Here is a 139,125-nt window from a genome sequence, read left to right as displayed (position 1 = left end):
TTCATAAACTAATGATCCACCATATACCTACATAACATAATTAGTTTCACAACCTAAGTTTTATTACACAAACACTGCTGCAACTTGTCCAAATGATAATCAAGAGAGAGACAAGACAAGCACATCAACCACTGATATTCTCAGCGTTGTCTTCATCCTCTCCTTGTCGGATCTTAGCTATCTCGGCATGGCCTCTCTCTAAAATCTCTCTTTTCTGCATCTCCAAATCTCTGTGCAAATCCATCCTCATCTTCTCTAGCTCTACCATCTGCTGCCTCTTACTATCCTCGATCCTTTCGTATATTTCACTGAATTTCTCGAAAGAATCGGCTAACATCTTGTAGGGAGCTGCACTGCTTCGAATATTACCAGTCCCCATCGTCTTCTTGGGAGGGAGGCCCTCGGACTCATCTTCCTCGCCCTCGCTTGAGTTTCCCGGGCTGTCCCTCATCTCATCCAATCCATTCGATCGATTCAGATAAACTTTAGGGTTCATGAATACGTACTCCCCCGAGTCGATCCCACATGAAAGACCGCCTTGCTGCACTTGCGATGACGATAGTAGTGCATCAATCTTCTTGAAATACACCCATTCACTCCCGGAATCCCCAAACTTCATCTTCTCTTTTTTGTACTTTTTCTTCAACGTATCCAGACGATTTCGACACTGAGTGTCGGTTCTTTCTATTTTCGATCCCAGTGATACCTTCTCCGCAACTTCTTGCCACTCCTCGCCACGCAGGCTCTTCCTCCCATGCTTGAGAAATCTATCTCCCCAAGCGTCCAGTAAGACCAACGTCTCGTGCTCGGTCCAATCAGTGAGCGGATTGCGCCCCCCGTACGACGGCTTCGGAGCCGATGGAGTGGCAGGAGGAGGAGGAGCCGGCAGTCGAGGGGCAAACTCATAGCTTGAGATCAGATTCTTCAGCTTCCTCTTCTTCGGGTGGCGCTGCTGATCACCATTTCCATCGTCGTTGTTGTCATCTTCATCTCCATACTCATAATCATTGTTACTTATCCTTTGAACACCATTACCTCCATCATCATCATCGTCATCATCATCATCGTCATCGTCATCCACATCGTTCACTGCCTTCTCCTCATCTTCCTCACCATCATCAGTGTTGTCATCATCTTCTCCGTACGAATTGCCAATATCTCGAGAATAGCTGGCATTTTCGACAGGGAGCTTTTGTACGTTTGCGGCGTAAGTATTGGAACGGTAAGGAACATCATTTTCATCATCCATCACGCTCAAAACACCAAGTTTAACAACTCTTATCTTGTAGTATCCAGCAAAAGAAACGCTCAAATTTTCCTAAGAACCTAAACAAACACACACACGAAAATTCAGATATTTTAAGGAAACAATAAATTATTTCCAAACACACTAAAATAAATTATCTTATACAGCCTAAGCACACTGAAGTCCGATCATTATTGCCATTCATCGCCAAAACTCATTACACAATCCAGCTAGAGCCCAAGATTTACCTCTATAAAACTCGAATCACACACAAAATCCTTATGATCATTGCTAAAAAGACAGCACCAAAATGAATTTCCAGATTGGGGACAAAATCATACAACTTTCCCAATTGTAATAAACTCACCTAGTGCAATCAAAAGTGTATAAAGATCGGTTATAAGAGAAGGAAACTAGATACTGTACATAATAATAATATCCAAGAACAAAGGCAAATTTGTTAGACCAAAATTCAAGAAATCTACTAAAAAATTAAATAAATGATCCCACGAATTGAAATGCCAATTAAATGAAGAAAGAACCCATAAAAAAATCTTACCTGAAAATTGTTTAATTTCTGCTGTTGAGGTGCATTCAAGATTGAAGCTTTTGCCCGGTAATGAGAACACGAATAATAAATGAAAAACCAAATTGAGAAATGTTGGGGTATATAATACGACCGGATTCCAGTTAAATTACATAAGAATTGTTGGGAAGTGAGAAATTTGTCAAGGATTTTGTTGCGTTGGAGAGAGAAAGTGGACAAAGACGCATCTTTTTGGTAGAATCGGCCGAGGACGTATTGTGAAGTGGCCTTTGCTAGTATGCGCCGGGAATGCGCTCGTTATACTTGGCACCTTCACACCATTTTGGGCCCAACCATAGGAGAGAGAGAGATTTATATCACTCCTATGAGATTGAATTATCTCTGCTACTATTTGATCTAGATACGACTTTTTAAAAGTGTAAAGATAAATAAGTTAAATAATTTAGTAGAATATGAGAATATGAGTTTTAATTATATATAATAGTTTTATGATAATGGTCATCTTTCATTATTTATAGCATTATAATCTAAAATTAATATCAAATTTACACCCTTAGATTTTAAAATAAGTGGATAAGATTGAATGGTACGAATCTATCAATATATAAAGCCACAGTTTTTGTGGGCCTATTTTGTCCCGCCAAACTTCATAAAATGTGGAATGTTGCATATTATAAAATTTTAGTTTCATATATTAACAGTTATCAACACATGATTAAAATTCTTTATTTCATACAATCAACCTTTATAAACATATGTGCAATGAATATCTCTCTACTTATTTCTCGGTTTTTTAGGTAGCTGTACCAATATTTGATGCCATCTAAATAATCGTGCATAATTGCCTCTTAAATAATCGTGTCATGGATCAATTCATCAATCAATCAGAGCAATAAGTCCGATTGCAAAATGGAGTCTCAAAAGAAGCAAAAAGTAGAGTTTCTAAGAGGATGTAAAATTGATTTTCGGAGCCAAAAACTGCAAAAGAGGTGGGAAAATAAATAAATAAGCCAAATTTAGCTGTAGAATTTAATCTATAAATACCAGTCCACTGATGATTATTCATCTTAATCGACATTCTCTCTCTCTCTCTCTAAACCATTTTCCTGTTTATTGCAATTACACTGAACATTTTATAATTTTCAGGGATTAAAGGCCTATCAAATATGAATGAAGAGAAGAAACGACACGACCCCCTTCAAAAAATTGTTATCTAAGTTTAGGTTTTTGTGATTCCTATAATCCTATCTAATCTACTTATTTTCTCATTCTTTAGTAGTACCTACTTTGCTTCAGTTTTATCTTACTTAGTATTATTTATTATTTTGCTGTTTTCTTTTGTTATTGCAATTATTTATGATTTACATATATGATGCAAAAACATTAAGAGATTGCTGAGATACAAGATCTTCTAGGCTTTTTGCAGGAATCTGTGATAATAAAACTGCACATAGTAAATGGGAGGAAAAAAGATGAAGATGACAATAACTGCGCATAGCAATGGAAGGGAAAGAGAGGTGAGTAGTTGAAGAAATCTTTAGCAAGAAAAATTTACAGTGAAAACATGACAGAAAATAATTCAGCCTCAATGTTTGTACCACAGTTTAAATTTATACTCATGTTTGTTATATATGATAAATAATTAAATTCAATGGATATTCAAGACATTTTCTACATGAATATCTCAATTTTTTACGATATCTACATAAGTTATATACTGCAGTAAGTTAATTAATTAATTTTTATTTATTTGTCATTTAATACAGGTCAGTCAATTTATGTAAAGAAATACACCGATACGAATAAACATACTGATGAAGATGTTTAAAAATATAACTTAGAAGTGAGAGAGATACCTTCTGCCATATAATGGAATAGTATCACACTCACATCCCTGCGCCAGTCACAATTTTTTATTGTTAATTGCTTCTACATCTAGCACGAGCAACAACACTACATAAGACTATGAAACTGATATATTAAAAAAAATACTGTAAAAAAAAGTCCATATATAAAGCTGAAATTATGGTACCTATGCACCCAAATTGCCAAACAAATACGTAGATGGATAATCAGTCAAATTGTGAATGAAAGAAATCAAACAAGGTCGTATAATACAAGGAAACACAATAAAATAATAAGAGTAGAAAATTTAATTAAATATATATATTGTAAAAAAAAAACTAAATATAAACTTATCAACATTACGAGAATTGATATGCTGAGGGACTAATTTAAGCGATAAAAGAGCGCCTCCCTCTTTGCCTTCAGTTTGTTCTTAATATGTGAAATTCTCCCAATTTAATCTGCCTTCAATTTTTTCTTAGGGCATCCGCAGCACATCTCTTAGCGGTCTTGATCTCGTCGCTTGGCTCGTCCCGGAGAGGCGTCTCACGAGACAGCTCGCCACGCGCCTTGGCGTGCTCCGGTTCGTGCGTGACGCCCGCGAGTGGGCGTCGTTTATATCTGTTTGAAAATGTTTTTTTTAAATTTTTTTTAAAAAATTCAAGAAAATTCAAAAATAAAAAAAATAAAATAAAAATATTGTAATTTTTAATTTTTGTATTTTTCAATATTGTAATAAAAATCAAAAATTAAAAATACTTCATAGGATTTCAATTATGTATTTTTCGTATTTTCGGATGTTGTTTCGTGTTTTTAATGATTTAATGAATTATTAGTATTAATTTAATATTTCAATGAAATATTAATTGAATTTGTTGAAAATAAAAGTAAAAAATAAAATTGAATGAATAGTTAAGGGATGAGATGGTTAAGAGATGGAGAAATGCAGGTGTTGTCTCTTAGTTAAGAGATGGGGTGAAAAGTATAGTGGAGTCCATTAATAGTAAAGATATGAGACGATTAAGGATAAGAGACAAGGATGCAGACGAAGAATTCTCCCAATTTAATTTCACACTTTTCTTCAATTCCAAAATCCTCTCTCTCTCTTCCCATTATCAAATTGAATCCTAATCGTACTTTGACATTCTCTCCATCAACTATTGTTCCACTCCCTTTTACTAGTCTTATTTTTTCAATTAAGAAACTCTAACATCATCATATTCTCTCAATTCTTATACAGTAGCACTACTAAACAAAGTGCAGCTCCACATCTCCATTGATCCCTTATTCTTCGCTCCAACTTCGTTTTTTTCCATTGTAAATTCCGATAGTTAGTACTCCCTCCGTCCCAGATAATTCGATCCAGTATTCTATTTCGGTCCGTCCCACATAATTTGTCCCACTTCACTTTTACCAATTTTGACAGTGGACCTCATATTCCACTAACTCATTTCTACTCACATTTTATTGTTATAAAACTATGCTTTAAAAGTAGGACCTACGTCCCACCAACTTTTTCAGCTCACTTTCCATTACTCCACATTTCTAAAAACCCGTGCCGGATCAAAGTGTCCCAAATTATCTGGGACGGAGGAATTTTTTTTTTTTACAATAATTTATTTCTTCTTCCCACCTTCTCTGTTACCCCAATTCCGATAGTTAGTGTTGAGAATGAAAAAGAAATTAAAGAGAGAGGAGAAAGACTGCACATACGTCTTCTGTTTTTCATCAAAGAACAGACACGGTTCAATGATAGCTTACCTTTTTGAGTGTGATAAAATTAAAAATTATGCGGGAAGAACTTGGAAACAGACGATAGAATTTTGGAAGAGAGGTAATTTTTGGTATCAATTTTATTTTGACGGAGTGGATTTTGGAATTGAAGAAGATTGGTGAAATTGAATTGGGGGAATTTCACAGATTAAGAAAAAACTGAAGGTAGAAAGACGCTCTCTTAAAATTAGTCCATCACCATATCGATTCTCTCAACATTAATACCTAAATAAATAATTAACCTGGTCTTAAACGGCTTGGTATATGGTTGAATTCTTTCTTTATTCGAATATCTATATGATCTTTAATGACAACTAAGCTTGAACAGTAGGCATACAAATATACAATCATTAAAAAGAGATTAAAATGAGTTTTTGATAACATTAAACAATACGAAATAAATAAAAATAATAAGTGATAAACTTAGTCTCGATCGGATACAAATATAAAAGGGAAACTTAGTCTCGATCGGATACAAATATAAAAAGTATGTTAGGTACATAATATCATAATATCGTAGAACTTTTATAAAGTTGAGTTTTTCCCTTGAACTTTAAAATTAATAAATAATATCACGAATTTTATTCCGAGTATGATATTTCTCTCTAATGAAAAAAATTTCGGCAAATAATATCATGATACAGATTTTTTTTGTAATTTCTCGACAACAATTTCGAGAGTTTCAAGATTTCAAACTTTGAGAATAGTTTTTCTTGAAGCACACCCTCCAAATGTGGCCTTCAATCTATTAATATAGCCGGATTTTTTTCGCTGGTGGAAAATAACAAACTCAGGATAAGTTCGTGATATTATTTGTCAATTTTAAAGTTCTTAGAAAAATCTAACTTTTTGAAAGTCCTATAATATTAGGTGCCGATATTTTTTTATACATAAGTTTTTGTGCATTTTCGACGAATGAATTGATACAATGGAAGCCCAGAAGAGACCAGAAGAAAGAAGGGAGGAGACTGGTTTTTTTGCAGTGTTTTTACTCGGTAGACTGGAAGAAAAGAGGTGATGGATTTTATAGTGTTCCTCTCGGTCGATGTGAGAAGTGGATGAGGAAGTAATAGAGTGAACTTTTGGATTATATTTAATAAAATGCAACTAATTGGGCCTTTGCATTGTTTGAGCTATTTTAATACTTACTATGCAGTATTAACTTTAATAAATAAATTAAATTAAAAACCTAACTGTTATTCTTGAATAATAACCACGCTATTAACACTAATTTAGGAAAACTTTACAAGAAAAATTAAATAACAAAAAAAAATGATAAGAAAAATGAATAAATATGAAAGAAGAAATAAAACAAAGTAGAAATATTTAGGAAACAAAAATTATAAAAAATGATACACATTTATATATTCTCATGTTAATATAGTTAATGAACAAAAAAAAATATATTAATAAACTACAAAAAAGATCTCAAACATTTTTTCATCTATGTTACTGGATATTTAGGCTAATAAAATGTACTTTTAAGAAATATAAAGAAGTGAATTATAAGTTAGTACACTGTAAGTTCCAATTATATATATTAGGTTTATAATAATATGTGAGCGAAATAAGTTGGTGAAATATGAGACTTACTGTTACGCCCGCATTTTCTAAGGATAAAAAACACGGTGGATCGCGATTAGGGAAGGGATAAAGAAGCGGGAAAGAAAGGGTAAAACAACGAAACTCGACCATAGCTCGAAATAATTGAAATAGCTCGAATAAAATCAGAGTGCCATTTCGACAATCAACAACTCAAAAGAATATTATCTTAACAATACAAGAACTCAAAAGAAAGACAACAACTCAGCGGAAGCATTTTGAGAGTAGAATAATGCTATGTATGAGGACACAACATATTCCGACCATTTGATAAACATCTTCTTCACTTCTGTACTCAACACCCACCGCGCTCGTCACCACTCAACCTGCACATTTTTTTAAAACAAATGCAGGGCTGAGTACTTGATGCACTCAGTGGACTCATGCCGTAAACATTTTTATAAAAATTGTTTATCATGCCATTAACGAGTGACCTCGGGGTTTTGACTTTGAAAGGGCCCGAGTCACTAAAACAGTTCACCAACATCATCATCACCATCAACCTTAACATCATCAACATCACCATACCATATCTGAACTACATGACAAGGAATGTGGCCGCATATCAAGTCACTAGACCAGCCAACTCAAATAGATAGCGCACGATCTACTGGGTGTACACCAGCCTGAGTAGGGACTCACTCCCAAGTCAGACCCGAATTCGATTAACCATACATGGCAAAAGCCACTTCAGATAGGTCCCACATCAACACAAAAATATGGCATGACAAACATATTTTGCACCATTTAAAAATAAACATACTTAGGACATAGTCCTTATTTAAAAAGAAATTCCACCTCGTTCTATCTCCTCAAAACAACTTTCCGTTCTGACCTCAAAAGACGTGCACAAAATTCACCCTTTTCAAAAGAACATAGTATGCCAAAATTAGACTTTGCAAAAGGAAAACATATTTAAAACAGTGCATGCGTCCTACATGGTGTTCGTTTTATCCTCACTCATCCTTAGCATAATTTGTAAAGCTCTCGTATCTTAATTAAAACAAAGATTTAATTAATTTCGTTAAGCAGCCTAGCGATCAAACAACCTGCCCAACTCACTTCAAGAACTAAGCTCGCTGCCCCAAAGCTAAACTAGATCATCAATATATATATAATCCTTAGCCCAACAAAACTACACCAGACCAACACTTTAAATATAAATTAGGCCTAAGACTAATTCCCTTTCCCTTCATTTCAATGCCATGCTGCTTGAGACTAACAAAATAAATATTCTTATCAAACGAGCTCAAAAGTCTAAAAGAGAACTCACCCACTCCATTTCCAGGTGCTTAGCAATGAATTAGATGCTCCAGCAATCCATTAAATTAGTCCCATTCCTGTCGGTCTCTCATCTGTCTCCGTTGCCCCAGCTCGGTTTTCGTCGTCGCCGTCCCGTTGAGCACACCGCTGCCCCCACTCTCGCTGCCCCGTCACTGCCCTATCTTTCTCTCTTCTCTGTAACAGAGCCGCTGCGCTCTCGACCCCGCCATCACCGATCACCGCTGATGACCAGCTTCGATCTGCCGTCGCCTCGCTCTCTTTCTCCACCCGTCCTTCATCTCATTGCTTTCTTCCCTTCGCGATGCCGCTGCTGTCTGCCAGTTGCGAGTTTGCTGATCGAAGCGGGAGTCGTCGTTGTCCAGCCCCGCATCATCTCGATAAGCGCCAACCTCTTCCTCATAGCTCTTTTCTCTCAAATTCTCAACATCAATATCTCTCTTCTCCAATCAAATCTAGAAATCTGTCTCTCTCTCTCTATTTCTAACAGCAAAGATCACATCTCTCTTCTTCTTCTACACAATGAAACCCCAATTTCCTCTCCCTCGATCTCACGTCCAAAATTGGCACCACAGCCGGCTGTCTCGGCTGCACCGCCGCGTGGCCGACCCTTCCCTTCCATCTCCGTGGAACACTCCCACTGTCGTGTCGAGGCCATCTTCGTCACCGTGGTCGCTGTTGCCAACACAGAGCCGGCGCCCCACTGCTTTTGTCTTCGTCTCTCCATTCCCCGTCGTCCAGTGAGAACTGATTTGGGAGATTGAGTTTTACTATTGGAGCTCTCTATCTCTTGATTTCTCTTTGAATGAAAGTGGGTGAAAAATCGTGTATGATTGTGTGAACGTGGACTGATGGTGAAACCTATACATATGCATTTAGTTTATTTGTTGAGATTTCATGGCCAGATTTTACGTAACAAAGAAAAGTGGATACATGATATATTTGAGAGGGGTTTATTTGGGCTGCAGATTGGTGAAGAAAAAATAACTAATTTAACTTTAAAAAAAAATGGGCTTCATCAGCATGAAAAATTTGGGCTTGAAAAAGAATAATTGCGCAGCCCCAATTTTGTATAATATTTTCCTTCTATCGACTCGAAGAAACAATGGCGAGAATTGACTTAAATATTTGATGTTCTTTGGGGAACAATTGAAAAGGATTGGAAAAACTTCGAGTGTTACACTTACTTATCGGTAAAAGTGAAATATGACTCTTATTATGGGACAGAGGTGGTATTAGATATAGCAAATATGCAAATTTTACTATTTCGTGGACTATATTTTTTTATGTAAACTAAATTAGTTTATAGATTTGTATGTATCTTATTTTTGCAAATTTTTTTTAAGTTGATGAATATTGTAAAAAAGAAATAGTGAATTGAGCTTGAACTTCAATCACCCATAGTATTAAAACTCCGATTTTGTTCATGAAGTGACAAAAACACATAAACAATGAACACAAAAGCGAAACATTTATGGCCATAATAGCTCAAATATTTATTAAAATTACATAAATTACTATATAAATTTAAAATATATCAAAAATGAATTAACTGCATGTGATTTTTTTTATTATTATTAAAGTTTGACTATATCAATAAAAAAATTAAGAATTTAATGAAACGAAAGAAGTGACACAACTTAATTAGAATGAATGGAGTTTTAAATTCTTGAAACACTTTTTTATATATATCTAATAAGGAGGGCAGAGCAGTGTTATATTGTTAACTTAATACTTTATTGCTAACTATAATTAAATAATATCCTTTAGATATTCAAATCAAGGGCCTAGATCATCAGTCCCGGAATGTCAATACGATCAACAAAATCCGTCAATAAGGGTATTAAGGTCAATTTACAAAAAATTAGTTGTAACTAACTTTCAAAAAATATCACATAACTTTAAAACGCATATAACTTTCTTAATTTAAATTATTTTTTCGCACAACATATATCAAATTAAAGATATTTTCATAAGAATTCCAACGTGATCTCACTTGCATATATTCCGATGTCAAAATTTGAAAAAAAATTCAAAAATTTTCAATTTTTTCATACAGCAACAAATGTCAACATAGTATATAAAATATGTAAATATAATACAGGTAGAATGTTAATTTTAAAGCAGTGTGTTGACATAAGCAATGTGCTGACATTCTCAAAGCATTGTGTTGATATTTTCAAAACACTATATTGACATTTTTCATCCAAAATCCTAATTTGGTAGTTTTTTTTTATCTTTTTCGATTAAATTAATAAAAACGAAAATCACACGTGGCAAATTTTAGACCACTAGATTTCTAAAATCCTATGATCTTAAATTAGTTGCAGTTAGCACTAGAGAGTGAGTTAGCAATTGATCACTCCCCAAGGAGTGTAAGTATATAAAGTGGATATGTACTATTCTAATTAACACATTTTCTAAAATGGAAATATAATTGTTTCTATTTTATTCACGTGTCTTACTTTACTCACTCTCATAAAATAAATATGTATAAAATTCTGTGCTAAATGAGAAATGCTTCACTTAGAGTGAGAGGGGAGAAGTATATTTTTTAAAGTGTACATAATGATACTCCCTCCGTCCCTAATAATTTATTACTATTTGATCCGGCAAGGGTTTTTAAGAAATGTATTAGAAAGTGGGTTAAAAAAGTTGGTGACATGTGAGTCCTACTTTTTATACTATTAATTTTATAATAAAATGTGAGTGTGAATGAGTTAGTGAAATGTATGGTTCACTAAAGGTGAAAGGTGACAAATTTTTAGGGACGAACGAGAAATAAAATAGGTGACAAATCTTCAGGAACGGAGGGAGTATTAGTTTTTATTTCAGTTGATTTATTTAGAATTTGTATTCATTAAGTGAAAATCATTATGTCCTGTGCATTGAAGGGGTTGGCAGCGGAAGCGCTCACATAAATCGATTACATAATAATTCTGATCTATTTAGCAGATTATTTAGACAAATTCTATTCGCGCAATTATCACATGTATCATGCTCATAACTCAAATAAATCATGCTTTAAATTAATTAAAACCTAAAACATGCTTTTCTACGGTTTAGCTATTTTACCTTGATGATTCTCCAAAGAATCGAAGATAGCTGGCGCCTTCTCCACGTGAAGATCTTCAGTACCAAACCACAGATCTTCTGTCTGGTTCCCGGACTGTAAACTGATATTAGGGTGGGCTGATCTCACCAGTATACTAGGACTTAAATAAAGAAGACGGAAAACCTATCCCTTGAAAAAGAGGAAAAAATCAAATTAAAATTAAAATTAAAATGTGACTCATTCTTACTCATATTTTATTATAAAATTAAAATTTAAAAAAGGACTCACGATCCCACTAAGTTTTTCAACTTACAATTTATTACATTTCTGATCATTTGTGCCCGATAAAAATGTGACAAAATTTAAGGAACTGATGGAGTAATAAATATAGTTGGAAACATGGTCGTTTTGAGCTGATTGAAAACATCACCTTCCTAAACTGGAATGTTAAATGAAGAACAAAAGTAAAATGATGCATTTTTGACATAGAAAAATTGAAACAGCCACTTACCAATGAGGGGCATTTAGGTAATTCCGGAAAGAGCAACATATTTGAGATGCTATCGAAACAGATAGGAAAATGGAGCAGGACAAACATACATGAAGTGTTTACAATTAACACCATCCATTGATAGCCAGAAAAACAAATCCTAGCTTCGGTACTCAACAATCAACAACTGGCCGATCAAATGGTTTCTTTAGTCTCCTATTCTATCTTCTCCAAACCCCTTTCCCCAATCTTGCCAAGAAATGCGCCTTCTCGCCGAAAGAAGACAGCTGCTGTAGCTTGTTTGCAGCAACAAAATCCAAAAGATGAAAACTTGCGCCACCGGAGAGCGATTCTTTACATGGGTTTCGCTGCAATCCCCCTTCTTACTTTGAGGGCCGATTCTGTTCAAGGACTGCCTGCTGCAGGTCCACTCACTCATACCATTTTAAAATGTGTTGTATTTGAAGAACATTTTTTTTTATACTTTTTTTCCCCCTCTATATTGTGCGTGCCAAATTAAAGCTGTATGTTTAGTGTTTGTATGTTTTTAATGTAGTGATTTGTGTTTAATCTGAATTTGTTATTGGGTCGTTTTTAATGTATATCAGCATTCTTGTTGGTGGTATATGAAGGTGCATTCTGAAAAAAACACAGCTAAGAAAAAATCGAAATTTGGAATGATTTTGAGGTCATCTATGGAAATTAGGTATATTGCTATAATTTGGGTCTTTTTTTATAGGGTAGTGAATGGAAATTTAGGTGGACTTGAACCGGAGACCGTAGGCATTAACCACTCTACCACTAGGCGTTGCAACTCACACACATTTGGGCATCTTAGTTAGTTTCTTTTGGGATGCATTTCTTTATAAGGTGATGAAGAAGGTTTTTGTTTAGGAATGACATTTGCTACTCTATTATCAGACATTCGAGATGCATCATGTCACGTTACTGTCATTTTCATCTTCTTCATATGCAATCTTGACGGGATTACGTTGTTGTTCAATTGTGTTGGTCATTTCCTTAGTTAGATTGCATTTTCTTGGTTAATCTACAGTTTGAAGGTCTGTTTCTACGAGACAAATTATATCTTAGGCTTAAGATATCGCAACCTAACTTTGTTCTCCTTCACCAAACTCTGTGAAGATGACTATGTCTCCTTCTCATTATATTATATTGAAGTACGATTCTTTTATGGTTAACAAATTTGGAGATATATACTTCTATGGGCTGTTGTAATGATTATGACCCTGTTCTGGTTGTTTCAGTTGAATCCGAGTCGAGGAAAGTAGATCAGAAGCTAGAAGAAGAGGTCTGGTTTTATGCTGAACAGTGTATACAATGATTAGCATATCTCTAGTTTCATTTTGTGCTAAGTTGCATGCCTCTTGTGCTCTGTAGTCGGGGCAGAAAAAGGCGTCTTCAAACCCGTTTCTTTCACTTCTCAATGCACTTGGATTTCTGGGATCAGGTGTCCTTGCTGCTCTCTATGCATCACTACAGAAGGAAAAGGCCGCTGCAGATGCAAACATAGAATCTGTAAGCCTCTCAGGTTCTTGGTTGTTGCTTGTATAATCCATGGTCTTTCTCTGGTAGTTTCCCAAATTCTCGTATCATAGAGAGATGTGTAGTTCCTTTTGTTGAATGTTAATTTTCATGGGGTTTATTGCTATTGTTAACTGTTACATTGTGTGCACAGCTTAATGTCAAACTAAAGGAAAAGGCAGCTGCTATTGCTTCTCTGGAGAAGACATTCGAGTCTGAGATATTGAATGAGAAAGAAGCGCGAAAGAAGGCACTCGCTGAAGCAAATGAGGAGAAGCAGTCCTTAGTTAATCAGTTGGATGTTGCAAATGGTACAATTAGTGGTCTTGGAAAGGATCTACAAAGAGAAAAGAAGTTGGTTGAAGATAAGAGATACGAGGCTGAGCGCCTTGAAGCCAGCCTCCGTGAAGCAGGCAACGAGAAAAGAGAACTGCAAGACCAGCTGAAGGAAAAACTTGAGTCCCTAGCTGTCTTGCAGGATAAGATAAACTTACTCTCTTCAGAGGTCAAGGAGAAGGAAGAAAATCTGGCCAGCGTTAATTCTAAACTTATCGAAAAAGAAAGAGAGTTGGAACAACTGAGCTCTGTTTATAAGCAAGCTCAGGATCAGATAAGCGGTTTAAATTCAGAGATTCGAAACCTGAAAGATGAGATTTTGGAGAAGGAAAAGGAGTTGGAATCAAAAAACACAGCATTAGATGGTCTGAATGCCGATTTATCTTCGTCACATGTTGAGTTGGACGAGTCTAGGAAAAAGCTCGATGCTCTTCTGAAGGAATACAATGAGTTCAAGTCGTCTTCTGAGAAGAAGGCAGCTCTAGAGGCCGAGCTTCTAAGTGAAAAAGAAGAAGCTCTTGAACAACTTGAGGGCAAGCTGAAGGTTGCTTTGGATGATGTGAGCAATAAACAAGTGCTGATCTCTGATTTGAAGAATGAAACGGAGAGTTTAAAAGAGCGTCTGAACAGTGAGCAGAAAATCATAAAGAATCTTGAAGAAGAACTCAAAATTGCCCAGGAAACTCTGGAGATATCGAGAGATGAAGCATCTGGCCTAGAAAAGCAGTTGCATGAGTCGAGGCACTTGTTTTCGGAGCTTGAGGCGAAGCTCTTCAAGGTTGAGACAGAGTTGAGTGAAACTAGATATTCACTACAGAGGGATGTTGATGAGGCAAAACAAGGTGCTGAAACGTTAGCCGGAGAGTTGAAGTCAGCTAGGGAGCTCCTAGCTGAATCAGAGAACAAGCTTCAAACAGTCTCCAATGAGCTGGCCTCCGCAGTGCAAAAATGTGACAGCTTAAATAAAGAACTCGCAGCTGCCAATGAGAAAGCTGAAACTGCGGTTTCTAATCTGAAAGAAGAAAAGAATGTTGTGTCCTCATTGAAAATGGAGTTGAAGGATTTGGAGAGGCAAGTTTCCAAAGAGAATGAAGCACGGAAAAGTCTCGAGAGGGATCTCGAAGCATCTGCTAAATCACTTGATGACATAAAACAAGAATCATCACTGCTGTCAAGAGATTTGGAGCTTTCTAATTCTCGGGTTTCAAGCCTTGAGAATGAAAAGGACGCGCTTGTCAAGTCCCTTGACGAGCAAAGGCAGGTGGCTCAAGAGGCTCGAGAGAACGTGGAAGACGCCCAAAACCTGGTTGTGAGGCTTGGGAAGGAGAAGGAGAATTTAGAGAGCAGAAGCAAGAAGCTAGAAGAGGAACTAGCTTCTGCCAAGGGAGAGATACTACGGCTAAGGAGTGAAATCAGTGCATCAAAAACTCAGGTAAATGATCAAGAACTCGTAGTGGGAAGTAACTCGACTCAGCAAAAAGTCAGCTCATCAGAAACTCCAGTGAAAGATCAAGAAGTCGAAGTGGGGAGCGACTTGACTGTAAGCAATAACAGCTCGTCACAAACTCCAGTGAGTGATCAAGAAGTTGAAGTGGCGAGCGAAGCTGCTGCTCCCACAAAGAAAAGTACTCGAAGGAAGAAAGTGAGCTCGAGGAAAGTAAATTCGTAGTTAACTATATGCTTCTAAATTCGCAGGTTTGCTTCGACATTCATCATTATTTGAGATTGGAGGGTTGTGTTTGATCGTGCTCAAGCTGCATACTTGGTTGATTTTAGGGAGTGTATGATGATTGATGGGAAGAGAGGATACATAATGATGTTGTTCATTTGTATTATTTGTATGTAAAGAGTAGTCTGGTTATGGTAATTTTGAGGCACGCTGAATATACAGCTCATCATATCCTGCTTATTTCTTGCGACCCTGTGTGTGTGTGTGTGTGTGAGAGAGAGAGAGAGAGAGGTGTAAATTCATAACCTTGACAAATACTCCTGTAAAAAATCTCACATCAATTAAAAACTTGAAATCCCAAAATCAAAATCAATTCTATATTTACATTTAATCTGGGCAAGAATTACGACAGACATCATAAGGCTCCGTCTTCATACAATATTTTGCTAGCAAGATGTCTAATGAAAAGCCGCACGCGGTACCCTCACCTTCGTGAGTTCAGCATCTAGTTGCAATCAGACATCTGTGTACATTGAAACAAGTTAGCAACAGCGTCAAAATAATGGCTGTTGAATCACAATAATACCCAATAAATGTTTCTATTGATAGACATGTATCTGAATCCCAATGAATTTGGGTGTTCAGACAAAATGGATACACATTAAAGTTATCAACTCAGCAATTTCCATGCATAGATGCTCATGCAATGTCAAATGGATGGATCAAACTAATGCAATACACTGGACCATTTAATTATGAAAAATTGAAAATGATGGAAGCGAAATTCAAATCTTCAGATATTGTACTTCTTTAATTATGGAAATGATGGGAGCGAAATTCAAATTCATTTAGCCACATCCCATGATCCAAATGAGATGAGCCCTGAGCCCTTTGCAAATTGCAAAAGCTTTTTTACAGAGTCATCCTTAATGCACTGCATATTATCTTAAGACACTGGCATGAATACAGTGTGATGTATAGAAGCAAAGGTTTGTTAACTTCAATAAAAAAATGTCTCTATCCTAATAATTTGAAACTAATACGCTGAACTTTCAACCTTTGCTTTCAAGAAAAAAATGACAGCCTCTGAATGCGCAAATAAGTTAGATTTTTTAATAATATCAACGAAATGAACTGGGTAGAACATGATACCTCAGTCCAAATAGAAGTCAGAATAGCTATAATGCTATGTACAGGCGCTGAAGTTCAGGTCTGCTAGTCAGGAATTAAAGTAAAAAACTGGCTGAGGAAGTTCTGAAGTCTGCGTTAGAATTGCAGGATTTGAGGATTTAGTTATTATTATTATTACTACTTTGATCGTTTGTGTTTGAGCCTGCTGTTTGATTTACTTAAGATTTGTTAGATGACTACCATATTTTTAGTTCTAACCCATGGCTAATAAATGGAAAATTTAATACTAGAACAACTTCTCAACCAGCTGTAATTGTTCTATAAATCTTCAATAGTTCATAATATGTCAGTGGAGGTGGAGCGGCTCAGAATCATATAGCATTGAACTTGAGTGAAACCAAAACACATACATCAAAGAACCAAATTTAAGCGGAAGACAGATGAGGTCCTAAAATACAATTTGAACATAATCTGGCAAAATATAATTACTGCTTAGTAAAAAGGACTCCATCCAAAGAGAAGAAGCTTACTTGATCTGTATCTTCCAACTGGAATGTCTCGTAACTCACGTTTCTTGCATAAATGTTCACCTAACAGTACCATCACTGCTAAGCCAGTAATGTTGACGACCCACCAGGTAATAGTTGAGGGCCAACCTCCATACAACAAGCAAATGAAAAGATGTATGATGTAAAGGGTAGAGGAAAAATCCAAGCATTTCCTTGTTCTCTCAACTAAATAAACCAAAACTCCAGCTCTGTTTCAATAGAAAATCACAGTGATGTTTAGAATGAGATTATTCTGAAATCCCAAGTCAGAGTCTATAATATTTCACATCTAACACGAAGGTAATAGTTTAGAAGGAAAATCAGTGAATAATATGAAGCCAAATCTTTGATTAAGGAATCATTATGCTGCAAATATGATACTATACGTTAGTAGCATACACAGGAGAAGATTCAATAAGCATAGTATCTTTGTTGATTATGAATTTATGTTCTAATAATAAACTTTATCCTCAGGTAATAGCTAAAATAGAGTCCAAGACCACAGGAAATTTGCAAGGTAGTAACTCCAATAAATCATGTATTTCCTGCACAGTTGTAGGTCAATGTTTTTTGTTGTTCAACTTCTTAAACATGGTTCAAGTGTGATGTAAACTTACAACATTATATCATAGTGAAAACCTGAAAAACTAATGCTCAGCATGTTTTCACTCATATTGTTCCTAAATTCATCCTCCCTCTCTCTACACCAGCTTCAATTTGAAAACTTGAGAAACAAACAATAAAATGATGAAAGTAGAATGGAAAAGTAGGACCCACCCGGCAATAGAGGTGAGAAAAATGGAAGCGATAACGCCCCAATCAGTAACAGTGGCGAAATCGAAGAAATAGACGAGGCTCATCTTGGCGACGCGGGGAGCGACGAGAAGCGATAGGCATAGCCCTAGAGTGAGGTAGTACAGACATTGAAGGCACACAATTTGCGCCACTATCAGCCACGGGTCCCACGCCGCCGCGCCATAGAACATCACTAAACTGCCTCGGCCCTCCACACCCAGATACAAGGAACCTTCAATTCAATTCTTCACCAAATTGATATGATCCCCAATTCCGTTGGGGTTTAATTAACCACCAAAATGCAAAATAAATACTAATTGCAGCATTTTTGTGAAGAAGAATCACACAAGTGATCATTTTAAATTCAAAAGATATATATTAATGAATTTAATTTTAACAAATGATTATTAAAATTTTAAATGTTTAAATAACATAATAATACTCCCTCCATCAGTAAATATTATTCATGTTTGACTCGCTGTCGGTGCATCAGTGAATAGGTCCCGCATTTTATATTGTAAAATGAAAGTGTATTGAGTTAATGAAACGTAAAGTCCATTAGAGCATTCGCAGCGGTGCTCATAGAGCTGTCCGTCCGTCCGTGCCGCTGGACAGAGCTTGTCCGTCCGCCACTGGAGTTCGTCCGCCCGTACCGCTGAGCAGCCCTACGTGGCACGCTCTGATTGGCCAACGGCATAGCCATGGGCAAATTCGTTTTTTTATTTTTTTATTTTTTAAAAATTCAAAATTTATTTAAAAAAATGTTTTTAAATAAAAAAAAATATTTTCCCACTGCCCAAAAAATTATATCCGTTTTCTACCCACTTTTAATTTATTTTTCAATTTTTTTTTCCCAAAATTCACATTTTCATCTATAAATACCCCCACTTCAACACAAAAAAAAAATCACATTCTCATCTACTCTATCATCATTCATCTACATTCTCTCATCTTTTTTCCTCATAATCTCTCATCTAAATTCCCACCACACTACACAATGTCCGGCTCCGGCGATCACCCCTCCGGCAATCGTGGTTGGAACCACGATTGGTTCGACTCCGAGGCCGGATATAGTCCGGAAACCCAATTTACGGCCCCTCCTCAAACCCAAGGTTCGGAAGCTCCGGGTGGCTACCGTCCTTACCCGGTGCACGACCTAAACGCCCCCGCCCGAACCCGGATCGGGAGGGAGCAGCAGCTCTACTCCTACTTCTCCTGTTCGTGGCACCCGCACCCCGTACACTCCGGGTGAGATGATGGCGATGTTCAAAGCCTACTTGGCAGTCTCCGAAGATCCGGACGTCGGCACGAACCAAACCGGGGAAACTTATTGGTGGCGCATCACTCGCATCTACAATGAAACCCGCCGGCGTGAACCATCTATCGCAATGATAGTATGGTTCACAATTGCGTCTACAGATGCAACGATGCATCGGGAAGTTCCAGGGGATTTACCTCCAGGAAGAGCGGTCGGCGGGGAGCGGCACGAACGAGCTTGACATCATCACTGCTGCCTTGGCGACCTACCAATGGGAGGAGTTCAAACCGTTCAAGTACCTCGATTGTTGGCAGGAGGGGCGCCTACATCCGAAGTATAGGGGCGGCATAGTAGCATCCTCCTCCAGCTCCTCCAGCAAACGGTCCAGGTCGGTAGCCCTATCCGACGGCGCCTCCGATGATGTAGCTACCCAGCTTGCCGGAGCTAACTTGGGTAGCCCCGACGCTGGCCTGAGCAGTTCCCGCCCGCAAGGAAGGAAGAAGGCGGCGGCCACCCGCCCCCGCCGTCGCGCCTCGACTCCATCCCCCCCCGCCCCCACCGCCCCCGCTCCATTTGTGCCTCCTCCACCCCCGAACAACACGTTGTGACCCATCTTGAGTCAACTCTATATGAACGATACGTCTCAGATGACTCCGGATCAACTTGCAACACTTGAGCAAATGATCTGGGGTCTCAAGAGGCAATTGGGGTTAGAGGACTAGTCTTCCACGTGTGTAAAATTTTTAATTTGTATGATTTTAATTATGTATTTTTTTATTTTCTAGGATTTTAATTATGTATTTTATTTTTTAGTATTTTAATTATGTAATTTTTATTTTTTAGGATTTTAATTATGTAATTTTTATTTTTTTAATGTATTTTTATAATATAGAAATGTTTTTAACAATTGGAGTATTTAAATTGAATAATAGAATGGTGGGACCCTTGAGCTTGTCCTTAGCTAAGAGCACGGATGTGGGTGTTGTGCTCTTAGCTAAGGACAAAGAGTAAAAGAGGGTCCGGGCCCACCTCTGTGCTCTTAGCTAAGAGCACGGATGAGGATGCTCTTATAAAAAACCATAAAAAAAAGAAGCCAAGTAGATAACATTTTAAGGACAGACCGAAATGGCAAAACTAAATACTTCCTCCGTTTCTTCATAGTTGAGGCAGAATTTTTCGGCACGGAGTCCTAGAAATGAATGTTGGGTGTGTTAAATAAATAGATAAAAAAGTAAGAGAGAGGAAAAAAGTTGAGAGAATAAAGTATAAAGTGAATAAAGTAAGAGAGAGTAAAGTAAGAAATAGAAAAAAGTTACTCCCTCCGGTTCGTCATAGTTGAGTTATTTTACCATTTCGGAAAGTTTCTTCATAGTTGAGTCATTTCCATATTTGGTAATTTTTTTCCCTTTCTTACTTTAATCTCTCTTACTTTATTCTCTCTACTTTATTCACTTTACTTTATTCTCTCTACCTTTTCCTCTCTCTTACTTTTTTATCTATTTATTTAACACACCCAACATTCATTTCTAAAACTTCGTGCCCAAAAGTTCCGCCTCAACTATAGCGAAACGGAGGGAGTACTATATATGGAAATGACTCAACTATGAAGAAACTTCTCGAAATGGAAAAATGACTCAACTATGAAGAAACGGAGGGAGTAACATTTTCGGGGAAATAGCTTTTATTTAACCATAAATTAGCCAGGACTAATTCTCATAATACGGAGTACTACTCCCTCGTCCCATAAGAGCATCCGCAATGGAGGCTATCGGGTCGGCTAGCCGATTCGCAGGCGCTAGCCGGTCCGCTAGCCTACCATTGCAGCCGGCGAGCCGATCGGCTAGCCCACGCCGATTCGCGGGGCGCTAGCCGGTCCGCTGGCCGCCATTGCAGGCTCCCGATCGGCTAGCGTATTTTTTTTATTTTTTAATTTTCGAACCTCTATATATACTGATATTTGCACGTCGTTTTCATTCATACCACTTGTTTTAACGAGTTTCTCTCTCTCGAAATGGGTGATGCGGGTGGCAGCGGCGTGGGTGGTAGTGGTGGGGATGCTGAGGAGTTCAGTCGGCGATTTAACGAAGAGTTGGCGGCTTATACGTCCAGCAAGATAAATCGGCTGATACAAAGGGCCTTGCAGCCATAGCAGTCAGCGGTACCTCGACCCATTGTCCACCGCCGAAGTGCGGTTGATCGGGATCACGTCGCTGCACATCAGCGGCTATATGAAGACTACTTCGCTCCGGAGCCGCAGTTTGGGCCAACCTTTTCAGGCGGCGTTTTAGGATGCGTAGGTCATTGTTTATGCGTATCGTTGAAACTTTAGAGTGTCGATATATGTGTTTCCGGTTCAGGCACGATGCGGCTGGCAGACCCGGCCACACACCTATACAAAAGTGCACTGCGGCAATCAGGCAGTTGGCCTACGGAGGTGCGACAGACATATGAGACGAGTACCTCCACATCGGTGAGATGACTGCCCTGTAGTGTCTGGAGTTTTTCTGTCAGGGCGTCATTGAAATATTCGGCCCCCGAAGACTGTCAGGATTTGATGCAGATGCACGGGGAGAAGCATGGGTTCCCGGGGATATTGGGCAGCATAGACTGTATGCATTGGGAGTGGAAGAACTGTCCCGTCGCTTGGAAAGGGTTCTACACGATCGACTACAAGGGAAAAAATTCCACGATGATCCTCGAGGCCGTAGCTGATTACCGGCTATGGATTTGGCATTGCGTATTTTGGGGTAGCCGGGTCAAACAACGACCGCAACGTCCTCAATTCGTCGCCCCTTTTCAACGAGCAGTGCCAGGGTGTCGGTCCGGCCATCAGTTTTGTCGCCAACGGCAACCATCATGATATGTGCTACTACTTGGCGGATGAGATATACCCTAGGTGGCCCGTCTTTGTGAAGACGATCAGATGCGCATTTGATGAAAGGAAGACCTACTTTGCGAAACGGCAGAAGTCGGCGCGCAAGGACGTGGAGTGGGCATTTGGTGTGCTCCAGGCTCGATGGGCGGCAGTTAGGGATCCAACACGTTTGTGGCATGTCGACTGCATTGCTGATATAATGTACGCCTGTATTATCATGCACAACATGATAGTCAAAGATGAATGTGCACAACTGACTAGTTGGGCCAATGACGATGCTGATTTATTTGTGTCGTAAAATTTAATTCCTTATTTGCGTGAATTTAATTTATTTGTTTTTTACTCCCTCCGTCCACAAAAAATAGATCACTTTGTGTATGGCACGGGTTTTAATGTAAAATTGGTAAAGTAAGAGAGATGAGGAGAAAAAGTAGGTAAAGTAAGAGAGATATGGAGAAAAAGTGAGTAAAGTAGGAGAGAGGGAAGAAAAAGTGAGAAAAGTATGAGAGATAAACCTTCCATTTTTAGAAAGTGATCTATTTTTTGTGGACGTCCCAAAATGACAAAAGTGATCTATTGTTTGTGGACGGAGGGAGTATAATTTTATTTAGAGTGAACTACATAAATGGTACCTGATCTTTCACTTTCGCACATAAATGGTACTTGATCTTTATTTTATATCGTTTTTGGTACCCAGTGACAAAAATAACCCTAGGTACCAAATATGTGATTTTTTTTCATGGAGGATATTGTTGGAAATTTTCATTAAATAGTACCAAATATGTGATTATTTTTTCTTCCTTTCTTATTTCTCTTTTTCTTCTTTAGTTTCTTCTTCTTTCTTTTTTCTTCATTTTCTTCTTTCTTTTTAGTATTTTATCTTCCTTTCTTTTATCTTTTTTCTCCTTAGTTTATATTTCTTCTTCCTTCTTTTTTCTTCTTTCTTTTTAGTGGTTTATACATACATCTAATCGCATTCATAATATAAAAAAAAATACTTAATTAAATTAATTATTTAAAGTAATTAAATAAATTGAATATTTTTTATTAAATTATTTTATACTCATTTTAAGGTTGAAACACCTAAGTAAAAATATTCAACTTTTTATATCATTATGAATACAATTGACAATGTTAAATTTTTATTAAGATTATATTGAGTAGTTACTAATTTAATGTAAAATAATAATTATTATTATTACATAATATTATGTGATTCATAATTTATATAATTATACTACAATTATTTATTAATTACTATCAGTTTTTAGTATTATAACAATAATAATCTATATTGATTAGTTACTAATTTAATGTAAAATAATAATAATAATAATTATTACATAATATCACATGATTCATAATTTATATAATTATACTACAATTATTTATTAATTACTATCATTTTTTAGAATTATAACAATAATAATTAGATATAATTATAACTATAATTATATTTAAGTATAATATTAACAATGAATATTAATATTAATATTGATTAATAATAATAGTATAAAGAATTAGGAGAATGAGAGAAGATATTATAATATCATTTTTGGTACTAATTTTATGTTTGCCCAAAATACCCTTTATGACTTAAATGGAAACATATATTTGTTTAAAGGGCAAGTTTGGAAGAAAATTGCATCAGATACCAAAAATGTGATTTATAGGTACCAAAAATGATATAAAATAAAGATCAGGTACCATTTACGTGCGAAAGTGAAAGATCAAGTACCATTTATGTAATTCACTCTTTTATTTATTGTGGCTAGTCCTAGTGCCAGTCTAGTTTTTTGTCCACTATTGTGCAGTTAGATGTCCTAGTGATGTGGCATGCAGTTTCTAGTCCTGATGATGTGGCAGAAGGTGTTCAGTTTCTAGTCATTGAGCCATTGTGGATGCTCTAATAGATGACATAGTTGGAGAATGACACAAAATTTTAGATGATGTTTTGCGTGTTAGGTGAAAAGAGAAAATATCATGTTTATATAAATACGTGAGAGAATTTTTTTAAAAAAAAAATATAATATTTTTTGTGAAACAAACTAAAAAGTAAAATGTGACATCTATTATGAAACGGAGGGAGTAATGATTTATTTCAACAATACGGGCTTTTAGGTGTATGATTTGGATATATAAAGTGGGCCGAATATGGAATTTAGTAGGAGTACATGCCCGATGCAGGCAACCAACCAAATCTCAAATTGTGGCGGTGGCTTAGCAGATACTCCTATTATATGATGGTTCCCAGCAGCTGAGCTCACGCCGCCAATGGCTTTCTTCGCCCTCTCCACTCTGCCGCCTTCCGCGCCCTTGTTTTCTACTCTTTCAACCCCCTTTAAACCCTCTCCCATTTTTCTGCTCACTATTCCCTCCTCCGTCAGGTCTATGAGGTCATCAGTGGTCGCTATGGCTCCCGATGAAGAGAAGATGACCCGCCGTTCGCCCCTCGACTTCCCCATCGTCAGTATCGCTCTTTCTTTTCTCTCAGGACTTCTGTCGAACACCTTATGTGCTTGCTAATTCCTAGTATTTTCTTTTTATTACTGTATTATGATTATCCAATAAGTTAGTCAAGTAATTTACTCTAGATTGATGGTTTTAGCTCATTTTTGAAGATATTTATTTAGGGAGGCTGCACAAATTTGATCTTTGTAAATGTTCCTGACTTGAAATTATTCAGCACTGTTACATACTAGAGTTGTTAGAATGTTTTTGATGCATCAGTCTGAAATGTTGCAATTGCAATCTAGATCCAGATTTCTTGTGCATGAATAGTGTTTGATAGCTTGGGTTAATGGAGTAGAGTCAGTATTCATATGTAATGCCTCTTTCCGTAGGAGTGGGACAGGCCAAAGCCGGGAAGGAGACCAGATATATTTCCTCAGTTCAGTCCCATGAAGACTCCACTACCCCCACCAATGCCAGCTGATCCTCCTGAAGAAGACGAAGAAGATGAAGAAGAGAAAAAAGAGGAAGAGGAGGAGAACGAGGAGGAGAATGCGGACAAGTGACATCCTTCTACTACTCTTGCACTTGAAGAAGCAAGAATGATTCTTTTCTGGTGCAGATTATTTTTTGAGCGACAACGATGATTGGTTTCTGAGGGTAGAAGACATCGGCATGTAAAGTTGTGTTTGTAGGCTATGCTTGTCAGAGCTCTATGTATCTCTATAAAACACATTATATTCTCCTTGTTACGCTAGAAGATATGTGCTTTTGATCCTCCTCCTAATGACCCCTTGTGTTTGTAACTAAAAAACATAGGTAGATATGAAATAAATCATAGCTCTGATGCATGACTTGTAATATGAGAATAGCGGAAGATTATATCACTTACGAATTGCGTTGGTGACCCCAGCTGCAGAGAATGGAGGTTGATTACGAGCTGGGCTCCTATAAATGAGCTGCAGAGAATGGAGGTTGATATCAAACTGGTAAACATTGAGAACTAGAAACTCTGTCGAGTAATTGGTGACACAAATAAGTCGCTAGTTTTAATGCAAATTAGTAAATAAAAGAAAAGAAAAAGAGGAATTGAAGTATTATTAGTGGAGAATAAGTCTTATATAATGTTTTTAAAATATAGTTTTAATTTTTAAGGGATAAATTAAAATGAAAATAGTTTCTATTCTTAAAGGACAAAGAGTATTTCTAATGGTGTATAACTAAATTGAGCTTAATTTAATTCAATTAAGTTAAAAGCTTATAGTTTTAGACATGTCCGAGTCTCATTGAATCCTGAGTCAAACCTATTAGTACTATATAAATAAGAGAAATGAATCAGTTCATACTTCATAGTATCACTATCCAATACACATAATTGTCGTAGAGTTTGATAGTTTATTACATATGCAATAATCAAACTTTTGTGTTTAAGTATAATTAGCTAAAAGTATTGGGGTTTAAATCTATTGTTGGAGTTATGAGAGATTCAATCTCTCGCCTAAAAAAAGAAGAAGATTTGCATTAACTGATTTTTATGATCCCTCGGAGTAGGCCTATGAAATCTATTATTTCAAATATGTTGTACGTCTTGTGCGGTTCTAAAATAGAATTAACTTTTGTGAATTAACTTTGTAAATTTTTTAATGTCATCCTAGGAGATTATCTGGAATTAGTGATCTTCGATATATCCTCAATAAGAGCATGTTAGATGGTTTTAAGATTGAATTCTTGTGGAGGAGCAATAAATTGTTCGTAAAAATGCTTATAATAAAAAAGTACAGCACTTATGCGGGGTTCGGTTTGCAAGATTGTATCTCGCAATTAATACATATAAATAATCATGAGATAATTAGTCATAACTGACTTTATAGGACTAAAATAATTTTGTAACTCAATCTTAGATTGTATCTTGATATTATTTTATCTAGTAAACCAAACATCACCTTAATTAGATAATGTCTTTATACTCCCTCCGTCCCAGATTTATAGTCACATTTAATTATGGCACGAGTTTTAAGGAATTGGTAGAGTGTGTAATTAATGAAGTGAGATGGTGGAATGTGTAATAAATGAAGTGAGATGGAGGAGTGAGATGGTGGAGTGTGTAATAAATGAAGTGAGATATGAAGTGTGTAATAAATGAAGTGAAGGTGAGTCTCTTTTTGACTTTTTAGTTTTTTTATTTTTATTTTGGTTTATTTTTGTATTGATAATGGCATTTGGGTGTAATTTTAGTGAATAATGGGGTAAAATTTTATATCCAAATATGGAAAATTCTAAATGTGACTATAAATGTGGGACGAACTTTTATGGCAAAATGTGACTATAAAACTGGGACGGAGGGAGTATTATTTTATGTATGAAACCAAACACCACCTCAATATACTACTTCCTCCGTCCGCCATTAGAAATCCCAGTCACTTTTGTACATTCATTTGGTAAAAATGATAATAAATAGTTAAAGTGGAGAAATGGTTAAATAAGATAGAGAATAACTTAGATAAGACTCTTCTCAACATTATTCTCTCTTACTTTATCATTTCTTCACTTTAACTATTTATTATCATTTTTATAGAATGAGAGCGCAAAAGTAACTGGGACTCCTAATGGCGGACGGAAGGAGTATATAAATACCATGACACCTGAGCTTAGTAGAGGTTTTTTTGGAAACCACTAAATTGTTTGTAAAATACTACTAGTAATTATATTGCCATTAAATTTTGTAAACAACTGTATATATGAATAAAGATAACCTATAGTGCCACTTGGGTAGTGATAAAATGCAAATTTATATATTGTACAAACTCAAAACTCCTTAATACAGCTTCAACACAGTTTCAATACAATATCAACACAGTGTAAAATTTCAAGATTTTAATATCAACACAGTATCAATACAATATCAACACAACATCAATCATTGACTACTGTTGAAATTCTATTGACATTTTCCCGTTGATGTTTTTTTTTGATCTGTTAATATTTTTTAATGGTCCAGATTATAGTTTTGAGTTTGTACAATATTTAGAGTACGTGCCACTTTTTATCATGTAACTATCTTTATGAATGTGCGTGCCCTTTTAAATGACGAGAATAGCCCTTACATGTTGATTATCTCATAATTAAGAGGAAAAAATCTTGTGTAATTGTTGCAGCTAAAATTTATTGTGTAGAAACCTCGTGGTGAGGAATACAGTGAACACACAGAGACGCAAAATCCATCATTTATTGGAATAAGTAGTAGAAATTTGGAACTAGTTAATTCAATAATGGATAGACAAATCCTAGCTTCGTCGTCTTCGTCTACCAGCGCCAATTCTGCCAATCCTCCGCCGTCGGAGGATGCGTGGTTCAACACTTATCTCAACCTAATTCCTCAATGGCAATCTGTTCACACGGTAGGTAATTGCTTTTGGGGCTTTTGTTTTTTTTTTTGGAGGGAAGGAGCGATAGAAATGATGTGCTGAATTGAGGGAAATTTGTAGGAAGTATTCTGCATCATCGATGTGTGCATTTTGAAGAATCTGTACCTGTTGGTAGCTTTTTCGTACTGGTGAAATTGCGTTAACGCTTTCACTTTTTGTTAATTGTTTGTGTAGGGAAAATCGAATATTTAATCCATCTTCAATCTAACAGCTAAATTTTTGAGGCGTTGGGCTAATTGATGTTTGAAGAATCCCATCTTTATCAGTTTGGTTGTTATTGGGAGGTGTAGAATTTGTTGACTGAGCTGTCTAGGACGCCTAATGCTTCTTGTTTACTTCAATTTCATCACATTTTGACTCTCCCAGGACCCAGTATGCAGGAGTTAACTGAAATTAACAGTTTTTTTAATTAATTATTAACTTTTCCAATTAGTTTACATCAGTTGGATAAGCTTGTTAAATATTTGGTGTTGCTTCTTAAGAGGTTTTCTTGTGAATTCTTGACAATGCATATAGAAATACAGATGTAGGAAAACACAAGATTGATAGAGCTTGTTGATTCTGTGGGTATTAATGTTCTTAAGAAAAGTATTGAATACCTAACGTCAAAGATCACACCTCGATGTTTTATTTTCCTCCCTTCAAATTATTCCGCAAAAGAAGTTGGGAGTTTCAAACCCATTCAAAATAAGAACGTAAGACATTAAAACACTTGACATTCACGGTCTAAATGTTTTGGTTGTTGAAACTGAATTACTTTTAGCAGATCAAGCCCTAGTTGTTTTTAGTTGAAACTGGTTATCAAAAGATATCCTTATTGGATGCTCCCAGCTTTCGCCCTAATGCTGCAATTGTGCTTTTGTGGTTTCTGATAGGAGATGATCCCAGTTGAAATATCTAGAGTTAATCAGGTAGATGCTGGAAGGCTTGACGTTGAAATGTCAGCCATGTTAAAAGAACAGTTGGTTAAAGTTTTTTCTTTACTGAAGGTAAACATCATGCTGTTAATTGAGTTTCTCGGACCAGAAGCTTTGATAATTAATTGAAAGTTCACAGGCATTTGATTTCCATTCCCTTTTTTGGGGTTAGCCAGGAATGCTATTCCAATACGAGCCTGAACTCGATGCATTTCTTGAGTTTCTTATATGGCGATTTTCAATATGGGTTGATAAGCCTACACCTGGTAATGCTCTCATGAACTTGAGGTATAGGGATGAACGTGCAGTTGAGCCAATGGTAAAAGGTCAGTGGCTATTTACTTACTTTCTTCTTCCGGTACTTTATCTGTTGTTCTGAGTATCTTATATGGTGATTGTTTACTGCATATGGAAGATGTGCAATAAATTGGTGACTGAATGCTTCAAGATATTGGAGAAATTCACTTATATTATGAGAAGTAACGGTGTTATGTATTACAAAATTGCAAATTACTTCACCCTGTCCCTCAGGCATGTTAGGCTGATTTATTAACAACAGGAAGTATTTGTTAGGACAGGATGAAATTATGAGCATACATGTGGTTGTTCAGTGTGAAATGTTTGCAGGTGGCTCTACATGCTCCATTTCCCCTCAAGCTTTTCTTTTTCTACTCGTAAATGTGAAATGTTCACTTTATGTCATACAATGTCGATCATGGAATTAAGTTAATTTGATACACGTCATTGTTTCACTAATGTAAATTGCGTAACTTGGTATCCCGGCGCATGTTGCTGGTGTCAGTAGAGCACTTAATATGCACTGAGGCACTGTTTTCAGAATCAATAAGAGACCGAAAGACTTAATATAGTTGAACTATGCATTGTCTTTACACTTTTTTCTTCAGTTCAATATATCTTATTATTGGTCAAAAAAGTGCATTTAGTATAGGCAAAGCGCAAATTAAAATGGTCTACTTATATTTTCAAAAAATAATTTTTATTGATTTTTAACCATTGGTGAAATGTCTAAGCAAACTGGAATAGATCAAGTGGCAGGAGATAGGAAACATACCTGTCAAATTGATATGACAAGATGAGTTAAAGAAGCAAATACATTGAGTGACAAAATATGTGCAAATGGAAATCAATAAAATGTGCCTTTGTTAGTATCCACCTAGATATGTCCATACTGTCCTTCATATATTTGGTTGGTGGGCAGGAGTAATTATTCAAGAAACGAAGCTTACCTCAGTACATTTTTTTTTTCATATTTGTCTCAATGTGGTTGCATTTATATTAAATCTTACTTTCGTCTTCTAGCACTCTAATTTGTCTACTGCCAATTTATTAATGTCTTAGGAAAGAGTCATAACCTTACGTTACATTGACAAGGTATTAAAAATTTCAAAGTTATCTAGTTTCTTCTACATTTGGGGGGAAAATAAATCCTATAATACTCTATTTCGAATAATCTATTTGCAAAACCTTGTGATACTAAACTATGTTTATATAATTGTGTAGCTAGTGGTAAAATAGCAGCCTCATCAATAAGTTAACTACTAGCTAGGAAAACCTTATATTCCTTTAGCCCTTTCGAAGCAGAGCTTAGAATTAATCTTTAGTAAGTGTTAATTAAAGTTGATGTGTTGAACTTAGGCGTCTTGTTGTCTCCCGTTTTGATAAAATACATATTCAGTCATAACTGTTACACATTATGCCTTTGTGTCTTACAGAGGAGAGGCATTGGAAGTCTTTTAATTAGGAAAATGATAATTGTTTTTGTTCAGTATACCCTTGGTGTTCTATTGAATTGCGGATCTTTTTCCTTTAATGTCGAGGCTTTACACTTGTGCTTCTACGTACATTCTTATAGTTAGAATGGGGCTGGAGGGGCCAGGATTAACTGTTTCACAGAAGATCTGGTACTGTATAGCAACTGTTGGTGGTCAGTATATTTGGGCCCGACTTCAATCATTTTCTGCTTTCCGTAGATGGGGTGACACTGAGCAGGTGCTTCTTATCTCTGAATGATTTAATTCTAGTAGTTATGCATGATATGCGCACGATATATGATGTAATTACATCTGAATGTACTTGCTTAAATATATGGAAGTTAGCCCCTTTTGGAATAATGTTCTAATCATCTCCTTTGTTCAGAGATCACTAGCTCGTCGGGGTTGGTTTATCTTACAACGTATAGAAGGATTTTATAAAGCTGCATCCTTTGGAAACCTGCTCATATTCCTTTTGACAGGAAGGTAATTATTCTTATGCAGCCTTTGTATTTTATGTACAGCTCAAAGAGAATGATTTGCTTTAATAATCTTCTTTGGTACCTGAATAACATCAAGTTTGTTTGAATAAAAGCTTGAGCCTTACAGATTTGTAAATATACAAGTGTGCAAAGAACTTAACATGGACCAATCTTACCTTAATTGTAATTGGTCTTACCTTTATGTAGGTATAGGAGCCTTACTGAGAGAGCCTTACGAGCGAGACTTGTCTATGGAAGTCCTAATATGAATCGATCTGTGAGCTTTGAGTACATGAACCGGCAGCTAGTGTGGAATGAATTTTCGGTAAATTCTCTATCATTTCTTGGAAGCATTTGTCAGAAACATTATTTGGCCAGATTTGTTAAGATGCTATGTGGAATAAAGCACGGCATTATGTGCAGGAAATGTTGTTGCTGCTTCTTCCACTTCTCAATTCGTCGTCCCTGAGAAAAGTTCTCCGTCCATTCTCAAAAGATAAGTCTTCAAACTCAGAAGGGGATGATGCTGTATGCCCCATTTGCCAGACAACTCCAACCACTCCATTTTTAGCTCTTCCGTGTCAGCACAGGTAGTTTGTTTCTGCATCCTTCCTTCCTAATTCCTATTGCTTTATGCACATCGATCTCCATGTTCACAAACACTTCCAACCTCAATCCTCAAGTGAGGGCTAGAGAAGCTTCTCCTTACTATAAACTTTACTGTCAGGTATTGCTACTATTGCCTTCGAACAAGATGCGCATCCATGTCTTTCCGGTGCTCCAGGTGTAGCGAACCCGTTGTTGCAATGCAACGATATGGGGACTCTGTCTCCAGCGAAACTTGATGAAAGAGTTACACAAGGTGATTTAAATAGTGAAGTACAATTAGAATCATGTATGGTGTTGGAAATTAAGGAATATTCATATATAAAGAAAATTACTCAATTTAGTGAATGAAAAAATTGATAAAGAAAATTAAGAAATAGTATTCATACTAGTGTTGATCAAACGGAAGTTACTAAGATCATTATCCAGACAATGATTATGTACCATGTTTGGGAGAGAGAGATTAGGTGTCTCACCCTCACACTTGTATGATATATAAATTTATAATGCAGCTTCATTGTCTAGTTTCTTCCATAGAAGAAAACCTCTAGGATTTGGAACTCATTTAGCCACTATATTTGTTTGTTTTCCAAATTGATTCTCATACTAAGCCACGCATATTTGTTTGGTTTCATATGTCATAGATTATCTGGTATCAGTTCTACCTTTCAAGTTTGATGAAAAGTCTGAATCCTAAGATCAGTTTACAGGCTTTTCCAATTATCCGACCCTTTGAGGTACACGAGGAATGCCAATGAGCCCAACGGTGAAGGCCCTTGGTCTAATAACCAAAAAAGAAATTAATTACCAATTATGGAGGGATGATATGTGAGCTCCTTATGTGAGCATCACTTTCGTTTGATGCATGTTTAACGTTGTTTGTTTTGATTTATATATTTAGTTTGATTCTAATACATTTAGAAGTGTTATTGAAAATATAATTACATAAAAATCAAAGCTTGAATTGTTATTTTACTAATTTGTTTGAAATTATAGGGAAAACAAGCAAATCAAGCTTTGGTTTTATGAATTTTATGAAATTAAAATTTTAATAACATTTTTTAATGTATTAGAATTAAACTAAGAGTAAAGGTCAAAAGTGGTCCTAATCATATAGCTAAAATACGAATTTGGTCCAAAACATTTACTTTATGAAAATCGTGTCCTAAACGAAATTGTCGTCGGATTGGTCCTTTTTTTGGTGGTTTTGTCAAAACTAACGGTCAACGCCCGATTAGTGATATTTTGACTATTGTATAATAATTATTAAAAAAATAAAATATTAAAAAGAAAAAAGAAATTCCAAAATTAGAAATTTTCTCTCTTCTTCTCTCCCATCTCTCTCGTCTCCATCCTTCTTCCCCAAATCAGATCATCTCTTTTGTGCCTCTAGCTCATTCAAACAGTCGGTGTTTCGGACACTGAAGGGAGGGTTTTTGCACGTGTGTCGTGTGCATGTGCCCTTTCTTTCAACAAGATTTATAATTTTTCTACTAATGCAACAAATATTACTAAGTATAAGCGGCAAGAGCGGGGTCGAACCACAGGGACCATGGACCTACTTGAGATTGTTCCTACGACACAATCGAAAAAGGGGTCGGCTGCTGCCACGCATTCATTGGGAGGGTTAAAACTCTAATATACTTGACCTGGCGGAATTAAACTGGACTCTATTTACCTGACCTAGGGGATCAGAAAAGTACGGACACTTGCAATTTGTAAACTGGAGTTAAACTGACTAGAACACCTGTAACTAAAGGAACATGCTGAAACTTTCCCAAAATAAGCAGACAAAGATGCAAAAGTAAGTGGGGACCATTTCTCCTAAACAGACTGGGGCTGGCAGAAAAGCTGTGAAAAGCAAAAAGCAAAAGCAAAAAGCAGATCTGATTTTGTAACTAACTCCTACTTCATCTTCTCCAAACAACCAAGTAAAAACAGAGCATAGAACAGAGCTTCAACACCATTGACGAAATAAAACTGATCATGCTTCAAAACGAGACGTAAATGCGAAATTCAAGCTAGAACTACCAAATCTACGCTACTGGGTCAAGCAGAAAACGAAATGAACACAAATTACCTTGCATGCATCACCTAAACTATCGGATCTCAGAAATCGAGCACGTGAACAGCTAAATCTCAACCTCTAAACTACTGGAAATCATGTAAACAACATGGATCTAAGCCACCAATTGCGAAAAGCATCCAAGAAACATAAGTAAATAGCATCATCGACATGAAAATAAACAACGAAGCTTCATAAAACTGAAAATAAGTTGAGATCCAAAGGTGAAGTCGTCAATTCCTCCGATGAAACTACATATTTAAGCCAAGAAAGGAACAAACTAACTAACTAAACTAAGAGAGCGGTGGCGTTAAGCGCCTACGAGAGCTTCCTACCTAAACTACGATAGCGTTAAGCGCTGCCTCTTCATTGTGGAAAGCTTCTATTTATAGAGTGGCTTTAACTTCAACCCTAAGGCAACTTCTTGTCAGTATTTGACTATTTTACCCTTGCAATAATTGGGGATCTTCATGTCAGTACGTCATTCTGTCTCCTTGACCAGGTAGATGGCTTTTTCTGCGCTTTTGCTCCATTTCTACTCTTGTCGTCAACTTCCTGATTCTTCTAGGTCCGAGCGACGACTTCTGGTATTTTACTTCAAAATCAGCTATTTTGCATCTGCCAGGTCAATTAGCACAAACTCCTGGATCCATCTGCACACCAATGCATGAAACGAGCCTTATCAGACACCCGCTCGGATAACATCAGCTATACTGCTATATATCAGTAAATAACATCCCTAAGTTGTTGTCTGCTCATCTCTCTTTTCACATTTGTTGGTTCAATTTCTTAAGAAGTATTGGAAGGATCTCTCACAATCTTCTTGAATCAGTAACTGAATTGATCGCATCCAAGATCTTGAACGAGCATCCCCGGATTTCTGCTGTGCTGGAAAAGCCGCATGTGGCTGTGGTCGGCTGCGTCGACTATTTGGGCATCGAGATTATCAGACGCTGAAACAGAGCTGTGAAGAACTAGAGCCCTTGCCATTGCTACTGTCAATTGCAATTTGTAAACCTTTCTTATGTATTTTATTTTGTTTTTATTTGCTGCATTTTCTTTTCAACAATTAGTCCTATGCAAAAACCTCTGTTTTCATTTATCAAATATAGTACATATCATTTCATTTATCAAATACGTACCAAATCTTATCATATGTTATCCAAAGGAGCTTAAATTCTTGAATGTTTTGACCTTTATAATAAGTAAACCATATTTTTATAATGCATTCAACTCTACTGGACCTTATCTTAGCCGTGAGTGAGCCGGCCAGTTTCACAATCTTCTGCGCCACCCCTGGAGGGGGTCGAAAGCAGTCTTCGGATTCATTACAGCCCGAAAACGTACCTAAAGAAGCTCCCAACTTTCACCAGCCGGTTTTCTTTCTTCTTTGTCGGCCTCAACTTCAACAATGGAAGGAAAGAAGAGGAGATATAAATTCTAATTTTGGGTGTTGACCGTTAGTTTTGACGGAACCTTCAAAAAAAGGACCAATCCGACGACAATTTCATTTGTTTAGGACCCGAGTTTAAAAAAGTGAATGTTTTGGACCAAATTCAGTGTCAAATTAGAGTGGTGCTCACGTGAGGTACGTAGTAACATACCTATAACTATGATTTATGAGCAAGGTTTTTCACAAATGCTACACTAACGACATAATAGAGTGTATCAGTATAATATGCACTAATATGTCAATTTATACCAGTCAACAAACTTAAATGTTCCATGAAATAATTTCAGTCATATGATTCTATATGCATATGAAAAGAAAGAATCTTCCAATTTTATGTATTTCTATAGAATAAATGAAAAACCCAATTGGTCATAAAGATTCAACAAATGAAACAGCTGCTGCTGAAAGGAGGTCGAAGAATCGGGAGGATATACCTCCAAAATAAGATACTACAACTTCTAAAACAAATGAAGCAGCTGCTGCCGAAAGGAGGTCGAAGAATCGGGAGGATAGATCTCCAGAACAAGATACTACAACTTCTAAAACAAATGAAGCAGTTGTTGCCGAAAGGAGGTCGAAGAATCGGGAGGATAGACCTCCAAAACAAGATACTACAGCTTTTACTGAAAAGAGGTTGAAGTATATTCATGATAGACCTCAAAAACAAAAGCCACAAATTGAGTTATCTAATTATTTAGTATCTTAGTGAAATATATTATGTATAGGGCATAGATTCATTTATGTAAAATTTTGAACTATGTTAAGTGTGTATTCATGAATTTGACCAATTTTTTTGTATTATGTCTTCCAGCCTCAAAGCGTACGAGGTCACAAACCAATGGTGATAATGAACAGCCTGCTGCAAAGAAACAGAGTAAGGCTAAAGGAAAGAAAAAAATGGTGTTTAACATTCTTTGCAGCAGGCTATTCATTATCATCATTGATTTGTGACCTCACACGCTTTGAGGCTGGAAGATAAAATACAAAAAAAATGGTCAAATTCATGAATACACACTTAAGATAGTTCAAAATTTTACAAGAACGAATTTGTGCCATATACATAATACTCCTATATTTTACTAAGATAATAATTAAACAACTCACTTTGTGGCTTTTGTTTTGGAGGTCTGTCATGAATATACTTCGACCTCTTTTCAGTAGAAGCTGTAGTGTCTTGTTCTGGAGGTCTATCCTCCCAATTCTTTAACCTCCTTTCGGCAGTAGCTGCTTCATTTGTTTTAAAGATGTAGTATCTTGTTCTGGAGGTCTATCCTCTCGATTCTTAACCTCCTTTCGGCAGCTGCTTCATTTGTTAAATCTTTGTGACCAATGGTGTTTTTCATTTGTTCTATAGAAATACATAAAATTAGAAGATTCTTTCTTTTCATATGCATATAGAATCATAAGACTAAAATTATTTCATGTAACCTTTAAGTTTATGGATTGGTACAAGCTTAGCTACAATTTCTGCCAATGTTTTTCCACTAAAATATCAAACATCAATAAATGCATTATTATGCATCATAATATTTCACTCTAACTATAGAATACTTCACTGTAAGCACATTTACTTCACTGAAATGATAAAATAGTGTACATAAGCATGGATCACAAACACTTCACTCTAACAATGGAATACTTCACTATAAGCACATTTTACTTCACTGAAATGATAAAATAGAGCCTATAAGCATGAATCACAAACAATTCACTCTAACCATGAAATACTTCACTCTAAACACATTTTATTTCATTGAAATGAAAAAATAGAGCACTTTAAGCATGGATGACAAACACTTCACTCTAACCATGTTTTACTTCAGTGAAATGATAAAAATAAAATAGCGCGCTATAAGCATGAATCACAAACACTTCACTCTAAGCATGAAATACTTCACTTTAAGCATGTTTTACTTTACTAAAATGCAAAAATAGAGCAGTATAAGTATGGAAGACAAACACTTTACTCTAACACTGGAATACTTCTAGCTATGCACGTTTTACTTCACTAAAATGATAAAACATAGCACTTTAAGCATGCATCACAAACACTTTACTCTAATCATGCAATTCATCACTCTAAGCACATTTTACTTCACTGAAATGATAAAATAGAGCACTATAAGCATGGATCACAAACACTTCACTCTAACCATGAAATACTTCACTCTAAGCAAGTTTTACTTCACTGAAATGATAAAATAGTGCACTATAAGCATGGATGTCAAACACTTCACTTTAACCATGGAATACTTCACTCTAAGCAAGTTTTACTTCACTACAATGAAAAAACAGAGCACAATAAGTATGCATCACAAACACTTCACTCTAACCATGTAATACTTCACTCTAAGCAAGTTTTACTTCAATCCAATGAAAAACATAGCACAATAAGCATATATCACAAACACTTCACTCTAACCATGAAATATTTCACTCTAAGCAAGTTTTACTTCGCTTCAATGACAAAACAGAGTACAATAAGCATAGATCACAAATATTTCACTCTAATCATGGAATACTTCACTAAAATGAAAAAAACAGAGCAGGTAGAAATTACTCACGATTGGAGTCTTTGGTTGCATTTTTACTGTCGATCAAAACCTACATAAAAAAAGAGAGTAGTTAACTGTAGTAATTAATTGTACACAAACTATAGTACTATGTTTCTTACATTCTATTACGACTGGATAATAAACTAAAGCAGATGTTCTTGTGTTCAATTTGGATTGCATAATAAACTATTGCAGATCTCACTTATTAAAAATGGTCATGTTTGAATTTGCAGAATTTTTAAAACTAATTAATTGGGGATGAGATCCTCTACGGTGCATAGCACCGTGCTGTGCACCTTTCTCTCTCACAAAATGAAATTAAATAATTAAATATAAAAATGAATTTTTTATTCAATTGGGAGGGGGGGGGGGGTGCACAGCACGATGCTGTGCACCGCAGAGGATCTCAGCCCAATTAATTGTTGATTCTAAAACTTATTAAATGTTCAAATCTAAATCGGTTGAAGAAATGTTAATTAAAAATGAGTTTGACGACGGAATGAAAAATCCAAATCAGTTGAAGAAACCAGTAGAACAACTTACATTTTGAAAAATCTTTCTGATTTGAATCCATTTGTTCGACGACGGATGGAGGGGACGGAATATTAACAACGATGAAATGAGGCGATGGCGATTGCAGCGACTATGCGCCGGAGTGAGAAAAATTTGTCGAAATTTCGATCATAGGACATGAGAAGACGGGAAGAGGAGTTATGGAGGGGAGATGAATTACGTAAATAAGAAATTAATTCAAATGTTAACCCTAATTTTATTTGTGAAATGTCCATTATAGTGAAGTAAATGTTTAATATAGTGAACTGATTTCTCCTCTAATTTCGAAAATCACATAAGTTAGTATCAACCCTTTATGATATTTATTCTCTAGTTATGTCTTTAATAGGCATTTACCCAGAATCACTATTCCTCTATAGTATTAAATCATTGTGTGAATCATTGAATATTTTCTCTCCAAGAAGATGGTTAGATACGCTGATTATTAGGACATATAAATATAATATAGTGTACTCTTTGGTGCTTCACACTATCTCTTTATTAATCAAAATAGCAAATACTCCTTCCGTCCACAAAAAATAGAACAATTGGTGTATGACACGAGTTTTAATATAGAATTGGTAAAGTAAGAGAGAAGAGAAAAAAGTAAGAGAGAAAGAGAAAAAGTAAGTGAGAAGTAATGTTAGTAGAATGATGTGTAAGATTATTATTTGTTGAAAATTTTCCATAAATGAATGTGCTCTATTTTTTGTGGACGACCAAAAATGATAAATGTGCTCTATATTTTTTGGACGGATATAGTATTAACTAATTTCTGGAAGCTGACATACCAACTTCAAAGATGGATATAATTAATTTAAAGTCTAATTATAAGTAATATTTAGTCTTTTTAATGTACTACGTTCTATTAAATAAATTGTAAATAACATATATTTAACGTAATACACGATGATGTGAGAGTGATCAATTGCTAACTCAATCTTTAATTGCTAACTACAACTGGTTTAAACCATAAAATTTGTAGAGATCTAATGGTCTATAAATTGTCATGTGTAGTTTCATTTTATTATTATTTAAATTTAAAAAGATAATAAAACTACCAAAATTATGGTTTTGGATCAAAATGTCAATATAGCATATTAAATATATCAATTCGATTCATTGAATATGTCGACACAATTTAGCATTAACATTGTACATGTATTATAATGACATATTATAATAGTTACATTGACAAGCTGTTCTTGAAAATTATGAAAATTAAAGATTTTTTTTTTCTTCAGATTTTGATATCGGAATATATGCAAGTGAGATCTTGTTAAAATCCTTAAAAAATTATCTTTAATTTGATAAATGTTGTGTTAAAATAATTTAAATTGAGATAGTTATAATTATTTAAAGTTTTCAAAATATTTTTTTGAAAGTTAATCAATTGGCATTAATATTCTTAATTGATATTTTTTTGCATTGTGTTGATACACATAAATGAATGATCTTGTCATGATTCAATGCCTATCATTAGTTATAGTTAGCAATATAACACATCTCGCCGCAGGCGGGACAGGACAGGACGTTCTATCAAATACTCCTAAGTCCTAAGTAGTACAGTTAAGTACTATAACCTTTTTTTTTATCAATTGAAACATAATTTTGTACTCTAAAGCACGAAAATTATTGATTAAAGGATCATAATTTCATTATGCTGGCCTGTTTTCACATTTGACGAAGGCCCAATCCAACACAATTAAATCTCACATTGTGATAAATAAGAGGAAAAAATAGCAAAGATTTAGAGGTGCAGCAATGGCAGACTCAAACTGGAAGAATACCGCCCTTCTTGTAATTGATATGCAGGTCTTTCAATTTTCTTTCTTTTTAAGCTTATGTTTTCTCTTATTCCTTCATAATCTTATGCTATGTTTTTTTGTAGAAAGATTTCATTTATCCCGGCAGTCCGGTGCATGTTATAGGCGGCGCAGCTATTGTTCCAAATGTTGTTAAGGCCGTTGAACAAGCTCGAATCCGTCAAATTCCTATTATTTGGGTGCTCTCTTCTTTTTATTTGCTCCAATTCTTTGTTTTTTTACACTGCAAATTTAGTTGCCTTGATTCGCGTAATGCTCAATTGTTATTCAAATCGAGTTAAAAATTGGATTATAGATAGTTGCAGCCGATATATTACCTTGAATTTAATGTAAAATGTGAAATTTGTTGCATTCTGAATCATGATATGTAGAAAGTTTGAGCTTGAGATCGTAATGATGTTAATGTGCAAATTGACTTATACAATTGGATGATAGATATTTTTTTGCTAATATAATACCATGAGTTGAATATTGTGGAAATTGAAATTTGTTGTATTCAAATTTTTGAGATTGAGAGTGGTCATAGTGTAGTGTTGGATGTCTGACTTTTCATACAGAGTTGTAAAAATGGATGAAAGATATTTGTTGAGCTTGAGAGGAATCCTAATGTTGGAAGTGTGATAAATGGTTATAGGTTGTGCGAGAGCATGATCCATTGGGGAGAGATGTAGAGTTGTTCCGCAGGCATTGGTATGCTGCTGATGAACCAAAACCGACTTCAAAGGGTAGCGTGGGTGCAGAATTGGTTGATGGGCTGGTCATCAAAGACGGTGACTATAAGCTGGTGAAGACGAGGTTTAGCGCCTTTTTTAACACACACCTTCACTTATATCTACAGGGCGCTGGAATTAATAAGCTAGTAATCACTGGTAATATAATGTTGGAAAACCTTCTGTTTTTTTTGTGTTTAGAGGATATCAGGCTTTTAATCTGGTGGATACCTTGTTCAGGTGTTCAAACTCCAAACTGTATCCGGCAGACTGTCTTTGATGCTGTTGCATTAGATTATCATAAAGTCACGGTCATTGTTGATGCAACCGCTGCTGCCACGCCTGATGTACACATTGGTAAAAGCTCGAAAACTATATTCAACTGTTGCTTAATGTGGTTCTTTTCATTAGATATGAATAGTTATGGGGGGAAACAGAATGTAACGAGAAGTACGTGCCCTTTGCATTTGGATGATTTTAGTTACAGGAAACTTGATAGCAAAAGATAGAGTTATGACTATTAGGTTACAGTCATGAATCCTTAAATTCGAACTTTTGATGATTAGTTTGGTGTTAGATATATTAGGTTCGTGTTGAAGCAACTTTATTGTCCGGTTATTTAAGAAAGTGTATAAGGTTGCAAACTAATATAATGCATTCCTTCAGCTAATATATATGACATGACAAACATTGGAGTGGCAACGCCAACTCTAGAAGAATGGTGTAAGTTCGAAGGTTAGCATATTTGGCTTGGCTGCTGCTCGGAAGGCGTCGTCAATATGAGTATGGTGGCGAAGATCCGCTTGTAAATACAGTTCCTATCGTTAGCACAGGATGTTGTGTGTTTAGTAACTATACTGGTTATTAATGTGTGACACTGATTGTATAAATGCATAATTGTATTGAGTTTGTGGTTTGTAACGTGAATTTGACATAAAAAAAGTTGATATTGCTTTCATTGAGAGTTGAACTCAAGACCTCCCGCTTACTAAACGGGTGCTCTAACCAACTGAGCTATGAAAGCTACTTATTTGGTATGCTTTGTTATGATTAATTAATACAGGAAACCCGTAACTTACACTTGAAATAACTTCAAATTTGGAAACATCATCTACCCTGTTATAAAATCACATCTTTTGAAGGAAAAAAAAAACAAACTATACTCCTCTCCTGCTTTCTTTCCTCAAACATGTTTAAAAATTTCTTTGAATTAAAATAACTGAAATAGGCCACACTTTTCAAAAGAAAAGTATGTATCTTAATTGTACTTGTTAGACGATGATTATTGTGCCCGGTAATCTTATTATTTCAATTTTTCATGCATTTCCAGCACAACAATTTATCTTATAAAACAAAATCCATATAACTTTGTTAATTTAAATTATTGGTCGTGTGCTATATAACAAATTAAAGACAATTTTATGAGGATTCGGGTTTCCAACAAAATTCTAATTGCATATTTTTGTTTTACATTAAAAATTTTACTTGAAAAAATGTAATGCATAATTGAGATTTTCCACATATATTTAGGTTGAAAATATTTGATGTTCTTTAACTTGAGATTTGAATGACTTCGGATCAACATTAGCATTCAAAATATATTTTCCACGTTATCTAAGTTAAAGAATATTTAATCCTATGTAACTTGAGATTTATAAATCATCCTACAATATAGAATGACTTTGTTCAATTTGTTTATTATTTTAATTCTATCTAATTTTAATTTTAATCCAGTTCCAATTCATGTACCAATAAACCCTAAACATTTGCAGAAATCTTGAAAGCCAATTTTCATTTTATAAGTGGATACCGTCACAAATGCCACAGTAGCAACATTGTTGACTCGTGATTCAATCCCCAAAACATAATGTTCCAACAAAAGATACATCTCTCCATCTCAATTAAAGTTTTAAAAATGTCAACATTATAGAAAACGAGATCATTGCTTGGGTCTTGGGTATTTCAACATGACTAAAGCAAGACTCTTTAGTTGAATTCAAAAAGTGCATGAATGAACAAATTTTTGTAGCTCAACTTACTGTACACTCTTATATCGTGCTATACAGTATACATCGATACACACTAGATCGAACTAGCTTGGGCCTTAGAAGTTGCAAAACTGAAGCCGTATACAATAATTTGTGGCAAAAATGCAACAAATTGGAATCCTGAAAATATTATACGGTATCATGAAGCAGCCATCGATGAACTTAGTATGTGAATCTGCAAACAGTAGAATACAGATAACAGATAAATACTATGTGAGATGAATGAAATTATAATGGATAATCAACATTTCACCTTATTCACTAGCAAATTTACTTGCTCTCTGTACATCTCCTTCAGATCAACAATATCAGCACGGAGTTCTTCCAACTACACAAATTGTCCATTTCAATATCAGATTAGATGTCCACTTCGAATTATTCAACTAAAAGCTAGCATAAAAGGTGTTTTAATTTGAAACAGTAATGATAAAATGCATGTGTTCAAAGTACAACATGCTTGATAGTTATAAACTTGGGGTTCTGGTCTCCATCCAGATAAGTTGTCTTTCTTCCAATACAAATGCATCACAGTGGAATAAAATAGCTAACGTTGGCAAGCTGTAAAGCAAAATAAGTTGAGATACCTCTTCATCACGTTCACCCATCAACTCCAGTGCAGCTGAGTGTCTCCTTCTGAGTGCTTCTAATTCTGCTCGAATTCCTGGTAGTGTAGCTGCTTCTGTCCGTAACTTTTCACACTGCATGTTCAATCAATAGCCATTACAGAAGGGGTGCGGATGTTAAAAGAATTTTTTTTTTTCAGTAACGAGGAGGGTTTTGATCTGATCTTGTTTATTCTGAAGTTATAATCCTGCTCTACAGCAATAGCAACCTAACTAGCTTGTTGATAGATCAAAAGGATCTAATGTGCTTGCAAATCACACACAAAGAAGATGAAAAGCAACAACAAAACCTCACCTCTGCTGTTAGTTTGACTAATTCTTCTGCAAGCGAGTCACGAATGGATTCCAAAGAAGCCTGATGGATAGAAAAACTCCAGTTACTGGAAAGATTCTAAACAGAACACCTTCATACGTGGATAATTAAGAGGTACTTTTGCATAATTATCACTAGGTGTATAAACTGAACCAGATCTCGCTCCATACCAATCTTGAAGCATATGAAGCAAGCTCTCCCTCCTTTTGACGAAGAGCAGCTTCAAAAGTGTTGGATGTCACACTCTTCATATAATATGGACTCATCGCACCATCCCCAACACTTCTACTCTCGGAAATTGTTTCAGATGAGCCCAAAGTCGTCTGCAAGAAAAAACTTTCTTCCATACTGCCCAAGCTGCTCGCACTCGAAATCTTACGAGTCAAATTTCCTGTTGATGTATAGAATCAAAATCATCAGTAGACGAAACTTAAGTTTCTTGTGTATAGCAGATGGAAAATACCACTATCAAATGCAGCTGCCTTCTGCCTAGCTATGGGAACTTGATCAGGGGCGGTAGAAGACTGAATGCGGGCAGCCCTTTCCTGATCCAGACGAGCAGCCTTTTCCCGCTCTAGTTCCTGTTTAAGTATAACAACCTTATCAATAAGCTAGTGTGAGGAACTAAAACTTGAACTAATTTTCAATCATTAATTAACCATATAAGGCGTTCTCTGAGCATTGTTCGAGATCCAGGCAAACAAAAGGAGCAGTCCAGCCCGAAAAGTAAAACTAAAAACAGGAACAAAATTTGCAGCATCAAGCATTACAAGAACAAAGATAGGCTAATAATGTAATTTCTGGCTAAAACTAAAATTCCTACCTGTTGAAGAAGCTCTTGATGCATCAGTGCATCATGCAACTCCTTCGTATGTTTTCTCCTTAGTTCCTTCAATTCTTCTTCGAGCTGATTCACATGACTCTCATTGGTATCAGCTTCCTCCTTCAAAGCAAGATATTCCTGCCTATGTTCAGCTGCTTTATGTCTCTCCTTTTCAAGAGATCTTGTCAGCTGTGTCTGCTCAGCTCTAAGGCATGATATCTGCAAAACTCCCTTACAATAAGAGGATCTTCAATGTAATTAACTAAGTTACTTTCACTTGGTTGATTATTTCATCCTTTTCTTTCAGGAGAGCTGCAGCATCACTTTTCTTATTTTGTTCCCTACGCAGTGTATCCCTTTCCCTAGTGAGAGCATAAATCTGAAATAAAGAAAGTATTAACTCCACTGATCTTATCAAAACAAACAACTCATAAAAAATAAAATTGTAGAACTTAGCACGTTAGGCCTGTGTAGAGCAAATAGCTAGAAATGGCAATCAGGAGGTCAATATAACCAGAGTAAATCTGATGTAGTTTAAGAAACTTTCTACTGATTGGTTATTGAATATGCAAGTTAAAATAATAAATGAAACTAGTGGTACTATTACGACTGTGAGTTAATAGCAAGTGTAAATACGAAGATTATTCTTAAGATGCGTCATAGACAAATTTTCTTCTTGTCTATTTAAGCACATCGGTTTTAATTTGATGTGCACTGAATATTTATTGTTAAATAAAATTAACTTGAGAATAAATGGAGAATGAGAGAGATAAATAAGAAATTTTAAAAAAAGAGAGAGAGAAAAAAATGGAAAAAAGAGATGAAAGATAAATAGTTAATATAAAGACTAAAATATCCCTTAAAACTAAATAGGGCAAAAAAGTCGGAAAATAGTGCAAAAGTACATCAAATGAAATTAAGTGTTTGTCCAGTGATCTACCGGAAATATGCAAACCATATTGTCCAGGGTCCTTTTTTGTAGTTCGCTCTATCAAATAATACTCAGGGTTACAAAAATTGTTGAATGATGGACATAAAATTAGTTAACCTGGGAAGAGATATGGAAGACTTAATTGTATGTGATAGTTTATTACTGTAGTATTTTAAACTTCTATGGGTTCATCAAAATTTCTGTTACAAGAACTTCAGGGCCTACATCAAGTGGACAGTGATCTAGTACTCAAATGTATTATGCGACCATAGATGAAACAAAACATGCAAAAGTATACCTTTCTCTCAAGTACTGCCACCTTCTGATGATACTCCTCTCGTAGAGATTCAATTTCAGCTTCATTTGTTTTTCTCTGGAAATTACTTTAGCCAGTTAATAATTTGTTCATAGATCTGTCAAAATATGTTTTGTGTGTAACTGTGTTAGAAAACTTTATGGTTGTAACATGCATAAGAATGTGGATGGATGCACATGGATACCTCATGACACAAACTCAGAAAAAAGCCAGCTGAATACGATTAGGCATTGGTGAGACCACAGAAAAGAAACCAGAAGATATCATATGATATGCTAGATTTACAGTGTCACTATATACAATATATAGCGAAGGCCCAACTACACTTGAAAGTTTAAAGCCAGAGATATGCAGTCAAGCTTTCCTTTTGTACAACCACCCGTGATCATTATATTTTCTTTACTCTTTTCTCACAGTGATTTACATGCCCCAGCTTTACTTGGATCTTAGAGTAGATTTGCATGTTCCACTTTTTTTTTTTATTTCTGTGAAGTTGCATTTCTTATCAGAATTAAAACTCTACTATTGCATTCCCTTGCTCTAATTTCAAGTTGTTACACTTGATTGAGTGATTATCCTGTTTCCTGTTTCTGAATTCTAGTCAGAACTCACAAGAAATCATTTGTTGATTTACCTAGGAGTACTAATTATGCACACACTGATATTTTGATATTTGATAGTAGATGTGGAAACCCGGAAATACATGATAAAAGCATAGAGTGCATGTTTATTCCAAAGACCAAGATCCGCAGAGACAGTCCAGCAGTAAAAAAAACAAGAGGCCTTATGTTATTATGTTACACTCTGGGAAAGAACTAAACTATTTAGGTGCTCTCCTGCTTTTCAACTAACATCCATCATGATAATGGAACACAAATATGGAAACATACTTTATGTACATGCGAATCAACCAATGAGCGGAAGCAAGATACATCTGCTTGTAAATACCTCATCACCATCTTTCAAGTCACATGTTAATTCACAACTAGCTGTAGCTGTATTATACTACTATCAAATAACAAAAATCAGCTATCAAGAGTTCATATTTATCCTCTAAAAAGTGAGGTTCCTGGTGCAACATCTTTAATTGCCAGCAACGGTGTGGGTTCAAATACAAAAGGTGATAATAAATTTAAAATCCAATTTCAGTAACCGCACATGGGTAACAAATTTAAAACCAAAAAGTGATAGAAATAAAGCAACAACGGAATGGGTTCAGTAAAAAAGTTTAAAATGAAATAGCAACCACTCACCTTTTTTAATTCATCAATTGCAGTTTTTAGCTGCTCGTTTTCATTCATCAACCTTGCAATTTCATCAGCCTTGGCCTGGGAAATAAAGAGGAGAGGGAAAATGTCTCTAATTACTTCTCTTTAAGAAAAATTACAAGACTTTCATATGCATAAAACAAAACAGAGTAACAAGATCGCTGGATGTTCTTAAATGCTACCTTCACATGTTATAAGCTCATATTCAAAGAGGAACATAACAAAAGAAATGTTATGGTAAGGAATATTTGGAGTAATAGATTAATTTTGTTTGGGCTTCTTGCTATACTTGCATCAGAGCCCATTTTTCGGAGAGGCACCTTTCATAGCACCTTTTATAAAAAATTTCATAATTAGAGGAATAGGAATAAACTCTTTCACTGTTTGAACAATGCATGCGGGCAAAAGTTTGTATCAGCATATAACACATGCCAGACTCCAAGAATAAGTACTACAACTTCAATACCTGAGACTGTCTAGCAGCCCCATGCAATGCAGCTTCCATCATTTTCATTTCCTTCATCACTTTCTCATGTTCAGCCACAGAATCTGCAATATTAGAAGAGTTGCTAGCAGAACTCATCCGTTCCTTTACATCTTTTCCCAAATGCTGCTTTAGATCAACTGAATCCGAGACAGCATCAGTGAGAGGTGTAACCAAATCTGACGCTGCTTTTGAAGCCTCCACCCTGTTATATTCTAAACTAGAACGATTGTCAGCACAACTATCTTCTGCTTCTGTGGTGCTAACAGGAACATCTGAGACGTGTGATTCTCTGCTTTCAGTTGGGCCTTGCAGAGAAGCATCCTGTGTTTGGTCTGGCAAACCATCTTCAACATCTGTTTTGGCATTTTCATCATCTATGCTCTTAGACAAACTAGTAGCATCACCAATATTTGAAAGAGAAGAACTATCTCCAACTGAATCTCCAGAACTTACGGATTCTGGTTGTAGTGACTCCAACAATGTAGAAGATATTATTTCTGACCCCTTCTCCTGAAGATTGTCAGTGGATCCAGGTTGCACAGTCTCAGACAATGTAGGAATTACTTCTTCTAACCTCTCCTCCTCTTGAAGGTTGCTTGCAGATTCTGTATGCTGTACCTCTTCAGATTTTTGTTCAAAAGCTTCAACAGGAATTGGAGGTGAAACCACTTCAGCTTCACTGTGGTCAGAAGCAGCATTCTCTTCTGCCACCCCACTGGTATCCTTTATTTTTCCGTCGGATCCTGTTTCCACTTCTATATCTCTTAATTCTTCTTTTACTCCTTCTCCCCCAGGAATCACTTCACTTTTTTGATTAACTGAGTTGTCATCCACAACATGTTTATCCTTGACAGAGGATGTAGGATCTAAGGCGATGGACATATATGGTGACTCAACAATATCTTTGCCACCTCTCTGACCAACCAACCCAACGGTAGGTTCGACCAAATCCTTCCTGTCAGTAGCTGAAGGCAATATTCCTGATGCTGTTATTCGGAGACTACCAGTATTAATCGATTGCCAATCACAATGTGCTATCAACAGACTTTAGTTTAGGAACTACTTCAACTAGATTTTACGAAACCACATTGGAAGCATGTAGTCCATTTTCAAAAAAAATGCTAATACATCTCTGAATATGCAATAAATGTATAAGTAGCATTATAGCCTAGCAAAACCTCAAGAAGCTAAAAGCAGCAAACTACATACACCAATATAGTTCAAACTTCATACTGATTGACACACAAACGTAATAAATATGAGGCAACAACATATGTAATCCTCCCAATTTATGCACAGTAGCAAATCTTAAACTATTTCAAAACTTAACAACACTTATCATCTAAATGGACAAGCCAAATCAAACGGACCATGAAAACAGCAAATTCATTATAAAATGCAACTAATGACCAAAATTCGCAAAAACAACTTACCCTCACTGTCACTAGCAGCAGCCGCAGCATCAGCATCAGATTTCTCCTCGAGCCCAAGCGCACTATCGAAATTCTTTTCAATGTTCTTCACACTTTCACTCAGCTTATTCACCGCCCCAGCAAAATCTAAGTTCCCCAACGAGACTTTCCCACTGAACCACGCCATATTTTCAATCAGTCCGCTTAAATTATCGCATTCACATCATCCGAGCTGCCAAACCGATCAAATCACGTATCCCAGCCCCCCAAAAAGGAAAGGGAGAAATTTCACTCAATTGAGATCGTCTCTACATCATTCAAAAAGAAAGAACACCGAAAATGAAGGTCGAATGTTGTTTTTATCGTTGATCAGTTTCGGAATGAGCAGTGATTTTAGAATGAAATCGGAAATATTAGAATTGGGGATTTGGAAGCTACGGATCCGTTAATGCGGAGCTCATTTGTAGCTGGATTGCAAACCAACTTTAACCAACACAAATTTTGAAGCTATATTGTAAAATGTCTATACAAAGATGATCGATTAGTCACCGACGAGGTTTACAGAGCTTGAAACATTGTTTCATTAGTAGATTTTACTGTATTTAACTGTTCGGTTAATTTAATTAATAATATATACTTTATTATTTTAGTAAAATATAGGTTTTATTTTTATACATTAATTAATATTATAATAAAATATAAGTATGAAAATCAATAATTTAGTGCGGTACAAAATTCACTTACTAAAATATAAAAAAGTAATAATAATAAATCATAACGATTAAATGAAGACATTTTCGAGTACCAATTTACTAATTTATTGTTTCATTAGTAGATTTTCGAGTACCAATTTACTAGAAGTAATTTTGATGTTCTAAAATAATAATGATTTTAGGTTTCATTACTAAAATAAAACCTATATTTTACTGTATACTAGTATCACCCACGTGCGATGTACGATCCATTTTTTTATTTAAACTTATTTTATAGTGTAAAATGATTTTATAAATTCATAAAAATATCATTGTATGAAATCTGAAATCATAAATATATAAAATTAAAAAACAATTGTTAAAAAATATATAATCAAACAGGAAAAAAATTACACATACGCCGAATGAGAAACAATATTATTATTTCAAGTTCTAAAATCACAAATTTATACAATAGCAATTTATTGTACCAATAAAAAATCATATAACCAAATAAGTTTATAAACTAAAAATTGCACACAAATCACATAGTATCATTTAAATTACTTTTTGACCTATACTACAAAAGATCAATCACAAACACATGTCAATAAAAATAATATACAAATATATATTAGAAGATAGCCAAATCGATCAAAATCATCAACAAAAATACAGCAAAATAGCATGGTATATACAACCGATATCAATATGCATGCATTAGCCAAAAAAAAAAAAAAAAACTGGTTGCATACCTAATAGTATACCCCGCATCGCCTACTTCACGTGTAGCTGCTACCACCCATACCACATCCAGGAAAGACAAATGAATAAGAACTGCCACCAACCTAATATTCATATAGAGCACTACATGAAAAAATTATACATTACACCATAAAAATCTGCAAGGAGAACAACACAAACAACAAATACGGAAGATGTACCTGCACCAAAAATTCAAAGGCAAGATGTAAATGTAACAATAATACCGTGCAAGACTCAAGCGGGGGAATATTTACAAAATTGCTATTTTAAATTAGATATTAAAGTGTATATAAAACTGATTTTTGTTAATTGAATTGTAAATATTAATCGGCTGTTTCTTTAGACTTTGCCATTCCCATGCATTTAATCATTTGACACCTCACATTGAATGTCATACATAGTGCAAAATATGGAGAATCAAAATTGAAATGGACTGAATTATTACAAATATTAATCACACGTTACAACCCTTCCATTCTAAAATAAAAAATACTAACAATCACACAACATTAATCAGCACAACAAAAGTGCGGAGCAGAAGAGAAAGATATCAGAGGCCATAACTGCAAAATGGGTTGATGCTATAAGATCTCCGTTCCTTACACTTGTTTTCTAAGTTTTTTAATTAATAAATATGAATAAATTACTATAGATAATAACCACCTATTAACTTCCTAGTAACTTTAAATAATTACCCACTAACTTTAATAATTACCCACTAATTTAACTACCAAGTAACCATATAGTTTTATTTAAATAATAATATCTATTTTAAAATAATATTTTCCTAAATACTCCCAAAACTCCCCTTTTATATATTGTATAGATTTTACTGTTGTTATTTTATAGTAGTTTTTGAATTTATCTATATTCCTCAAAAATTAATACTTTACTAGCAAAAATAATTATACTCATTTTATATCGGCAATTGCTAGTATTTTTGTACACAATCATGCTACTTTAAAGTTTGTATTGGCAGTTGGAAAATATAAAAGTAAGGCTAGTAGAGCAATTATGTACTAATTCAAAAGACACTTCATCACCTAATTCAATACTAATAAGTCTCATATTTTTATGGATAAATAGATATAAATTTTAAAGGTTGTTTCAAGATAGATTCGAATCTCCATTTATAATCACAATCACAATCACAGTATGTTAGTACAAATTGAGGTAGGAAGTAGTTACACATTTACACAGAATACAACACGGATCACCTCTCCTTTTATAATCACACATGTCACAAAATGAGGTAGAAAGTTGTGTGCATCTTCACATTACTGCCCCAATATATCTGATATTGACTTGCTGACTTTTTGAGATAATTCTTGCCTATATATACAGAGAAAGAGAAGGTAGTAATTAGCATAAATGGCGCCTGCAAAGACTCTGAAAAGATCGTTTGAACACTAAAACGGTGGACTTAAGGATGCATTTCAAATTATAAGTTATGATATGACAATATATACAGCAAAGATGAAGCAAGGCGAATGTGGCCCTAATGCTTCTGAACTTGATGAATCAACAGAAATGTGAGGTAACTATCATGGAGTTCATATTACTCATCGCAGATGATCTAACTAGCAAAGAGTATACGAATGCAATGATACGACTTGAGGAGTTATCTTACCGGTCAGGTTTGAATAAGAGATATCGGTATGTGAACCACTGAAATCAAAATTCAAATATTAGTAGTTTGAAATATGAAATTCTTGATTAGTCTACCTCCCTGAGGTAAGACCTAGAACTATGGAAATATTGGTCACTTACCGAAGCAAACAACAGCCCGATGAGCTCAAGCAAACTTGGAACAACAGGAAGTTTGTCGATGGCCTGTTTTAAAATCAGGATGAAAAATTTCAACAAAAGCAATGGAAAGCAGTCATATTTTACGACAGAAAAATGAAAGACTTGCTAAAAAGAGCAACAAATAGTCTTCCGAGAATAGAAGATAAAGTTAAGTGTGGCAAAAAAACAACCCATTTATCAACCATATTCATCTAAAAAATTCTGGAAAACAGAAGTGTCGCATTTATTAAAAATATGAACTAAAGATAATAATTTCACATCTACATAAATGGCGGAATGAAGAAAAAGGAGGAATAACTATAGCTGGCATGATTAAGATTGTCGAAGTTGTGGAAACTATGAAATTAGTTGAAGAACACAGCCAAGTAACCCTGACACGAAACTGGTGGATTTTACTTCAAACTATTGGCAAATAGTACTAACTGAATAAACCCTCATGGTTGTGTGGGTTTACATTTTTCCCCTTGCCACATCTTTTATTGTTTCATTATGTAGCAGATATCAGACTGACTACTTGCAAACAAGTTCTTCGTTATCTATTGACAAGAACAGAAAGATGTTACCGTCACAATATTAACCGCTGCCCAGAAACCAACAACACCAGCGAATCCTAGACCAATCAGAGCCACCCGATCTTCAGAATTTTCCCACTAGACAAAGGAGTTGAAAAGTAAAGAAGATCAGCTCCAAAAAAAAAGGAAGAGAAAAGATGTGGGGGAATCAGTATATTGACACAGGGGAGCATTCAGGCGATAATGAAAATGACTCACAATATCCTGAATGGACTTGCCAATCGAAGATTCTGAGCTTTCTCCAGTGGCCTTTGCTATCACTCCAAAGCGATGGAGTCTCTCTACTAGACATTAAATAAGAAAATTTAGTTCCATTACAGACACAAGAATAACTTTAAACAGATATAGTTAATGTCTAGCATCTGGCACGTGACGTGACACTTGCGCAGTTTGGTACAAATAACATTCTAAAATACATTAAATTCATCAAGATACAATAAAACACCAATGCAAGAATACAAGTCGAAATGCAGAGTACTGATTTTGAGATGTACCATAATCGTCTACCTATGCCTAATGCGACACGCGCATAGTTACATGACAGCACTTGCAAACCTCTAGAATCCACTATGTAAAGAAACAAAAGAAGCAAGCCAAAAGCATATGCTAGTTCAAAAATATAACTCCTAAAGTGAGCATTTGATATAACCTTCAAAACAAGAGTTATAACACCATCAGTGTCTATAAGCAGAAAATATGCTTCATTTGGGGGTTAATTTTAGCACTAAAATCATCTTCAAAATCATACTCCTAAATTATTAATAAGCTGACTTGAACATGGGTATCCCCATTCATACAACTTACAACTTTGATTGATCATCCAAGAACTCCAATCCAGATTGAGACGGAATCAACTTTAATTTGAAGCGTGGCAAGGTTTCAATTACAGCAAAATTATCTTCACCAACTAAAACTACTTCAATTTCAGTAACAATTCAGAAAAGCGATACCTCTGGCTGTCGGAAATGCGAATCTCTGAGGCGTCCCAGAAATGGGTTTTCTTCCATTGACCACCATCAACGGTGGGGAAGGCATCCTTGTCAAGATTGAAGCCATCTAACACAGAATTCAGCGGAGTAAAGTGGTGATGGATATTATCAATGATGCGTTGAATTTGTCCCCAAATTTATAGGAAGCTGAAGCTCTAATATTGGAAGTCACCTTGCCGTGGAGAGAGAAGTCAAGGTGAATTTGATTTTATTTAAAACTTTAAAAATAAATTAGTACTGGTGTGGTTACTTGATCAATAGCCTACCTAAGCTCAGTTATTATTATGATTAAATTTCAAATATGGAATAAATGACCAATAGTAAACTCAGATTATAAATTCTAATAAAATATTAATGTACACCATATATATGTGTATAGTGTGTTAATCGTATTATTTTATGCACATGACAGGAGTACATACATGAATATTGAATATAAATTGCGCAAAATTCCAGTTATATACTCTTATTTTAATGAAATTCAGATGTGAGATAATATAAAAATAATAATTGGTGCAAAATTGAAAATAATGTAAAAGTGAGTTATTGTGGAATACCAAACACAATACAAATAAATTGGTTAGTACACAAATCAATTTAAAATGGGAAGTACATGTGTACACATCAGTACTCTACAATGCAAAGCACGAGTGAGATGGAATGAGGGATAGGGTTATCCATTGGAATCCACGTGGCAAAACATTAGCGCAACCTAGAGAAATATGTGCAAAGCTCTTGTGTTTTCATAATATTCAAGAAATAAGTTCCATTCCATGCAAAAATGTGGAAAACAGGTTTTTTTTCTTCTTCTTATTTTTAATAAATGATTCTGAATACATGATGAATAAGCATCACTACCATGTCAACGTGGAATTACAAGTTGGCTGAGAATGATATGAACATGGGTAGGGCTAGAAATATATACTATTAAGGGCAAAATTATATAGTAGCGATTTTTCTTTGGAATTTCAGAAGAAACATTTAGTGAAAGGTTAACACTAATAAACATTATTATTACAACTAATATATGGTTGTGAACTTGCGATGCATGAATATAGAGATTATCCCGGGTCTATTTGGTATTTAGGGTTGGGATTAACTAAATAGGAAATAATATGTTAAATTATTTAGTTTTAGATGACCAATTATTACTACTCAGTAATTGGTAATGTTAAATAAGTGAAGTAAACAACTTAATTTCTTGTTTAGGATACTACTTCCTCCGTCCCACTTTAGCAGTCTCAGTTGAGTTGCGCGCTATTTTCAAGAAATTTAAAAGAAAGTTGGCAAACAAGATAAGTGATTAGTGAGTCACATTTTTATATGCTCCCTCCGCCCCACAAAGATGATCTCACTTTGACTGGCACAGGTTTTAAGAAATGTAGTGAAAAGTCAGTTGAAAAAGTTAATGGAATGTGAGTCATGCTTTTATATATTAGTTTTATAATAATATGTGAGTAAGAATGAATTAATAGAATATCGGGTCTATTACCAAAAATGGTAAAAAGTGAAATGAGACAAATTTTGTGGGACGAACGGAAATAAAGAAAAATGGGAAGATCTTTGTGGGACGGAGAGAGTATATATTAGTTTATAATAAAATGTGAGATAAATAGAGTTAGTAGATAGTGAGACTTATTACTATTTATCAAAAATTCAAAATGGGACTTTTACCGTGTGACAGACAAAAATTAAAAACTGAGATTGCTGAAGGGATGTAGGGACTAGAGATTAGTTTGTATTTCTGTTTAAAAACTAATAAAAAAAATTAATTACCAAGAGCTTTGCACATAATCCAAATTAGCCCAACCTATATGGAATTTTGTTCATTGAGTAGCTACAACTTGAAGGGAAATATATTGGACGACCGACTCAGTCTTCTTTCAAATTAACACATTCCACAAATTAGCCCAACTAGGAAATTTAATTGAACTATGTAGTATAGGAACTATTCATGCATTGGATCGATTTACATAAATAAAAATAAGATCAACCTAGAGAAATATATTGAACTATGTAATAGGAACTGCTCATGCATTGGATCGATATACATAAATAATAATTGTGATGAATATATATGCAGGATTTGATCAAATGATGCAAAATATTACACAACAAATAAGAGTCTCTTCTGGTTTGTAATTGGCTAGCTTAGAACATGTTTACATATATCATTGGTGCCTGCTCTAAACCAGAAAGATAAGCTTACAACAATAGTTGCACTCTTCTGTACAATGAGTTGCTTGGATAGTTAAAATCCATTTCTTTGTGGTAACATATGAAAAAGTTGAAGAAAGTAGAAGTTTGATTAGGATTTTAGTCCCTCTAAGTTAATGTTATATATACATACATAAGTCTGAAATTGAAAGCAAATGAGATTCAGCACTAATGGCGTGAGGAGGGACTTTTCAGGCCACTCAAGGTCTCAAGCTTATCTAGGAATCTCTTGTTAGTGATAATGGTGGTTGCCTTGACGGGAGGAGGAGCATCGCCATTGGCATTGGCATTGGCATCAGCATCGGCATTCTTGGTGTCGGGCTCCCAGCCCATGAAATCCAGCAGCGTCGTCTTTGCGTCTTCCTCGTCCGCGCCCCTAGCCTGCGAGTCAATGTGCATCACGTCGTCTATTCTTGAGAGCACGGTGAAGGCCAGGCTCTCGATGATTCTTGAGTAGCTCTCGAGGATCGCGTGCCCCACGTTTCTGTTGTATTGGATCTTGCTTATGTCTAGATCAGATTGAGGGAGCCCTGGGAACCTATGCTTGAGAATGAGCAGGATTGTCTCTGCTCTGTCTTCAATGATCTCTCTCTTCTCCATGCTCACAGCTGATCCCCAAGCAGACTTGTTGTCCTTGGCATTCATCTTCCTCTCCCATATCACCACCGATTGCTCGATCTTGTTCTTCAGGTCAACGATCTTGTGCTCCGATGACAGGTCCACCGACTGGAGGAACACGTCCGGGTCAAAGAAGTCGTCCGTGATGCTCTTGTACATCGCGTCCCCGAGGCTCGCTCTCCCGTTCTGCACACACCACACCAAATCATGCAACAAATGTATATGTAATGAATGCCTTAAACTACCAATCCTACCTTTGGAAGAGCTTCTATGTAGCTCTCTGGGATCTCCATCTCTGTCAAAACCTGCGCGTTTATTGCCATCGCTGCCTTCAGAACTTGCTGCACGGAATCCTTCTGATACTGCAGCCATTTTCTCGTAACCTCGGACAGGCCGTTGGGAGGCACCTTAGGTGTCGGGATCCACCATTTTTCGTTGTTGCTAGGTCCCTTCTCGTAGTAGAACTCGTTCTGGTCCTTGAAGTTGTCCAGGCAATCCTGTTTCGTCATCGCAAGAATCAATGTCGTAGAAAATTGAGGAATTGATGACGATAATAATTGGTCTTACTTACAAGGAGCATGCCATCCAGCTTCTTTAAGGCAGGAACATTCATGTGAAGGTCAGTTCTCTGTCTTGTTATCATGATCTGGTGAGGAGTAGTGAAGCATGTGTTTAGCTTTCAAATACAAGAGACAAGGAAAGGAGGAGAAAAAGATAATAGTGAGGAAGGAACCTCCATGTTGCTACCATCTTTAGCCTTTTGTTTAGAAGGAACAAATTCAACAATATGATCAGTGACAGATAAGAGCCAATCAATCTCTTTTTTCCACCTTGCCTTTGTGTCTGGTGCCATTGGCTCCAATCTCTTTTGCTCTCCAAATGCAGAAGCTGAATTCAATCAACATGAATTATGTTTTGGAGAGATATATAGTTGTATGGATTGAATTTGAAGTACCTGCTAAGTTTGTAACAGCGTTAGACAAAGCCAAAGCCGAGGAGACGCCTTTTCCACCCCCGGACATGTCCTCTCCTAGAAGCAACTTTGCAAACTTTTCCTTCATCATGTCCAGATCTGTTGGGGGCCCACGGGGCTGAGGAGCGGGGGGTTCGCTGGGAGGTGGGCGGGATTGGGAAGGCTCAGCCCGTTCACTATCAGAAGATGGAGGGACGGGTTGTTCCTGCTGCTGGTCATTAGGATCGGTGAGGGGGCTCGAAGCCTGGCTCTTGGAGAGGCGATCGCTGGGCGTGGAAGGTCCTCCATTAGTCTCAATGACCAAACTCTTAGTTTGTCTGATCCCATCAAACATGCCCTTAAACTGGCCGAGCTTGGCTCGCAAATGCTCCTTCTCCTCCTCTAGCGCGCGCACCATTTTTGCGTTTTTTAGTTTTATTATCCAAGCTCGGACCAACCACAACTTGTTAATTTTTGTTTGCTTCTCTCACAATAATCTTGGATTAGAGAGATGATTGATTGATTGTTGTGCAGTTGGGAGCAAGGATTTAGGGGGGAATGAATGTGTTGTTGGTTTGTGTTTATGTTTATGGTTGTGATTATTATCAAACTTTGTTTTTCCATTGTTGTTTATGAACGTGAGATGATGTAGGAACGTGGGGTGCATGTTACAGCTAATTCAGATTAAGACAGCTCATTTTTTTAGGCCTTCTATTCTTGTGATTTTTATTTGTAATTCTAATTATGTTTTTCTCCATGGTTTTACCCATCTTTGTAAAACTAGTGGTGGTTTTTGGTTTCACAAGATTTGTGCTTGAGGATAGGCAGAGAACCAACAATTTTTTGCAGCATCTAACTCCACAAGCTAAATAAGGATCATTTTAAATTATTGATGTTATGTTACAAATCTAAAGTTATATTATCAAATTGTTTACCTTTAGATTTTTTTAATCATGAACTAATTTTTGCCAAGTACTACAATGCTTCAAAATTTTCGATGCACCGAATAATTAAAGAACTATTTCAACTTTAGCATATAAAAAATAAAAAAATTGATAGGGATGGATTTGCATAGTTTAATTCAAATTAGGATATTACCTTATCAGAATCTATCAATTGAAAATTTCTTTAAGTATTTGATTATTATGAAAAATATACTAATCTTTTTGAAAAGGTCGTACTTCATTTGATACGGAGTACTATTAATGATGGATAGCATGAATCAATTTGAACCATTTGATAATGACATATCAATATAGATGGACAAGATTGATCAAGTTAGTTAAGTTTGGTTATTGAACTTAATGTGCAGTTGGGAATTCGAGCTGCGTGTAATTGGATCGAGAGCTTGGGCTTGCTGGTGCTGATCAAAGAGGTTCCAAGGATCCGAACAAAACATACCGTTACATTTTGTTCATCAAGAGGGGAAGAAGCATCTACATTTCTTGTTCTTGATTTCAAGAGAGAATTAAATTGATTATTGTATGTTGCGATATCATAAAATCATAGTAGTAGTAGTTAATTTTCGCTCGTGGATGTAGGTTCTTGAATCAAACCATGTAAATCTCCTTCGCACTTCATCGTTCTTGCTTCTTCTTCAACCGTTTGGAATTCATAAAAGTTCAAAACAGTTCATAAAGTATTCAAGTTTTGTGCATAAAAAAATATCTCATTTTTGTTTGTCTATAATTTAAAGTCCTGTTTATTTATTTCCCTTTCTTTGTAAATGGGCTTGACTAGAGTGGTTAGTAAATTTTTTCAATTTTAACCAAAACAAAAATGTCGGCTAATCGACTAAGAAAAACATTCTCCCCTGGTCTATTAATTGATCGGTTATAATTCATTAAAACATAAAAATGCTTATAATTATAACCAAACCGTTCTATCTTATGTTACATAATAAACGAACATAAGATAATTCAAAAAGGTAAAAGAAAGGAGAAAAATGAAAACAACAAAATACTAGTATGACTTTGTGTAAAAGGCAAAAGATATCCACTAGGCTAGATTAAGGGTGGGTATCGAAAACGTTGTATCGTGTATCGTATCGAAAATATCGATATGAAAGAATTTCATATGATATCATATTGAAAGTTTCGATATATCGAATTTCGATATATCGAACTTTCGATATGGATAATATCAATATCATTATCGTATCGATATTTCGATATATCGTACTGAAATTCGATATATCGTTAAGAACGATATATCAAAGATCGCTACTATATATCAAAATATCGTTATCGTATCGAATACCTGTATATCGAAAAATATAATTTCAAAATTGAAAAATAACACAAAAATTAAATGGATTTATATATATTTATAATTTTAAACTTCAATATGTATTGAATTTCAATATGTTTCGATATATACGATGTATATCGTGTATTCGATATAAAACGATATATCGAAAATATCGATATATATCGTATATTCGATATAAAACGATATATCGCGATATAAGGAAATTCATATCGTTATCGTATCGAAAACTTACGATACGGTATCGTACCGTATCGAAAATTACGATATATCGAAAATTCGATAATTTTTCGATACGAGTGATATATCATTTTTTCGGTATTTTTCCCCAGCCCTAGGCTAGATGAGAGATTTTAATATACTACTAGTAACATTTTTATTTTCAGTATAGAAATTGAAACAATTCTAAAAGACACTATTTTTTCTATTTAATTTTTTTCCTACTTTATTATTTCACACTTAGGTGTGATTGGTAGAATTGATGAGGTTTTTATAAGTTTACAGAGTGGGATTGTCTTTTTCAAATTGTACATTGTTTGGTACAAATTGCCCAAATTAAAAAAACTCATTAACTGTGTGTTTGGTACAAGCCTTTCTACAAATTGCCACAGGTGTAAAATGATAGAAAATGACAATGTTGACCCTAAATTCAATAGTGAAATGTCCAGCTGCCCTTGTTCATACTTCATCTGAAAAAAATGGCGGCTACAACCTTCTCTTTCGCGATGGCCATCGCTTCTCTCGACCACCATGATCTGAGGCGAAGTGGCGGTGAGCAAATGGATCAATATAAGCTCCAATATTGCTCGTTACAATCATGGCAACACATTCTTCTCGTCCTCCTTCATCGCCTCCACTAGGCTGTCGAGCACGTTGTGCTTCGCCTCCAAATGGCCTATCTGGAGGCGGGTGTGGAACTCCTTCAAATTGCCATGGTTTTTGAAGGCCATTTGCTATTCAAAACTGCTAACTGCTGCTTCCGAAGCCAAAAGGCCATTCGCATAAGCACCAGAGTAACCAACCAGTTGATGAATAGCCTCCAGAAACAGGTGGTGAGGGTTTTTGGAGTATTCACTAATCTCAGCACGCACCTTGAGGAGCTGTGGAGGGAATATGATACGGGCACCACCATTGCCTAAGTCATTTAGTTAACCATGTTTTCCCTTTCAGTTATTGCATTTAGCATAGTATTGCATTTTCCCATTTCCTAGTAGTGGATAGAATAACACGTTTCCATTTCATAGCAGTGGTTAGTTGACAGCTCTCTATAATTGTGTACTCTTCATTGAGGCAAATTAATGAATCAACTGATCTCAGTTCTTATATCTTTGAATTTCCTTTATCATATCAATTCTTTCTTGAGCTTTTATTAAGGAGTAAGATCCTACTCTAAAGGGTCCATCCGTAACAATTTGGTGCTTTCATTGCCAACTCTCTTTGCCATCATGAACAAATCTACTCCTCCACCAAAACAATCCTCCACGACCAGCCATACCACTCCTCCAACCACGCAGGTTCAAACACCCCCCTCCCCCCCCACACCCCTCCTCACCACTCGGCGTCGTCGTCATCGGCTTCCCCTTCGCTCCAACAACAACTGGATAACCTCACCCTCTCCACAAATATGAAACTTGACTCTCTCGCCTCCACCTTTACTCACAAGATTGACCACCTCCTATCTCTTTTACCCACCGACACTCCCAACCCATCACCTTATAGTCGTCCTCAATTCGGGTCATTTCCACGTGTTCAACAACCTGTTTTTATACCACTGTTCGACACACATGATGCTAATGCTATTCGCGGGCCCAACATTCGCCTCGACGCCCCCAAGTTCGACGGATCCGATCCCAATGGATGGATATTCCGTGTCGAGGAGTACTTTGAGTTCTATACCACATCCCAGCCTGATCGACTTCGTTTGGTCGGCCTTTTCATGGAAGGAGTAGCCTCCCAGTGGTTCCGATGGGTTCACAACAACATTGTCCTTAACTCGTGGGAGGATTTTGTGTCGCAAATTCGCTTGAGGTTCGATCCACACCATTTTGAAGACTATTTTGGTGCTCTCTCCAACCTCAAACAAACTTCATCCGTTGCAGCATATCAATCTGATTTTGAGCATCTCCTCAACAAAGTTACTGGTGTTCCGGAGACCACCTTGCTCTCTGTATTCATTGCTGGACTTCAACCATATCTTCGCCGCGAACTGCATCTCTGGCGCCCCTCATCCTTATCAGCGGCATTTTCTGTAGCCCGCGAAGTTTCTGCCATACAAGTGGATACATTTTCTGCCCTCGCGCCTGAGCGCAGCTCCTCGTCCACACAACAGCCTGCTACATTGACGAGTAAGGAAATACCACTATCAAATGCAACTCCTGCGCATTCAGGGAATAATATTCGCCGCATTACTGCTGCAGAGAAAATGACCAAAGACGCCCAAGGTCTTTGTTATTGGTGCGACCAAAAATGGTCACGCACTCACCGGTGTCAATCACGCCTCATCCTTCTCCTTAGCAATGATGAGCATGAGGAGCTTATGGCTGATGACATATCCCTCATGAATAGCCTCTCTACTGCCATACAACCACGGTCTCTCCGTCTCAAGGGAACCATCCACACCACTCCTGTCCACATACTCATTGATGGAGGGAGTAATCATAACTTCATTCACCCACGTTTGGTGGAGTCCTTGCAGCTTCCAGTTTAGCTTGTCACCCCTTTTCGGGTCTATGTTGGAAATGGTGATTCTCTTAAATGCTTACAACAATGCCCCAAAATACCATTAACTCTGCAAGGATCCAAATTCACAGTAGATTTATTCGTTTTGCCCATCCATGGTTCGGATATAATACTTGGCGTCCAATGGCTACAAGTGCTTGGCATGGTCGCACACAACTATGAAAACCTTACAATGGAGTTCGATTTGGAAGAAAACCATGTTGTTCTACAGGGAGACACCTCAATCCCAAGCCTTCACCTTGAGGACAAGGTGGTTGTCGAACCGGGGGAGAATGATACGGGCACCACCATTGCCTAAGTCATTTAGTTAACCATGTTTTCCCTTTCAGTTATTGCATTTAGCATAGTATTGCATTTTCCCATTGAGTAAAGGCCAAAATTGATCCTAAACATATGACAATTTTACCTTTGTGGTCCTAAACATTATCTTTTGGATTTTTTGGTCCTGAACATATAAAAATTTGATCATTTTGGTCCTCCATTAATATTTCCGTTAAAAACTAACGGTCAACGGGTTTAATCCCGATTTTGACCTAATTAAATATCTAATTATTTTTATAAATATTCTTTTAAAATCCCCTTATTTCTTCCGATCCCAAAAACGGCGAACCCGTCGACTCCTCCGCCCAGCTCCCGTCGCCCTCACACCGGCAACTGCCGGAGGCAAATTACTACTCCCTCCATCACCATCGGTCAAACTCTCTCTCTTTCTTAACCTCTCCTCTTCACCCACAAGAACAAATCCCCAATTCGGAGGCGGTGAAGAACATCGGTGGCTGTTCACGAACAGCGGCGGCAGTTTCTGGTTTGGAGCAGCGGCGGTGTCCCTGACCCCGACGAGCAGCGAACAGCGGCGATCTCCGCCGGGGTGGACAGTGACGGAGGCTGCTCGGTACAACAGCAGAGGCTGAATTCGGACAACCGAGACAGGGGGTTAATTCTATTTTGGTTCTAGGATACGTTGCCCATTCCATCTTAATATTGCATTTTTTTAGCTAATCAGTGTGTGAGAAACGCATGTCTGTCATGCATCTTTCTTTAATGAAACGCATCAGGATTACGCGTTTTAAAAGACGCATAAGAGTTTTACGTTTTCCAATTTTTTTAAAATTTTTTCCAAAGACGCATGACGCTTATGCGTCTATAAGTAAGACGCATAACACACATGTGTCTTTAATTTGAATTTAAACACAAATCCAGAACTCAGACGCAGAACGCACAACGTGGAAAAAAAAAGGCAGTGGCGATTCTTGGCGATTTCTTCTTCCAATTTTCCGTTTTATTTCGGTAAGTTTTCTTCAATCCTTCAACATTCTTCACTTATTGGTTGGTTATTGGCTTTTTTGTTTTGGTTTTAGGTGATTTTGTAAATTAGGGTTTTTGATGAAATTGTTCAATTAGTCCGATGATTTGTTGTTTTGTTAATTGTAACGGATTTTTGTTGATGATATGCAAGCAATTGATTCTCTATGTTTGTGAAATTTATCCAATTATTGAAGTTGTGAAATTCATTGAATTAGTGAAGAATGATTGTTGAATCTTGAGATTTTTGTTAAGTCTTTTTGTCTCCAATTTATGGACGAAATTCATAAATTAATGTGAGGAATTCATCTTACATTGGGTTGTTAAATTGAGTGGATTCTTAATTTATTTGTGGGATAGGCCCCTAACCATTATGCCTTCAGTTGCATAGTATGAGATAAAAGTTCTACTAAAGTTTGTCTATTATTGGAGCAACTGTATTAAACAAGCACACTAGAATGATATCTTGTAGTTATTGTTTTGTGAATTATTTGTTTGTAATTATTGTTTTGTGAATATCTTGTAGGATTAGATGACAACTTCAAGTTCTAGAGGGAAATTGTTATATGGACCTGAAGATCCGTCAGTTCTATATCTTCAGAAACAACACATATCAAATAAACTATTGACGGAAGGCACATCACATATTTTCAAAGTTCGCCGGACGGAAAGTAAGACATGAGATGTGGATATTCATGTCAATGTGAGGCATTGGCTTAACATGTTTGGTTTTGGAGGCGTGATCAAATATGGGAAGTCGATGAAGGTCGACAACAAGCTTATTACTGCTTTGGTTGAGCGTTGGAGGCCGGAGACACATACTTTCCATCTACCGGTTGGAGAGGTGACAGTCACCCTAGAAGATGTGCAAGTCCTGTGGGGTTTGAGAGCGGACGGTCGTGTTTTCACAGGTTGTGATCATCATATCGGATATCCCGATTGGCCCAGCAAGTGCCGATATTTGTTGGGATGGATACCCGATGCAACATACGAGACAAAGCAAGGCGGTATGCTAATGACCGCTCTGATCAATCAAACGAGGATACCTTTGGGTGATGGGCTACCTGATTATGCCATGCTTTAATCTTGTTAGGAGGACTAATTCTACCAGACACCACGGGGTGTAAGATTCCTTTTATGTGGTTGAATGCATCTGAGGATCCGGACGAGGTAATCAATATTAGTTGGGGAAGTGCAGCTTTATTGTACTTGTATCATTATCTGTGCGAGGCTTCCGTTGACAAGAGGAAAGAGTTGGGCGGGCCTATGATTCTTTTGCAGCTCTGGGCATGGGAAAGAATGCCTACATTGAGGCCGTCGTTTGTAGTAGCGCCTGTGCACGAGCCGTATACACCATGTGGCGCTAGGTGATATATTTAAACATTTATTTGTTTATGCATCTTGGGTTTTTTTGACATTAATTTTATTTATAGGTGGAAAGGAACTACTCAAATAGGAAATGCTCCTATGTTTTCGGTGGAGCATTACCGTGATCAGATATCCTTGATTACACCTGGCCAGGTGAATTTCATTTTTATGTCAACTTAATTTATGAATTTATTATTTTGTTAATTTGGCCTTTGTATTGTTGGTTTGTAGTTTCTGTGGACACCATATGTGGATCGCATTACTGCCTGACTATTGCAATGATGCGAACCAATGCTCCATGTGTGACACTTATTTAGTGTGTTGGGCCTATGTCTAGGCGCATGAGGCTGGACGAGTGGACGAGTGCGCAGACAATTCAATCGGTACTAGGAGATTCCTCAATCGGTCGATAAGTTGCTCAAAAACGCTGATCATTTGGGTAAAAATGATAGGCGTGGTAAGAAGGGTAATGATTGGGAAAAGACGCATCAGTTCTTCATTGGGGAGTGGGACATGAGGTATGAAAGGTTCCAGACAACCGTAGATGCCGCGACGATGTCCATAAACATCCCATTGAGTCCGGGATATATGGCGTGGTATAACAAGATTACAGTGACGTACCTACCTCAACCGGGGGGGGGGGTACGGTCAACTGCTGGGATGAACGAGTCGGCTTCTTCGATGAGATTATTTGTAAGCTTGTGATATTAAACTATATGCTTTCATGTGTTATATACGTATTGATATTTGTATGATTTTTTTTTATCTAGGTTGAGGGTTTTCAGGAGATTTGGCATATGTCTACTGAACAAGAAATAGACCCAAGAATATGACGATTTTGTAAAATCGCTAGGCATGTCCTTCAGTCTACGAACCACGTCGATGTCATGGAGTACCCGGCTTCCCAACACCACGATGTGGTCATACCTTTTGAACGACAAGACATTCCACCACGTCGAAGTCATAGAGTGGGGGGTGCTCGAACTGGTGGACACAATTACACAAAACAGATAAGGATGTCGCAAAAGCATCCCGATTATGTGCAGCCAGAGCCTATGAATCCTGAGTATGACCCACCTCAATGGTCTTTCTATCCAAGTCAGGAGTCGCAATCACAGTGGGGGCGTCCCCTCTATTCCCCAAGCCAACCTGAGCCTAATTGGAGTCGTCGCCCCTACTCACAAAGCCAAAATGAGCCGCAATGGAGTGGAGCCTGAGCATCAGTCGATTCATACTTCCAAAATTATCAGTTTGTGGCTCCTCAACGAGTTGAAGAAGAGGATGATGATGAAGGAGAAGGAGAAGGAGAAAATGAATTTGAAGAAGAAAATGATGACAGAGAAGAGGAAAATGAGGAAGAAGAGGTTCAGAACATCCATGTACAACCTCGACCAGTTGCGGAGGGTTCATCACGCACCGGGGTTGGGAAGTACATGAACAAATTAATGAAGAGATTATCAACCAGGAAAAATAAGGGGATTCAACCGTCGAAATACACCCCATCGTCATATAAGTAGCTCATTATGGAAGAATGTAATATTATGTTAATTTTGTTTACTTGCACCTTTTTTTTTCCCCTTGAGTACTTGAGTTTTTTCTTGAACAGGTTTTTCTTCGTATATTGATGTTTTGTTACTTGATTAACATGTTTATGGTGTCATATTTTTAGATGAATTCTTGCCAAATTTTTTAATAACTAATAAGTGTGGAAATGGCTAATAATAGATGCCACTTTGAATAATAAAATATTGTTCTTTCATTTTTTTTAACAACAAATATTAGTAGTAACAACACATATAATTAATTAAATAAAATATACAATGATCACGTTCATATAAATATATAGCATACATAAAATCTTTCAACCAACATCATCACCCGAATTCATAAATAAGTTAATCAAAGGAACATAAATTACAAATCCCCAATATTACTGCATCTACATAAATACACACACTGTGACACACATAGCAGCAGAACCTTCATTTCTTCAAGACACTGCAAGAAAGTAGTTTTTGTCAGCATTATTATCTACTTAAAGCAAGAAATAATATCACCTAAAAGAGCTTGGATGAGTTCTCCAATGAATGATTATAAGAACTTACTTGTATAGATAAGCTGCTAGAAACTACATAACACGACCGACTGAGCAATTTCTTCGGTCGTGCCCCTCTTGTCCGCAGTTCCTGCAATGGCGGGGAGCTTTTGGTTCACCTTCCTCACGGACATCCATTTGATTAGGTATCCTCTTTTTTCTACCACGGCCACGCCTTCGAGGAAGCAACTGCTCAGGGGTGATGCACAATTTCCATCCAGGTTTAGCCCAATAATCTTCGTGTCTTGGTGCATCCCATGGATGACCACCAGAATACTGTGCTTCCCATCTAGATTTGTGGTATTGTGTAGATATGAGCTCAAACATAACGATACCTCTATCTCTAGCAACTGCACAAGCATGTGAACAAGGAACTCTCCACATCTGCCACTTCCCACAAGTACACTTAGAATCTTCAAACATTACCTTTTGTACATTGTTGCCCTTTGGTTTCCCATCTTCTAACCGTGCCTGACTTCAAATTTGGTAATGTCCTAATCCTCGGTCAAGTACAGAAATGTGATGTTTTTGCCCCTTGGCATCATTCTCAGCAAGTTTGTCCCTCGCCCACGGTGTTAACCGACCTTCGGTGTGCTGTATTTTTATCTTCTTTTGTGTCCACCATTCCACCGTTCTCCAAAATGTGAGATCAATCAAAGGTCTAATTCGCAACTCTCTTACCCCTCCCCCCCCTCAACACATTGTTGTAGCACTCCGACATGTTTGTTGAGGTAACCCCCATCTAAGTCCATCATCGTAACAAAGAGACCAATTTTCTTTTCCGGCCCTATTCAGCTGCCGTATCGCACCAGGGCTTTCTCATATACTGCACGCCGCCTTCTCTTATATTTACGCTCTTGAGTTGTAGCACCCAATGCCCACACCATGCTTTTCACAATAGGACCTTTGCACTTCTGCAAGATATTTTTCCTCACATGGATCAAACAAAATTTGTGGTGACATTTCAGCTCCTTTTTCCATTCATCAGAATCCATAGCCTTGAAGATTCCTTTATGCCTATCCGATATGATACACACCTCCCTCTGGTATTTCACCACATGAATTCTTACATGTTTCAAGAACCATGTCCAACTGTCGCCTGTTTCCTCATCAACAATAGCATATGCAATAGGCAAGCATTTTTTGTTAGTGTCAAAACCACAAGCAACAAACAATTTACCTTTAAATCTTCCTCGGAGGTGAGTCCCATCAATTGTTAAAACCGGTTGGGCCAGCTGAAAAGCATGTATAGCAGCACCAAATGCCCAGAAAACATAACTAAACACCTTTTTATGTCCATGACTCAAAAGCTCGTTGTGCTTCCACTCAACAATTGTATCTGGATTCTGTGACTGCAGTTCAAGCATGTAGCTTGGTAGCTGTCTGAATGATTCCTCCCATCCACCAAAGACAATCTCTAAAGCCTTTCTCCGTGCATACCATGCCTTCTTGTAACTGATTACCACATTGAATCTTTCATGAATATAGGTTTTTAGGTTCGAGGCCTTGAGAGCAACATCTTCTTGTACTTGATGTCGTATACACAGAGCAATCATCGCTGATGAAAAGTTAGCATGTCCTCTATTCACATGATGACCTTCACAAGTATGCCGTCTCACCCACTTCCTAATTTCTCAAAGATCATCATGGGCCCTTTGTGTAACAGAAACTTCCCACGAACATTCATTCGCTTTTTCAGCGTCGGTCTCGCTGATAATAGCTACCCCATCTTCTGTCGTTCTTGCTGGAAATTTGCATACGGCACGCCACCTTCTTAACTTGCTCTCAACGACCTTAAACTTTCTTTGATGCCACAAACTCCACATAGTCATAGCCGTCTTCACATGCAGCTTGGAGTCAAATTTTGTTCCCATAGCAATCCGATATGGATGTCTCTCATCCCAGTACATGTTGTTGTGTTCATTACCAACTTCATCAGGTACTTCAGAAGGACCACTTGGTAATTTGTGAAAGAATTTCATCCCCTTGGGAATGTATTTTGGAAGTGGTTGTTCACCTTGCACAACGGGTTTACAAACTACTATCTTATCATCAGAAGCATCACCAAGAGAATCGTCACTTAGACTAGCATATGCCTCAGATGTTACTGCCGACAATGGTTCATCATTATCTCGTAGTATTATCATCAAGGGTATCTGCAACATCTAAGTCGTTATTCATTCCAACACCAACATTAACAGCATCGGCAACACTCATATCACGATCAGAGCTCACATGTTCAACCCTCGCCGATGATCCAATACCACAATCAACAGCGCCATAATCAACAGCTGGTGTGATTTCTGAACTTCTCACAGGTGAATACTCAACAAACAATTCAACAACGAGTAGAATTTTGAGCATCATTGAACATAAACTCCACACTTTGATCAGTGTAAATCTCAGTACATATATAACTCATACTAGATGCAAAGACTAGACAATGTCTCCATGATGTTTGAATGACGTGTTGATTCATATCTATTCTCATTGCACCACATATCATTGCAACTAATTCAGAATACGAAACCCACAAATTCAATATAATGGAGCCTCTCGCCCGAGGTGGATCATAACAAATACCCAAGTGTGGAAATTGAACTATTTTACCACCCCAATACAATCTCACAAATATTTGCATGATTTTTGCATAAGAAAATATAACAAATACAAAATTTAGGGACAATTTTTTTCCTATAAACCCTAATTTAATAAATCAGGGAAAACCAACCTAGTCTAACAATATTATTCAATAATTAAGAGTAAGAGACAAACTTACCTAAATATAACGACAAAATGGAAGAAATCGCCGGCAAAATGGAAGAAATCGCCGGAAATTGGCTCAAAATCGCGCTGCCTCTTTTTTTTCGCTCATCTTTTGCTCAGAATGGGCCTTTGTCGCTCGTATTTTATGTTCAAAATAGAGACGCATGTCCCTTATGCGTCTTAGGGAAAGACGCGTGAGGGTCATGCGTCTTTAAATAAAAATATTTAAAAATTTAAAAACGCATAATTGTTATGCGTTTTCTAGTAAAACGCATGATCCTGATGCGTTTCATTAACGGAAGACGCATGATCCTCATGCGTTTCTCCCAAACTGGGAAGCTAAAAAAAATGTAGTATTAAGATGGAATGGGCAATGTATCCTAGAATAAAAATAGAATTAACCCCCGAGACGGGACTATTTTGGCGGAGGAGACATCCCCCCCCCGGCAAGCTAACCGGCGGTGGACAGTGAAATGGGGAAGAAGGTAGCGAAACCTAAGGCTGAAATTGGGTGACGGAACAGTGGTGATGTAGCACCGACGGCTTGGAGCGATTCTGGCAAGGGGTGAGGATTCGGCGACGACATCGGTGGGTTTGGAGTCTTCTCGGTTGTGTCGACAGAATTGAGGATTTGTTCTTGTGGGTGAAGAGGAGAGGTTAGGAGAGAGAGAGAGAGAGAGAGAGAGAGAGAGGGAGAGAGAGAGAGAGAGAGAGTTTGACTAGTGGTGATGGAGGGAGTAGTAATCTGCCTCTGGCAGTCACCAGTGTGAGGGCGACGGGAGCTGGGCGGAGGAGTCGACGGGTTCGCCGTTTCTGGGATCGCAAGAAATAAGGGGATTTTAAAAGAATATTTAAAAAAGAAATTAGAGATTTAATTAGGGAGTTAAAAATCAGAATTAAAAGTTTAATTTGGTCAAAATCGGGATTAAACCCGTTGACCGTTAGTTTTTAACGGAAATGTTGACGGAGGACCAAAATGATCAAATTTTCATATGTTCAGGACCAAAAAATCCAAAAGATAATGTTTAGGACCAAAAAGGTAAAATGGTCATATGTTCAGGACATTGGCCTTTACTCTTTGCCATTTCCTAGTAGTGGATAGAATAGCACGTTTCCATTATTAGTTGGTTATTGCATTTTCCCATTTTCTAGCAGTGGATAGGATAGCACGTTTCCATTTCATAGTAGTGGTTAGTTGACAGCTCTCTATAAATTGTGTACTCCTCATTGAGGCAAATTAATGAATCAACTGATCTCAGTTTTTATATCTTTGAGATTCCTTTACGTATCAATTCTTTCTTGAGCTTTTGTTAAGGAGTAAGATCCTACTCTAAAGGGTCCATCCGTAACAGAATATTAGTATCAAATTGCAATATCCAAACAGAGGGGGCAGTGAGCCTAAGAAGACAGACAAATCTACATGTTCATTAACTTCCCAATCCAACAAAGCTTGGTTTCTAACACATTCAACAAGAAGCTCAACCATTTGAGGGGAAACCACATGGTTACACCCAATTTCATAGGAAAAATGCAAAATTTTGGGGATCAGTGATGAAATCAACGCCACTGACATACCTGGATCAAAATTCTCTCGCAAAGCCGGTAAATATTCGAACCGAGGCTTAATTTGTCGTCTTCAATCTTCAATTGGAAAAGTGAGAGGGCAAAAAGGGGAGAAGAGAAATTGGTGCTCAGTGAAGAAATCAACGCCCATCGACATGTTGGAACTGGCAGCGGAAGCGGTGCGTTTAAAACAATAAATCAATCACATAATAATCAGATCTATTTAGCAGATTATTTAGACAAAGCCTATTCGCGTAATTATCACATGTATCATGCTCATAACTTGAATCAATCATGCTTTAAGAATATTGAAACCTAAAACATGCTTTTCTACGGAGCAGAAAAATACCTAATTAATTCTCCAAAGAATTGAAGATGGCTAGCTTCTTCTCCACGTGATGCTTTGAGTACTAGACCACAAATCTTCTCTCTGGTTCCCGAACTGTATCCCAATATCAGTGTGGGCTGATCTTACTGGAATACTAGGACTTAAATAAAGAAGACAGAAGAAATCCTTTTTGGAATAGGAGAGGAATTCGAAAATTCCTACAGCTTGTGAGAGCTGATATTTTCGAAAATTTTAGTAAATAAAATTGTGTTATTTCTGTCTCCTTTATTCTCCTATTTATATTAAGTTCCTTTTGGGCCCAGACAGGGATCTATGGAAGGTTTTGGATATGGGCTCATCCAATTTACTTTTTACTAATTAAATTGAACCCACAATTTAATATAAGTTATAATTGGAATATTACGAGCAGCCACTACAGAAGTAATATTGAACTCTCCCCATCCAAATCCGAAATTACAAGTAATCCGGGTTTCCGTTTAACTTTCATTTCCCGCGCTTAAGATTAAAATGTCCATTAATTAATTATTGTCTGCTATTGACTTAATTAATTAACTTCTTATTAATTCCAAGAGTGGACTTAGCATGAAACGCTTATTTATTATTCATAGAGTAATCAAACTCCAACTAGCTAGGTTCCGAATAATAAAACCTTGTTCCGCGCTCCTCTTGAGGACATTATCAAACGAGACTCAGCTCGCGCACGATTCAATATAATAGCAATCCTAGCACCGCTAGATATTGATCACCACTACCCAATATATCAGGATAATTGGGTTACGAAAAACCCGCACCATTTGATAAGTCAAAGTAGTGCATAATCAATACCGTATGCTCAATGCTAACCTACATTGATTAAGAAATAAATATTTATCAAGACCTCGCCTTTCAGTAGATAGCCTAAGGCAAGTCTTGCTGTTAGATCCGTTCAGTGCTATACCACACCAATGTCATCTTATTTCAGTAAGGCTTAGAAATATGCGGACTGACATTGCAACCTTTCTCGATGGATAGTCAAATTCCATCTAGGTTGTGAAATTCATCTTTTTCTTTGTTTAGAACTGACCGTATTACCTTAAAGTGGACGACGCCCACAACCGGTCTACTAAAACAAAGACTTAGACTTTGTTAAGTTAACTTATACATTTAAACATGCATTAACATCCATTAAATGTAAAACATAACAACATTATGACAAAAATAATCTGTTTTATTTATTGGAAAATAAAATAAGAGTTTTACAGTATTCAATCACTCGAAACGTGATTTCTAGTATACAAACTCTAACACGACATACCTGGATCGGAATTCGTTTACAACGGCGGTAGCACCTCGTATTGAGGCCTCGGAAAGCTTCCGTTCTGTGAAATAAATGAGTCAGTTGAGGAGGTAAAATTGGGTAAAGAATTTGTTTTCAAGGTTTCAGAGGAAAGGGAGAAGCTTACCCCACCAATTTTCGCCGGTAGTGTTTTGCTAGAAAAGCTGATTGTAATCTCAACTCTTGGGAGATCCGGCAAAATTCTACCGGGTCCGCTGAAAATATTCAGAGCTACCAAACATGGGAGAAGGAAGAAGAACAGTGCATTTTACTGTCTTTTCTTTGTGTTTACCACCTATTCATAATACAAAGTAGGGTTATTTGCCTATAAATACATGAACTTTCAACATTTTTTGAAATTTCCCCCAAACTTTATTTTTTGAATATAAATGCATGAACTTTGAATTTTTCTGATTTTTCCCTAAATGATAAAATTGAAGCTGATGTGGCGACTAAAATTAAGGCAATGCACTAAAACGATGTAGTTTTGATTTAACTAATTTTAAAAATTAAAAAAATAAAAACCCAGTTCCGTTTTCCACTAAAAATGATCCACCACAATAAAAAAAAATCGAATTTTCAGATCATGAGGTCAAAGTCAGAATTTCAAAAATTGACAGCCTCCTTCATGCGTTAGAGCATCCGCAACGCTGCCTCGTTGCAGACTCGGTCTCGTCTCGACGAGACGAGACGGCATCGAGACAGCGTTGCGGCTCCCGTCTCGTCTCGACGAGACGAGACGAGATGTCTCGACGCCCGACGCGTCCCGGCGCCACGTGGCGCGCGCGGGCTGCTGGCGTGCCCACTCGCCGACCTGCGAGTGGGCGTCTGATTTATGATGTCATAATTCAATTTTTTAAAAAAAAAAACCAGATTTTTCTAAAAAAAAAATAAATAAATAAAATAAAAAACGGTAATATTACCGTTGAACGGTCATATTTTAATTTTTATTTTTTTTATATATATTCTATATATACTCTTCTCCATTCTCCATTTTACACACAAACACACATCTATTCTCCCATCTCTCTTTCTTTCCTCTCCAATCACTTCTAGAAAATCATTCCTTTATTTTTTTCTTCTCCCAAATTTAATCAATTATGGATCCATTTGAGCAAATGCGTCGAATAATGGAAGAATCGCTAGAAGCAGATCGACGTAGGGAGGAGGAAGCCGCCGCGCCTCCTAGGCGACGTCGGACATACATCCACCGTAAGGTTGGAACGTGATTACTTCAGTCCGAACCCGGTGTGGGGAGATATCTACTTCCGTCGCCGTTTCCGTATGTCACGCCCGCTATTTTTGCATATCGCGAATACATTGGCGGCACGGGAAGAGTTCTTCAGAGAAGGGTTCGACGCTGTTGGCCGTCCTAGCCACACGACGCTCCAGAAATGTACTGCGGCGATCCGTCAGGTTGCTACTGGACAAACGGCGGATGCGTTCGACGAATACCTGCACGTTGGAGAATCCACTGGGCGACTTTGTTTGTTGAACTTCTGCAAAGGCGTCCGGGCAGCCTTCACCGCCGAATTTCTGAAGAAGCCAACCACCGCAGATTGTCAGTTTCTGCTTCGTCTTCACGAACAAGTGCACGGATTCCCTGGGATGCTCGGGAGTGTCGATTGCATGCATTGGCAATGGAAGAATTGCCATGTGGCGTTGAAGGGGTCATACACGAGCGGCCACAAAGGCACCCACCCCACCGTTATAGTCGAGGCCGTCGCCGACTACCGGCTATGGATTTGGCATGCGTATTTCAAGGTCCCCGGCTCGAACAACGACATCAACGTGCTCAACAACTCCGACCTCTTCGCTGAAGTTCTCAATGGTAAAGCGCCGGCCATCAACTTCGTCGCTAACAATCGCCAGTATAAAATGGGGTACTATCTTGCAGACGACATCTATCCGAAGTGGCCAACCTTCGTGAAGACGTTCAACAGGCCTACGGACGAAAAGCAGTCTCTTTTTGCGCAGAAGCAAGAGTCTGCTCGCAAGGATGTGGAGAGAGCGTTCAGGGTTCTCCAAGCTCGATGGAACATTATCAAAGCCCCGGCTCGACAGTGGTTTATGGAGAATATGGTCGACATCATGTATACGTGCATAATCTTGCACAACATGATTGTCGCCGACGAAGGACCTGAGGTGGGAAATTGGTTCGACCCTGAAACCCCGGGAAGCTCAACCGCAAGTAGTTCGCCTCGAACGGGAGTGCATCCGTCTTTGCAAGAGCGGTTGTCTATTCGGGCAAGGACACGTGATTCTACCGCCCACGCCCAACTCCAGGAGGATCTAATGGAGCACATTTGGGCAAAATTTGGCAACCATTAGATGATCGTCACTAGAGAACTCCTTCTTCTGCTTCTTTGCCTCCATTTTTTTTTATTTGAGTTTAAGTGTGCAATTTGTAATTTCTAGTTTTTTAATTATGTCTTTTTTATTTTTTTAGGTGTTTTAAATTGTAATTTTATTTTATTTATAATGAAGTGTGTTTTTTATTAATTGAATTTGTTAGAATTAAAAATAAAAAATGAAATTGAATGAATAGTTAAGAGATGGTTAAGAGATGGTTAAGAGGTGGAGGGTTGCAGGTGCTGTCTCTTAGTTAAGAGATGAGCTGAAAAGTACAGTGGGGCCCATGAATAGTTAAGAGATGAGACGGTTAAGAGACGGATAAGAGATAGCGTTGCGGATGGCCTTATCGTTCCTCCATCCAACTCAAAGATAAAAATCAACAGAAACTATGGCTTCCAACAGATGAAAATCAACGGTAACTATAACTATAATCATCACAAACATGTGATTAGCTTTAGTGGCAGCGTTAAATAAGTACAATTTGTTGAAATTGGATGACAGAGGTTAACGAAGCTCACACAGGGGTGCGACGTCGTCTGTCTCTGCCGGAATGAGTGTCAATTTAGTTGAGAAAATAAAGGAGAAAGATGTGAAGTGGATGGTTTTTAGTAGAAAACTGATGAAGTGGTGTTTTATTTTTTTATTTTCTAAATTAGTTAACTCAAAACTACGTCATTTTATTACATTGCCTAAATTTTAGTAGCCACATCAGCTTCAATTTTATCATTTGGGGGAAAATCAGAAAAATTCAAAGTTCATGCATTTATATTCAAAAAATAAAGTTCAGGAAAAATTTCAAAAAATATTGAAAGTTCATGTATTTATAGACAAGTAACCCTACAAAATATTCTATAATTTTTTTTAATTTTTTTTTTACATTTTGTAATATTCGTAAAAATATAAGTAGTATATTTTTATTATGTCAAAATAAGACTTTAGAATGAAATACCCAAGGGTGTTTTTGAATGGAATAAATGCGCTGTGAATCAATACTGATAATTGTAATATTTCGAGGTAATACTACACCATACTGGAGCAAGGGAAAATGGAGAACGTGGGAGTGATGATGACCACTCCAATGTCAGCCTACCTTGAGCAACAGCTCCAGCAGCGCTTCACACTCTTCAAGCTCTGGGAATCATCTCACTCCCTCGCCGACTCCGTCAAAGCTGTGGTCGGCGACACCAAAATCGGCGCCGATTCCAAGCTCATTGACTCTCTCCCCCGCCTCGAGATCGTCTCCACTTACAGCGTCGGCGTCGACAAAATCGACTTGGAAAAGTGCCGAGACAGAGGAATTAGGGTTACCAACACCCCCGACGTGCTGACGGAAGACGTTTCCGACCTAGCAATTGGGCTAGCTCTCGCCACATTGAGGAAAATATGCGCCTGCCATGCGTTTCTCACCACTGGATCCTGGAAAAATGGGGATTTTCAGCTGACTACTAAGGTTTGTCAAATTGGGGCATTTTATGCCTATTTTCGATATTTAATTAGTTACAAATTTCAAATTTGTGTTTCTGTATAGCTGAATAAATGTGTTTCTGAGCTTGTCGATTAAAGCTTGGGTATGCTTGGATACAGCCAGAAGCTTGATTTGAGTTGATAAGCTTTATGGATTATGTTAAGTTCGGTGAAGAAATATGAAAGATAGAGATTATGTTTTGAGTTCTTTCTCTGTTGAGGTTTGGATTATGAAAGGTAGAAATGTGTTCAAGCTTTTCTGATAAAACAAACTATGTTCATCACTGTAGTTTGGTTTGATTTTTTATTCTTATTAAAAAAGGTTTATAACCCTGTCAAACACTTGTGCTACACGCTTCTTGATAACATGATCTGCGGTGGACTAGACGAACAAGTCTTGATTGTGCTTCCATGAATTGCAAAGTATTGATTATGATTAGAATATTAGTCAAGTTCATGATTATGTTTGAAATAGTTTCAGAAGCCTCTTCATTCTCGAATTTTAGAATCAAAACAAACTTTTTGTTCCTGGTTTATTGATTCAACAATTACCACCATGATCTTATGCTACTAGACTGCAGACAGGGGCAGTTGATTTTGTGAGTTATATATGGGAGTACCCAAATTTCAGTAATGGTGGCTCAAATTCCTTGGAATTGTTGAACGTTTACAAGCAAACGAATGATCAACGACCCAAAACACCTCTTTAACATTCACAAGAAAATCACGAGTGATATTCATGATTTTCTTTCTTACCTTAGTCGCATTCTTTATCTCTTTTTTGTAAACTATTGTTTGTGTTCATGTTTGTCTATTTGATTTACTGTCTACATTTTCAGTTCAGTGGAAAATCAATTGGCATACTCGGGCTAGGCAGGATTGGTTCTGCCATAGCTAAAAGAGCTGAGGCGTTTGGGTGCACCATCAGCTACCATTCCCGGACCAAGAGACAGACGACGAACTACAGGTACTACTCCAATGCCGTTGATCTGGCTGCTAACTGTCAAATCCTGTTTGTGGCATGCTCCTTGACAAATGAAACACGACACATTGTGAATCGGGAGGTTATCAGTGCATTGGGTCCGCAAGGGGTCCTTGTCAACATAGGACGAGGTGCACTAGTTGATGAACACGAACTTGTGTCTGCATTATGTGAAGGGAGACTGGGTGGTGCCGGACTCGACGTTTTTGAGAATGAACCACACGTGCCTGAGCCGTTATTGGAGCTTGAGAATGTAGTCCTGCTGCCTCATGTTGGAACTGACACGGTTGAGACGAGCATGACCATGGCTGATCTCGTTGTTGCCAACTTGGAGTGTCATTTCCTCAGGAAACCGCTGCTGACTCCAGTGATCTGACAGGAATCAGCCATCTTCTGTTCATTTAGTGATGACATAGGTGCAAAAATATGGGCAAGGATGGTGTGCTGTGCAGAAAATGCAGTATTTTGGCCAAAAATCTTTCTTTTCAATCCTTTAAACATTTTTTATTCTTGTTTAGAATAATTTTACTCCTCAAATACAACTACTTACAAAATCCATTCATAAAAGATGCACTCTATTTATATAGATTAAAAAACTTAAAACTTTTGATTATATTCTAAAATAAATGAATACCTGAATAGAAAAAGTGAAAGATACTTCTTTCGTCTCATTAAAAATAAAAATAGAGGCATTTGAGATAGCATGGATTTCAGTGAAAGAAAAAGTAATTGGAGTATTATTAATGAAGAATAGGCTCTCGAAGTTACTAAAAATAAAAGACTATTTTTATAGGATAAATAAAAAAAAAAGTGCCTATTATTAGTTAGTATGAAAAAATAGATCTTATAAAATTAAATAACTACGAATGTCAAATTACAAGTAAATTAAAAAACTATACTCCATAATTTAAAAAACTATACTCGAATCGACGCATCCGGAAAAAAAAGTTAAAAAAAAAATATTAAAGTCCAATAATTAAGGCCCAAAGAGGCCCATTAATAACCCAATATCCTTAGAAGCCAAACCCTAAGACCCTTCTTCTTAATCTTCTTCACATATCTCTTCAAACGCCGACTTCAGCACACGAATAATCTAGGCTTTTTGCAGCAGCGCCACAGCAATGGTGATATTTCAATTTCTGTTTCAATTATAATTCCGATTGATCTGTGCAATTATTAATGCTTATCGCTGTCTCTTCAGGGGAAGGGAACCGGGAGTTTCGGAAAGAGGAGGAACAAGACACACACACTCTGTGTGAGGTGCGGCCGCCGCAGCTTCCATTTGCAGAAGAGCCGCTGCTCCGCCTGCGCTTATCCCGCCGCTCGCAAGAGGACTTGTATGTCATTTCTCATTTTTAAACGGAGCTGTGATTTAATTTTTGCAAATTGAATATGAATAAAGTTTGCTGATCCTTTTCCATGGGCTGATTAGTTTTAGGAATTCGCTATAATTCATATACTTGAGCCTTAGGTTAGAGCTTTCGCAGAACTATACCATTGTTTAGGAATTAAATTGTATTGTTGCATAATAGTGAGATACACGATATGAGATAAGCCAAAATTGATTTCATCTAGTTTAAAATATTCATAGGGGTGTAGTTGAGATGTATACAATATGGTGGTGTTCGGTTTGCTAGATAAAATACTACTATGATATAATCTAGGATTGAGTTGTGGGATTATTTTAGTTGGATGTGGTTAGCTATGAGTATGACTAATTATCCCATGACTATCCATCTAGGATTTGATTTTCATGAACCAAACACGCTAAATATTTAATCCCGAAATAATGACACCTCTTGACGAAGAGGAAACCGAAAGGGAGATAAGATTAGACATGATCTTTGTTTACTAGTAAACATGTCAACCTAATACTCCTTCCTTTGTTAATTAATAGAGCTAGTGAAGTTATTCGTCATAGTATTGTTTTATTAAATACCGTTGGAGATGCATCTTTTCTTGGTGATCTTGATGATGATGTGTACAAATGTTCAGACAACTGGAGTGTGAAGGCCATCCGTAGAAAGACCACCGGAACTGGTCGCATGAGGTACCTACGCAATGTCCCCCGCAGATTCAAGACCAATTTCAGAGAAGGTTTGGAACACTTATATTTTTACATTTGCCTTTTTCTGTTTTCAGTCTTTTGTTGTTGCTTGAGATTTATGCTTACTAATTTAGGTACCGAGGCTGCACCAAGGAAGAAGGCCGCAGCTGTTTCTGCTTAAGGTCAAGGGTGCATTTGTTCCTGCTTATCTTTATTTTGATCTTAGAGGACAGTTTGATTTTTCGGATTGACATTTCAGCCCCTTTTTTTTATATAAGTTGTTACATTTTGTTGGTTTTTCTCGCAACTATTTTGATACATATGGATCGAAGACCAGTTCGCTTGAATGTGCATGTTTCTTGTTGTGTTTTTTTCATCCTAATTCGCGCTTCTCCCCTTATGAAGAGTGGTCGATGTCTATAGTTGCAGTCTCGGCTTTACTTTATTTTTTGTTGGCTAAAATGGCGGTGAATTGTCAATATTGGCATGAAAGTGTTTTTGATGATAACGACTAAAACTTGTTTTATTTGGTCTGTTTTTTATTAATTTGTTTATGGCATGATATTGTTTTTACAAATACAAAGTATTTAAATAAAAAAAGAATGTTTACAACAAGTTTATGTCACACATTTTCAATTCTTTTACTTGTATTCTACTTGTCCCATTAATTCAGATTCTCTACCTTGAGAATTAGACTTTTCACTAGATTGGGTAACTCTTACTTTTGAATAGTGTACACCCAAAAAGCTTTAGAATATATCACTAGCATTTGCTACTCCTGTCGAATATATCACTGGCTTTAGAATATATCTAATTTTATTCTTTGATCAATCGCTACTCCTGTAGAGACCATGTCGATACACATCGTTACTTCTAGGATATATCACTAGCATTTCTCTAACTTTTATATCGAGAGGCTTCACCACTTTATCTTCAATTCTGGGATTTATATTCAACAATTGTGTGATATCCCAAACTTTCTTAAAATACAAATTGGAAATAGGGTAGAGTGATCCGAAATTAAAATAGTACTCCCTCTGCCCACGAATAAGCGGCTCAAGTTTCTTTTTTCGTCCATCCACAATTAAGTGTCTTATTAGTACTCCCTCCGTCCCATTAAAGATGACTCACTTTCTTTTTTGGTTTGTCCCAACCAAGATGACCCATTACCTAAAATAGAAACACCTTTATCTTTACTTTATTCCCTCTCTCTTACTTTACTCTCTCCACTTAACACACAAAATAAGGTTGCATAAAATCTCGTGTCACCCAAGGAAGGGGTCATCTTCCTTGGGACGGAGGGAGTACTATTTTTGGTAAAGAACTCCACATCCAACTAACTCATCCACTCAGATTTTATTTTAAAACTATTACTTTCTCTATCCCTTAAAAATAGACCATATTTGTTATTTTGAGATATCTCTTAAAAATAGACTAATTTTATTTAAAGAAATTTTTTTTGGTCTAATGAGGTGTCTCATTCTTCGCTAATAATACTACAATAATTTTTTCTCTCTCTTACTTTATCAATTATACATTAAAATTCGTGTCATTTCCAATGTAATATCTATTTTTTAAGAACGTGAGAGAATATAAAAGTAAGACTCATATTTCACGCTAATTTTTTCTACTCACCATTTATTACATTTCTTAAAGATTGTGCTATGTCAATTTAGGACACTTATTGATGGATTGAGGGAGTAATATCACAAAAGTCAAAACGACTTCAATAATTTATTTATCAATTTTCCTCTTTCACATGCTCTACTTCTTTTGTTGGACAATGCATACAAGTCCGAGCATGATTAAATACGTGGAAGGCGACGAGCGAAGAGAATGGTCTGCGACACATGGGGTGTGGAACCAGTCTTTTGTTGTATGGACAGTGGGAGAAACTTAAGCAGCGGCATTTAGGCGTGAAATGTGAGTAGCAGAATAGGGTGAGGGCAATTTGGAAGTGAATAAGGGTAGCTGCTGCCTGCTGGTATGGAGTGGGGTGCTAATTGAAATTTGAAAGAAAAGTGTGTAAATGGGAAAAAGGAACCCAACTCTACAAAATAAATTTCCTTAAATAGAAAGTTTTTAGATTTAGGAACAAACTAAAAAAGAAAAGAGTTTCTACTTTTTAAGTTTTTAGATTTAGGAACAAACTAAAAAAGAAAAGAGTTTCTACTTTTAGGGGACGAAATGAGTATTTTTTTTATATAATTGGTAAACGCATATCCAATAATCATAGTTAGAACATGTTATTAACCACTGGGCCACAAACATTCGATTAATTGTTAGGTGGTTGAGGCATTATTTATTATGGTCACAGCAACACAATGTATTTTATAGTACAATATTTTGTTAAATTCCTGCAATTTTGTCAGCTTATCTATTTTTGGTGCCAAGATCTGAAATGAGTTTTTTTCTATGCAACGCTCAGATGTGTAATGTAACCAAAATCCTATCAATTTTTATCAAAATCAACTGATCAAGAGACCATACGTTAAAGCTATTTCCATAACTTGCAGGTGATGAACAGTATAGTAAGAGCTCAAATTGTCCTAACACCACCATGAGTATAGCCATAATGAGTCTCAGCATATGAACTGTAGGAAAACGACAGCACCAAGCATACATTAAAAATTGGGTTTCATTTCCAGTTTCAATCAATTTCTGGTCCCTTATCCTAATCGCTTAAGTTGTAATGAGGTAGGGGCCATAACAACTTCCTACCTCCCCATTTAAATGCTGCAATTACGCTCAAAATTCCTTCCCAATTATAATTCCAGACAAAATTATATTCCCTAAGCATTTTTAGAATAACCAGTTAGGACAATGATTAGGTCTGCTCATTTATTGTGTTAAAATGGATCATTCACTGATTCCAAGACCCCATTTGCTGCACACATGTCTTAGGACCTGCTGCACAGCCATTACTACATCCCATTGCCACCATTTCTCCTTCATTCAATACCCACACTTTGCATCTAACCTCAACACACTCTTATTATACCGATCTTCCCTACCTTCTGGCTACCCCGAGAATCTGAAATAAAGATGAGTGGCGACACTAGCAGAACGAAACAGAAGCAGGTTCAAGAAACGTTTCATGATACCAAGACATTCTTTCACAAAGCTTTCAGAAATGTGAGATCCTTACTTCTAAGAGGGTACGCGAAGCTGCCTACAAATGCTTTCGCTAATCCCATCTTCTCTGGTAGCAGCAAGATCGGCCCCAAGTTGCAGGAGACCGACAGTTCGTGCAAAAGCTCCTCCCAACACTGGGATCCGAGTGAGGTGGCGAGTAGGAGAGATGGCCTGCTTGCACTGAAGGGGCAACCAAATGGAGAACAAGGCTCCATGAGTGTTCGTCGATCAGTGGACCAGAAGGCAAGAGCACGCCTTCAAGGCAAGGTGCAAGAGTCTAGTTTCTTGGCAACGGAGGACTTTGCAAAGAAGATGGAAGAATTGGAAATGATGGATGAGAGGGACGGGAATCATGTGCAGGACATCGATGAAGTTGTTCATTGCTACTCCCTCCTCACCAGCCCGACTTATTTAGATATTGTTGACAAATTCTCCAAAAATGTCTACCAGGAACTCAATCTTCCCCAGCCATCAAGAAATATCAGCAACTCAATGAGGAAACTCAACTCAGCAACAAGCATTCACGGTTCAATGAGGAAGTCCAGTGTTCACAGTTCTATGAGAAGACTGAGTTGCTCAACCAGTGTCCACACATTAGTGGGAAAAGTAGGTTCAGACAATGCTCACGGTTCAATGAGGAAACAGAGTTCAACCAATGTTCACTACTCAAAGAGAAAATTGGGTCCAGAGAACAATCATGGTTTGGTGAGGAGATTGAGTTCAGACAGTGCTCATGGTTCAATGAGGAAATTGGGTTGCAATAGCATTCACGGTTCAATAAGGAGATCGGGCTCAGACAATGTTCATGGGTCAACGAGAAAAGTGGATTCAGATAGCATTCACAAGTCAATGATGAAACTTGGTTCAGACAGTGTACACGGGTCCATGAGGAAACTGGGTCCAGAGAGCACCCATGGTTCCATGAGGAAACTGGGTTCGGAGAGCATCCATGGTTCCATGAGAAAACTGGGTTCGGAGAGCATTCATGGTTCAATGAGGAAACTAGGTTCAGAGAGCATCCACGGTTCAATGAGGAAACTGGGTTCAGAGAGCATCCACAGTTCCATGAGGAAACTGGGTTCGGAAAGCATTCATGGCTCCATGAGGAAACTGGGTTCGGAAAGCATTCATGGCTCCATGAGGAAACTGGGTTCAGAGAGCATCCACAGTTCCATGAGAAAACTGGCTTCAGAAAGCATTCATGGTTCGATGAGGAAGCTGGGTTCGGAGAGCATCCATGGTTCCATGAGGAAACTGAGATCAGACAGTATTCGCAGTTCAATGAGGTGTCTGCCCTCTTAAGCTATATGTAGGTGAGTTGAGTATATTTTAAATGCTTAGGGGGTTCATGGTTTTGTCTTTATTTAGCTGTGTGTGAAGCACTTTCACCACAAACTATGATGTATTCGGGTACCATTATTTTCTACAGATTACAATAACTACTTTATATGTCCCTATTTCAGATTGAAACCGCCTCTACTATACCATGTTACTTTTATTGCATCTTGATGTTCGTTCATTGCATAAAGTAAGCTCCATCTTCCTACTTACAAGAGTTAGTTTACAAGCCAGGAGTTATTAAGGATAGATATGAACAAATCAATTCCAATAACAAAATGCAGTACATTTAAATTTGATAGTACAAGATTCGACAGGGGTTTGTGCAAAGTGATGAACTAGAACTATATTCCCCTATCAGTTAAGCAGAGAATCATACAAGGTCAATAACTCTTATTCTTTCATCATGCAAAGAAGCAACATCAATGTAACAAGGCAAATTGTAAAATCACAAACATTATACTACATTTCTCATCATGCTCGAAAGCTAGGAATCAAAAGCATTAGAACTCACAGAATCAGTAAGCATCTCCAGACCCGAACTCGACCCTATTCTCATCAAGATTCAACCCTGCCATAGCGTGGTCCAAGCCACTGCTCGCCTGCGCCAGCTCCATCGGGTCATTGTAATTCCTAACCGCCTGCACAATGGATCGAACCCTCTTGTAAGGATCATCACAGTCGAAAACCTCCTGCCCCAAGAACACCCCATCACACCCCAATTGCATCATCAATGCAGCATCAGCCGGTGTTGTGATCCCTCCGGCAGCAAAATGCACCACCGGAAGCCGCCCCATTTGCTTCGCCTGCACCACGATATCGTACGGCGCCCCAATTCGCTTGGCAAAGGCAAACACCTCATCTTCATCCATATTATTCAAAACCCTAATTTCCCCCATCACTTTCCTCACACTCCGCACCGTCTCCGCCACATTGCCGGAGCCCCTAATTTCGCCCTGCGTCCGAATCATGGCGGAGCCCTCCCTCACCCGCCGCAGCGCCTCCCCCAAATCGCGGCAGCCGCAGACAAAAGTGACGCCGAAATTGTGCTTGTTGATGAAGTGGCTCTCGTCGGCGATCCCCAATTCCTCGCTCTCGTCGATGTAATCGACCCCAATCTGCTCCAGGACCTGCGCCTCGACGAAATGGCCGACGCGCGCCTTCGCCATCACGGGAATCGACAGCGCCTGCTTGATTTCCTTGATCAGCGAGGGGTCGGCCATGCGGGAGATCCCAGCGCGCGGCGGAGGCGGAGGCGGATCGGAGACGACGACGCAGCAGGCGCCGGCGGACTCGGCGGTCTTGGCTTGATCGAGGGAGGTGACCTCGACGACGGCGCCGCCGCGGAGCATCTGCGCCATGCCGACTTTGAGGGAGAAGGGGTTCTTCTTGGTGTCGGTGATGGTGGCGCTGCTGTAGAGCGTGACGGCGTGATCATCGGCCATTGGAGAAGAAATTGATTGAAGAGGAAATGGGGTTGGATTGAATTAATAAGATTAAGGAGGTTGGGGATTTGGTGGGTTCGAGAAGATTCTTGGACGATATCGTTGCCTGTAGAATGTTCGTTGCTTTGCCGGAGCGATCACTGATTATGTAACCAAAATTATATAATCAATTATCAATTCAAAATATTTAATTGTACCTATAAATAAATAATTGCATTATCAATTTATTTTTTATTTCTTGTGTTGGTTGATGTTTCTGATCATCATGCCACGTTCTGTATATTTACATGTTGGCATCTGAGTCTAAAATTTAAAATTAATAAGACTGTAATTTTACTAAATTCTTTACTAAATTTAATAATAATAATAAACATATTTTTATAAAATAAATACCTATTAAAAAGTTCAAAAAAATCTACTTAAATCGAGTCCAGTATGATGAGTCAAACGAATTTATTGTAGGATTTATGGTATGAATATAAATATGTATAAGATCTATGCAATAAAATTCAAGTAGAATGTACATGATCTATGCAATAAAATTCAAGTAGAATGTACATCAATGATTCACGAATTGATTTCTGGTATTTGAGGTACAATACATGACAATAATTTTGTGTGGACTTAATTAGTTAATTTCATTCAGTCATTAAAATTCATTTATTTTAATAGTTCGAAATATTACTACGTATTCCAAATTTGTGAACTTTAAGTAACTTAATATTGATATTTATATTCATATTTACATCAGTAAGTGACGTGAAATAATGAATAAAATGTCATGTAAGTGTGATGAGTCTGCCTATCGATCGCAATTCACCTCCATTTATATCAACACATATTTATTATTTATGTGATAATTATTGCATCTAACTAGTTTTATGTTAATAATATACTAATATTGTGGTTAAAACGTTACCAACTTAGGATTAAACTTTAGTTAATTTTAACTAATTAAGATTATACTAAAACGATGTCATCCATTGTTAACTAGCTTAATTTGCTAACTTTGCTAACTTGTACTGCATTTTAAAAATATTAACATAACAACATAAATATGTTAACTATATTTGTGTTGACATATTAACGTCACACATTATCTGTATGAAAAATTGACAAGTTAGCAAATTAAGCTAGTAAACCCTTCTGTTGAATTTGTTTAAATGTCCATATGATAATTTTTTACGTAGACCTCGTAGACCTAAGACTACTATTTTGGTATATTCGATATAACAACAATCTTTTTTTGGATTAATTTGATAAATAATTATTTTGTATGGAAATAATTATGAAACTTTAATTTATTTTAAAATTAGTATTAAACTTATACTTATCAGATTTTAACTTATTTTTTCTTATTAATTTTTTTTAAGGCTCCTAACAACACCACACCACTATTACCTACTCCTACTGTACCTAATTTCAAAAACAGGAGACTCTTAACAGAGGAGGAGATCGCTGATAAAAGAGATAGAGGGTTGTGTTATGGCTGTGATGAGAAGTATGAGAGGGGACATCGTTGTGCTAGGAAGCAATTATATCTGCTCGAAATTGATGAGGGAGTGAGGGAACTGGAGTATGTTGATGAATCAAGGGATGAGGAACTTAATGAGGATGAAAATCCTTTAATATCTATCCATGCTATTAATGGATCTTCTTCAAGAGGATTTAGAACAATGAGGGTGACTGGCCGAGTGGGGAAAAAGGCAGTGCACATACTCATTGATTCGGAAAGCACTCATAACTTCCTAGATCTACACTTGGCTAAGAGATTGAGCCTTCACCTCACTCAAGTTAATCCAGTGATGGTAGATGTAGTTGATGGCAACCGTTTGGAATGTAATTCCATGTGTAAGGGACTGAAGTGGATTTTACGGGGCACAACCTTTATTACTGATGTACTTCTTCTACCTTTGGGTAACTATGATATGGTTTTGGGGGTCCAAATGGCTGGAAACATTGGAAATAATTCAATGGGATTTCAAAAACTTGACAATGGACTTCCATTTGAATGGCAGAAGGCATGTGTTGAGGGGAGGTCAAAATGAGCAGAGAGTTCATACTGTGTCAGAGAAGGAAATGACTAAGCTTCTTCACTATTGTGAGGGTGTTCAACTGTGTTGCATCAAGGTGAATGATGAGGGTAACTCTGAGTTGCTTGCTGTGGAAGGAGATAATGAGATGACCACAGAAATTCCTCAAGCAATTCAACAACTCTTAGCAGATTAGAGAGAGGTTTTTACTGAACCTACTACCTTACCTCCTATGAGATCACACAACCACAAAATTGCTTTGATTCCTGGCACTACACCAATGAACTCTAGGCCTTATAGACACTCAGCTATGCAGAAAAATATTATTGAAAAACAAGTTGCTGATCTGCTGCAGCAGGGGTTCATCAGACCAAGCTCAAGTCCATTCTCTTCCCCTGTGGTATTGGTGAAGAAAAAAGATGGCACATGGAGAATGTGCGTGGATTATAGAAGGCTGAATAAAGCAACTATTAAGGACAAATATCCTATTCCCTTGATTGAAGAGTTATTGGAGGAATTAAGAGGGGCCTCTGTTTTCTCTAAGATTGATTTAAGGGCAGGCTACCATCAGATTCGAATGGAAGAAAAGGACATCTCTAAGACTGCCTTTAGAACTCATGACGGCCACTATGAGTTTGCAGTGATGCCCTTTGGGCTCACCAATGCACCTGCAACATTCCAAGGACTAATGAATGATGTGTTCAGGCCTTTTTTGCGGAAATTTGTATTGGTTTTCTTTGATGATATACTAGTCTACAGTGAGGATATGGATGCTCATCGAGCTCATCTGCAGCTAGTTTTTGACAGGTTGAAAGAGCATTCTCTCTTTGCGAAGGAGAGCAAGTGTGAATTTGCTAAGAATAAGCTGGAGTACTTAGGCCATATTATTTCGGAGAAGGGAGTTTCCACTGATCCTAAGAAACTACAAGCAATGCAGGATTGGCCAACTCCTACTGATGTAACCAAACTCAGAGGATTCTTATGCCTCACTGGCTATTACAGGAAATTTATAAGGAATTATGGGATTATATGCAAACCCCTTACTGAGTTGCTGAAAAAAGATGCTTTTAAGTGGGATGCAACAGCTGATCAAGCATTTCTGGACCTTAAACAAGCTATGATGTCTCCACCAGTATTAGCTCTGCCAGATTTTGCTCTACCTTTTGTAATTGAAACTGATGCATCAAGCTATGGCATTGGGGCTGTGTTGATGCAAGATGGCCATCCTCTTGCTTTTATCGGTAAGTCTCTGTCCCCAAAACATAGAGGTCTTTCTGTTTATGATAAAGAATTGCTGGCCATTGTTTTTGCTGTTACTTATTGGGGGCATTACTTGAGTATTAAACCATTTGAAGTCAGGACTGATCATAAGACCTTGAGTCACTTAATGAAACAGAAGCTGACTACTTCTGGGCAACTCAATTGGCTATCAAAACTAATGGCCTTTGATTTTGAGATTACCTACAAGAAGGGTGTGGAAAATGTAGTGGCTGATGCACTATCTCGGGTGCACTCTTCAGATGTGTTTTGTATGGCGATTACTTCAGTATCAACTGATCTCTATCCCCTGATCAAGGATACATGGACTTCTGACTCTGTTTTAAAGTCCATAATTGAGGAGCTGGTGCAGAATCCTCATTCAAATTCTAAATTTTCTTGGATTGGAGACCAACTGAGGAGGAAAGGTAGATTGGTAGTAGGAGAGGATCAGGCTTTGAGGCTCCGTATCATCCAGCTCTTCCATGATTCCAGTGCAGGGGGTCACTCTGATATACATGCTACATATAAACGGCTTTCTTCACTTTTCTACTGGCCCAACATGGAGAAGCAGATCAGAAACTATATTAGAGAGTGTGACGTGTGCCAGCGGTATAAGTATGGCCATAGTGCCTATCCTAGGCTCTTGCAGCCTCTACCCATACCTGATGAAGCTTGGACACAGGTTAGCTTGGATTTTATTGAAGGCCTTCCCTTATCTCATGGGAAATCAACTATTTTGGTTGTGGTGGATCGTCTTACTAAGTATGCCCATTTCATGAGTCTAGCCCATCCTTATACGGCTTTAACAGTTGCTCAAGCCTTCTTGGATCATGTTTTTAAGCTTCATGGTTTACCTACTATACTTATCAGTGACAGGGATAAGGTATTCCTCAGTGCTTTCTGGTCAGATTTCTTCAAACTCCAAGGAGTTGAGCTTCACATGTCTACGGCTTACCATCCTCAGTCGGATGGCCAAACTGAGGTGGTTAATCGTTGCTTGGAGACCTACTTACGATGTATGTGTGGGGATCAACCAACCAATTGGAGTAAATGGCTAAGCCTAGCCGAGTTCTGGTACAATACTTCTTTTCACTCGGCTATTGAAACCACCCCCTTCGAGGCTTTATATGGTTATCCGGCTCCACTTCATATCCCTTACTTCAAGGGTGATTCGGCTTTCCATGATGTCAATGAGAGTTTGATGGCACGAGATGCTATGATGGAGGTCCTCAAACACCATCTGGGGAGGGCTCAACATCGCATGAAACAGCAGCACGACAACCACAGATCAGAGAGGAAGTTTAGTGTGGGTGATTGGGTATATTTGAAGCTCCAGCCATACCGCCAGAATACCCTTCGTGACCGCCAGTTTCAGAAACTCAGCCCTCGTTACTTTGGTCCGTTTAAGGTTTCTGATAAGTTCGGAGAGGTGGCGTATAAACTGCTGCTGCCGGCTGATTGTAAGATTCATCCCGTCTTCCATGTGCCCCAGTTAAAGAAGAAAATGGGCCCTTTATCACAGCTGCATGGGACATTGCCCACAGTTGGCAATTCCACCTTCCTTGAGCCAGTCCAAATCCTTGATCGTCGTCTGGTCAAGCGAGGCAGTAGGCCGGTTACTCAGGTTCTTATCCATTGGGCAAACTCTTTTTCGGAGGATGCCACTTGGGAGTTTCTACATGACATTCAAGACCGCTTCCCTCATTTCAAACCTTGAGGCCAAGGTTTTTTGGGGCGGGGGAGATTTGATACATGAAACGCTTGAAGAATAAACGCACGAGGTGAAAAGTAAATAAACGTGTGAATGGATGCATGCACACGTGGGAAATGAGTAGGATTAAATCAGCACAAGGCGTGTGAAGCGTGAGTTGAGAGTTGTTAGATCTAGATTGGAGTTTGTTAGTCACATTTTCTTAGCTATATAAGCTGCTTTCCTTTATTGTAATTTCCCATTATTGAGAATTAATGCAATTAGCATCTTCTTCGACTCTCTCTTCTCCCACTGGTAACTCTCTGTGTATTGGTAGAATCACGGTCACCGTTCCTACTCCTGGAGGCCACGATTCCGTACCAGACATCAGCAATGCAACCCTCATACCACAAACGTGTCAGACCCTTCATCGCCGCCCATCGAGCTTGGAGCACACCAAATGCCCGCTCCACATCATTGCACGCTGTCTCCTGTCGTTGCGCAAAGTAGATCTTCTTTGGATTTGTTGGGCATCTGATCGTCTTCACAAAGGCAGGCCACCTAGGGTATATCACATCCGCCAAATAGTAGCTCATATCGTGTTGGTTGTCGTTGGCGACGAAACTGATGGCAGGACCAACGCCCATGCACTGCTCATTAAAAAGAGGCGACAACTAGAGAACATTGATGTCGTTGTTCGACCTGGCTACCCCAAAATACGCATGCCAAATCCACAGCTGGTAGTCAGCTACGGCTTCGAGGATCATCATGAGATTCTTGCCTTTGAAGCCGGTCGTGTACATCCCTTTCCAGGCGGTGGGACAGTTCTGTCATTCCCTATGCTTGCAATCTATGCTGCCTAACATCCAGGGAAACCCGTGCAACGACCCGTACATATCCATTAGATCCTCACAGTCTTGGGGGGTAGGCTTCCAATGATACCTCTCTCCGAATATGTGAATGACGCCCTTACAAAAATGCCGCAGACAATCGTTGGTAGTCGCCTCGCCGATGTGGAGGTACTCGACGAACATGTCAGCCGCACCTCTGTAGGCCAACCTGATTGCGGCAGTGCACTTCTGTATAGGTGTGTGACCGGGTCTACCACTCGCATCCTCCCTGAACCTGAAATACTTGTATCGATGCTCTAAAGCATTCACGATACTAATAAATAGATCTCGGTGCATCCTAAAACGCCACTGTAAAAAGTTCTCCCCAAACCGCAGCCTCAGCGAATTAGTCGTCAAACAACCGTTGGTAGGCAACGACTTGGTCCCGGGGTAGTACAACTCGATGATGGATGGGGCGAGGTACCGCCGGCTGCTGCTGCTGCAAGTGCTCTTGTATCAAGCAATTTATCTCTGCGGACGTATAGACCCGCAACTCTTCGTTAATTCGCCGCCTAGCATCAGCATCCCCACCACTACCACCCGCACCACTTGCCATTTTTGGATTCACTGATCAAATGAAGAATGTGGAGAGAAAGAAGAGAAACTCTTTAATACAAGTGGTGCAAATGAAATGAACTGCAACGACCCGTATATATAGAGTTTTGAAAACAAATAAATAAATAAAAATCAGAAAATGCTCTCTTCCGTCCGCTCGTCCTTTGCCCGACCACAATAGCGGACGAGCGGACGGACGTCGCATGACGACCACAGAAAACCACAGAAAATATATTTGTTTAAAGGGCATTTCGGGAAGAAAATTGAATCAGATATCAAAAATGTGATTTATAGGTACCAAAAACGATATAAAATAAAAATCAGGTACCACGTGCGAAAGTGAAAGATCAGGTACCATTTATGTAGTTCACTCTTTTAGAAATTAGTAAAGTAAGAGAGAATACGAGAAAAGTGTGTAAAGTAAGATAGATGTGGAGAAAAAGTGGGTAAAGTATGAGAAAGATGAGAAAAAGTATAAAAGAGAAACTTTCAATTTTTAGAAATAAAATTATTTTTTGTGAACATCCCAAAATGATAAAAATCAGACTATTTTTTATGGACTGAGAGAGTATTATTCTTGGATTTATGCATCTGTTGAAGTATATTACATGCTAAAATACATAGTACTAAGTAACAAAGTGAAATATAGATGAACCTGATCTAGTCTAGCATTAGTAGAAGCAATTCCAGTTTGTCATATTTTTTTTTTAAGTCTATACGATAATACGACTATCTACTTTTTACGTAACATTGATCCTCGACGAAAGATGGAAGTTCAGATAACCTTGATTTTTCATCTCTAGTCACACCATGACTCTTGGAAAACTTGTTACAAATATTCTAAATAAATCATGTAGTCATGAAGAACATTAAAATTTTAGAAATATTAGAATATTGTAGTATTTGATTAAATTAGATATAGACTATATTTAACTCAATGTTTATTATGTTAATGCCCCATAAAATTGTTATAAGAATTAATGAATTTATAAAATATATGAGAATAAATTTTTTATTTAACTTGTTAACATTCTTGAAGTTGTAAAAGCGAACCATGAAAAATTCATTTTCAATATTTTATAGTATTTCCGATGAACTCATTAACAATATATGTGAAGTAGTATAATTATTCAGTTGTCATTATCTTTGCCTAGATAATAAAGCAAATAGTACTATAGTAGGGAGTAGAGTAATTATGAAATTTAAGAGTTTTATCACATATTGCACTCATATTTATCAGAGATTAATTATGTATTAATTGAGTTGTTATAACACTCGTTCAGTCGGTTGTATCAAGGTTTGATCATTTATTTAGAAAATTACAGTATATTATATAAAATGAAAACACAAATTAAGCAATGGATAGCGAGACGCTAAACGACATAGCCCCACCATGTGAAACGACAATGTTAGCCTAAACAAATTCAAAAATTAGTAGGCCCATCCACCGTCGCACACCGTCAACCAATCACATGCTTCGCATGTGTGCGTTGCCTTCACACGTGCCACTTCAAAATTCAAATTCCCACTCACCATTTCCGCTAACACTAATAAACTAAGTATTCAATATAATAATCACTTAATCGCTTTTTAAACATTTAAATTAAACATTTAAATTTGAAAAAAAACAGAGAGGAAAAACTCAGTCCTCACCGTCTTCTCTTCAACTCTTCAATCTTTTTCGCAGTTTTAAAGCTCTAATAAACGCAGTTGCTACAATTGGAGTTTCTCTCTCTAGAAAAATTCCTCTCCTTGTGTTGGATTGGAGGTATTTTTGGTAGTATTTGAACAAAGGCGATTGCTTTGAGAGATTGAGTGAGAGCGCTGTTGGATTTCTATCTTCTTATTTTTTTAACCGTTGTTGGTGAGAGAAGATGAATGCGGTGGGAAGGCAGAGATCCGGCGCCGCGGCGGCGGCGCACCATCAGCGCCAGTACTCCGACCAATTCATGGAAGCTTCATCGAATGGCCGATGGTTGCAATCAGCTGGCCTGCAGCATTTACAGTCATCGAATAATGCGGCTCCTCCAGTTCAGGTAAATTTTCTGCTTTTTTTATTTTTTTGGTGGATTTGAACCTTTTCAGATCTGATTCCATGAGCTGGAACCGATAAATTTGATTTCCTTTTTATTTTGTTTGTTTGTTTTGAAATTAGGACTTTGGATATTACAATGGAGGCGGTCAGGGTTCTAGAATGTACGGGAGTTTGCAGACGCAGAGGATGTACAGTGGAGGCGATTTGTTTGCGGAGCCGTTGACGCCGCCGGTGCATTCACGGCGGAAGAATGGCGATGATCCAAATGAGAGTAGCCCGGGGCTGTTAGATCTGCATTCGTTCGATACTGAGCTACTTCCGGAGGTAGATTTCTTGTTTATGAACTGGAGCAGTCATTTTCGTTGATCAGTATATATCGTGGGTGTTGGTTTTATTGGATGTAGTTGTAGTTTATGTGGCAGGAAATTAACTCCATTGTGCATTGTGGATAAAGTAGTAGCTTTAGACATTGTCTTATTCAATGGTTTTGATGGAAATAGATGTTGTTGCCAGACAAGACAAGTCCACCGTGTGGCTTTGCAGCAATATACAATTGAACCCTGTGTATTCTGTGCATTTGATGCTACATTGATGCTATATGGATTTTACACCTGATTTGTTAATATGCATTTGATAAATAGATTTAAGGCAGAATGTTTCATATTAGGTGTCCTGAATTTCATTATACTCCATCAGTGTTTTATTTAAGATAGCAAGTTACATTGTCTAAGATTTCCTAACTCTTTTTTTTTGTATTCTTTTCCCTTTTGGCTATTTTTGATTGTTGAGAATAGATGCCAGTTCCCTCTCTGTATGATGCTCCTCCAATAAATAATTTATCAAGAGGAAGAAGTTTTGATGATTCGGACCCATACTTGGGGATGAATAAACAGACTGGCAAAACACGTGGCTTACCTGATACTAATGTTCTAAAAAGCATCACTGCGGACAATGTGAAGGCTAGCAATGTTGCAAAGATTAAAGTAGTGGTATGTATTTTATTCTTTTCAAGTAGCTGTTCTACTCTAAACATTTCAGCTGGACGAAAACACGCATGACTTTTCTGTAATTTGTATTCTTACTTCATATGACTAATCATTTCGCAGTTTCATAATTTCTTTGGCATGCACTTTCTTACCCAACATTTCTCTTGCAGTAAGCAGATATGTAAAACTTCAACACTGTTGTTTCTTTGTATGATTGACAAACATTTTATTTATACCAGGTAAGGAAAAGACCACTAAATAAAAGGGAACTGGCAAAGAATGACGAAGATATCATAGAAACCTCTTCAAACTGTCTTGTTGTCCATGAGACAAAACTCAAGGTGTGTAGAACTTGTTATGAATTCTGTTGCTCTCTATTCGATTGATAGAATTGTTACCAACATTTAGTACTTTGTGCTATGCGTCCCTCTGTCCATGATTATTGCTTCCTTAAAATTAAGTCATGTTTTGCTCTCCTATAAAATCGTTTCCTAGTAAATTCACATCTTTTCTTCAAGGGTGTACTCTTGAAGCTACCTTCAAAAATTGAAAAAGTATCTCTGCTTCTTGATTTTTTATGATACGTCACTTCCCTAGTAGACCTGAGAAGTAACATTTGCAATGTAATGAACTTGGCTTGGAAAGTTTAAAGCTTATAAGAGCAAATTTTCTTGTTGTTATGGTTGTAACTGTGTCTCAAGTTTTCCTTTCTTACTCTGTGGGAAAATCGTTTTTAAGATGCCTCTTTCTCCAATCAAATGTTAATTAAAAATGGGAATGCCTATTCATCCAAATACCCATTTTTCATGTATATGAATCTTAATGTGCTACAGGTTGACCTGACAGAGTATCAGGAGAAACATGAATTTGTTTTTGATGCTGTACTAAATGAAGAAGTGTCAAATGATGAGGTAATTATATCCCATGATATGAATCTATATTAACCTGAAATGGATCTGGTACTCTAATCTTGATGTCTGCTTAATTCTGGTTCACTCTTTTTTTTCATTTCTCTAGGTATATCGTGAAACCGTAGAACCTATCATACCCATAATTTTCCAACGTACAAAAGCAACTTGCTTCGCTTATGGCCAAACAGGTAATAACATACTATCCTGTAATCTGGTGGAACTGCATGTTGTATAATTCATCTTGTTGTCTGACTAGTTTAATTCTTCTATGTAGAGTATCAATCCTGAAATGATTTTACTATCTGAACTCAACTTTTCTGATGTTTCAACCATACCCCAAAAAGAAAACTCTTGAAACCCTTTTCGATTTCTTTGATGTCAACACTAGTTCATCAATTTCATCAATCTCTAACAATTCATCAGGAAGTGGCAAAACATATACCATGAAACCACTGCCCCTCAGAGCAGTGAGAGATATCTTGAGGCTCATTCATCACACCTACAGGAACCAAGGGTTTCAATTGTTTTTCAGCTTCTTTGAGATATATGGAGGAAAACTCTTTGATCTGCTCAGTGATAGAAAGTAAGCTTTTTCTCTGGGTTCCTTAGTTGGCTTTCACCCATTAGTAGTAGCATGCCAACAAATTTTTAATTTCTGTACTTGTAGGAAACTTTGTATGAGAGAGGATGGGAAGCAGCAAGTTTGTATTGTGGGTTTGCAAGAGTATCGAGTAGTGGATGTGGAGACAGTTAAGGAGCTCATTGAGAGAGGAAATGCGACTAGAAGTACTGGAACCACAGGTGCAAATGAGGAATCATCTCGGTCACATGCGATTCTTCAACTTTCTGTTAAGAGGTCTGTGGATGGAAGTGAATCTAAACCTGCACGACTTGTTGGTAAACTCTCCTTCATAGACCTTGCTGGAAGTGAACGTGGGGCAGATACAACAGACAATGACAAGCAAACAAGGTACATGGCTTAGGATCACAACATAAATTTCTTACTAGTGCTTTCATACAACTATATTATGCATGGGGCATTCTCACACTTGGTAATGCAAATCATTGCTCGTTGGCTTTCACCTGTTGTTTGAGAGATGAAAATATGATGATCACAAGAATTTGTCGCCCTTATCCAATTTCCGGATTATGCAGAATGGAAGGGGCTGAGATCAACAAAAGTTTGCTTGCACTGAAGGAATGTATCAGAGCACTTGACAATGACCAAGGGCACATTCCGTTTAGAGGCAGTAAATTAACCGAAGTTTTACGAGATTCCTTCGTCGGGAATTCTCGCACTGTTATGATATCATGTATTTCACCAAACTCCGGATCTTGTGAGCATACCCTGAACACTTTAAGATACGCTGATAGGTATGTCTATGTTGTAATGAGTAATTATTCTTTCAGCAAACACTTATTTTTAAGTCTTGAGCAATATGTTTCTGTTGTAGGGTAAAGAGCCTTTCAAGAGGCAACACCAAAAAAGATGTGATGTCCTCGACCACAAACCTGAAAGAGTCAATTGCACAACCTTTGTCGTCAGTCCTTCCACCTGCTACGACTTTTGAGGATGATACAGGTGATTCGTGGCCCGAACAAACTGATAGGGAAGACTATGATGACGATTTCTATGAGCAAGAAAAACCATCTTGGAAGAAAAACTCGAGAGTTGAACTGCACAGCCTCCCGATTCCTGAAGACAAAATGAAGAGAGACAATATCCAATCCAAGTGGAAGGAACCTCCTAAATCAGAAATAAAATATTCAAATTCAGATGATGATTTGACTGCTTTATTGAAGGTAAGAGAATATCAGGAGTACCTTATTTGATGATATAAATAAGGCATTAATCAATTTGTGCCGTCCATGTTTAGGAAGAGGAAGATCTTGTCCATGCTCACAGAAAACAGGTGGAGGAGACTATGGAGATTGTTAGAGAGGTTTATAAATTTTTCTTTCAATGTCGGGGTTTTCTCCCTCCTCAAGCACGTGAATTTTGTTAATCTCTTCTATTTGCTCTTTGTAGGAGATGAATCTGTTGGTCGAGGCTGATCAACCTGGAAACCGGCTAGATGATTACATCTCAAGATTGAACTCAATCCTATCTCAGAAGGCTGCTGGCATCCTCCAATTACAAAACCGCTTGGCTCATTTCCAGAAACGCTTGAAGGAGCACAACATCCTTGTTTCTTCTGGCTACTAGACTCGAAGGTATGTCATGATACTCAACATAGTGAGCGGTGCTTCTGCTTGCTTGGGAAATCGATACTCTGCTGCAGTCACTCATGTAGTTCGATTATGCATCAGAAATTCACCTCCTAAGATTAGTTGTCTTGTGTCAAAACTCCCGCATGGCGTTGGTCTTGTAATGTTTTACAAGCCCTTTGAGCCTTCTGCCCGATTGGGGGCAGAGATCTGCCCCGTTTATATACATTCTACAATCATTGATTTGCTCAACAGGCTGCATTGTAAAGATTTATGTAACTCACAATTTGATAATGTCTCCTCGACGGAAAAAAGAGCCGGTTTTATGTTGAAGGCTTTCAGCATGTATACTCTACCCAATTTTTTCACTTTCCTTTTGTTTTCAAATTTATATTATACTCCCTCCGTTCCAAGGTAGATATCACACTTGGGAGATACACGAGATTTTAGGAGATGTTATTTTGTGTGTTAAGCGATGAGAGAAAATATAATTTTATAATTGATGTGAGAGGGAATTTTTTCTAAAAGAAGAAATGTGACATCTTTTGTGTGATAAACTAAAAAGGAAAGTGTGATATCTACCTTGGGACGGAGGGAGTGCAATTTTCAACTTTGCTTATATAGTAAAATCTGAACTTTTCAGCTTTGCTTCTCCTAGTTCTTACAGTAGTAGATGGATTATCGACTTATCGTATCCCATTTGTACAAACTAATTTATGGAGTATTAAAAAGCATGACTAGATGAGTAGCTATTAATCCTATAGTATAAAAGGCCATGAGTTTAATGATCTATTTCTCCATTTATCTTGGATTAAATCTCCTATTTTGATTCGTATTGAGATTTATGAAATGAAAAGAAAACATAGACTAAAAGATTTAATCAATAGGATTCATGAAATGGAAAGAAAATATAGATTCAGAAATTTAGTGAATTATTAATTCTAATTTTTTATATTAATTTTTTAACAAAAGATAAGTGAAATGTGAGATTGATCGCTTAAATTAAATGGTACTGCAGTATTAATAAAAACAAGACCAAAGTATTTTATAATTGTAGATTATTGCTACAGCATACAAGTAGTACTTAGAGCACTTGTGCAGTATCAAACTAATAAAAAAAACTAAAAAGCACCTCATTAATGGCATATAAAATAGAGTGAACTACAAAATTGATCTCTGCATATGACAAGTCGAACGTTAGAGGTATCCATGTTTTAAAAAATGCATTGTAAGCCTCTACGTATGAGTATAATATCTTTCCAGACCATTTTTCACTATTTTGAGTCTTTTATACCCTTTTACCCTCACCTTTAACCTAAATATAATTCTAAGGTTGTTTTAGTGTTTTTTATTTTTATTACTATGTACTATGTTTATTTTATATTACAATATTATCTTCATTTAATCTATAAATATTATAAATTTAATTATATTGATAAGTTAAAATACTTACCAATAGTTATCCTAAGAATAATTTATGTTTTTATTTTAGTTAAACTAAACAGAAGATGGATTGTCGAAATATTAGGATTTTTTTTTGATATTTTAGTTAAACATCTTCTATTTAATTTTAATATTAACCTAATTGAGAAATTAGGATTTATTTTAGATTAACTAAAATATTCTACTTCTTTTTAATAGTTATCATAAGAATGATTTATGTTTTTATTTTAGTTTGATAAGTATTTTAATTTACCAATTTAATAAATTTAAAATATTTGTGGATTAAATGAAAATAATATTTTAATATAAAATAAACATAGTACCCCCTCCGTCCCAAAGAAGATGACCCCTTTCTTGGGCGGCACGGGATTTTATGCAACTTTATTTTGTGTGTTAAGTGGAGAGAGTAAAGTAAGAGAGAGGGAATAAAGTAGAGATAAATGGATTTCCATTTTAAGTAATGGGTCATCTTGATTGGGACAAACCAAAAAGGAAAGTGAGTCATCTTTAATAAAAATGAGAAAGACTAAAACATCATTGGAATTATATTTAGGTTAAAAGTGAGGGGAAAAGGATATAAAAGACTTAAAATAGTGAAAAAGAGTCTGAAATGATATTATAACCATGCATAGATGCTTACAATGTATTTTTTAAAACATGGCACTTCTAGCGTTTGACTTGTTATACTTAGAGGCCAATTTTATAGTTTACTCTATAAAATACCCATATGATGTGATAAGAGAGAGTAAAATAAGAAAGAGAAAAAAGTTACCATATATAGAAATGACTCAACTATGAAGAAATTTTTCGAAATGGAAAAATGACTTAACTATGAAGAAACGGAGGGAGTATTGTTTTTCCGACAAAAATTACGCTTATTTTCAAATATCTTCATTAATTTTTAAATCAGTTATTCTTTTGTAGGGTTCACACGTTTCACCGATAGCCTTCAAAAGTTTCTTTTATTTATGTAAAGAAATGGATGAAGAAAATCGGGAAACATACTATTTCTATTTGGATGAAAAGAAGTGTAGAAAAGACATTCATGATTTGACAAAAATGCCCTTATACAACCTGGCTAATTCAGAATCAACCTCATCGGCCAATTTTGCCTCCCCAAATCTCCTCAGCCCTTTGCTCAAAACCCTCCCCAAATACTCATCCACCTCCCACGTGGACCCCATCCCACTCCTCTTCATCATCTCGTAAATCCTGACCGTCGATTCCTTCCTCTCCGCGCCTATCAATGCCTTCACCATCCTCAGCAGCCCCCTGCTCGCGCCGCGCACCGCCGCCGCCTCCTCCTCCATCCGATCCACCAGCGCGTCGATCTCCGCCGTCATCCCCTTCCGCGCCAGCGCCACCACCATCTCGGAGTACGCGTTGAGGTCGGCGCCGTACTCGGACTGGATGACGGAGAACACCACGGCGGCGATGGCGCACTGGTCCTGGCGGAGCAGCTCCTTCAGCGCGGCGGTGAGGTCGGATTTGATGAGGCGGCGGAGCGCCTGCGTGGGGAGGCTCTCCGGATCGGATCGGTACGCGCGCTTTAGGGCTTGGATTGCTTGGATGGCTTCGGTGCTGAGGATTCGACCTTTCAGAAGCGGGCCGCGGTTGTCACGCGGACCGCAGCGCACGGTGGCGACGCGGCGGATGGTGGCGGCGCCGGCGGGGGAGGATGAGGCGGAGAAGAGAGCGAGGTTTGAGTTTGCGTAGGCGGCCATTTGGTGGAGGATTTGGTCGCTTGTGAATCGGATAAAAACTTGAGTAGGATAAGAGGCTTAGATTCAAATGACGGAATTGTCCCTCTGCATAACACGAATTCACAAATGATTTCAAATCTTAAAATTAAAACGATACAAAAGAAAAATTGTAAAATGAAAATCGTCGACAGCAGGATTCGAACCTGCGCAGGCAAAGCCCAACAGATTTCGAGTCTGTCTCCTTAACCACTCGGACATATCGACTGCTGATGTTTTAGCCATGATTATAAAAATATGGTTATTATGAACAAGAGTGAAAACGTAATTTATTTACTAATTCGGAACCATCTGAACCTTTTTCTCTTCCTCAAGTTTTTTTTCTTTAAATTCATTTATCTCGAGGTGTAGTAGTGTAGTTATTGAAGGCACACCATCTTCTTAGTCAGATTCTTCATCTACAGTTTGATTTTTTCTAACTACTCAACTATATCTTATGGAGCTTCAGAATATAATCCAATAGCTATATCTCTATCCCAAACAAGTGATAGTAGTGATCAAAGTAAGGAAACGACTTGTTTCTCATGAAATTGCAATCTAGTATGAACATATACAATTACAGAATTTTGTGATAATACCATACTTCCTTTGTTGCATTATTGTTGAGTTGTATTAATTTTTGAACCGTCTTATTAGTGCTGAGTCATTTCCATTTCGGATAAATCCAAAAGTTTAATCTATGGTACTTTACAGTTTCAGATTTTATTATCTCATTATTCATCTACTTTATTCTCGTTCCATTTTACTTACTAAATATATTTTTTAATTTCCATGTTAAAAGAAACGCTCAATACTATTGCAAGGTGGGAGTACATTAATAGCGAACATATATAGATTTTTTACCTGCATCTAATCTCCCACATATCTGCACTTGCATTGACACACTTTCTTTCATCATCCCATCCAACACCACTTGATTCTCCATTCGTATAGCATGATATTGTTTATTCGATAATTTACAACGGCATTATGGCCTGACAACTTTTCTTGCAAAATTCTCCATTGAGAGATCCATTAGTGCACACTTCATAAGTTTTGTTGATGGAAAACGTGAAGCTAACTTGTCAATGAAGATAATCAAGGGATTCGGACGAATTATGGAGAAAATTGCAAATCGAAAGTGAATTGAGAAAGAGAACACAACGCCATAAATAAATAGAATATGATGCGAATAAATAAAACAAATCAAGCAAAAATGCGATTTCTAGAGGATCAAATAAATACTACGGCACTGAAATTCTATAACAAATATATTGTGGAAGGTATTCATAGCCTGAAAACTAATCTGTTACAAACAACAAAAATGAAAAAGTTCTCAGAGAGACGGATCGGGCAAATATTGACAAACTCAGGTTATAAGCCGCGTAGGCATTAAGACAAACAAATTAAGATATAAGCGCGGTATAACTAGCAAGGATTATGTTTCCAGTTCAGATACCTGAACATACACCATTTGAGTGTACCCGTTGAACACAGAGGGCTCGAATCGTGTTAAGCCCAGCCGTTGAAACAAGGCAAATCGACCATCTTTGACAATAGGGCTAGGCGCCCGTGCGGGTTCATACCTTGTCTGATGAGTAAGAGAAGGGCCAGCAACTGGGGGCACCTCCCAGTAGACATCCAACACTGACTCCACAAATCTGCTATTCTGGAAATGCTCATCGTAGGTGATTGCCTTGTTGCTGTGGTTAAAGTCGTCGCGCATGTAGCCTCTCACGCCCCACCATGCTTCTCCCGGTCCACACAACTCGTCCGTATCAACTGCTTTCTCCCAGAATTTCCTCCTTCTATACCTTATCCTGGCTTCATCGCTATCTCTGAAGCAGCTATGCCCACCACCTGAATGAAACAAGACAACTCCATGTTCATGCGTGCACCAGAAAAAATGAATGTAATACTGCCAAGAAATTTATGACAAAAACGAAGTACCTCTAATGTACGGTTGATCACATATTTGCCTTAAGGAATAATGATCTCCAGTTCCAGTATCATAATTGTCCTCGAAAACTAGATGTTTGAATCCAGCTTTCACTGCTTGCTTTAATCTAGTAAAGTCAAGATAGGAATTTATAAATCAGAACATGACATAGGATTCATGAACATTGTGTGTTACTCAGTTTGATTAACCTATACTTACCTTTTAAGTTCATTTTGATGGTCATCAAAGAACACAAGGACACGGGTAGGATCTTGAATCCCATGCTTCCCCAACACTCGTTCCCAGTCCATACTCCCAAAGTCGACAAAGTCTTTCCCAGCAAAGTAAGTGCAGTTTCCATCAACATAAGCAGGCCCCTTCTTCAGGTACTTCTCTGGATGACGAGGTGTAATAGATAAAATAGGTGTATCAGGCATGGCTTGCCTCAAAACCCATGTCGAATGCCCCTTAAAGGCGCCACTCTCAATCATCAAATCTGGTTTCAGCCATCTTGTGATAAACCAAAGTCCAAAACTGTGATCAAAACCCATGCCATACATGTTGTTCTTGATGGGCCGGGTCTCGTAGATTGGCACAAATTCCTCAAGCCCAAGGAGCAAATCCTTTGGTGTCCATTCCACAGTTTTTCCATGTTTTGATCTGCCTTTTGACAAGGATAACAATTATATGCATATACAACTTACTGAAACATCATGTTTCTTCCAGAATATTAAATTCAAGAATCAATACGGTAAACATGAATACAAGATTATCGCCCTGGAGAATGACAAAATTACGAAAGCATCATATCTTAGCAATTTCCAAATACATCATCTCAACTTCTCATAAAAGAAGACTCAATGTGTTGATTATCAAGCGGACAATCAACTAGGCAACATTGAAACTTAATTGCATCACTGCCTTATAATCTCATCTGAAGCAATTAGCTGCACCAACAATATAAGTATATCTACAATTAAATAATGGAAAGCTACTAAATCCGCTTTTCAACAAACAAAAGCAAACCAGCGATTAACTATGATATCAAAAATTCAATTCAATTTCAGTTTTTTTGTCCTAATTCATCAACATTGTATATCACTGCAACTTCATTCCGAATCTCAGTTAAACACAGATCGACATCACCGTGAAAGAAAGCTTTCAGCTAACCTAAGCCAGAACTCCCTAGCATTACGCCAAATAATAAGAAAATCAACAGTAATAACCATTAACAAAACCTAATTCTTACGATTCTTAACAAGATATGCACTTAACCTTTCGAAGTAATAATAAATTGACATTTACATAAAAAATCAGACCTCAATTGTCACCGAATCCCTAAACCTAATGATCCATAGAATATGAAAACTTACACCAAGGAACGCCGAGCGCTCCGAAATCCGATTCGACTGCATCGACCGGGAAGAAGAGGCGCGAGATGCCGGAGGAGGAGGACGCTGGCACGAAATCGAGGGAGCGGGAAACTAGAGAATAGATAATGACGACTACGAAAGCCGAGACGAGAATAGGCCAGAGGTAGCCCGTTCGAGTCAAGTAATTTGTGATCCGAATTGCGATGGACATGTGTTTACGGGTCTTGGACTCATCGGCGAATTCTTCGCCTCCGGTGCCGTTCTCGGAGGCGTGAGGCGGACGGCGAGTGGAGACCGTTCCTTCGAGCAGATTGTGCGCTGTCTTCATTTTCACGCTCAGTGCGTGCGCTACTGTGTGGGAAAGCGACGAGCTTCAAACTAAATGAGTGGATCCATCTGCTTTAAGTTTTCCACATATGATATTTTTGCCCCCAAACTACATGCTAATTAAAGATTCACCTCTTATTAACCATAAAATTACAGAAGGGGTCGTAAGTACTATTTGTATTTGATAATAGGTTCATTAAAATAAATTAGATATTGTCAGCTAAATAACAATAATTATGAAAAATACAGTTCATCAATTTACGATGCTACCCTCGTACACACCCCTCTTTAACTAGTCATAATTGAACGCAAATAAATGATTTAGGGGCTAATTTACTATCCAAATAAGCAGGTACCAATTTATTAATTGTCTGATAATTATTAATAAGTACTCCACTATATATAACTGTAACCATGTTAATTATTAAAACATTGTTGAAATTATGGATTCGGAAGCAAAAAATGTAGGTAACACATTCAATTTTCCTTCAATATATCATTGTATTTAAAATGAATTATATAGTCGAATAGATATAGGATGATACGGTGTTGGATGTAAATGATATAGTATTTGAGAGAAAATGATATAACAAACGTAAAAAATGATAAAGTTTAAACTAGTGAATGATATTGTATAGGCCAAAAAATGAAATTGCATTTGTACTGTAATGATATTGCTAAACAAAGTAAATTTTATAATATGGACGAGAGAATGATATAGTTTTTGTATGGATTGTGATACTGAATAAGAATTCATATTTAAAAATACCGAAAAAATGATAGGACCAAACAAATGGAAAATGATACGTACAGTTTAAACAGTTTAAAGATTATTGGATGGGCTGGACAATTATACTGCATCTGCCTTTAATGCTAAACAAAGAAATTTATATCATCTGAGAATGATGTTGTTTTGGGAGTTCTTATGAATTATGATATTGAATAAGAATTGATATTCAAAAATACAGATGGCCAAAAGAGAAAATGATAGTATTACTAAAATGAAACCATTATATAGTGTACGCTCGATAATGACACAAAACCATATTCTACAGTTTCAAATGTCATTACTACAATCAGCTAACTCATTACTAAACCAAGATTGAAGAGGCTAGCAGGATTACTGCCTAAGGTCCATTACATGCATATATGTGAATAACAAACCAATTTCAAAATTCATCAATCACATAAACCTGAAGAAAAGCTGAAACCACTGCAAAAAAAGAAGAAGTAATCAATTGATTTTCATACAAGCTATACAATATTTGGAACTTGGAAGGCAGTAAATAAGAAGAGGTTATCAATCCGGCTTGTCTCACAAGAAGAAGGCACCCCCGAATGCACTAGCTAGCTCGCGTAACGGGCTTGGGATTCAGAATCTCGGTCTCCTGCACTGTCCCCTTTCCAGAGGCGGATAATAGAAAAGCACAGTAATCTGAGGCAAACGAGAATGGCGATGACGATGAGGGCCGATAATACGTACGACTTGGGAGAATGGGGCCGGCAGCCAAACAGGATTCCAAGGCATACCATTATAAATTATGAAATGAAAGAAATGGAGAAGGATAAATTAATCCTCATAATTTATGAGTTTGAGGAAAACTATGGAATATTTCTTTCACCTGGTTTTTGGTGGTCACCCAATGTGTGAAGTATGGTATAGTTGTGTGTTTTTTTTTTCCAAAGAGTGGAAAAGACAATGGAAAAAGGCAAAAGGGTGCATCACTTCTTTGGCTGTTTTACTTTACTTCCATGTTGCTTGTTTTATTGTAATAACTTGTTCTATCTCATATGTTAAAATAATTAAGGTTGTGGTTGATCAAGGTGGATCGTCGATTGTGTAATACTACTACCTTTTGTTACATACTACAAATTGAACCTGATATTGCATTTAATAAATGGGATTGATTCCAGAATCATGATGCACATTCTTGCATATCATAAGGAATCTTCTTTAATTGGGAGAAAGATTTATTCTATTCTTTCTAAATGATGTGTTTGAATATCCTATACAGATGCAAAGCAACTCTGATGTTTTTAATATCTGAATTTTCATATGCAAGACAATCACCTGTTTCTTTTTCTTACAAGAAAAGGAAGTGTCTTCTATTATTGTACTTGCATGATAAAAGACGATACACAATTAATTGCAACAAAAATTCAAATAGAAAGGGAATCTCTGCAAATTATCATTGTAAGATACTAGTGGTGATCAATTAGTCTCAGGCTATTTGGCAAGCGTTTCTGTTTTATACAAAATGTTTCATCCTTTTTCATTAGCTCCAATTGTTGTGATAAGCACAACACTCTTAGCAATTAGCGATATTGAAGGGGAAACATATGTACAGCAATCTATAAACATAACATAACTGATAAATTTATTGACTCATTCTTCTCTACTACAACATGAGTGACAAAATCAAAATGAGAAAGATGGATTTAAAGGAGATGATGATCTAGTAATCAGTGGCTTGAATCTTCCTCTCAACCCACGAAGGCGACAAAACAGGGCTAATCCTGCAGGCATTCTCCCCATCCTCCCCTTTCTCCCATGGATAAACCTTCACTCTCCACACCTTCATCGTCTGATCCAAACTAGCACTGTAAACCAGCAGCCCCTTCACAGTCTCATCACTCTCCATCGCGGCCGCCAAACACCTCACCGGGCCATGATGGCCATCGATCACCGCCACGCAAGAATGGAACGAATTCCCCTCCTCCCTCTTCCATATCCTTATCGTCGCATCCTCTGAGCCGCTAAGGATCAAATCCCCCACCGCCACCAAACACAGCACCGAGAAATGGTGGCCCTGCAAGAACCCCGCGTGGTTGTACCGCCCCGAGATCCTCTCCTTCTCCCAGAAGTTTATCAGCCCGTCCGACGACCCTGAGTAGAGGAAGCAGTCGTCGCCACACCTGCTCAGCGCAAGCGCGTTGACAGGCGACTGCTGGAACTTGAGAGTCATGGTGAGGATGTGTGGAGTCTCTTTCGAGACGCTCCTCCATATTTTGACAGTCCCGTCTGAGGAGCAGGTGAACACGCAGCCGTCGTCCTCGTTGACGACCACTGCGTTCACCTGCCCCTCGTGGGCGGAGAGGGATTCCACGCAGCGTCTCTCGGGGACGCTCCACACCTTGACGGTGTGGTCGTGGGAGCCCGTGTAGAGGATTTTGTCCGCGGCGTTGTAGGCGAGGCAGGAGATGGTGTTTTTATGGTGGTGCTTGCGGCTGGTGTGGTAGGAGAAGAGGGAGGGGCGGCGAGGGATGGTGGCGAGCTTCTTGGGGCGGAAGTGGTGCATGAGGGAGAGGTCCCAGAGGCGGATGCGGTGGTCGGAGTGGGTGGAGAAGAGGAGGGTGCCGGAGGCGAGGAGGGAGCGGACTTGGCCGGTTGAGGCTTTTAAGCAAACAGTTTGTGTGCAGTCGGGTTGCTTCCAGGCGTGGATGCGGGAGCTGGAGGAGCCGGTGAAGATGAAGTCGTTGGAGAGGGTGATGGAGAAGATGTCGCCCTGGCTGCGGTGGAGGGAGGCGAGGCAGTGGTAGAGGAGGGGAGGGGAGGGGGAGGAGGGGAGAGGGGAGCGGGTCCAGGGGGTTTCGGGGCTCATTTTCCAGAGGGGGAGAGAGGCGGCGGAGGCGCACGAGGTGCGGGCGGAGGAGAGGTGGGAATCGGGGAATTCGGCATTGTTGGCGCCGCCGCCGAAGGAGAATCTTCGTGGGAGGTTTATGTTTTTCCTCTCTTCGTCGACGAACTGCCATACATTCTCGTCGGAGTAGAGCTCCATCCAAGATTATGAAACATGCATTTGTGTTTTCTTGTTCTCTTTTCAGATCATGGATACCTTTACTTCAGTTGCTAATCTAGCGTGGATATAAGTTTTCTTTTCCTATCATTTGTCCTATTATAAACAAGTGCTCCCTCCGTCTCTAATAATTCGTCACCATTTGACCGGGCATGAGTTTTAAGAAATGCAATAGAAAGTGAGTTAAAAAAGTTGATGGCACGTGGATCCTAGTTTTATACATTAGTTTTATAATAAAATGTGAGTGTAAGTTAGTGGAATGTAGGGTCTACTACCAAAACTAGTAAAAGTGAAAGGTAACAAATTTTTAGGGACGAACGAAAATGGAAATAGGTGACAAATTTTCAGGGACGGAGAAAGTATATTTTTAAAATTATATATAGAAAACAAATTAGTGGCTTAAGATGGGATGAATGGATGAAGTACTATTATTATTCATAATTCCATTTTTAAATAAATACTAGTGTAGGGATGTACTAGTATAACAACTAGTTTTAAAGTTACAACGTATATCCAATCTGGTGCTGCCATGTGGCACAAAAAATGCAATATTGCAAACACTAAAATGCAATATATATTTGTAGAAGCTATAAATGAATTTCGGCAGATTGCATTTTGTATTGTTGAGTTTTGCATTTTAGATATTGACTGTTTAATTTGCATTTTAGATATTGACTGTTTAATTTGTATTTTATATATAGACGGATTGCATTTATATATGTGAAAATGCAAAAATTAACAATATAAAATGCAATTTATGTGAAAATGCAAAACTCAACACTATAAAATGCAATTTACCTACAACTAAAATGTAATCTGCGGAAATGCATATACAACTAGGTTGCACTTTTGTATTTAAAATATTGCATGTTTTGTGCCACATGGCAGCAACAGATTGGATGTACGTTGGGACTCTAAATAAGGGGGCACTCTAGTGCTCCCCTACTAGTATATCCATATACATGAATAATCTTTATGGAATATAAAATTGGTAATGTAAGGAAGATAGAGAAAAAAATATGATTTTAATATTGTTAATGAAAAATGGGATATACCTTACTAATAAAAAAATTTATCATAAATTGAGAGAGACTAATTTTGGTGGACGATTGAAAAAAAATAAAACAAGACTATTTCTCATGGATTGAGGTAGTATTGTATTTTCATAAAAATTTACTCCCTCTGTCGTAACTAAGTTGAAACATAACTTTTGGGCACATAGATTAAGAAATTGTGTTGAAAAATATGAGAGATGAATAAAATAAGAAAGGTAAAGAGAGAGTAAAATAGATAGCGGAATAAAGTAAAAGTAACTTAATGTTTGTTTTTTTTTATAAAAGGAAATGACTCAACTTAGTTGAGACATCCCAAAGAGAAATACGACTCAACTTAGTTGAGACGGAGAGAGTATTTATTTTTATTAAGAGGGAATATTTTTTTTTGGTCCACTAATATTTAAAAATTTCTTCTATGATCCATTAACTTCAACGTAGTATCATTTTAGCTATTTTTTTACTATTTCGAACTTTTTTGAATGAAAATATCCTCAAGCCCATTAAAGACATTTTAGTCTATTTATTCTCTCTTCTTTATCAATGTATTTAATTTATCTCTCTTGTTTTTCAAAATTGATACTAAGTTCGCGAAAAAAAAAATCTCTCTTATATTAATGTATTGTAAATTGCTAATTCCAATTATGAACTTTGTCACAATTTCACTACCCAAGAAGTTGCAAACTCCAGCTCGAATCACTAATGAATAAGTCGATTCATTTATATCAATATCATATTTAAACTAACAAATCATTCAGATTTTGTTAGGTTAGGATTTTTGCTACAATAAGAATACTACTTTTCAATGAATAAATAATTAGTCCACTAACATGATAACAATAGTTGGCATCATAAAAGCATTTTAGATAGTATTTAAATTAAGAACCAAATCCCTTCAAAACCTAACTTGTCCTATTATAAGTTTTAGCCACTTCTTTGAAAATAACTAATTTAGCTTTCATTAACAATTAGTCACAATGTAACTAATTTGTACAGTACTTTGAAAATACACACAATAATGTGTATGATAATAGTGCAATATAGAAGCGCGCGAACTCGGAGGCTATTAATTTGGAGGGTTTGGGTAGGATGGAAGGTTGGCATTTGAAATCACTTTAGTAGGCAAAAATTAAATGTTATAGTGCAGATTGGGTTTGTAGGATTTATTAGTATTCAAGTAAGTTTGGTGACTGATACAATTAGTGCATTTATTTGTGAGACGTAAGGCTTTCCATAGTATTAATGAATTTATCTACCTTTCCATGGAAAGGTTCCAAAAAATTTTCTTTATGGAATTTAAAGTCTGTATCTAGTTTTTTCGTTGTAACCTATTAAGTTCTGCATATATATTTCGACATTTTAATGAACAATGATAGACGTGGATAGTACTAGGTGATTTTGTATCTAGGTTCATAACGGTTATAGACATAGATAGGTCTAGATGATTTAATTGCTATAGGTTTTAATTTTATGAGGTAATACGTGTGATTATTATGTTAATTGATTGAAGGAGTTGTCATGTTTTCCTCCTCCGATCCCCACAATGTGTTCACCAACAATTAGGGGTGATAATTATGAACTGAAACCCAATGATTCAAATTAAATCGAATTGAACCAATTGGATTTAGCTTGGTCTGATCAAATTTGGTTGCATGTACATTATGATGTCAGATTATAGTTTATTTAATTGATGGTGACAAGTTTAAAGATCATGAGCTCGAAGTGAGTGATGAAGTGGAAGTTCCAAAGCTTATGAATGTAGAAAAAGAATGAACTCGAAGTGAGTGATGAAGTGGAAGTTCCAAAGCTTATGAATGTAGAAAAAGAATGAGGGATGCGATCAAACACTAACCATCCTAACGTGTTACTTGTTCACTAATGAACATATTATTAAAAATATCAACGCAGTTGACATGAATATGTCAACACAAATTTATCCTGATATTTATGTTGACATTTTTAATATAATATGTTGATTAGTGAAGAAGTAACACATTAAGAAAACGAGTGAACTACAAAAATGGTCCCTGGACTATGGGTTTATCTCGCCCATAGTCCCTGGACTTTAAAAATATCGCCAGTAGTCCCTAAACTAAGGGTTTCTCTCGAAATTGGTCCTTTTAGCTTTTTTTTGGTACGAAAATGCCCTTCTGGGGGTTTTGGGGAGTTTGGGCAATTTGGTCTTTTTTACACTTTTAACATTTTAAATATGATATTATTTCAGTTATGTACTAAATTTGATATTATTTCAAAATAATCATTCTTCTTCCCTTTTGTCATACTTCACTTTGTTTCTTTATTTCAATATTATATTTAATTTTACAAAATTTTAAATTTTAATTTTTAAATATCAATAAATTTTTTTAATTTACAAAAATTATTAAATAAAAAAAATTAATAGTCATAATCAATATTCGAAAGTGTATAATATTTAAAATTTAATCAATATGACAATGACTTAGTTTTAATCAATATTTAATAGCTTTAATCACAAATATATTATATAACACGATTTATTCTGAAATAAATATGCATCTAATGTAAGACTAATATAATTTTTGTTTATTAATTTGCAAACAATCAAAATTTACTAGTAATTTTCAACAAAAATACTCATATATAAAACTTTTAGTAGGATCAAATTTTTAGTCAACTTCATAATATTCAATCACAAGCAATTATAACAACCGAACGAATGCTAAATAGAATAGTAATTATTTTTCCATTATGATTAATATTATTTATGTATACTTCTTCAATTCAGCTGAATATTATATTAAATAACAAAAATTAATAGTTTTAATCAATATTTATAGTGTCCATGAATTAATAGTTTAATTAAATTTTTTATCGATATTTAAAAATCAAAATTTAAAATTTAATTTTATAAAATTAAATATAATATGAAATAAAAAAACAAAGTGAAGGATGACAAAATGGAAGAAAAATGATAATTTTGAAATAATATCAAATTTAGTACATAACTGAAATAATATCAGATTTAAAATGTTAAAAGTGCAAAAAAACCAAATTGCCCAAAACCCTCAAAACCCCCCAAAAGGGCATTTTCGTACCAAAAAAAGCCAAAAGGACCAATTTCGAGATAAACCCTTAGTCCAGGGACTACTGGCGATATTTTTAAAGTCCAGGGATTATGAGCGAGATAAACCCATAGTCCAGGGACCATTTTTGAAGTTCACTCTAAGAAAAATTCAAAATAAATTTGTGTTGACATACCCATGTTACTGTGTTGACATTTTTAATATAATGTGTTGATTAGTTAGCAAGTAACACATTAAGATAGTTATCATACTAACGCAATCCAAAAGAATGCTATGTAAGTGTTTAGATTTAGGATGACACACTGGTTGTATTAGACTACAGTTATGTCGAACAATTTGTTGTTAATTTTATTTTGTGTAATCTCGACTTTGATTTTAATTTCTGCCTTGTGATTCACATCTTTAATTTTTGTATATATTCGGTCGTGTTAAAATGCTAACTATTTTTCAATCTAGAATCTTAATTTTAATTTTGTATGTTAAAATTATCAACACAAAGGTATAAATATATGAACATAAGACTGTAGATATTGTGTTGATATTCAAATTTAATATGTTATATTGATAAAATTATGTCTTTGTGTTGATAATATTAATATACTATATTGGAGTTTGTAGTTCAGTATTGAGAATTAGTTAGCATTTGATCACATTATTATAAATGTATGATTCATACAATAATAAATACACATGTTAATTTTTATGGTTACCTCTTAGTCCAACTAGCTTGAACGGGGTTGTACATGAAAATTTCCGATCCAACGGAATTTAAATAAAATTACTGCACAAATTAACCAAGTAAGATTAGCCCCAAGATTAGCCCCAATTCTGATGAATTGATCCCCATGCCTCTTTAATATAATTCTCTGCTCAAAATAGAAGCTAACAACTTTGCTTTCGTGTTGTTGTTTTCAGTTTATATTCTTAGGGATTTTAGTCCTATGTCAATAATTGATAAGGAAATTTTTTAATCTTGTTCTACATATAATCTTAAATGCTAAACCTAACACTTTTTTCCCATAAATGGTGCACCATTTGTGGTTGTGGGTGCATTTATTAACCAAATCCTGTCTCTGCAAGATGAAGATTGAGATAGTTAAAACTCAATACCAATCGGAGTACTATGCTTTGAAATTGAAATTTTATCCCCTATTTTTTGGTCTCAATAGTGTTTTCTATTTGTATACTATTCTTAATATATTACACATTGATGCATTATAATATTGTCGTATATGGTTTACATCAAAAAAATATGAAATAAATTTAGACTTATAAATAATTTGGTTTTCGAATTCTTTTTTTTTTTATATAGAGAACAATACTGACAAAGTACATTTTTTGTGAAATCTGAGTCCATATCGTGAACTCTGAGACATTTAACAATCCTAATAATATTTTTAGTTCATTGGTGCGCCTATTAATTTACCACTTTAAGTAATATATCATGTGAATAATTATTTATCTATTATGAAAATTAATGGTGAAATTATTTGTATAAATAATACTATAGCAATAAAAGAGGTAATCCCACTCTATTAACTTTAGTTTTTATACGTACTATGTGATAATGTGGTATACTACAAATTAAATAACAGAGTTGCCATTCTTAAATTGGGCTCAAATATGTACACAAACCTACGAAGTATATGGGCTGTATATGAGAATTGCAAGTTAGTCTAGTTTTATCACTTTATGTGGAGTACTATATACAAATAAGGGGAAAAATAAAAGTTTGGGAATTGTTTATTTATGTAAATAAAATAAGTACTAGTAAGTACTATTTATTTTAGCTATTTTTTTGAAAATATTTAAAGTATCATGTAATATAATACTAAAATTAAACATTAAATATTTCTTTCTTTCCTTTTTGATTGACAATGCAACTTTTTTTCTTTTTTAAAAAACAATGATATCTTTTTGTTTATGTTAAAAATTTCATTTTATTTTCTCATAGCTATATACTCCATCCGTCCTTAAAAAATAGACAATATTTAAAATAACACTTATTTTAATGCACAATTGATAAAGTACGAGACAGATAAAAAGAAAAGTGATTGGAGTATTGTTAGTGGAGAATGAGACTCACTTCATTAGAGAGAAAAAAAATTCTTTAAATAGAATTAGTCTATTTTTAAGGGATATTCTAAAATGACAGTTGTGGTCTATTTTTAAGGAATGGAGGTAGTAACTTTCAAACCCTAAAGTACAATCAATCCAATAATGCATATAGTATTCGAATTTATTATTAGAGATATTTACGCTTAATATCACGAAAATTTTAAAAAAATTGTTTTTTCCTCACGAGTTTTGAACTTGATATATAATATTACAAACTTATATAGTAATAGTACTCCCTCCGTCCACAAAAAACTAGTCTCATTTGTCATTTTGGAATGTCTACAAAAAATAGTCCCATTTCTAGAAATGAGAATTTCTCTCTCATATTTTATAAATTTTTCTTCATAGTTCTCTTACGTTACCTACTTTTTCTCCATCTTTCTTACTTTACCAATTTTTATTAAAACCCGTGCTGTCAATGAGACTATTTTTTGTGAAGGGAAAGAGTAGTTGTTTAATTTTTCCCATCAACGAAAAATTCAACAACATAAAAATGATATAGATAACCATATCTATTTTTAGGGACTTTGTAATCACATTTTTTAAGTGGTAACCATATCTTACGTGACATAATAAAATGAATCGTAGTCGGATTTTGTCGTTGGTGGGAATTAAATAACAATTTAAGTTCGTGATATTATATGTCAAGTTTAAAATTTATAAAAAAAAAAAACAAATTTTTAGAAAAATTTTGTGATATTAGGCGCCAATATCCCCATTTATTATTATGCAAAAAGAAAAAAAAAGGTTAAACAATACTATGTACGTTTAATTGGAGATTACCTAACTTTCTATCTGATTGAATCATTGAACTGTCAACCAATGAATTAATCTTGTTTCAACTTATCAATGCACATAAATATATAAAGTAGTGAATTTATTTTGTAGGATTCAATCAATTCTGGAAAATAAACTACATATATGTATATAAATAATATAATTATATATATAAGTACGAATGTGATCAAATGCAAACTCTAAATCTTATACAAATTCTAAACTATGATTTGAACCCTTAGAAAATGTTAACATATGACAAAAAGTAGCAATAGAAAATGTCAACACAATGTCAATGGTTGATATATGCTGTATTGATATTGTGTGGACATTTTCTATTGCTACTATTTTATCATTTGTTGATATTTTTTAACGGTCCAAATCATAGTTTGGAGTTTAATTGTACAATATATATATATGAGTTTGCATTTATCACTATTCTCTATAAGTAAGTATCTCTAATTTTTGTGTTTTAAACATTCGACGTACAATATTAATTATGAATGATCTAGATTTATTTCTTGTCCATATTTTCCGTTGTAGATCATTCTTAACAAAAATGTAACATCAGATATTTTATTTCACTTCTCAAAATATTATAATTTTCCCTAAACATACCAGTATATGATCATCTCAAAACAATACAATATTAATCGTCTCCCCCAACCAATTAATGAGAATACATGAAATGAACCTGGGCAACTATATAGCCATAATACTTGACAGTTCACAATCATTATTTGAACTCCATAAAATAATTCATAGATTCTCATCATGACTAGCTGGGCTGAAAACGACAGACGTATTTCAACTATTCATTTATGAGTGAATTAAGAAGGCGATTATATAATCATGAATTATTAAATTGTATCCGTATTAAATTAACTAAGCTTTTTCAGACGTGCGGATGCTCACATAGTGCGGCCACCCTAACTAATCAAGAATTATTAAAATTTAACAGTGAATTATTTAAACTTCATTTATGAATTACAGTAAATCCCAAGTTACTCTCAATTAACGCCTTATTAATGTTTTTGCATGTTGTACGAAGTCCAAATTGAGACCCTAATCAATTTAAAGATTGATGCCACTTTCTGTTTAAATTTATCACTTAAAGGGAAGATCACATTCTTATATCTTATTTCTTCTTAAATAATATATTTATCTCATTCTGTTTACTTGTATTTTATTCGTTCATTGATGGAAAATATATGAAATGTCAAAATAACCTTTATTATATGTGTATTTTGGGGCGTAGATTAGATAAATTAGAAATACAAAAGTATTTTAATTAGCCGTAGAGATACATGTGAAATTATAACACCTTTCCTTATATACGAAATTAAATTTTGCTCGAAAAGAAGAAAGTAGCCTGTTATTTTATGCTACATACTCGAATTATTTTATTAATCAAAATTATGAACAATATTTAAAATAGAAAATAGAATTTTTTCCTTTCGTATACCAACCCACCCTAATTTTATTTTAATATACCTATCACCATTCGATTTTCCAATTCAATTAAGTTATGCCAACTGCCAAGTTTCATGAATACAACCGCATGTCGAAAGGATTCTCATTATTTGTTAGTTATTATTATATTTGTATAAGTTCTTTAAAGTATTTTTTCCCACGGAAAAGAAAGAAACATCTTCACGGGGCTAGCCGCTTCAATTCTTTATTCTTTATTCTTTATATATATAAAAACAAGCATTTTGATATTCTATTAAAATAGAAAAATAAAATACGTTGTGTATATATTCACGCTCATATGATATATAATTATGTTAATTAAAAAAATGTTAATTAGTGCGTATATTAATTTGTTAATAAATTCATTTTCTTAAAAACACTGTATCCAAAAGAAACTCCTCGCATATAATGGGATGGTGTATTTTTTTTTTTTTTTCTGTTTTTACATTCAGTCTTTGTTTCACACACATACACACACCATTCACTTTGATACTACTCCCACTGTCCGCGAATAGGAGTCCCGTGTTTCTATTTTAGTCCATCCATGAATAGGAGTCTCGGTTCACTTTTACTATAAATGGTAATAGGATCCCACCTTCCACTAACTTATTCTACTCAAATTTCATTTAAAACTAATATATACAAGTGAGACTCCTATTGCATTAACTTTTTTCCACCTACTTTTCTTAATATTTCTTAAAACCTGTGTCGCGCATAAATGAGATTCCTAATGACGGACAGAGGATAACTAGGAGCAGTAAATTTCACAAAATTAGACCCCATTGCTTTTTACACCTCACGAGTTAAACACAATTTTCATCTATTATTTGCAAATAATTCCATAATTGATGATAAGTATTAGTATTAGGTTATGATAATATATATTTTAAATATATAAATTTCATAATACCGTATAGTTAAATTTAATTTCAAAATTATACTTTGAATTTTATCGTGAAGATATTTGATTAATGATGCATAGAAAAATTATTGAAAAAATTGAAATATTTCAAATAATCAATATAGTGGAATTGGAAAAAGCAAAAATATTACTACTTCTATAGTAGTTTATTTGATTTTACGATACATAATTGTCAAGCAACAAATTAAACCAACAATGTTATGAATAGGGGTTACGATATTGCTTCTGCCACTTTCTCCGATAATGTAGACTCTTTTTCGCCGATGTTGCTTTTTACGACACCCGTTGTAGGTATCATTAGTTTCTTTACTTATCGAATTATTTCTCTCTTATTATCTATTTATTTCTCATCTTATTTATTCTTCTCATGCATATCTGCATAAGATTACACTTAAATAATACCCTAAATTATGAAATATAATTTGAATCTCCAATATCAAAATCGTGACTTATTAGACCACTGAATTTTAACACTATCATGCCTTGGCTCATCCAACTTATCTCTACATCAGTATTAATAGCTGACAAATAACACGTGAAATCAAGTACTAACACCCAAATTGTTTTGTACACTTGTACTCTTCCGTTTATTAAACGTCATCTATCCTCAAATTACACTTATCCTATACCTTTTTTAATTATCATAATAAGTGCAAACATACGACTGATTGAATAAGAAACCAGTAAGTGTTATAAATTTATAATTGTGTGGGTGAATTGATTAAACGATATAAGTATTAATGTCATATGCCAAAGATTTCGAATTTAAATCCTTCATGACGTAGCCTTAAATTTATATTTATTCACCCATGAAAAAGTGTTATAATTGTATTCTTCAAATTTTGAAACGAGAATAAATCTAAAATGAATTCACTTCCAAAATAAACCAATCAATCTCATACTCTTTTCTCTTTAGTGTAATTTTACGTGGGATCTATAAATACTTACTAAATTACTATGTATCCCAACGAAACAAATGACAAAATTCAATCTTTTAATCACAAAAGTCCAAGTTAATTAGATGGACATAGGACCACTTATTTCAAATCAAGATTCCACTAACAAATTGCTAATCCCCAATTATCAATCATCACCAGTTTAATCCTATTCAGATAATAATAAAAAAAATTCCCAACTAACCCACAAGAGTTAAATTAAGAACCTGGTCGGCGCAATGTGTGGCCCAGATTGCAGATAGTCATAGCACCATCTTATGGTTATCTCAAATTTGAAATAGTATAATTTTTTTAAAAAATTTTGGGCATCAAATATTAATAATCTCACATGGACCAATCGTGATCATTTTCCAGACAATTCCAAATCTGCACGTTATTGACAACTAGGCGAGCACCCAAGGTTTTTGATTGGATGTGAATGGACTTAGTGCCATTGCCAACTCAAATTTATTCCTTTGTCTATAGTATTATTTTTTTTTCCTTTTCTGTATTAAAAATAGGAATATCAATGAAGCCCAAAATTTATAAACTGCTAAATTTAATGAGTTTGGCTAAATTTATTTTACATTTTAATGACAAATTTGATAAAAAATAATAACTACACATCAATAATTAACCTCCAATATATATTTTATATTTATATATAGACATATAAATCATTATATGTGAAATTGTTCAATAACTCAAGATTTATTAAATGTCACTTTTATGTAACGAAATATTTTTTGTAATTTTATACCAGTAGAACATAAGCATAGTATGAATGTATACTTGTCATAGATTAATATCTTTAATTTATAAATACAGGATTCTAAGGAATTAAAATAAATTAAGTAAAAAAATTAGCTTTTAGCTCGAGTGGCCTATTGGATTAACCTGAAATCCGGACATTTAAGTTTTGGGCCGTTGTTTTTTAATCTGATAAAATTTCAACTCACACCCCCGATTATACCATGCTACACAAATAGAATTGATATGATTGACATTCCTGATTAGTCGATATAAGGTAATACTATAGGTTATGTACTCCAGAGTATTTAGAAACTAATGTAATAATTTATCATTTTATGTCATTTATGAAACAAGCTCCAAAAGTTGAATAGGATTATGCATATAGGTTTATGTGATTTATCATTTAAGCATATCGCGGATATGAATTAGTCATTCTCTCTAATTTATTCCTTATGGTTGGTTATGTAGATAAATTTACACATTTTATCCAACTATTATTAAATTAAATATAACTACTCCTAATTGACATTTAATGGTCGACTTTCGCCTTTAAATTAAAGAATCTAGTTCCATCGTTACTTAATTTTTAAACTTCCGTCTATTTTACTCTTAAATAAAGATAGATATGAAGAATATTACGAAGTAGCAAAATTATAATCCATATATTTTTGAAAATTAAATAATTACTTGTGTACCAGTTTGGCGTTTATTCATACAAAAGTTGTCAAGATCGTGACATTATCAGCACGTCACAAATTTCATATTTTTATTGACCAAGTTATATTTTTTCATATCAGTAACCGAAAGTCATACGCGTCGGTAATATCTTAACACACAAATTTTATTTTAAATAAACTCAATATTGTTAATTTCAAATATGTTCATCCTAATCATTTGCTAAAATAACCAATTACAACCTAGACCATGACATAACCAAATTAATTAACTAGTAGAGTGGGTGTGAGTTCATTGCGACACTTTATCAATTTTATTTCGAATTAAACCAATTTTATATCGTAATTGAGTTTACTAAACGTCGACCCTAGCTCAATTAGTTACAAACGTTCTTAGAAGGATGCTATCAAATAAGAATTGAAATAATATAATCTTATAGGATAGAATATTCCACGTAGGATGGATTAATTTATCCCTTCATCTATCTCTTGTGACTTGGCATCTGGTATATACTAATCTATAGATGCTTATATTAAACTATTTCGCTAAGGTCGTGTTTGGCTCAGTATATATACCCACTTAGAAAGTGCTATTTCTCTCATCCCAAACCATAATCCTCTCTTCTTTCTATTTTCTCTTTTTCTTCAAGAATTAATTTTACAAAATGCCAGGAATCGCTATCGGCCGTTTCGATGACTCGTTCAGCGCCGCCACCATCAAGGCGTACATCGCTGAGTTTATCTCCACCTTGCTCTTCATCTTCGCCGGCGTTGGCTCTGCCATTGCTTTCAGTTAGTCATCTAATTTAATATTTTTCTCAAGAATTTTTAATTTTTTCTTTAACTCTTTTAACAAAATAAAAATTAATAGAGCCATGCATGCACATGCACTAATTTAGCTTTGCAACAAAAATGAAGTACTATAATTTACTATTAAATTGTAATCCAAGTAGTACATTTTCCTGATGGGGTGATAAATTGGTGCCTTTTCAACAGACAGTTTGACGGCCAACGCGGGCTTGGACCCGGCTGGGCTTGTTGCGATCGCTGTGGCCCATGCTTTCGCTCTCTTCGTGGCTGTCTCCATTGCCGCTAATATCTCCGGTGGACACGTCAACCCTGCCGTCACATTCGGCCTGGTTGTCGGCGGTCAGCTTACCGTCATCACCGGAATTTTCTACTGGATTGCTCAGCTTTTGGGAGCCGTTGTTGGTTCATACCTCCTCTCTTTCGTCACCGGTGGCTTGGTAAGTCAACTTTTATTTTTATAGTATATCTCAATTAACAAGATAATAAATTGATGGTATTTGGAGAATATATTTGCTATTATGGTTGATTGTTTAAAAATATATTCAATTAGTTATTAAATACTTATTTAATTATGTTATTTTATTTTTGAATTCTGGATCCGCCACTTAATTGTTTAATTATGTCGCTTTATATTTTAATTTTGGATCCGTGACTGAATACATTGATATAAATGAAGGCTATTCCGATCCACGGTGTGGGAGCGGGAGTGGGAGCGATCCAGGGAGTGGTGTTTGAGATCATCATCACATTCGGACTGGTGTACACTGTGTACGCAACCGCAGTTGACCCGAAGAAGGGTTCATTGGGAACCATCGCACCCATCGCCATCGGTTTCGTCGTGGGTGCCAACATCTTGGCTGCCGGCCCATTCTCCGGAGGCTCCATGAACCCGGCCCGCTCCTTCGGCCCAGCTGTTGCCAGCGGAGACTTCACCGGCCACTGGATCTACTGGGTGGGCCCACTCATCGGAGGCGGCCTCGCCGGGCTCGTCTACAGCAACACTTACATCCACCACGAGCACGCACCACTCGCAACCGACTTCTAGATTTGCCCACATTTGTTTGTGATGTGAAATTTCTTTTCTAATAAAAGGAAGATATGGGAATTCATTTTTCCGTTTCTTTCTTTTCCTTTTTTTAATGGTTTGCAGCTGTAAATGCAATTTCTTGGTGTAATGGTTTGGTTTTTCTGGTAAATTGTTAATTATGTCATGTTTGATCCCATTTTGTCTCCTTGCCACATTCTTTTCTTCATGGAAGATGGTATTCACGATGATTATGTCGCAACTTGGCCTTAATAAAAAGAGTTGTATTGGACAAGATTAGGGGCTTATGATTACTTGTTTTAAGGGTGAAATCAGGGAAAACAAAATTTAAAATCAGCTTATAGTGTATTCTATATGAAAACATTATCTTCAAAATTAAAATATTTGTACAAACAAAATAAACAATTTAAGTGAATAAACGTTGACTAGGCTTGTTGCGTTTTGGCGGCAATAAAATAATTGTAGTGCTTATCTGAAATGTGAGGTCTAACGTGATAGCCTATCTTATTGTTTTTAACTTATTTTGGTCGGTAACACAACCGCCCCATCAAATATCACTTTCTCTGAAGACGTTATATATCTCGTTTTCTTTTCTCCATTTCCAAATGCATTTTATACGCAACGCCTTAAATCCTTAATTCACAATTACATATCATGATGCACGAATAGATGATTCCATTTTATGATGGAACAAGATCCAATAATTAGTTATTTCACAGTTTTTACCTTAATTCGATAAAGTTTCTCTTGAAATTAAAATACGAGTTAAACTCAAAAGTTATTTTTATTGATATCGTAAATTTATATTTTTATTATTTTAAGTGTCTACATTAACCAAATCTATCTGTATTTTGTTTTTTTGACCAACTCTATTTTTTTGTCCAAAAATACATCGGAGTATGTTAATGTTTTGCAAATTGGCATTAGGCGGACTGGCTAGTACGTAAACTTAGTTCTTTAGTACTCCATTTAAATATGGATTCAGAAGTACTACTGAAATGTTTTCGACATACATTTCTATTGGTATGTGCTAATTTAAACCAAAATTAAGGAAAAAAAAGAGTTTCACAGTAGTAATTTTTTTAGCTGTTTTGACCACTTTTAGTTATTGAAACCCAATATTATGGGCAATATTAGAAAAGTATAATCAAGAGCTTTGCAACGATCGATACATTTGAATTTTACATCGAACTTCAGTGGACCTAGTTGTTAATAGAACTAGTTAATTACTCCCTAGTTAAATACTCCAGTCAATTATAGCTAATTTAATAATAATAACAACAACAATAATAATAATTTTTTAATATAATTAAAATATAATTTTTTTTGGAAGTCATGGTTCTTTTAGAGCATCCGCAATGGTGCTTAGGCCAGCAATAGGCCAGCAATAGGCCAACCATTCTCTCCCTTGTCACGTCAGCAACACTAAAAAATCCACCTGCCACATCAGATTTAGGCCAGCCATAGGCCAGCCGCAATAAAAATAATTCAAAATATACTACATTTACGGAATTAAAATTACGATTAAATTACGGAATTAAATTTACGAGACATATACGGGAAAATTCATTAATTTTATTTAAAAAAAAAGTACATTAACTAAAAATCAAAAAAATTACATAATAAAAAAAATCCGGGCTTCCACACACGAGCCACCGCCCCACTCTACTCCTCACTAATTTATTAAAAAAATACATTAAAAAATGTTAGTATGCCTTGAATCCGTTATAGTTTGCCGGTATGACATGTTTCTGTTTTAGGTCTTAATTTTGTATTGGACTAGTTGTTGTTGTCCATCGCTAGATGTTGCTCTTGTACAGAAATTTAGAGAGAGAGAAAATCGCGTTTATATAGTTTTTCAAAAATAATAATAAAAAAAGAAATAATTTTTTTAAAAAAAAGAATTTAAAAAAAAAAAAAAAAAATTAAAAAATAGCGTTGGCCGATCGGGCCGCCACAATGGCAGCCAGCGCATCGGCTAGCGCACCGGCCAACGCCCACCAATCGGCCAGCCCACGCCGATCGGCTCGCCGGTTAGCCGCTCGCCTCCTCCAATGGTTCGGCTAGCCGATCGGCCAGCGCGAAGAATCGGCTAGCCGGTCGCTAGCCGACCATTGCGGATGCTCTTAGCCCCAACATGACTTCGTCTCTACATCCAGCATCATATTTCGGAGATATACACAGTTAGCAGCTGAAATCACAATTTTATACTCCCTCCACCCCATAAAAAATGTCACACTTGTGGGACGACACGAGATTTTAAGAGATTTTGTTTTGTGTGTTAAATGGAGAGGGAAAATATGATTTTTATATTCATGTGAGAGAGAACTTTTTTCCAAAAAAGAAAATATGACATCTTTTGTGGGACAAACTAAAAAGGAAAGTGTGACATCTTTTGTGGGACAAACTAAAAAGGAAAGTGTGACAACTTTTGTGGGGGGACGGAGGTAGTAACAAAACTTATAGAAAGATGAACATAAAATCTGAGAAAACCTTCAAGTATATATGTACGACATAACAATAACCACAAACAAGGAAAAAGAGAAAAAAATCTAGCACAAAGTCTCAAATATTTAAACATACTATAAGTGTGAAGGATAAAAGAGAAAATAGATTTAATAAAAGAATAAAATATACTCAACAAATTGAGATGGTAGTAAAATCCAAAATATAGTAAAATTAAAAAAAAAGACGCTAGAAGGAGGGCTTGAACCTCCGACCTTGTGGTTAACAGCCACACGCTCTAACCAACTGAGCTATTCCAGCTTTTTGCATATTTATTCTAGATAATAAATACATATTAATAAATACTCGGGAACTATATTCCATAAAGCATAATAATAACCAACTGCAAAAAAATGAAAACAAAAAGGAACTTAAGTTTGAAGCATAATGTAAAATAATCTACTAATATCATCATACTATAAATATTATTCTCATATCAATATATACAGGACCTAGGAGTACTAAATATTATTCTCATATCAATATATACAGGTCATGTAGGAGTACTATATTACATACTCTTCACTGTACATACATAGATCAAATGTAAATCTCCCATTAGGAATATGATCACATCAATTTTTTCAATCAACATTGGGCTAATGTTTAACATCTTCAATGCCAATCAGCCTAACTCTCATCTTCTTTATTCTCTTCAGCTGCTTCACCAAGTCGAGCCGCTCATCCAAGTAGGGCGATGGGATCTATTAAATGGAGACGACGCAAAAATAAGGAAAAACTCGGAAAAAAAAAACTCGCACCAACAAGAAATTATATGCATACCAGATTAGGCATGTATTTCTTGATTGCAGCAAACATAGCTGCATGGCCTACAGCAGAAACCTGATCAAACAGACAAACTCTTTCATCTTGATCATAATCATGTACGGAAAGAGAGTTAAACATGAAGAAAATGTTAAATCTTTGATCAAAACGACTGCGCTAAAACCAGCTTACTGGAAGTAGCATTAGTATTGCTACTGGAATGAGTGTGAACATGTCTGATGTTGTTCTATAAATCTTGTTCCTCTCCCTCTGCGTCACTCCATGGCCGTGCAGTCTCTTCTGCACGAGCCTCATGGTGTACGAGATATCCACGAATAGCAGCTGTGTGCCCATCCAGACATCCTAGAATATTTTAAGGCTGTATGTATAAATAAGAGTTTTGACAGACTATCTGAATTCAGACATGGTTTCATTCGACTCACGATGCTTGCAGCTACAAGATCACGCGTGTACTTTTTGAGAAAATTGCGCTGGAAAGTCTTTTGTTTTGATTGCCATGAAGTTAGGAAGGCTTCATTTTCACCTTGAAATGAAGATGATGAACTAATAGCCTGCCATTTCCAGCAAAATTACTCTTCTTAATGTCAAAATTCTTCTTCTAAATCGATAATCCACATAGAAGCACAAGAAGTACACATAAAAACGATACGTAAACAGATAAACTGCAGATGGTTTCAGCATGTTTGATGAAAATTTCTAGTAATTGATCAATGAGGCATACCTGATTTTGACTATGCCTTTCAATTTTGTTGATTTCAGCCGGTCTATAACGTGTATCCACTGCAGAAGAGCTCTTCGTGCCATTCATCCACAAAGATGGTATCATGCCAGGATCGTTCTTCTCCACAATCCTTAGCATTTCACTGCAAGAAAAATGAACAGAAGAATGCAGTTTCACACACCCACACACACAGCTCATAGGCGCGTTTTTGTTAGTGAATCGTGTAATATAGCTTACATTGTTCCATCATAAGCCACCCAGTAATCCTCCAAACACGTAGACAGTAACGCTTGACTGCTCACCAATGAGAAAAAAATTACACACTAAATATAAGAGGCTTAGTCAGAACATTACCGGTAAATGTTGGAACATTTTGAACACCTTCTAAGCAAGAAGTCTAGCAGATCAGCACCTAATGCTTGATGCTTAGAATTGCTGCAATGAGCATAGCCTAAAATCACGTCGTAGCACACAGTGAAAACAGCGTGTAATATGATCTCCTTCTCTGCTTGAGTTGGAGGGTGCTTTGACCTCCTTCTCTCTTGATGCAGCTGATTCTTATATGCCGCGTAAAAGTTCAGCCATCCAATCTCATCGAGTATCACCTGTTTTAGAACACAGTTCTAAGCCTTCTGATGTGATGTATATAACTAATTTGATCATTAACTATATATGAAAACAGACCTCCATCAGGAGTTGATATTCGGATAGTGTTGAGAATTCCGGATATATGAACAGGACACCGCACTCCAAGTAGCTGCAAAAGAACACGAGATGCGCTCACTATCCTCAAGCCATAGACATCTAAAACACAAAAATACCTGACAAAGTCTCTTGTTTGCTTGTCAAGAACCCGAATGCCATGCCTAGATAAAAACAGCCTCGTTTCTCTTCCAAGATAAGCAAACAACGCGAGAGTGGCCAAACTGTTTTCTCCAACCTGCCAACATCATAAGGGCAGCACTCATCTCTTCATGAGAGGTGGAGACATTATTGAAAAAAGCTAAAAAAAACCAAGAAAGTTAAGGTTACCTCATTGGTAAGAATGCGCGTGTTGCTAGCGACACTTTCCCTACGGAATGCTGCACAGAGTTTTCTATGAACCAGACAGATCCAAAACTCAACATCTTCAACATTTTTGTGAGGAAGAATCCTACTTCCGAAATAGGACAGAAAATCCTCCTCGAACCCGGCCTCAGCTGCTAGAGAATGCAGCTTATCAAGAGTTACTAAACTGTTTGTTGCATCCATGAGATCAAACAAGGCCTCCGCGATTGAATCTGAGAATGAACAACACGAAAGTTTCTCTGGTCCTAGCTTTCGTATACCTGCACAGCATGTCATGGCCATGACTGTCCCTGCAACACCACTGAATTTTTGTGCTTTAGATCTCAAACTAGCTAACGAAAATACTTATGAGTTTGTAATCAGACTAAACTCCTTTTGTTCATTCGACTGACTGACCTCCCTGCGTACGCCATAGTCCATTTCTTGAACAATTTCATGAACGAACCAGATATTCGTGGAAGCTCCACCGTCTTGAACCATTCCACTAGCTTTGGGTTCTTCATGCTTAGCTGATTTTCTATGAGATCCCCTAAGAAGTTTGCCTTCGGAGATAGACTGACACGTACACAATTGGAAGAAGGATCATAACGCGATTGGGATTGTTTCCCTTCGTAATGTCTTTCACGAGAATTAAACACGTACGTATGGAAGTGACGAGCATGTTCGACTTACATGTTGAGAACCGGGGAAGGATTGTTGGTGCGATTGTGAGAGAGAAAGAGCTCCACCTCTGTTACTGCCATCAGCAGTGCATAAACGGCAACCTGATATGCTATGTGTTTGTGCCACGCGTGCACATCGATGCCAATCCACGCCATGGCCAGAGCAGGCCGTGTTCCGTCCAACGCAAGATCCTTCACTGCAGCAGAGAAGCTTCTAGCTGATACATGCAGTGTCCATACAAGGCAGTTTACGCGATCGAACTTCACATCATTAGTCAACTTGGTGTCCTCCAACGGAGATGGTGACATGGACGACAGTGCGCCATGCTGGAATCGTGGCGTGGGCTCGTGTTTGAACAGGAATTTTCTCGAATGCAGAAGTTGGTTTTTTAGGACATGTTCTTTAACATTATTGTAATTGAGATAAGGTATGTTCAAGTTCAACCTCTCCTCAAATAATGCAGTTTTCCTGCGTTGAAAATACAATTTTTATACTAATATGGTTACAAAATCATGAGATTGTTTGCAAACTTGGAATATTACTTACTTTATCCAAAGTGTTAGTAGTAATATAATAGAAAAATTCAATCGTTTTACGCTGCTTAAATACAAAACACAATATGTGGGCTAAATATATTCAAATGAAATATAATTAACTAGGTAACTAAATCATCTATATTCAAAATTCTCTGTAAGAGTAACAGAAAACAAAAAAGACTTACGGGTTGCAGCGCAAAGTGAAGCTTTTTAAAGCCATTGAAACAATTAAGTAGCAAAAAGAGAGAGAAAAATGGCTATGGTGGGCTTTATAGAACACAACTTAAATTTTTATCGGAAACATGGAACTAAGATCAGTATCAACTGAGATCGGCAAATTTGATTTCCATTATAAAATGATGATGATGTTCATAGTGATTTACGCTTAATCCGTAGCTAATTAAATATTACAACTGTAACGTCATTATAAAATTAATAGTTTTCATTGGTAAAATTAATTACTTAATTTTCTAGACGGTATCGCCTAATTATCCAATTTTCTGTCGTTTCGAAGAGGAGTATTGTGACTGCCGTCATGAATCATGATCGTTTATTTTTTTTGGTTCAATTCAAACTATACTTAATTAGTTTTATATACCCAGAACGGTCGGACCATATACCGTCATACCGACAGCGTATATCAAATTGGATTAAAACATCACGTGGCACCATACACCGACAGCGTACCCACTTTTTAAAACATCGACTACGTGGCAGGGCTTTGATCCGACACGATAATCCGACACGAATCCGCACATAGTTAATCCGACACGAACACGCACAATTAGGATTTGAGTCCTTATAGGACCGACCCAATAAGAACCCGGAAATTTTGGGTTGGGTCGGGTCGGATTTGAGTTGGGTTGGGTTATTCGTTAAGAAAAAAAAATAATTATTTTTATTTTTAAAATAATATACTCCATCCGTCCCACAAAAGATGTCACACTTTTCTTTTTAGTTTGTCCCATAAAAGATGTCACATTTCCCTTTTTGGAAAAAGTTCTCTCTCATATGAATATAAAAATTATATTTTCTCTCTCCATTTAACACACAAAACAAAACCTCCTAAAATCTCGTGCCGTCCCACAAGTGTGACATCTTTTATGGGACAGAGGGAGTAGCAAATTTTAATTTTAATTATTTTTATTAATTAAAAAAAATTATAATTATAATTTTATTAGTAAAAATATGATTAATAATATTATTAATTATGTTTTATGATAAAAAAATATTACTGCATACTTAAATTTTATTAAAAAATAATTATTTTAATTATTTTAACTTTATAATTTAGATTTAATTTTAATATACTTTAATTTTATTATTTAGATTTTAAAAATATTTAAATTAATTATTTTAATTTTGTAACATCTCTTATTTTATCTCTTATTTTATCGTGTAATATCAAATTTTAATTATATAATATCATATGTCGGTCGTTATCATATAGCGTTTATATTGTTTAGTAACTTACTATCATTAAAAGATGACCGATATTTTTTTGGATGACACGAAATCCGCACGAATCCGACACGACCGATATTTTTTTGGATGACACGAAATTCGCACGAATCTGTTTGGGTTGAACCCGATAAGACCACGAGATTTTGGGTTGGGTTAGGACCCGATAAGGTTGGATCTATATTGGATTGATCCGATAGCGATCCAATTCGCACGATTTGCCAGCCCTACGTGGCACCATATACCGACATCGTTGAACCGATTAAAGGATTCACCGAGTCAAGAGATACATTCACATTTATAAATGTATTTTGACTCGATCAATTTATGAATTTTCGAATTTCAAACCATTCCAAATTCCACGTTCCAAACCACATTTATGAATTTTCTCTCACAATCATACATAACTCTCAAATTAATATAGTTTTACTTCCACCAACAACCTATCCAATATAATAAAACTATTTTCATGTCATATATTTATAATAAATAAATGGTTTATAGTTATTTATTAAATATTTTCAATATAAAATATTACTCCCTCCGTCCTACAAGAATATGCACTATTTCCTTTAAAATCCGTCCCACAAGAATATGCATTTTCTAATTTTGAAAACTTTTTTCTCTCTAATAAGGTCGAACACATTCTCCACTAACAATACCTTACTTACCTTTTCTCTCTATCTCTCTCCTACTTTATTAATTTTGCATTAAAACTCGCGCCGAACCCAAGGTTCATATTCTTTGGAGATGGAAGGAGTATATAAATTGATTAAAATATAAAATCATAGTAATAAAATTACTGAAATAAGAAAAATTAAACAATAACTTCCTCCGTCCCACTTTAGCAGCCCAGTATTCCATTGTATATTTGTATTCCGTCCCACAATAGAAGTTCCCAATTAGAATCTTCGCTAGTCTTCGCTAGCTCCAGCCTGATCACCTCGTTAGTCTTCGCTAGCTTGATCAGGTCACCTAGACTTTCTGCCAACTTGATCAGGGCACTGGACTCCGCCTTCCTGACCAGGACAGTTCTCCAACTTGATCAGGTCGTTGGTCCAAACAGTAATACCTTGGCTCCCAAGAGTCCAAAGATCAATTGCCAAGATCCAAGTCCACGAACATGGACACGGACGCGACGCGGCTCGGCACGACACGACACGACACAGCGGGCGGGTGGCGGCGGCGCGCGCGTGTGGGCTTTTCGACCCAACTTGATCCACTAGAATTTATTAAGTGTAGTAGAACACTTAATTCATACACCTCAAAAGAGGCTCTCATTTCCAATGTGAGACAACTAACACTAGTTGTTTGCTCCCTACATTCAAGCTTAGATAAAGCTCAATCGTGCCCAACTTTAATCCACTATTTCTCACTCACCGGGAATCGGATTTGAGAAAGTGAATATACTACGATCATCTACGCGGAATGTAGAACGATGCTGTAACATTTAATTTCGATGAATTAAATGTCTCATCACATTTATTATTCGATCAAAGTGCATTGACTAGACACATTTAATCCATGATTCCAACAATCCTCCACATGAGTGGAAATTGCCAAATGCATATGCATGCAGACACAAGCTCAACCCTCGAGAGGTATAAAAGCATAAGGATAGGTAGTTTTTAGCATTGAACATTCTATAGTCAACGCCATCGGATACACATGCGGCCTAGTAGCGCGATGCTTTGAACTAGTTGTTAGAGTTTGTATACTAGAAATCACGTTTCGAGTGATTGAATACTGTAAAACTCTTATTTTATTTTCCAAGGAATAAAACAGATTATTTTTGTCATAATGTTGTTATGTTTTACATTTAATGGATGTTTATGCATGTTTAAATGTATAGGTTAACTTAACAAGGTCTAAGTCTTTGTTTTAGTAGACCGGTTGCGGGCGGCGTCCACTTTAAGGTAACACGGTCAGTTCTAAACAAAGAAAAAGATGAATTTCACAACTTAGATGGAATTTGACTATTCATCGAGAAAGGTTGCAATGTCAGTCCGCATATTTCTAAGCCTTACTGAAATAAGATGACATTTGTGTGGTATAGCACTGAGCGGATCTAACAGCAAGACTTGCCCTTAGGCTATCTACTGAAAGGCGAAGTCTTAATAAATATTTGTTTCTTAATCAATATACGTTAGCATTGAGCATACGGTATTGATTATGCATTACTTTGACTTATCAAATGGTGCGGGTTTTTCGTAACCCAATAATCCTGATATATTGGGTAGTGGTGATTAATATCTAGCGGTGCTAGGATTGCTATTATATTGAATCGTGCACGAGGAGAGTCTCGTTTGATGATGTCCTCAAGAGGAGCGCGAAACAAGGTTTTATTATTCGGAACCTAGCTAGTTGGAGTTTGATTACTCTATGAATAATAAATAAGCGTTTCATGCTAAGTCCACTCTTGGAATTAATAAGACATTAATTAATTAATTCCATAGCAGACACTAATTAATTAATGGACATTTTATCTTAAGCGCGGGAAATGAAAGTTGAACGGAAATCCGGATTACTTATAATTTCGGATTTGGATGGGGAGAGTTCAATATTACTTCTGTAGTGGCTGCTCGTAATATTCCAATTAAAGCTTATATTAAATTGTGGGTTCAATTTAATTAGTAAAAAGTAAATTGGATGAGCCCATATCCAAAACCTTCCATAGATCCTTGTTTGGGCCCAAAAGGAACTTAATATAAATAGGAGTAAAGGAGACAGAAATCATAAGTTTTAACACTGAAATTTTCGTCCCCCTCTAGCTGAAGAGGAGCTCGAAATTTTGTCCTATTCCAAAAAGGATTTCTTCTGTCTTCTTTATTTAAGTCCTAGTATTCTTATGAGATCAGCCCACACAGATATCGGAGTACAGTTCGGGAACCAGAGAGAAGATTTGTGGTCTAGTATTCAAAACGTCACGTGGAGAAACTGCTAGCCATCTTCAATTCTTTGGAGAATTAATTAGGTATTATCTCTGCTCCGTAGAAAAGCATGTTTTAGGTTTCAATATTCTTAAAACATGATTAATTCAAGTTATGAGTATGATACATGTGAGAATTACGCGAATAGATTTTGTCTAAATAATCAGCTAAATAGATCTGATTATTATGTGATTTATTTGTGCGATTAATAATTGTTAAATTATGTTAATCAACCGCACCGCTTTCGCTGCCAGTTCCTTAAATAACTAGTCCTCCACGGCGTGCACCGAGACAATGGTGTTAACACTTAAACACCTCAACCTCATTCGTTCTCACGTTTTGTGTCCTTTGCGGCCTTGGATACCACTTTGAATTCATAAGTGTGTAATTTGAATCAGCCACACTTCACAGTGTCTTTGAGAACTCAATCTCTTTGAGATCCTTAGGAGTCATTAAGAGTCATAAACTTAACCTCACCACAAGGCAAGCTTTCAACACTCTATTGCTCTCTAGGGAATAGATGTAGATGAGTGTTTCACACGAACTCTCATAGCTTAGTTTTCTCATTGAACCAAGTTCTTGGGATCTCCAGTCATCATGGTTGGGTTACCACTATGATAATTCTTTAGTTTGTGGATTTCAAACCTATTGTGATCAAATGCCTCACGGTATTATTTCGTCGATGAATATGTCGAGACTTACCGTTATAGAAGCCATTATTTGTCCTCTCGATAGCGGCTTGGCTATCATAGTGAATCAACACTAGAGGCACTGGCTTACACCAACCTGGAATACCTTCACGGAAGTTCTTAAGCCACTCAGCTTCTTCCCAAAGCTACGAATTTCTTAACTGGCGCGCCATCATAGACATTGAATTTCTTCAATATCTTCTCAACATAATGAGATTGGATTAGGATGATCCCATCGAATGTTTTAGAATTTTCATTCCAAGAATTACATCGGCTAGACCCATGTCTTACATGTCAAAGTTTCTCTTTAACATGACTTTTGTCTCGTTAATCACTTGAGTGTTACTACCCATAATTAACATGTCATCAACGTAGATACACACTATAACAAATCCGTTATCAGTGCTCTTAATATAGACACATTTGTCACACTCGTTGATCTTAAACCCATTTGATAACATCACATTATCAAATTTCAAGTGCCTTTGCAACGACACTTGTTTCAATCCATATAAGGACTTGATCAGTTTGCACACATTTTTCTCTTGTCCAGGTACTACAAACTCTTCGGGTTGTTCCATATATATTTCATCCTCTCGTTTACCATTTAGAAATGCAGTCTTAACATCCATTTGATGAATCTCAAGATTGTGCAATGCAGCAATCGCGATAAGCACTCAGATCGATCTAATCCTCATTACAGGTGAATAGGTATCAAAGAAGTCATGTCATTCCTTTTGTTTAAAACCCTTTACAACTAGTCGGCCTTAAATTTCCTTTTAAGAACCCATTTACACCCTAAAGGTTTCGCACCTTCGGAAAAATCAACCAACACCCAAGTGTGATTTAGCAAAATTGAGTCAATTTCGCTTTGAACAGCTTTTCTCCAATGTAACCTGTCTGGGCCATCGAAAGCTACTTTTATTGACGTTGGTTCTTCATCCAACATAAAAGCAATGTAGTCAGACCAAATGTTTTTGGTATTCTGACTCTACTTCCACGTCTTAGTACTGCATCACTTGGATCAAGCCTCACTCGTTTACGTGATTTAGGGTCTTCATCCGTTGATTTAGAACTAGTGGCTTCATCCACTGTTTTAGAACTAGTGGGACTTCTTCTTTGTCCTTGCAGGGAAATGTATTTTAAAAATACGGCATTCCTTGACTCGATTGTTGTTCCTACTGAAATAGTCGATATTTCAGACTTGTGAACAACAAATCTATATGCACTACTGTTAATCGCATATCTAATGAAGATACAATCAACTGTTTTAGGGCTAATTGTCTCTTCTTTGGGCGGTGGAACCATCACCTTCGTCAAACACCCCCACACTTTGAGGTATTTGTAGGATGGCTTCCTTCCTTTTCCACAACTCATAAAGAGTGATGTCTTTTCCTTTGAGTGGAATTTTGTTTAGGATATAGTTGGCTGCCAAGATAGCCTACCCCCACATATTATGTGGTAATCCTGAACTTAGTAGCAACGCATTCATCATCTCTTTTAGAGTTCAATTTTTGCCTTCTGCTACACCATTAGATTGTGGTGAATATGGAGCAGTTGTTTGATGAATTATACCACTTGCGTTGCATAACTCCTCAAACAGGACCACATACTCACCTCCTCTATCACTTTGAATCGCTTTGATTTTACAACCAAGTTGATTTCATCCTCGTTCTTATAATTTTTGAACGCTTCAGTTGCTTCATCTTTACTTCTTAAAAGATAAATGTAGTAATATCTCGTGCAATCATCTATGAAAGTGATAAAGTACTTTTTACCACCTCTAGTTTGCACCATCCTTAAATCACATACATCCGTGTGAATTAATTCAAGTGGTTTCGTTTTCCGTTGAACTGAGTGAAACGGTAACTTAGTCATTTTAGCCTCAAGACATATTTCACATTTGTCTTGGCTATCCACCTCAATTGCCTTTAGTAAATCTAAATTTACTAATCTTTTAACGGCTTTTGAATTTACATGTCCCAATCTACAATGCCATAAATTTGAACACTCAGTCAAATAAGAGGAAGTAGATGTTTTATTATTATTAGCCAATGGCTTCGTGGCACTTTGAGTTGCCACACTAAGCTTGAAGAGTCCATCGGTTACATAAACTTTTCCGAGTGACTTCTCAAACTTATACAATGCGAACCTATCGGACTCAAATACAAGTTTAAACCCCTTATTAACTAGTATTGATCCTGACACTAGGTTCTTGCGGATGTCCGGGACATGCAACACATCCTTTAGCGTGATTGTTACGCCAGACGTCATCATGAGGATCACGTTGTCGATGCCAAGGACTTCGGATGATGCTTGATTCCCCATGTTGATCTTCATTCCTTCCACAGCAGTGTAGAGGCAAAATTGCTTCTGTCTGAGCAGACGTGGGCAGTAGCGCCGGTGTCAATGTACCAGCCACCCTTGTTATCAACAAGGTTAACCTCTTCCGTGACCACGGCCACGAGGTCGTCTTCATCCTAGTCCTTGAACTCCTTCTCAACGACGCGGGCTGCCGACTTCTTCTTCTTGATTCGGCAGTCTTTGGCAAAGTGGCCAATTTTTCCACACTTGTAGCATTTGCCTTCAAACTTCTTTGTAGGCTGCTTTCCCTTCCCCTTGTCCTTCTCATTAAGATGATTTGGATGAGGGGGTTTGTTGGAGGGACCGCCTCGCTCCAACAAGTTGGCTTTGACATCAAGGGGGTTAAAACCCTTAGCCTTCTGATCGCTCTTGCGCACGTTGGCTTTGATGCGCGGTTTCACGATCAAGTCTTCAAGCATCATCTTCTTTCGCTTGTGCTTGAGATAGTGCTTGAAGTCCTTCTAACTAGGAGGAAGTTTCTCGATGAGTATGCACCGTACAAAGTTGTTGGGCAAGCTCATCCCTTCAGCCACGAATCCGTGGATGATCATCTAGAACTCTTCAACTTGTTCCATGACCGGTTGAGTATCGACCATCTTGTTGTCCATAAACTTGGACACTACAACATGTTCAGTACCGGCAGCATTGTCGATAGTGTACTTCCTTTCTAGGCTTTCCCAAATCTCTTTGGGTGTGGTTACAATGGAGTATACATTATACAGACTATAACCTAAACCTTTCATAAAATAACACCTTTGCTGGAGACGACACGCCAATCCGAGAGCACTACCGGGGCGTATCTCGTCTTGCGGAAAGAGGCCTCCTCGACTCGGCTATTTCCTTATATTTACGGTTTATTTGTTTCAAAAGTTTTAGTTCAATTTAAAGTCCAAACTCCTTCAAAGGAAAGCTAGTATCTCGTCTTGTGATTGTTGGTGGTTCCGGGGTTATAAGATATAAATACTTGCCGAGCGTAATACAACCCAAAGAAGAAATACAAATAGGAAACTAAACTGAAACAAAGTTACAACGTAGAAAAATGAAACAATAAACCGTAGGAAAGATATTTAGCCGAGTCGAGGAGACCTCTTTCCGGAAGACGAGATACGCCCCGGTAGTGCTCTTTGGATTGACGTTTCATCCCCAAAGATAAAATGACTACCTCTCGTTCGATGCAGTACTGCAATCGAAACGAGCTCCGGCGAACAGGAATAAGGTGAGGGCAAAGCTTCAACAAAAGAAACTATGCAGAGAGAAGAGAGAGCTTATGATGCTTGTGAATGATTTCTAGTATTCATTGTTATTCCAGAATGCACAAATGACTAGCCTATTTATAGGCTCCATCCACCTGCAGGGGTCAACAGCCTTGATGGCTATCATCATGGAGAGTCTGTAACCGACGGGGGTTACAAAACGTTAGGGATTTTGAATCCCGGATGTATCTAGACATGTACATCCCTGAAGTGAGTTTGACTTGATCAGGTCTGCACTCAGCCTGATCAGTTCACTGGTTTATGCCAGCTCCAGCCTGATCACCTCGCTAGTCTTTGCTAGCTTGATCAGGTCACCTGGACTCTCTGCCAACTTGATCAGGGCATTGGACTCCGCCAGCCTGATCAGGGCAGTTCTCCAACTTGGTCAGGTCGTTGGTCCAGAAAGTAATACCTTGGCGCCCAAGAGCCCAAAGACCATCCAAAGACCAAGATCCAAGATCCAAGTCAACGGACGCGACGTGGCTCGGCTTGGCACGGCAAGGCGGGCGGGCGGCGCCGACGCACGCGTGTGGGCTTTTCGACCCAACTTGATCCCATCTAACTTAAACATGTACCTCTCGATTCCCATGAATAAGAATAAAACAAAATGTTAGCCAAACACCTGGATTGTAAATCATCTATCTTCAAAATTATCTCTTAAAAAAAAGCTTACGGGTTGCATCGCAAAGTGAAGCTTAAACCCATTGAACAACAAAGTAGAAAAAAAGAGAGAGAAAAATGGCGTTGGTGGGCTTTATAGACTACAACTTAAATTCAATCGAAAACATCGAAATAATATAAGCATTAAACTGAGATCGGCAAATTTTGATTTCCATTATAAAATGATGATAATGTTCATATTGATTTACGCTTAATTCGTAGCTAATTAAATACTTACAACTGTAAAGTCATTATAAAATTAATTATTTTCATTCGTGGAATTAATTGCTCAATTTTCTAGATGGTATCGACTATTATCCAATTTTCTGTCGTTTCGAAGAGGAGTAGGCCTGCTTAACCGGTTCTCTGGTTCTCGGGTACCCGGTACCGGAACCGGAACCGGCCGGGTAATTGAGGAACCGGGAACCGGAAAAACCGGTTTCGGTTCCGGTTCCGGTTCTTATGCTTTCGAAAATTTCGATTCCGGTTCTACCCGGAACCGACTGGTT

The 139,125-nt window shown here is 36.7% G+C and overlaps 19 protein-coding genes, 3 non-coding genes and 2 pseudogenes across 27 annotated transcripts in view; 10 read left to right on the top strand and 14 right to left on the bottom strand.

Moving 5' to 3' along the window:
* The window catches only part of LOC125190500 (uncharacterized), a 2,144-nt gene extending 21 nt beyond the window's left edge, over nt 1–2,123 (bottom strand). The window contains exons 1-2 of the mRNA XM_048087822.2: nt 1,806–2,123; nt 1–1,326 (exon numbers count right to left, since the gene is read on the bottom strand). The exon at nt 1–1,326 is cut by the window's left edge and continues 21 nt beyond it. Coding sequence (XP_047943779.1) covers nt 125–1,249 — 1,125 coding nt within the window. The 5' untranslated portion in view covers nt 1,250–1,326; nt 1,806–2,123 and the 3' untranslated portion in view covers nt 1–124. The remainder of the gene's footprint in view (nt 1,327–1,805) is intronic.
* Nucleotides 2,124–11,926: 9,803 nt separating this feature from the next.
* On the top strand, nt 11,927–15,626 carry LOC125188419 (uncharacterized). 2 transcript variants are annotated; one of them, XM_048085249.2, is made up of 4 exons: nt 11,927–12,264; nt 13,105–13,148; nt 13,247–13,375; nt 13,536–15,626. In XM_048085249.2, the coding sequence occupies exons 1-4, from the start codon at nt 12,039–12,041 to the stop codon at nt 15,384–15,386; spliced, it is 2,250 nt and encodes a 749-aa protein (XP_047941206.1). In that variant the 5' UTR covers nt 11,927–12,038; the 3' UTR covers nt 15,387–15,626. The 2 variants fall into 2 exon arrangements, with proteins under 2 accessions (XP_047941206.1, XP_047941204.1); XM_048085247.2 differs by having other exon boundaries at nt 13,238–13,375.
* Nucleotides 15,627–15,707: 81 nt separating this feature from the next.
* Nucleotides 15,708–18,187, bottom strand: LOC125188420 (uncharacterized). Its single transcript, XM_048085250.2, has 3 exons — nt 17,843–18,187; nt 17,048–17,274; nt 15,708–15,909 (listed from the first exon to the last, which is right to left on the bottom strand). Exons 1-3 carry the CDS (start codon nt 18,049–18,051, stop codon nt 15,902–15,904), a joined length of 444 nt encoding a protein of 147 aa, XP_047941207.1. The 5' UTR covers nt 18,052–18,187; the 3' UTR covers nt 15,708–15,901.
* Nucleotides 18,188–24,163: 5,976 nt separating this feature from the next.
* On the top strand, nt 24,164–25,231 carry LOC125187270 (uncharacterized). The gene is made up of 2 exons (XM_048083825.2): nt 24,164–24,459; nt 24,837–25,231. The coding sequence occupies exons 1-2, from the start codon at nt 24,268–24,270 to the stop codon at nt 25,008–25,010; spliced, it is 366 nt and encodes a 121-aa protein (XP_047939782.1). The 5' UTR covers nt 24,164–24,267; the 3' UTR covers nt 25,011–25,231.
* A 2,349-nt stretch (nt 25,232–27,580) lies between these two features.
* LOC125186469 (peroxisome biogenesis protein 2-like) lies at nt 27,581–32,529 on the top strand. Of its 3 annotated transcripts, none has more exons than XM_048082835.2 (9): nt 27,581–27,842; nt 28,745–28,858; nt 28,959–29,112; nt 30,660–30,796; nt 30,944–31,044; nt 31,248–31,365; nt 31,464–31,630; nt 31,768–31,902; nt 32,357–32,529. In XM_048082835.2, the coding sequence occupies exons 1-8, from the start codon at nt 27,714–27,716 to the stop codon at nt 31,883–31,885; spliced, it is 1,038 nt and encodes a 345-aa protein (XP_047938792.1). In that variant the 5' UTR covers nt 27,581–27,713; the 3' UTR covers nt 31,886–31,902; nt 32,357–32,529. The 3 variants fall into 3 exon arrangements, with proteins under 3 accessions (XP_047938792.1, XP_047938793.1, XP_047938791.1); XM_048082836.2 differs by having other exon boundaries at nt 32,350–32,529; XM_048082834.2 differs by lacking the exon at nt 32,357–32,529 and having other exon boundaries at nt 27,582–27,842; nt 31,768–32,170.
* A 7,402-nt stretch (nt 32,530–39,931) lies between these two features.
* On the top strand, nt 39,932–41,765 carry LOC125187554 (putative inactive nicotinamidase At3g16190). The gene is made up of 5 exons (XM_048084167.2): nt 39,932–40,086; nt 40,163–40,276; nt 40,732–40,966; nt 41,048–41,164; nt 41,474–41,765. Exons 1-5 carry the CDS (start codon nt 40,036–40,038, stop codon nt 41,545–41,547), a joined length of 591 nt encoding a protein of 196 aa, XP_047940124.1. The 5' UTR covers nt 39,932–40,035; the 3' UTR covers nt 41,548–41,765.
* TRNAT-AGU (transfer RNA threonine (anticodon AGU)) lies at nt 41,758–41,831 on the bottom strand. The gene has a single exon. It is a non-coding gene; the product is annotated as a tRNA-Thr (tRNA).
* Nucleotides 41,832–42,626: 795 nt separating this feature from the next.
* LOC125190124 (golgin candidate 5-like) lies at nt 42,627–49,573 on the bottom strand. The gene is made up of 12 exons (XM_089059116.1): nt 49,050–49,573; nt 47,596–48,602; nt 47,115–47,189; nt 45,844–45,918; nt 44,892–44,993; nt 44,615–44,860; nt 44,255–44,372; nt 43,962–44,182; nt 43,774–43,833; nt 43,440–43,553; nt 43,109–43,183; nt 42,627–43,030 (listed from the first exon to the last, which is right to left on the bottom strand). The coding sequence occupies exons 1-12, from the start codon at nt 49,213–49,215 to the stop codon at nt 42,995–42,997; spliced, it is 2,295 nt and encodes a 764-aa protein (XP_088915242.1). The 5' UTR covers nt 49,216–49,573; the 3' UTR covers nt 42,627–42,994.
* A 2,027-nt stretch (nt 49,574–51,600) lies between these two features.
* LOC125186812 (CURVATURE THYLAKOID protein) lies at nt 51,601–54,062 on the bottom strand. Of its 2 annotated transcripts, none has more exons than XM_048083265.2 (6): nt 53,817–54,062; nt 53,065–53,147; nt 52,858–52,944; nt 52,256–52,318; nt 52,116–52,153; nt 51,601–51,817 (listed from the first exon to the last, which is right to left on the bottom strand). In XM_048083265.2, exons 1-6 carry the CDS (start codon nt 53,920–53,922, stop codon nt 51,763–51,765), a joined length of 432 nt encoding a protein of 143 aa, XP_047939222.1. In that variant the 5' UTR covers nt 53,923–54,062; the 3' UTR covers nt 51,601–51,762. The 2 variants fall into 2 exon arrangements, with proteins under 2 accessions (XP_047939222.1, XP_047939221.1); XM_048083264.2 differs by having other exon boundaries at nt 53,065–53,150; nt 53,817–54,061.
* Nucleotides 54,063–55,962: 1,900 nt separating this feature from the next.
* On the bottom strand, nt 55,963–58,237 carry LOC125187541 (rop guanine nucleotide exchange factor 12-like). The gene is made up of 5 exons (XM_048084150.2): nt 57,646–58,237; nt 57,424–57,578; nt 57,262–57,336; nt 56,945–57,187; nt 55,963–56,876 (listed from the first exon to the last, which is right to left on the bottom strand). The coding sequence occupies exons 1-5, from the start codon at nt 58,058–58,060 to the stop codon at nt 56,241–56,243; spliced, it is 1,524 nt and encodes a 507-aa protein (XP_047940107.1). The 5' UTR covers nt 58,061–58,237; the 3' UTR covers nt 55,963–56,240.
* A 7,969-nt stretch (nt 58,238–66,206) lies between these two features.
* Nucleotides 66,207–66,836, top strand: LOC148926396 (uncharacterized; annotated as a pseudogene).
* A 611-nt stretch (nt 66,837–67,447) lies between these two features.
* LOC148926395 (uncharacterized) lies at nt 67,448–69,920 on the bottom strand (annotated as a pseudogene).
* A 6,837-nt stretch (nt 69,921–76,757) lies between these two features.
* LOC125190168 (glyoxylate/hydroxypyruvate/pyruvate reductase 2KGR-like) lies at nt 76,758–78,766 on the top strand. Its single transcript, XM_048087382.2, has 2 exons — nt 76,758–77,212; nt 78,066–78,766. The coding sequence occupies exons 1-2, from the start codon at nt 76,808–76,810 to the stop codon at nt 78,582–78,584; spliced, it is 924 nt and encodes a 307-aa protein (XP_047943339.1). The 5' UTR covers nt 76,758–76,807; the 3' UTR covers nt 78,585–78,766.
* Nucleotides 78,767–79,188: 422 nt separating this feature from the next.
* Nucleotides 79,189–80,631, top strand: LOC125190169 (large ribosomal subunit protein eL37x). Its single transcript, XM_048087383.2, has 4 exons — nt 79,189–79,332; nt 79,410–79,545; nt 80,204–80,305; nt 80,390–80,631. The coding sequence occupies exons 1-4, from the start codon at nt 79,330–79,332 to the stop codon at nt 80,434–80,436; spliced, it is 288 nt and encodes a 95-aa protein (XP_047943340.1). The 5' UTR covers nt 79,189–79,329; the 3' UTR covers nt 80,437–80,631.
* A 2,410-nt stretch (nt 80,632–83,041) lies between these two features.
* On the top strand, nt 83,042–84,852 carry LOC148926394 (uncharacterized). The gene has a single exon (XM_089058583.1). It carries the CDS (start codon nt 83,301–83,303, stop codon nt 84,690–84,692), a length of 1,392 nt encoding a protein of 463 aa, XP_088914709.1. The 5' UTR covers nt 83,042–83,300; the 3' UTR covers nt 84,693–84,852.
* Nucleotides 84,853–84,993: 141 nt separating this feature from the next.
* On the bottom strand, nt 84,994–86,327 carry LOC125190167 (pyridoxal 5'-phosphate synthase-like subunit PDX1.2). Its single transcript, XM_048087380.2, has one exon. It carries the CDS (start codon nt 86,171–86,173, stop codon nt 85,247–85,249), a length of 927 nt encoding a protein of 308 aa, XP_047943337.1. The 5' UTR covers nt 86,174–86,327; the 3' UTR covers nt 84,994–85,246.
* Nucleotides 86,328–94,235: 7,908 nt separating this feature from the next.
* LOC125186197 (kinesin-like protein KIN-13B) lies at nt 94,236–99,096 on the top strand. 2 transcript variants are annotated; one of them, XM_089059412.1, is made up of 13 exons: nt 94,236–94,369; nt 94,476–94,637; nt 94,757–94,960; nt 95,431–95,625; nt 95,862–95,963; nt 96,456–96,533; nt 96,640–96,721; nt 96,957–97,116; nt 97,201–97,503; nt 97,689–97,907; nt 97,988–98,336; nt 98,411–98,476; nt 98,563–99,096. In XM_089059412.1, the coding sequence occupies exons 2-13, from the start codon at nt 94,476–94,478 to the stop codon at nt 98,737–98,739; spliced, it is 2,097 nt and encodes a 698-aa protein (XP_088915538.1). In that variant the 5' UTR covers nt 94,236–94,369; the 3' UTR covers nt 98,740–99,096. The 2 variants fall into 2 exon arrangements, with proteins under 2 accessions (XP_088915538.1, XP_047938500.1); XM_048082543.2 differs by lacking the exons at nt 94,236–94,369; nt 94,476–94,637; nt 94,757–94,960 and adding an exon at nt 95,066–95,303.
* Nucleotides 99,097–101,127: 2,031 nt separating this feature from the next.
* EMB3123 (PPR containing protein) lies at nt 101,128–101,991 on the bottom strand. Its single transcript, XM_048085884.2, has one exon. It carries the CDS (start codon nt 101,906–101,908, stop codon nt 101,228–101,230), a length of 681 nt encoding a protein of 226 aa, XP_047941841.1. The 5' UTR covers nt 101,909–101,991; the 3' UTR covers nt 101,128–101,227.
* A 78-nt stretch (nt 101,992–102,069) lies between these two features.
* TRNAS-CGA (transfer RNA serine (anticodon CGA)) lies at nt 102,070–102,151 on the bottom strand. The gene has a single exon. It is a non-coding gene; the product is annotated as a tRNA-Ser (tRNA).
* A 969-nt stretch (nt 102,152–103,120) lies between these two features.
* Nucleotides 103,121–105,631, bottom strand: LOC125188823 (uncharacterized). The gene is made up of 4 exons (XM_048085883.2): nt 105,236–105,631; nt 104,082–104,526; nt 103,874–103,989; nt 103,121–103,783 (listed from the first exon to the last, which is right to left on the bottom strand). Exons 1-4 carry the CDS (start codon nt 105,561–105,563, stop codon nt 103,362–103,364), a joined length of 1,311 nt encoding a protein of 436 aa, XP_047941840.1. The 5' UTR covers nt 105,564–105,631; the 3' UTR covers nt 103,121–103,361.
* A 2,272-nt stretch (nt 105,632–107,903) lies between these two features.
* LOC125186810 (protein JINGUBANG-like) lies at nt 107,904–109,438 on the bottom strand. Its single transcript, XM_048083262.2, has one exon. It carries the CDS (start codon nt 109,339–109,341, stop codon nt 108,019–108,021), a length of 1,323 nt encoding a protein of 440 aa, XP_047939219.1. The 5' UTR covers nt 109,342–109,438; the 3' UTR covers nt 107,904–108,018.
* Nucleotides 109,439–121,716: 12,278 nt separating this feature from the next.
* LOC125190226 (aquaporin TIP2-1-like) lies at nt 121,717–123,158 on the top strand. The gene is made up of 3 exons (XM_048087469.2): nt 121,717–121,917; nt 122,122–122,372; nt 122,612–123,158. Exons 1-3 carry the CDS (start codon nt 121,791–121,793, stop codon nt 122,978–122,980), a joined length of 747 nt encoding a protein of 248 aa, XP_047943426.1. The 5' UTR covers nt 121,717–121,790; the 3' UTR covers nt 122,981–123,158.
* Nucleotides 123,159–125,672: 2,514 nt separating this feature from the next.
* TRNAN-GUU (transfer RNA asparagine (anticodon GUU)) lies at nt 125,673–125,746 on the bottom strand. Its single transcript has one exon. It is a non-coding gene; the product is annotated as a tRNA-Asn (tRNA).
* A 198-nt stretch (nt 125,747–125,944) lies between these two features.
* On the bottom strand, nt 125,945–129,479 carry LOC125189742 (uncharacterized). The gene is made up of 13 exons (XM_048086981.2): nt 129,445–129,479; nt 128,733–129,191; nt 128,457–128,615; nt 128,025–128,361; nt 127,814–127,932; nt 127,677–127,749; nt 127,374–127,597; nt 127,230–127,286; nt 126,993–127,134; nt 126,694–126,822; nt 126,443–126,613; nt 126,269–126,328; nt 125,945–126,189 (listed from the first exon to the last, which is right to left on the bottom strand). Exons 1-13 carry the CDS (start codon nt 129,477–129,479, stop codon nt 126,085–126,087), a joined length of 2,070 nt encoding a protein of 689 aa, XP_047942938.2. The 3' UTR covers nt 125,945–126,084.
* Nucleotides 129,480–139,125: the final 9,646 nt, after the last annotated feature.

This window comes from Salvia hispanica, chromosome 5 (genome assembly GCF_029641045.1).
Source record: "Salvia hispanica isolate PSC_SH4W2 chromosome 5, Shi_PSC_v1, whole genome shotgun sequence".
NCBI lineage: Eukaryota > Viridiplantae > Streptophyta > Magnoliopsida > Lamiales > Lamiaceae > Salvia > Salvia hispanica.
Note: the sequence above shows the minus strand (reverse complement) of the source record. Positions and strands in the feature narration are given on the sequence as shown.

What these genes read in the sequence shown, in the direction of transcription:
- LOC125188419 (XM_048085247.2), top strand. Translation starts at nt 12,039, where the DNA reads ATGGTTTCTTTAGTCTCCTATTCTATCTTCTCCAAACCCCTTTCCCCA. An exon ending in TCAAGGACTGCCTGCTGCAG is followed by an intron (nt 12,265 to 13,104) that starts GTCCACTCACTC and finishes TGGTTGTTTCAG; the next exon opens with TTGAATCCGAGTCGAGGAAA. An exon ending in CAGATGCAAACATAGAATCT is followed by an intron (nt 13,376 to 13,535) that starts GTAAGCCTCTCA and finishes TTGTGTGCACAG; the next exon opens with CTTAATGTCAAACTAAAGGA.
- LOC125188420 (XM_048085250.2), bottom strand. Translation starts at nt 18,051, where the DNA reads ATGTTCTATGGCGCGGCGGCGTGGGACCCGTGGCTGATAGTGGCGCAA. An exon ending in TTTCTCACCTCTATTGCCGG is followed by an intron (nt 17,275 to 17,842) that starts GTGGGTCCTACT and finishes CTATTGAAACAG; the next exon opens with AGCTGGAGTTTTGGTTTATT.
- LOC125187270 (XM_048083825.2), top strand. Translation starts at nt 24,268, where the DNA reads ATGGCTTTCTTCGCCCTCTCCACTCTGCCGCCTTCCGCGCCCTTGTTT. An exon ending in CGCCCCTCGACTTCCCCATC is followed by an intron (nt 24,460 to 24,836) that starts GTCAGTATCGCT and finishes CTCTTTCCGTAG; the next exon opens with GAGTGGGACAGGCCAAAGCC.
- LOC125186469 (XM_048082835.2), top strand. Translation starts at nt 27,714, where the DNA reads ATGGATAGACAAATCCTAGCTTCGTCGTCTTCGTCTACCAGCGCCAAT. An exon ending in AATGGCAATCTGTTCACACG is followed by an intron (nt 27,843 to 28,744) that starts GTAGGTAATTGC and finishes GGTTTCTGATAG; the next exon opens with GAGATGATCCCAGTTGAAAT. An exon ending in ATATTCCTTTTGACAGGAAG is followed by an intron (nt 31,045 to 31,247) that starts GTAATTATTCTT and finishes ACCTTTATGTAG; the next exon opens with GTATAGGAGCCTTACTGAGA.
- LOC125187554 (XM_048084167.2), top strand. Translation starts at nt 40,036, where the DNA reads ATGGCAGACTCAAACTGGAAGAATACCGCCCTTCTTGTAATTGATATG. An exon ending in TAATAAGCTAGTAATCACTG is followed by an intron (nt 40,967 to 41,047) that starts GTAATATAATGT and finishes TACCTTGTTCAG; the next exon opens with GTGTTCAAACTCCAAACTGT. An exon ending in CACGCCTGATGTACACATTG is followed by an intron (nt 41,165 to 41,473) that starts GTAAAAGCTCGA and finishes GCATTCCTTCAG; the next exon opens with CTAATATATATGACATGACA.
- LOC125190124 (XM_089059116.1), bottom strand. Translation starts at nt 49,215, where the DNA reads ATGGCGTGGTTCAGTGGGAAAGTCTCGTTGGGGAACTTAGATTTTGCT. An exon ending in AGGATGAAATAATCAACCAA is followed by an intron (nt 44,861 to 44,891) that starts GTGAAAGTAACT and finishes TTACATTGAAGA; the next exon opens with TCCTCTTATTGTAAGGGAGT. An exon ending in ATCAAGAGCTTCTTCAACAG is followed by an intron (nt 44,373 to 44,614) that starts GTAGGAATTTTA and finishes ATACTTAAACAG; the next exon opens with GAACTAGAGCGGGAAAAGGC.
- LOC125186812 (XM_048083264.2), bottom strand. Translation starts at nt 53,922, where the DNA reads ATGGCTTCAATCTTGACAAGGATGCCTTCCCCACCGTTGATGGTGGTC. An exon ending in GCAAGTCCATTCAGGATATT is followed by an intron (nt 52,945 to 53,064) that starts GTGAGTCATTTT and finishes TCCTTTGTCTAG; the next exon opens with TGGGAAAATTCTGAAGATCG. An exon ending in TCGGGCTGTTGTTTGCTTCG is followed by an intron (nt 52,154 to 52,255) that starts GTAAGTGACCAA and finishes TTTTGATTTCAG; the next exon opens with TGGTTCACATACCGATATCT.
- LOC125187541 (XM_048084150.2), bottom strand. Translation starts at nt 58,060, where the DNA reads ATGGTGCGCGCGCTAGAGGAGGAGAAGGAGCATTTGCGAGCCAAGCTC. An exon ending in AAGATGGTAGCAACATGGAG is followed by an intron (nt 57,337 to 57,423) that starts GTTCCTTCCTCA and finishes ACTCCTCACCAG; the next exon opens with ATCATGATAACAAGACAGAG. An exon ending in AGCTGGATGGCATGCTCCTT is followed by an intron (nt 57,188 to 57,261) that starts GTAAGTAAGACC and finishes ATGACGAAACAG; the next exon opens with GATTGCCTGGACAACTTCAA.
- LOC125190168 (XM_048087382.2), top strand. Translation starts at nt 76,808, where the DNA reads ATGGAGAACGTGGGAGTGATGATGACCACTCCAATGTCAGCCTACCTT. An exon ending in ATTTTCAGCTGACTACTAAG is followed by an intron (nt 77,213 to 78,065) that starts GTTTGTCAAATT and finishes CTACATTTTCAG; the next exon opens with TTCAGTGGAAAATCAATTGG.
- LOC125190169 (XM_048087383.2), top strand. An exon ending in CGCCGCTCGCAAGAGGACTT is followed by an intron (nt 79,546 to 80,203) that starts GTATGTCATTTC and finishes ACAAATGTTCAG; the next exon opens with ACAACTGGAGTGTGAAGGCC. An exon ending in CAAGACCAATTTCAGAGAAG is followed by an intron (nt 80,306 to 80,389) that starts GTTTGGAACACT and finishes TTACTAATTTAG; the next exon opens with GTACCGAGGCTGCACCAAGG.
- LOC148926394 (XM_089058583.1), top strand. Translation starts at nt 83,301, where the DNA reads ATGAGTGGCGACACTAGCAGAACGAAACAGAAGCAGGTTCAAGAAACG.
- LOC125190167 (XM_048087380.2), bottom strand. Translation starts at nt 86,173, where the DNA reads ATGGCCGATGATCACGCCGTCACGCTCTACAGCAGCGCCACCATCACC.
- LOC125186197 (XM_089059412.1), top strand. Translation starts at nt 94,476, where the DNA reads ATGAATGCGGTGGGAAGGCAGAGATCCGGCGCCGCGGCGGCGGCGCAC. An exon ending in ATGCGGCTCCTCCAGTTCAG is followed by an intron (nt 94,638 to 94,756) that starts GTAAATTTTCTG and finishes TTTTGAAATTAG; the next exon opens with GACTTTGGATATTACAATGG. An exon ending in GATCTGCTCAGTGATAGAAA is followed by an intron (nt 97,117 to 97,200) that starts GTAAGCTTTTTC and finishes CTGTACTTGTAG; the next exon opens with GAAACTTTGTATGAGAGAGG.
- EMB3123 (XM_048085884.2), bottom strand. Translation starts at nt 101,908, where the DNA reads ATGGCCGCCTACGCAAACTCAAACCTCGCTCTCTTCTCCGCCTCATCC.
- LOC125188823 (XM_048085883.2), bottom strand. Translation starts at nt 105,563, where the DNA reads ATGAAGACAGCGCACAATCTGCTCGAAGGAACGGTCTCCACTCGCCGT. An exon ending in AGCGCTCGGCGTTCCTTGGT is followed by an intron (nt 104,527 to 105,235) that starts GTAAGTTTTCAT and finishes CCTTGTCAAAAG; the next exon opens with GCAGATCAAAACATGGAAAA. An exon ending in CATCAAAATGAACTTAAAAG is followed by an intron (nt 103,990 to 104,081) that starts GTAAGTATAGGT and finishes TGACTTTACTAG; the next exon opens with ATTAAAGCAAGCAGTGAAAG.
- LOC125186810 (XM_048083262.2), bottom strand. Translation starts at nt 109,341, where the DNA reads ATGGAGCTCTACTCCGACGAGAATGTATGGCAGTTCGTCGACGAAGAG.
- LOC125190226 (XM_048087469.2), top strand. Translation starts at nt 121,791, where the DNA reads ATGCCAGGAATCGCTATCGGCCGTTTCGATGACTCGTTCAGCGCCGCC. An exon ending in TGGCTCTGCCATTGCTTTCA is followed by an intron (nt 121,918 to 122,121) that starts GTTAGTCATCTA and finishes CCTTTTCAACAG; the next exon opens with ACAGTTTGACGGCCAACGCG. An exon ending in CTTTCGTCACCGGTGGCTTG is followed by an intron (nt 122,373 to 122,611) that starts GTAAGTCAACTT and finishes ATATAAATGAAG; the next exon opens with GCTATTCCGATCCACGGTGT.
- LOC125189742 (XM_048086981.2), bottom strand. Translation starts at nt 129,479, where the DNA reads ATGGCTTTAAAAAGCTTCACTTTGCGCTGCAACCC. An exon ending in CCTTCCCCGGTTCTCAACAT is followed by an intron (nt 128,616 to 128,732) that starts GTAAGTCGAACA and finishes TGTACGTGTCAG; the next exon opens with TCTATCTCCGAAGGCAAACT. An exon ending in AATATCAACTCCTGATGGAG is followed by an intron (nt 127,598 to 127,676) that starts GTCTGTTTTCAT and finishes GTTCTAAAACAG; the next exon opens with GTGATACTCGATGAGATTGG.